At 35.7% G+C, this 144,179-nt stretch overlaps 4 protein-coding genes and 1 long non-coding RNA gene across 8 annotated transcripts; 3 read left to right on the top strand and 2 right to left on the bottom strand.

The window, feature by feature from the left end:
• Nucleotides 1-7,472: 7,472 nt before the first annotated feature.
• LOC127839487 (uncharacterized protein DDB_G0271670-like) lies at nucleotides 7,473-12,320 on the bottom strand (the record flags this gene model as incomplete). Its single annotated transcript, XM_052367881.1, has 4 exons — nucleotides 7,473-7,555; nucleotides 8,248-8,432; nucleotides 11,490-11,874; nucleotides 11,960-12,320. Coding segments are annotated over 4 exons (1,014 nt in total), but the record flags the coding sequence as incomplete, so codon positions are not given.
• Nucleotides 12,321-31,492: 19,172 nt separating this feature from the next.
• LOC127838573 (uncharacterized) lies at nucleotides 31,493-38,237 on the top strand. The gene is made up of 2 exons (XR_008029863.1): nucleotides 31,493-31,865; nucleotides 36,436-38,237. It is a non-coding gene; the product is annotated as an uncharacterized LOC127838573 (long non-coding RNA).
• Nucleotides 38,238-43,847: 5,610 nt separating this feature from the next.
• On the top strand, nucleotides 43,848-113,688 carry LOC127839486 (GTPase-activating protein and VPS9 domain-containing protein 1-like). Its single transcript, XM_052367880.1, has 26 exons — nucleotides 43,848-43,962; nucleotides 48,390-48,533; nucleotides 53,764-54,522; nucleotides 55,521-55,663; nucleotides 56,489-56,603; nucleotides 57,732-57,863; nucleotides 64,840-65,008; nucleotides 71,402-71,571; nucleotides 72,555-72,696; nucleotides 73,233-73,411; nucleotides 75,270-75,393; nucleotides 76,537-76,679; nucleotides 78,638-78,875; nucleotides 80,404-81,392; nucleotides 82,035-82,116; nucleotides 83,084-83,155; nucleotides 84,075-84,164; nucleotides 86,037-86,257; nucleotides 88,374-88,555; nucleotides 90,461-90,595; nucleotides 91,593-91,716; nucleotides 93,147-93,213; nucleotides 93,688-93,802; nucleotides 99,625-99,763; nucleotides 102,120-102,252; nucleotides 106,163-113,688. The coding sequence occupies exons 2-26, from the start codon at nucleotides 48,432-48,434 to the stop codon at nucleotides 106,312-106,314; spliced, it is 4,917 nt and encodes a 1,638-aa protein (XP_052223840.1). The 5' UTR covers nucleotides 43,848-43,962; nucleotides 48,390-48,431; the 3' UTR covers nucleotides 106,315-113,688.
• Nucleotides 113,689-114,436: 748 nt separating this feature from the next.
• Nucleotides 114,437-128,951, bottom strand: LOC127838567 (WD repeat-containing protein 38-like). 3 transcript variants are annotated; one of them, XM_052366388.1, is made up of 10 exons: nucleotides 128,823-128,944; nucleotides 124,551-124,623; nucleotides 123,129-123,234; nucleotides 122,195-122,315; nucleotides 121,697-121,813; nucleotides 121,081-121,178; nucleotides 120,434-120,514; nucleotides 118,871-119,002; nucleotides 116,979-117,176; nucleotides 114,437-116,783 (listed from the first exon to the last, which is right to left on the bottom strand). In XM_052366388.1, the coding sequence occupies exons 3-10, from the start codon at nucleotides 123,192-123,194 to the stop codon at nucleotides 116,691-116,693; spliced, it is 906 nt and encodes a 301-aa protein (XP_052222348.1). In that variant the 5' UTR covers nucleotides 123,195-123,234; nucleotides 124,551-124,623; nucleotides 128,823-128,944; the 3' UTR covers nucleotides 114,437-116,690. The 3 variants fall into 3 exon arrangements, with proteins under 3 accessions (XP_052222348.1, XP_052222347.1, XP_052222346.1); XM_052366387.1 differs by lacking the exon at nucleotides 124,551-124,623 and having other exon boundaries at nucleotides 123,129-123,254; nucleotides 128,823-128,951; XM_052366386.1 differs by lacking the exon at nucleotides 124,551-124,623 and having other exon boundaries at nucleotides 128,823-128,951.
• A 1,904-nt stretch (nucleotides 128,952-130,855) lies between these two features.
• LOC127838563 (uncharacterized) lies at nucleotides 130,856-138,901 on the top strand. Of its 2 annotated transcripts, none has more exons than XM_052366376.1 (2): nucleotides 130,856-131,004; nucleotides 135,144-138,901. In XM_052366376.1, exon 2 carries the CDS (start codon nucleotides 135,231-135,233, stop codon nucleotides 136,293-136,295), a length of 1,065 nt encoding a protein of 354 aa, XP_052222336.1. In that variant the 5' UTR covers nucleotides 130,856-131,004; nucleotides 135,144-135,230; the 3' UTR covers nucleotides 136,296-138,901. The 2 variants fall into 2 exon arrangements, with proteins under 2 accessions (XP_052222336.1, XP_052222337.1); XM_052366377.1 differs by lacking the exon at nucleotides 130,856-131,004 and adding an exon at nucleotides 131,189-131,344.
• The last annotated feature ends 5,278 nt before the right edge of the window (nucleotides 138,902-144,179 follow it).

Genomic DNA, 144,179 nt, shown 5'->3' with positions numbered 1-144,179 from the left:
ATACTTATATCAGTTAGTACTATATGGACATAAACAAATCAAATATTTAATTGATTGTAACACATTCCAGCCCATCGTGTTAAAAATATCAGACAGAAACGCCTTACATTAATTAGTAATTAAATTTTTAATAGTCAGATAGAAGGTAAATTACAGGATTTTGGTTTGATATCATACATTATAACACTAACATAAATAATTAATATCTGCTTGTATGGGAAAATGTGTATTCGTTCGTTTGTGTTTGTGTGTTAGAGGCTTTATGCGTGTGTGAATGTGTGTGTGTTTTTGTGGCAGAGGCTGTATGCGTGTGTGAATGTGTGTGTGTGCGACATTTTGACACGGCGTTTGTTTATATATAAACATCGCCATTAACTAATCCCATTACATAACTGTGTACAAGATAGATTGCCAAAAAGGGTAGGTATTTACATGTATTACTTTCACGAATCTTATTTACGTAATGCCTCTTGTTTGGTAGTCTTTTTGCACATACAAACATTCAGAAAGCCCTAATTGCTTACCGGTATATGCTGTCAAAATGTCTATGTATATTGCAAGATTGAAGTTTTTTGTGTTTCTGTTGGCGTGCGTGTGCGTGTACGTATAATAGGGAAAATATAGAGTGCGTGAGGGGGGGGGCTGTGTTAATATATATAATCAAATGATTTGGCATATAAAAATCATGTCTACATAACTCAATGATAAGATTAAAAAAAGTATTAAATGTTCATAATTATAGGTTATTAGACGTTTCACTGTGCAATACGGCGATATATTTGGACGAGCACACAGTTTGACGTCATATTGGACAAGCCGTTAGGCGAGTCCAATATGATTTCAAACTGTGTGCGAGTCCAAATATATCACGTATTGTACAGTTTAAACGTCTAATAAGCTTTTTTTTATTGTATATCCCTTTCTTCAGCTCTTTGTTTCATTTTAATTTTGATTTTAAAATACTTTAAAATTGCATTTATGCTATTTTCAAGACGAGCGCCCGTGTGAGTCGATTATAGTACATTCGGATACTTTTTTTTACGGTAACGGCTTTTATCCTTATACAACAATTGCTTAGTGCACTTGTGCTCAACTGTCCAATAAGGAAAAAATACAGACTTTTTGGAACTTATACCGGAATATATTGGACGGTCACGTGGTACATATGAAGAATGCCGATTGGATGAATTTATTGGATATAGAATAAAGACAATATTAAGCGGTATGTGAGAGAAAACATAATTACCTTTTTTTATTAAAGCCTGTTATTTAGTTAAAGCTTACTTCCTGATCATTCCTGTATTTTTACTATTTCAAAACTTAAAATTAGTTTGCATGCTTTGTTTTGTTGAGCAGTTAAGCAATATGAGTTTGGATCTTTCTGCTAAACAAAACAATAATTTTAAGTATGAAGTGATATTTTTTATTGATATTAATTTTTTTCGGAAACATTAAAATACACAGACCATTCAAACCTCTCAGATACATGTTAATTTTTAACTAGTAATGAAGTTGATGAATCAAAATTAACTCTCCACTCTGATATACACTGATCTCTGAGTCTTTTATTTAACAAAGGAATAAAGGTATTAATAAAACTGACTCGTGATATAACCATGCAGGATACATCTGTAAATCCTGCTTGATTTACAATGTGGCAAACTTTTGAGGAACAATGTTATTTTGTTTATCAATTCTTAATCCTTGTATATGAATGATAGTATTAAGGATACAATTTCCTTATTTATTTTGATGTGGTTTAATAAAAGATTCAATAATTGTAAGGTGTCTACCAAAGTGTAAAGAAAATCGACCAACCACATCATAGCGAATGGTTCGATACTTTGATCTGTTACAGTCTTTAACAGAAAATTAAATTCACGTATGAAATCCTCATATTTTATACATGCAGATTTGTGAGACATGTAATCAAACACCATTGTTCTGCAGGAAAATTAAGAGAGAATTAATTTCACCATGCTCTTTGTTTATATTGCAGCAAATAAATTTCCTGAATAGATGTTTGACATTTAAAAAGCTGTTAGAATAACTTTGATAGATTAGCAGTTTTAGTTGAGTTTTGGTTTTATAGAGAAAGGACATACATGGGAATTTTTTTTAGAAACAATAGAAAATAGGTGTTTAATGCTTTATATGAAAAGTAAAGTATATTGTGAAATATTTAAATAACTACAGTGTAATAAAAGTATAATATAGTTAAAAGTGAAATTGTGTGTTTGTCTTATTTTCCCGAGGTGGATTAAATAGACCCTATAGAACAACCATGAACATAACATTTATTGGGACTTTTATGTCTTTCGTGATGCAAAAACGGAGTTCATCGCTCTTGCAGCTTTTGCCATATAGTGTACTCTTGTCAATACTTAATGCCCCCCTATTGACATAACCATACCAAATGTGTTTAAATTGCTTACTATTTAATGTCTTTTTTTACTGTATGACCGTTTTAAAAGCAAAGAAGAAATATCAAGCCGTATTTATAATTAATTTTATTTTAATCGTGTTATATTGCCCCTTGTTTACTATATGATCACCTGTATATCATTTTCTAACGTGTAATAAGTTTCTCGTGTGTATTTTATAAATGGAATACATATTAAAAGGTAAATAAGGCGTCGTCAACGATAATATTGAGTGTGTAAACCTATTGATGTATACGTTAAATTGTTGACTTCCGCCGTTGAATGATAAATATAGCATTTGATTGGCTAGCGAGATCGTCGTGGGTTGGACTTCATTTTCCAGTCACACGTCCATCAGTTGGATGTGAAGTCTTTGATCAACGTGTTAGGAAATTAAAAATTGTGTAAGTAAGTTTGTTTTTGTATAAACATGAAGACATATCGAATGGTTATATCAGGCCTCCGCACAAAACATGTCTGAAGGACTAACAATACACATATTCATTCTATAAATGTAATCACTGGTTTATTTCTAGGAAATAGTTTAGGCTTAGTTAGAAATAGCTGGCCACCCGACACACAACGCATAATAATGGCTCACGTTTTAAGGGACTTGTTAAACGTTTAGTGAAATGACAATTGGGCCGTGTTCTGAGAAAACTGGGCTTAATGCATGTGCGTAAAGTGTCATCCCAGATTAGCCTGTGCAGTCCGTCCTTCCGTCATACAACTTAAATGCTGAGAGTATCGAGTGTTCTCGGATATACAATTTACGCCATCAAAGAAATGTTCTCCAGCAGTATGCTATTATACTGGTTTTATTTCACAAGAATTAAATAAATCGAGATTCAGGGACTAAAAGCCATACCAAGTGTGTTCAGAGAATTCACATAATTGTGGAAAATAAAAAATGTATTTAAATGAATCTTTACTTGGATAAAACAATATTTAAAGAAAACATCGGTATTTATGATTAAAATACTGTTTTCTGGTCTGGAATTTATGAAGTGATTTTTAGTTTGTCATTTGTAGAAAAAAAAATGATAGACTAATGTAAACAGTGAAAAAATACTTCAAACAATCCTAAAAATTACTTGACACACATAAGTCATTACCTCAAAACATAATACAACAATTTTAGTAGACATTCAAATGTCTATTTCTATTGTTTATGGTATATTTAACCATCCTTATGGATGCTTTAATCTGTCATAAACAAGTATTGACTGCCGTCAAAAATTAATTTCCATACACGGTGCAAAATTGAATAACGATGAAGCTCAAGCATTAGAAGGCATATTGACAATGGAAGAAATCTCAACTACCTTGAAAATATGAAACATTTTAAAAGTCCAGGTTCAGATGGCTTCACAACAGAATTTTTTAAAGTTTTCTGGAAAGATCTTAAGTATTTCATTTTAAGGAGTCTTAATTATGCTTTTATTTCTGGAACTATGTCAATCACTCAAAAACAAGGTATTATCACCTGTATACCAAAAGAAAATAAGCCAAGAACAACCTTTAACAATCTTAGACCATTAACTCTCTTAAATGTTGTTTACAAAATAGCTTCAGGCACAATTGCAAACAGACTTAAAACAGTTCTTGACAAATTAATTTCCAAAGATCAGACTGGATTTATAAAAGGAAGATATATAGGTGAAAATACTAGACTATTGTATAAAAAAAATATCCTAAAATATACAGAAGATAACAAAATCCCAGGACTCTTATTAACGTTAGACTTTGAAAAGGCGTTCGACTCATTGGCATTCAATTTCATTGAAAAAACTCTAATTTATTTTAACTTTGGTCCAATGTTCAGAAAATGGATCTCTCTTTTTTATACAACACTATGTCAGCCATTCAAATCAATGGATTCCTGTCTGAATCATTCAAAATTGAAAAAGGCTTCCGTCAAGGCGATCCGATCAGTTCTTACATTTTTATACTATGTGCAGAAACATTGGCAATCAAAATAAGAAACTCAAAACAAATTAAAGGAATAACTATTGAAAACATTGAATACAAAATTTCCCAATTTGCAGACGACACATCACTTTTATTAGACGGTTCTGAAAGTTCTCTTAACACAGCACTTGACCTATTGCATACCTTTGCCCTGGAATCTGGACTAAAAATTAACTATGACAAAACAAAACTCATATGGATAGGCTCCAAGAAATATAGTACACACTCAATAAAAACTAAATACAAACTTATATGGGGTTCAACCGATTTCAAAGTACTAGGTATCATATTTGATGTCAACCTAGAGAAAATGATTGATTATAATTATTCTAGCATATTGACGATGTTACAAAATATCATAAATTTTTGGAAAAGGAGAAATATCTCACCTTTAGGAAAGATTACTGTAGTTAAATCCATGTTACTCCCCCTTTTCACTCATTTATTTATTGCTCTTCCCAGTCCAGGAGTACATATATTAAATCAAATACATAATTGTTTTTACAACTTCATATGGGATGGTCCTTTAAAAATCAAACACAATATTCTTATCAAACCTTATGAAGAGGGAGGGCTGAATATGATAGATATATACTCATTTGAAAAAAGTATGAAGCTAACATGGATAAAGAAACTTGCACTATGTACAGGTAAATGCTTTGTATTAGTCTTTTCACTGTTTGATGTTAAAAAAATGTTAAATATGGGTAATGCATATGTGCAAAAAATTGTTAAAAGATTAACTAACACATTTTGGAAAGATGTTCTTAATTACTATAGCATATATGTTAACAAATTTAAGATTTGTACATTTGATGATGTATTAAATATGCCATTATTTTACAATGACAACTTTAAAATTGGTATGAATTGCATTTATGATAAGAACATGTATGAAAGAGGAATTAGACTTGTTAGAGACATATTGTGTACCTCTGGAGGGTTTAAGACCAAGAATGATATTGAGAATTACACTGGAAAAGTGCTAAATTTTTTATTCTATGAAGGAGTTAAAAGAACTGTATCAGATTATATTAAAAAATCAAGTTTTGCTACTGTTAACAAGTCAAACACCACTGGAGTATTTTTCTCTTCCTATCTGAATGTTATTGTTTTTAAAGCAAAACCAAATAAATCAATATATAGCACATATACATTTAATAAAGAAAAACCTACATATCAAAATAAGTGGAATGAAATATTTAATAACATTGACTGGAAGTTTGTACATAACTTTGTTTTTGAAAACTCCAGAGATACATATATACAATGGCTTCAAACTAGAATTGTACACAGAATCTTGGGTACAAAATCTCTGTTATATAAAATGAAAATTGTTAACGACAATTTATGTTCTTTTTGTAAAAAACATGAAGAAACCTTAACTCATCTTTTCTGGGAATGTGAACACATTCAACCCATTATCAACTATATAAAATATTCAATGAATCTAAACAACATCAATTTTCCCAACATCTCTTGCCAAGATGTTCTACTTGGGATTTGTTCTGAAAAAATGACCCCCATTAATATTTTATTTCTTGAAATGAAAAGATATGTTTTTATCTGTAAAAAACATAGTAAAATCCCAACAGCACCAGGGCTAAAAAATAGTTTTCAACTAGCATGGGAAATTCAAAAGCACACCATTTGCCAAGGATCGGAATTTCCAAATTGGTCAGTTGTAAGATTATTAATCAATGAACCCATAACTTAAAATGTACTTGCTTTACATTGATGTGCACTGAAATGAATGATTTCAACTATACACTGTGGTTTTTTTTCACATATTTTGTTTGTTCAAATCTACACTTTCTTTACCTTTTACAAAAGAAAACAATGATATGTGTAGTACAAATCTCCATATTAAGTATGAAGATCCCTGTGTTATATAGAAAGTATAGTTGCTACTTGTATTTTCTGTGCTTTCACAAAGTTTGTCATCTACTATGTATCTATGTATACATGCATACATTGTACATTGCTAAATATAAACTTCCATCCGCTGTTTATAAACTTGCAAATCATTTAGTTGTATACTAACACAGGCTGTATTTAATTGCTACTAACACATAATTTTTGTAAGGTATGGAGTAGGATGGTCTCGACCTACACATACCTATTGACGAGGTAAATAAAGTTTTCTTATTTATAAGAAAAAAAATAAATAAAAAAATTCCATGCTCGAGACAATTGAACCAACACATGAATAACAATTCAATCTGCGGATGCATATTTAATATTATTATAATAAAATATCATTTACAAAACAACAAATACAGTGTTGTTTTAAATGAGTTGCGTTGTCCAAAATCATACGCGTTCCAACTCTCTCCGTCCCTCTTTCCTTTGAGTTCATCTTCAAAATAGTTAAGATATATTAGGAAATGAAAACAAGTTATACTAATGCAAAAGTACACAATCATTGCTTGAAGGATGACGATTGAATTTGTATTAAACTACAATATTTATCAATTTAATTTAAGGTTTTAAAAATATAAAAAAAATCAGCATAGTCAACGGATTTTGTTATTTACATTATTCTGATTCCGCATTTTACGGATGGAAAATACTTGAGTATAGATGTATTGAAAAAACATCAAATGTATCTTTAAACATACCACTTTCACTTTATTTTTTATATGAGCTGTGTCCCCCATTGTGGTAGTAGTCACCACCGTAGTCACTGCCATGCCCTCTGCCACCACCGTAGCTGCTACCACCACCACCACCACCGTAGCTGCTGCCACCACCACCACCACCGTAGCTGCTGCCACCCTTGCTGCTGCCGCCGCCCCCTGAACCGCCCCCGCCGAGTCCGCCAAACCCACCCGTTCCACCGAACAAGACATTTATGATGATGATGAAAACGAACACTGAAACGGGAAAGGGTCGGAGACTCAATTTTAGAATATATTAATTAATTTCGAGACGGCTTAAATTTAATTTACAAGTATAACAAACTTGATTGAATATTCAAGCTTTCAATACGCACTATATTAATTATCCGTTTATCATAAAAAAACATGCAAATACAATTTAATTATTTTTATAATATATTATAAACATTGATGGTGTTCAGTAAACCATTTTTGCTCCAATCGCATCAATGGTGATTCTGTCGTCAAACACTAATATATGCATGTTCGCATCATTAGACACTGACGTGCGAACAAAACAAGACACATTGCACAAACTCAATGCTTGTCAGAATAATGAACATGGATCAAACTGGTACAACCAGAAATAAGTTAACGATTGGCTGAGTGAAACAAATAATAACAAAAATACATATTGAGCGTATTAACCAGATGGATGTCATCGTCCAACACAATGGAACATTAATGAAAAAAGATTGCATTTTCAAACACAGGGCCCACTATGCTTTAATACATTTTTTAGTCCATATTTACGAAATTAATGATCAAATAAATGATGTAGGAATTTAAGTAGAAATTGCATTTAACAAGTCTCATAACACATGCGTTCACGAAGGGTACTGAAATACGCTTAACCCATTTATGCCTAGCGTCTAGAAAAAAGGCCTTGGCAAACAGCGTAGACCCAGATGAGACGCCGCATGATGCGTCTCATCAGGGTCTGCGCTGTTTGCTTAAATGAATTTCTATAATAAATATTCTAAATATAGAAATAAATATATTAGACATCACTAATTTTGGAAATAAATTGATCCAATTTTGAAGGATGGTAGAGTCCACTAGGCATAAATGGGTTAAGGCATCCACATTATTTTCAGGTATCAACTGACATGGGTGTATTATAAATTCGGACAAACCATATAAAATATACCTATACATGTGTATAATAAACACATGTTCACTCCGGTACTTACGAAAGATGAGAATTCCAAATATTCCACCCATTCCTCCTCCGCCGCCTCCAGCACCGCCTATAGCACCGCCGCCGTACCCGTATCCCATGGCACCGGGGTAGCCCATAGAGCCCATCCCAGCGCCTCCCCCGTACATGCTAGCCATATCGTAGTAGGCGTCAATGGCGGTTGCCATGAGCACCGTACTGATCACACACAGACATCCGATCAAAAATACCCTCATGGTTGTATCTTCTCTGTATACCCAAGTGCCCTGAAAGAAAAGTTTGCAATTTGAATGTTTTGAGAAATATGACTTTGCCCTTGTGATAAAATATATAAACTTTAAAGTCAATAACAGAACATTTTAAACACCATTTGTTTTCAATTTTCACATCAATTATGTAATTTGTGATAACTTAATGTTTGTTTCTGGTGTTTAAATTACAATAACATAATGTTTCTATCATTAAAACATGGTAGTTAAAATTATGTAATACTCACGATTTGGATATCTTTCCTGCTGTGTCCCTTCCAAATTGCCAACGCAGAATGACCGTCAAATAGAGTCAGTCGTATGTTTCAATTCCAACGAGATATCTGACGCCTAGAGCGCTATTCGGTTTCAAATAACATTTTGTCTCCATCCTTTATCTGATTTATCTTACACGTGTGTGGCTGATACACAAGGAAGCGTACAACTACGTCATCAAATATATGTTTTTAACATATCCGTCCGTCCTCTTGTACATGCGTCATACGCGTAAATAATAATCAAAATATACCAAAACGGCGACTAGTACTTTGGTGTAGAGTCGAAATTGTTTTTATTTATATGCGAAATGTAACGTAAGACAAATGCATGACTGTAATTAGTAAAATTTCTGTATTTTTTTCGGCACAGCTGTTTAACGTCACTTTTGACCTTAGATGACCTTCATTCATGATAGATCCGAAATGAATAAACCCGAATTGTTCATTGGCTAATAATACAATAATCACCGTTAACATTGGTAGTCTGGTTCTCAGAGTAAAACATTGGATGCATATCATTTGAACTGAAAATGAAATATGAATATATTGTAAATTACATGTAAATTACAATAAATAAAAAAACTGCCATGCTACAAAACATCCTCTAAACATCACATCGAAACGTTTCTCCTTAGTTAACGAAGCAATATAGCATAAATCACATGTCCATACAATTAAAAGAATCTTATTGTTTACATACCGTAGCGGCCACACTAAACACTACAAAAACAGGCTAGATTGCACTTTACCGGTACGCAGTTGTTTACCACTATCGACACAGCGGGGGTTTGGGGCGGTAGCCCGCGATACTAAGGAAATATATAGGTGTTGGAAATATATCTGTTTTGTTTCATTATAATCCATATTTGCGTTTATTCATGTAAATATGTTTCTTTGTACTTTGTTTTGTTCATTTTTTATATAAAGTTTTTATTTGTTAATACATTAAAATATATTATTATCACTCACTACCTTCATTAAAATACACGGTCGCTTCATTCCATCTCCTTTCACTGGTCGCAAACATTACAACATCAACGCCGTAAATCTTTTTAAACATATTTCTTGTTTTAATTGCGACTGGCAAAATATGTTTATGCTTCAGAATCAAGTTTTTATAATATTGTGAATTTTATTCTTATAATGATGAAATATTTTATCTTTATTATGAAGTACAAAAAACAAGTACCAAACTTTAATTGTTTTGTCCATAGTCTTAAACTAAAAATCCAAATTGAGAAAGAAATAGCCCTCAGTAATGACAGATTACAAATCTTTGAACAAAAATGGAATCGGATTAAATTCTCATAATGTTTGTCCACTTATATACAATTCACTCTAATGTTAGTTTATCTTTCTAAAATATATATTATTTTTTCAATCTCATAAGATCATTGTGACTGTTCAACAAAACACACAAGTCCAGTATTCTTTCTTCCGACTTTATACAACTCATCATTTTTCATAACTATTCTTCAGTTGTTCTTTTCTTTTCTCTTTAAAAAAATATATATATTAGCATATCTTGTATAACATGTCTGAATTTATTGCTTTGTACAATCACTATGTTGTATGATCATATACATGTATACATTGTATGTATTATATTGAATAAAAAAAAAGTTTTTAAGAAATACATACATTATCTTTGTTATCGGACGACATAACCTTACATTAAAGTTGACAAATGTCTAGACAAGACATTTTACTTTCATCTCCCTTACATGAAGACACAAAGGGGTTGTTTTGGTGCAACATAACACGGGATGTCTGTCTCGAATTCGCGAGACACTAAATATAAAAGGCATTTACATCGTCCGGGGGTCATGTGACACTCGGCAGAAGTTTGGGAGCGAATGTTCAGGAAAAAAATCAAAAATGATTGTCCTTTATTATGTTCAATATATATATATATATATATATATATATATATATATATATATATATATATATATATATATATATATATATATATATATAAGATAGTTTTGTAATTATTCATTGTAACGAGTGTTATCTACATAAAGCTATTATTTCTATGAAAAACTGCCGCATATGTGCAAATCTTATGTAAAACACGTTTTGCAAAATTATGTGTAAGCCAAATGGTGACAGACAATATTAACCCATTTATGTCTAGTGGACTCTCCCATCCTTCTAAATTGGATCAATTTATTTCCAAAATAATTGATGTCTAGTATATTTATTTCTATATTTATAATATTTGTTACAGAAATTCCTTTAAGCAAACAGCGCAGACTTTGATGAGACGCTGCATCATGTGGCGTCTCATCTGGGTCTACGCTGTTTGCCAAGGCCTTTTTTCTAGACGCAAGGCATAAATGCTACTACTTCTACTACTGCTACTGCTACTACTATTACTACTACTACTACTACTACTACTACTACTACTACTACTACTACTACTACTACTACTACTACTACTGCTACTACTGCTACTGCTACTGCTGCTGCTGCTACTACTACTACTACTACTACTACTACTACTACTACTACTATTACTACTACTACTACTACTACTACTACTACTACTACTACTACTACTACTACTACTACTACTACTACTACTGCTGCTGCTGCTTCTACTACTGTTACTACTACTACAACTACTACTACTACTACTACTACTACTACTACTACTACTACTACTACTACTACTACTACTCTTACTACTACTACAACTACTACTACTACTACTACTACTACTATTACTACTACTACTACTACTACTACTACTACTACTACTACTACTACTACTACTACTTCTACTACTACTTCTACTACTACTACTACTACTACTACTACTACTACTACTACTACTACTACTACTACTACTACTACTACTACTACTACTACTACAACTACTACTACTACTACTACTACTACTACTACTACTACTACTACTACTACTACTACTACTACTACTACTCTTACTACTACTACAACTACTACTACTACTACTACTACTATTACTACTACTACTACTACTACTACTACTACTACTACTACTACTACTTCTACTTCTACTACTACTACTACTACTACTACTACTACTACTACTACTACTACTACTACTACTACTACTACTATTTGCTACTACTACTACTACTGCTGCTGTTACTACTACTACTTCTACTACTACTACTACTACTACTACTACTACTACTACTACTACTACTACTACTACTATTACTACTACTACTACTACTACTACTACTACTACTACTTCTACTACTACTACTACTACTACTACTACTACTACAACTACTACTACTACTACTACTACTAATACTACTACTACTACTACTACTACTACTACTGCTACTACTGCTACTGCTTCTGCTACTACTTCTACTACTACTACTACTACTACTACTACTATTACTACTACTACTACTACTTCTACTACTACTACTACTACTACTACTACTACTACTACTACTACTACTACTACTACTATTACTACTACTACTACTACTACTGCTGTTACTACTACTACTACTACTACTACTACTACTAGTACTACTACTACTACTACTGCTACTACTACTAATAATAATAACACTACTATTACTTACGCCATCTACTAGTACTGCTTGCTCCTAATACTAATAAGTAGTAATAGTATTCAAAGTAAGTAGTATTAGTAGTTTGCGTAAGTCTGGGTTTTGTTGTTATTATTATTGCAATTTTAATTATTATTATCATTATTTTTAATATTATTGAAAACAATAAAATTCTTTATAATTGCAATGTATGTTTTATTTCACATGCCTATGATTTATTTTAAAATATCATTTTGATGGATTTGAAAAGTACGATGCAATTAGATTTTTATACACTCAAATAAAATATCAAACTTTAATGAAGTCCTTCCATAACAAGTGATTTGTCGGAATGTGTTTTTAAACGGTTTTAAATTATTTAAAGCAAATATGTGTATCAAGAAATAAAGTTTTGGCATATTCAGTACGTATATGTATATATGTATATACATGTAATCAAATGAATTGATACGGGTAATTGCTGTGTTCGTATTAATTGCGGCGTTTCTTTCATTTCATTTACACTTGCACATCTTTGCGCCTGATACATTTATGTAGCGAAATAGCGAAGTCTCTCATTTCCCGTGTTTATAATGTATATACATATATGAATGATATGTAAGCTAGGTGTATAATAAATAAATTACTTCATTGTGCGTTTAATTATAAGAAGGCAGCATAGTTAATGTCATTACAACGATAACATCTCAATTGAATATAAATTCATCAAGTTACATGTATATAAGAACCACAATATATATACTACTGTTAAATATATATATATATGAACATAATTAACATATGAACATAATTAATTTGAAACAATTAGCCGTCAACGACCATTTTTAGCGTTAGAATTCCCTGGTTCGTTTAAGTATATTTTCCATACCCGGGGTACTTTGTGGTATATTTACAAGTACCTGGGGTACATTTATGTAGTCAGGCAGTCCGGCTTGCACAGTGGTTTGTACACTCGCTTCTCACCTAGGCGGTCTGGGTTCAATTCCCGTTCCCAGCAGCATGTGAGTTAGGTCGGTGGTAACCATACCGGACAGGAGGTATTTCCTCCAGGTACTTCGATTTCCCACCACAACACAAGACCACACCAAAATTGAATAAAATCTTTCAGCAACAACGAAATAGAAGAAAAATGGAGCTATAATTCAAAATTGGTCCCAACTTTCGTGAGTCAAAGTTAATTATGTAGGAGTGCTGGGTCACACTCCGGGTCCACACATAATGTCGCCTCTGACTCGGAAAGGACCTCATAAACTTCGAAAAAAATGTATACACTTTTAAGTGGTACATTGTACCCGAGCCGACAACGACCATTCGAACGTCAATAACATAAATAACTTGAGCTTTGCCACAGACGAAAAAGCAGTCACCCCGCGGAGAACTGTTGTTGGAGTAAGTACAGATTCTCCAAAAGTTTTACCAACCTAGCCTCAGTTTTTTTGAATTATGGCAGGATTAGCATTTTAGTTTTTCATTATTTCCTTCCATGACCTCCCATGACCTCCACATGTATTGTGTGACCCCCCCCCTCCCTGAAATAATATGCATATTCCACATATAACCCTCTATCAACACACACAGTTTCACCAACTTAGCTAATGTACCTTTTGAGCTTTGAGTTTTCACATGATAAGGAATTTAGTTCACAATTATTTCAGTAATCATTGCACTCACAATATTTGAATGATGAAATAACTGAAATAATCTGCATATTCTCCAAAATGTCCCCCTATACGAATACTGAGTTCAATCTAACTAGCTTACCTAATTGTCAGCTGTCATCGGATCCAGATTGTAGTTTTCACTTATTACGGTAACAAAGCAAAGCCAATTTTCGTGTGAAGGAAAAAATATCCATATCTCCAAAATGGCCCTTAAAGGGGCATTTTCACAGATTTAAGCATGTATTGATGTTTGTCATTAAATGTTTTATATTGATAAATTTAAACATTGGACCTAAAAATCTCCAGTAAAAAAACAAGAATACAATTAAACAAAGTTACCATCAACTTGGCTCGAACCACTGACCCATGAAGTCCTGGAGTAAAAAGTCTTCCGCTTAGACCACTCGGCCATCCGTGCTCATACTTTGAGGGAACATATTTTTTACTTTATATAAGAAATCCACGTAGTTTCACAAAATATAACGACAACAACAGAACTTTCAAAATAATTCAATCGTTTCGCGTTGCAACGTTTTATAATTTTCAGGTTTTCAAATCGTCAAAAGATGCATATAATGGATATTTTAGAGCATGTTAAATGTTCAGTATTACTTTTTCCTCACAAATATCATAACTAAAACGAAAATTTGCGAATCTGAAACAACTTTTTTTAATTTTGTCAATTGACCAAAACGTGAAAAGGCCCCTTTTTAGTCTACAACTAGAAGCCCTCAACTTGAAGACCACAACCTGAGGTCCAAGACTTGAAGACCACGACTTGAAGTCCAAGACTTGAAGACCACGACTTGAGAATAACGACTTGAGAATCACGACTTGAAGCCTCGACTTAGAGACCATGACTTGGGAATCACGACATGAAGTGCACGACTTGGGATTCACGACTTGAAGCAGTCCAATACAACCACATAGTGATGCAGCAATCTCTATTGTTGACACGCTATCCAAATGCTTTCAAAACTGATATAGTAGAGGCCGTGGAAGGGTATACCCGGACAAAATTGGAACAGATTTGAAACTTATATTTTCTGAAAGGTTATAGCTTGTAGATTCTGAAATCACAAAGTTCCCGAAAATTCCCATCCGGGAAACCTAAAAATTCAAAATGGCGTCCAAGTTGGCGTCTATTTTGATACTATGAGCACTTATAAGATCATTTCTTTAAAAGTATAACTATTTTTGTTTTTAAATCTTTTGAAATGGGGATATAATAGCAAACTGTTACAAATCGCTTGTTTTCATACTAAAATAACCAATATGGCGTCTAAAATGGCGTCAATTTACCTAAATAAAGGCTTTTTTCTAAATTATTTTAACAATTTACAGTATTTTTTGTGGAAATTGTTGCCTACATTCACGTAATGTCACAACAATAACATGTTTGCACTTATGGGTTGTTTTATCTACTTGAAAATCCAATATGGCGTTCAAAATGGCGTCCAATATGTATACAATGTGACTTCAAATGACCTTTTCTTATATTATATAATAATTTTCTTTCCATTTTGAAGTAGAAATTATCATTACAATATACATAATGTCAAAATAAATTGAAGTCTCAACTTTAATATTTTGTACTGAATTCAGGTATGTTCAACGTTTCAGGTATGTTATAATAGAAGTGGATGTGGTACCGTTATTTTTTACGACATACAATTAAACAATCTTTTATTGTTTGAAATGTATCGTTTAATATATATTTCAAGTACATTTTAATTGAAAATACATATACTAATACTTGCATCATAAAGAGTCAAGATATCAACAACATTAGTCTACCAGAGATCATTACCCTTTAAAACATATAATAGAATAAAGTATACTTTCTAAGCACATACTCCTTTAGAGTTTCAAAAGCAATAATGTTAAATTGTAGTCCATACATATTTGAAAACAGAAGAAAATTTGGTATTACATACTTATTAAAGTAATGCATTCTAAATGAAGATGATTACAAAATGTCCAAACCATAGAACCCTTATCGTATTTGAAATTGTGGCATAAAGTCGTGAATCTTAGTTTCAATTCCAACACATGAACCAGTTAACTTTTCTTTGCATTAACGACTCTGTCTGAATCCAACTAAAATGTACTTATATAGACACCGTTTAGTCCATTGATATCTCAGAATGATTTGCACATGATCCATCACAATGTTTTTAGACAATACTGCATCTGAGTCTAAGTTTTCTGCAGGTACATATTGGATTGGCAGTCCAGGTTCATCATTTGTTGGCTCAAGGCATTTGGTTGAAACTTTGAATAGTCTTTGGTTCTGTAGCTCTTATCAGGAGGTTCTGAAATTTGAATCAAATGCAGCTGTCGAGCAAGGAACAACTTTACGAGCACAAAATAATGAATTCATTCAATACATAGCTGACAATGTAGACCAGAATATATTTACGCTTGATGGGTCAAATACTATCCATGGAATTGGAATAATTGCAACCATAACACCAAAATTTGAATGACATTGAGGCACCTGATGCAGAGTTTGAATTTCTCTTAAAAATCTCTCGGCCACTGAAACTGCAGTTCCCAGGATGGTCTGGAATAATGCAAATGGTACAGAATTAAACACACCCAAGAGGCATCTATCATGTTCATGCCTATGATTGATATGAGTGCAAGTGACATGTCTTGTATCTACTCAACGTTGCACTTTGTAGCACTGCAATCAAAATCATTGGACACAACACCAGGCCTTACTTTTGACCAACGTTTGTACTGAAAGGCTCTAAACATAGTTACAAATGAGCCAGCTGAAAGTAAAATTAAATCTGTTGTGTTAAGGTTAGGCGGGTTTCACACTGATGCTTCCAAGGCTGCATCGGGAGGGAATAGAAAACTCAGGTCCAAAAGACCTTTGAGAGACTATATATGCAGATAATACAGTAGGTCATATGCTTAGTTGAAAAGCTGTAAATAGGGCAGTAAGAGGTCATTTCCTTGTAGACGATGGATGCACTGCAATCTGTATCGTTTGCAAACATGAAAGGACCACAAACTGATCCCCAAGACTTAAACAATAGCCCTTTGATCTAGACTTATCCCGGTAATGAGAACGAGGGGAAAATAACCGTTGAAGATGAAATATACAAGGTGAAAGACATTATGCAAACCGTCCTGAATGAAAAACAAATTCCTGACGCACTTAGTAATAACAATACAATACAAGACTTGATATGGAAAGATATGAAAATGTTAAGGCAAACCTAACAAAATTTAAAACTGCTTGACTTTGTTGCAGTATATGGAGATGGTAGATATACTGAAATTGTTTCTTAAGGCAGAACAAATGGTAAACTGGAGTCTACACTCAAAAGCTATCCAGAAAATGTTGCCGTTTTTTCGCGTCGGCTGGTGACAATCTATATTTAAAGTCAGCCTATGTATATCTTCAGCAGATGTTAGCTTTACCAGACAACAATCCCAAAGTCCACGAAGCATTTTGTGATGGATATCACGTAGTTCAAAGATGTAATCGCTATTGGAGAGGTCTTTTGACAGATCTAGTGATTGAACAGGTGTTAATGCGAAGCATTAAATCCGTGGTGGGTCTGACGCGAGGACGCGGTATGACGGAAGCTCAGAGAGCACATTGGTTACTATCTGTTCCTGCAACAGCTGAAATAAAACCTTCAATGCAATACTTTACAGATCAGAAAGTGGAGACAAGTGAAAGAAGCGAGCATTGAACGAGACGAAAAAGACAGAAACACGCTTGAAGAATTTCTAAATGAAAGGAATCCCTTTTCAGAAGAATATAATTTGAGAAACATTGAAACAGGTGTTATAGCAGACAATAATGTAAATGCAGATATTGCAAAAGAAGTGGGACAAAATATATTTAAAGCCATGAAGGATCAGAAATTATCAGACTTCAGTTTTAAGAGCACAAATCAAGTTATAACAATCGGTACAAAAGACAGTGTAAGCGTTAATGGTGAAGAGTTAAACGTTGATCCACAACTTTTATTCCAAAGGCTTATAACTGAAGCTGATAGCTCTCAAGATGATGTAGAAGGTATGTTTAAATACGAACTTTCTGGGAATCCATCATCTTTATTCGAACCATCCGGCATATTACGCGAAGCAGAGAAACCATTACTGGCAAATTACATAACCAAGGGGTATGTGGTGTAGATAAAATTTTAGATGACAATTTATAATACGTGTTGGATAGTGGCTCATTAATACAATAGATTCCGTGGACCTGTGGAGAGACATTTAACACAATTTGTTTGCACTATACAGACAATGTATGTATTGAGGCATTTTGGTAGGGCAGGTGTTGTATTTGATGGATATGGTGGCGGTGCATCAACAAACGATGTGACACACGAAAGGAGAACTAGAGGTATTATAGGAGCAGAAATAAAATTTGATGACAAACCTCCCTTCTAGACTAAGAAAATGTATGTTTTGTCAAATGTTGAAAACAACCAGAGATTCATTAATCTACTGTGTAAACACATGGAGGAGAAAGAAATACATGTTGTCAATGCCAAAAGTGATGCAGACGAACTGATAGTTGAGCCGCCGTAAAGTATGCCTTAAATGTGCCAACAGTTGTAGTAGGTGAGGACACAGATTTGTTGATTTTGTTATGTTATCATACTGACAAAAATGGAAATAACGTGTATTTCACATCAGACCCGAAGAATTGCTTGAACAAGAAAAAGATATGGGATATAAACAGGACCCAAAATGTATAAGCCATAGACAATTGCAAACTCTTGCCATTCGTTTATGCTTTCAGTGGATGCGATACAACATCATGCATATTCAGTATTGGTCAAGGGGTAGTTTTCGAAATAATGTTGACGGATTCTCAATTTAAATCGCAGGCAAATGTTATCAGTCAGAATTTTTCTCATGATGAAATAGAAAATGCAAGGGGGAACAATCATTTAAATGTGTGTATAATGGTAAAAAGAATGAAAAATAAGACACCTTTAGGTACCGAACATTCATTACTAAAACAGCAACAGGTACATGTGTTGTACAAGCCAAACTTTACCCCCAACGCAAGCAGCTGGACAAAAAACAGCTTTAGAGTGTATCATCAAATACAAACTTGGATTGGACATGAAACAAACCCTCTAGAGTGGGATTGGTGTAAAGTTAGTGACAAATTTGTTCCAATAAAGACTGATCTACCTGCTGCACCTGAAAGGTTGTTGAAAATAATTAAATGTAATTGTAAAACAAACTGTGATACAAAGAGAATCTCCTGTAGAGAGCATGGACTTGTATGTTCTTCTGCTTGTGGAGACTGTAAAGGCACGAGCTGCTCTAATATTGTACAGGTTGAAACTGAAGAACTTGAAGAAACATAATATTGTATGAACATACAGATTTGATGTTAATTGATTTGGTACTCACTGTTGTCATTAGAACAGAAATTCAGAACAACAGAAGTGTGATATTGAAAAGAAATTATCTATTTTCCTTAGAAACGCGTGTGTTTTGAAAATTTTGATATTTGTATAATGTAACGTATGTTAGGTGTAACTATGTAACATATATTATGTATGAAATTGATTTTATAGAGTTAAAACTTAACATTCATATACCCTGTATATAAGATATTAACTTAACTATAACTGCATGGTCTCCACTAAATGTTATATGGGTTAAAAGCTGAGAGCAGAACAGATTGTATTTTGACTTTATCAAGATATTTTGTCTTTTGAAATGCAACCAATGATTTTGACAAGATATAAAGATATTTTTTATATATAAGTTTTTTTCTGATATGGATGGGATCAAGATTTAAATGTTATTAACATGAAGTCTTTAACTGATCATTTATCACAAAGTTTTGAGAGAAATTATCAGAAAAAAAGAAGTCTTGATTTTTGCATAAGTGGGTGGTGTATTGTTATATTAAACGGCAGATTTTTTTAAAAACAAAAGTACCTTGTATTTAAGGGTAGTTTTTTATGCAGATATGTTATCTGAATATATCACACGTGTCTAAATAAAAGATTCATACTTTATTCCATGTGTAGTCATTTTATAATATTGTTTATATTGTAATAAAAGGATTCCGAAGATATTTTCTGTTGAAAACCGGTGCCCTTAAACATGACCCGTTTTCATAAAGTTCCAATCGGTTGCTGTCTTTGATAACCAGAGATTGACTCATCAGAAAAAAATTATTGTTCTCTTCTACAGTATTAATATGATATGTTCATCAAAATGTAAACCATACTCTTTAAAACGCAACTTCTTTGTATTAAAACAGGCAGTTGCCTTCCAAAATTGATATTGTGACCCTCAATTTGATTTTGACCTTGACCTTGACTTCAAGAATGACAATTAAAAATGATAAAATGTGTTGATCTAATGTCGAATAGTTACAGGAGTATTTATGTTTCCGTTCTCAGTCATAGTTTTCGAGGAGCCAAATGTACGATTTTCCTCTATTTCTACATAGTTGATGGCGGCCATTTGGAGGCAATTCTAGCTGTTACCTTGGTAACCAGATATTGCTTTACTTCCAGTTGAGAAACAAGCTTTACTTGTACTCTACTACCGTAAAGATTACTTTATCAGAATGCACCATTTACTCTTGCAAATGTAACTTCTTTGTGGTAAAATGGGTAATTTTCTTCAAAATTTGACCTTTAATATGACCTTGACCTTGGTCTCAATTATGTTAAAGACAGGTGATAAAATTTGCTAATCTAATGCCAATAAGTTACAAGAGTATTTATAATACTATTACTAATCATACCTTTCAAAAAGTGATATTTCTGATTTTACCCCTGATCTTAACTTATGGCGGCCATCTTGGACGCCATCTTGAATTCTGAGGTTTCCCGGATGGGAATTTTCGGGAACTTTGTGAATTCAGAATCTACAAGCTATAACCTTTCAGAAAATTTTAGTTTGAAATCTGTTCTAATTGTGTCCGGGTTAAGACTAATTTTTGGTTCTACAGCCTCTACTAATAGAGCTGGATAGTGAAATGATCTTAATGTTAAAATTTATTTAAAAAATAAATAAATTTTAACATTAATAGGAAATTTTAATTTTAATTGGCGAGTCAATGTAAGTATGTTGTAGAGGTTAATTGGCGAGTACGATGTGAGTATGTTGCAGAGGTTACTTGGCGAGTCAATGTGAGTATGTTGTAGAGGTTAATTGGCGAGTCCAATGTGAGTATGTTGTAGAGGTTAATTGTCGAGTCCAATGTGAGTATGTTGTAGAGGTTAATAGGCGAGTTCGATGTGAACATGTTGTAGAGGTTAATAGGCGAGTCCGATGTGAACATGTTGTAGAAGTTAATAGGCGAGTCCAATGTGAGTATGTTGTAGAGGTTAAGTGGCGAGTCAATGTGAGTATGTTGTAGAGGTTAATTGGCGAGTACGATGTGAGTATGTTGTAGAGGTTAATTGACGAGTCCAATGTGAGTATGTTATAGAGGTTAATTGGCGAGTCCAATGTGAGTATGTTGTAGAGGTTAATTGGCGAGTCCAATGGGAGTATGTTGTAGAAGTTATTTGGCGAGTCCAATGTGAGTATGTTGTAGAGGTTAATTGGCGAGTCCAATGTGAGTATGTTGTAGAGGTTAATTGGCGAGTCCAATGTGAGTATGTTGTAGAGGTTACTTGGCGAGTACGATGTGAGTATGCTGTAGAGGTTACTTGGCGAGTCTAAGGTGAGTATGACAGATGTGTAGGAGAATAAAATATTTCCAAGTATTGTACACAACTTTGTTTAATAATATTTGTGCATGATGTCTTTTCGAATGTTGGGTTTTGCCTGCAGTAACTAAGGAGTAGGAGAAAAACACACTTGTTAGAATACTTAATTTTGTATGACTTGCGTGTTTTTAATATGTTTGCAGTCAAACCTGTGCTTTGCTGTCGTGTCATTCCAGCCGTATCTCGACATTTCGCCTAACAACAAGAATGCGGCAGAACGAAAAGAATACTAGAACTATGTGTTATAAAAAGACAGTGTAATAGGCAAACATCAAATGTGTATGTGAATTATGCTTATATTCTATATGTTATAAAGCAGTTTATTATTTAGACCGTTAGGAATCATAGTTTTTAATTTATGTATCCAAAATGTTTCTTTGCATAAATGGTCATAGTTTTTAATGTATGTATCCAAAATGTTTCTTTGCAGTGCATAAACGGTCTATGTGCTCAAATTTTCATAACACAATTGAATGATTTTGTCTTTTGTTTACACATATTTATATTCGAACTGTTATTGTTGATGTTTGCTTACAGTGTCAGCTTAACGATCGTTAGTAGCATACCGTATACTTTAATTAGAATAATGCTAAAATCCTATAACCTGTTGCTTGTAGTTTTTGCAGCTTATTATGAAGTCATTCTTATCGTCCATAATCAGCCTTTGCAAACAACTTGAGTTTTCAAGTCAAGTTTTTATACTTAAGCGGAAAAAAATCATTCGCTAAATGTAGTTTTCACTTTGTTTGCATTGTGTTTATGACATGACAATTGGTCGATAAGCGAAGTAAGATTAACAAAAAAATACCCAGTGTTAGAACGAGACCGTCATGTTTTAACGTGCAAACAACGAACGTTTCTATTGTGGATAGCCATATGTATCTATCACGAAATTCATTCACCAAAATGATAGGACTATTTTCATATTTGTTTTATATTTGATAACTTATCATGCATTTTCAATGTACACAATTTAAAACAGTACATTAAAGTACATTACATACAAAATTGACCTACAACGAACGCCGTCTGCTTTTTTCTTCTTCTTCGTTCATATGTTGATTTAAACCAAAACAAGTATCAATTGTGGCTGAACGAGATCAGGGGTCGTTTTCCAGAAACATCTTAAGTCATTTCTTAAATATTTTCACTTAAGTTTAAAATTAGAATGTTTTTTTATTTCTTTACTAAAAAAAGACATGCATGTTTGTTTGTTTTTTGTATTTCTCTAATAACATTGACATAATGATGTTATTTTGATGTAATTTCGATGCCTAACTATTGCAGTATGAAATGAAACACTTACGAAAAATTCCCAATTTAAGGATAAAAATAAAATTTAACTTAAGATGCGTCTGGAATACCACCCCAGGACATCAACAGCTCGTCAAATGATCACTTCTTCGGCTAAGCTCATGTTATACAAGTGCTAAGGATAGCCACGTGAGTGAAATTAGTTTTAACCCTTTGCATGCTGTGAAATTTGTCGTCTGCAAAAATGTCGTCTGCTGAATTTCTAAAATTAGCATTTTCTTTGATTTTTTTCAAAGAATACTATCAGAATAGCAAACAGTTTGGATCCTGATGAGACGCCACGTTCTTTGGCGTCTCATATGGATCCAAACTGTTTGCAAAGGCCTTCAAAATTCGGTTCCAGCACTGGAAGAGTTAATGTTTTACTATTTCCTGGGTTTAGTGCCAGTAATTCAAACCTGAGATAACCGCAGCTGAAACACCACACTAACATAGTGTCACTAGGAAACGACTCGGATCCAACTGGGTCAAAATATCTTTTTAGAGCCAGGTATTTTAACAAAACATTAATATTAGGTATTTATTACGTATTTTTAACGTAAAACATTAAAATTAAAACAACGACACCAGTATAAGCACCAAAATAAAGGACACCAATCACCGTCTGCATGCTCCTTCTTTGTTCATGTCGTATGCATTTGTAAACGTAATCTACATCGTCTGCGTTTACCGTATGAATTTTAGTGAGACCTCATTTTTCTTCGGTTACGACTTTATAGAGGAATGGTGTTCGATCTACGAAGATGTCGATCCACTCCCTATATGTGTGGGGTTTTGCTAGAGTTATACTTGGTATTTATCCACCCAAAACAAAATACAGTTGAGAAATTTATTTTAAAAACTCGTTTATTAAAAATTATTCACAATTTTCATTCGACGGTGGATTTAAAGGTGGCCTTAATATTTTGAACTCAAAAAGCTATGTGAGGTCGCCGTGGTTTAATGAATAAGGTGTCTGCCTAGCGACCGGATGGTCGCGGGTTCGATCCCCATTTTGGGAGCGTTCTTTAGATGTCCCCCAAAGACACCAAGTACTGGTTCTAGTTCCAGGAAACGGACTCGAGAGCGTTTTAATAAGCCCAAGGCTTTCGATGCAATCGAGCTCAAATAGATAGGTTTTAACTAAAAAGATTTGTGCTTTTCGTAGATAATACACATTTCGGCAATTTTAATCGTCAATTATTAACCATTATTATTCCTCAAGTACCTTTCACTTATGCTATTTCTCTCTCTGTATATATATATATCCTTTATTTTTTATGCTCCCCTAAAAAAAAATTAAGGGGAGCATATAGTCGCCACTTCGTCTGTCCGTCCGTGTGTCCGTCCGTCCGTGGAAATTTTTGTCCGGGCTATTTCTCGGCAACTAATGACTGGAATTCGATGAAACTTTATGGGAAGCTTCACTACCAAGAGGAGATGTGCATATTATCAGCCGGTTCTGGTCGGATGATTTTTCACAGAGTTATGGCCCTTCGAAATTTTACATTAACTGTACATATAGTGCAAGTCTTGTCCGGGCTATTTCTCGGCAACTATTGGCCGGTATTCAATGAAACTTTATGGGAAGCTGCACTACCAAGAGGAGATCTGCATATTATCAGCCGGTTCTCGTCGGATGATTTTTCACAGAGTTATGGCCCTTTAAAATGTTCCATTAACTGTACAAAAGTGCAATTCTTGTCCGGGCTATTTCTCAGCAACTAATTACCTGAATTCAATGAAACTTTATGGGAAGCTGCACTACCAAGAGGAGGTGTGCATATTATCAGCCGGTTATGGTCGGATGATTTTTCACAGAGTTATGGCCCTTCGAAATTTTACATTAACTGTACATATAGTGCAAGTCTTGTCCGGGCTATTTCTCGGCAACTATTGGCCGGAATTCAATGAAACTTTATGGGAAGCTGCACTACCAAGAGGAGATCTGCATATTATCAGCCGGTTCTCGTCGGATGATTTTTCACAGAGTTATGGCCCATTGAAATTTTCCATTAACTGCACATATGTAGTGCAATTCTTGTCCGGGCTATTTCTCAGCAACTATTTACCGGAATTCAATGAAACTTTATGGGAAGCTTCACTACCAAGAGGATAGGTGCATATTATCAGCAGGTTCTCGTCGGATGATTTTTCACAGACTTATGGCCCTTTGAAATTTTCCATTGTACACATAGTGCAATTCTTGTCCGAGCTATTTCTCAGCAACTTATTACGGGAATTCAATGAAACTTTATGGGAAGCTTCACTACTAACAGGAGATGTGCATATTATCAGCCGCTTCTGGTCGGATTATTTTTCACAGAGTTATGGCCCTTTGAAATTTTCTATAAACTGTACATATAGTGCAATTCTTGTCCGGGCTATTTCTTCCCAACTTCTGACTGGAATTCAAGGAAGCTTATTGGGAAGCTTAACTATCTTGAGGAGATGCGCATGTTATTTGTGGGTTCTGGCTAGATGATTTATTTAGAGAGTTATGACCCTTTGAATTTTTTAGTTGCTTAACCATCCATCGTATTATTTTGTCCAAAGTTATGCCCCTCAAGACGTTTCCTTTTATCTGAATATATAGTGCAATATTGTGACAACACCTTTGGGGAGCATCACCCGTCTCCGACGGTTTCTTGTTTTTATAAACCATGACTATAGAACTTAATATCCTGAATACAATATTTATTAGCATACCTCACATACATCTGTCCATCTTTATCTATATTACCGGCTTAGGTTCGTAACATCAATAAAAGCTATCAAAAGTATATGGAACCGTCCCTCTCTTCCTTCATGGATCGCGCGTGCTTAATATAGACCGCGCGTGCAAAATATTTACGAATGACGTCACCGCCTGGCTTTACAAAAAGCTTAGTGACACCATGCCGTAGCGCTTTATTGTATTTCGAGGGAGCTTGGTTTCAGAGAGAAATTATTTTCATCAATTATTATTTTCAAATATGAATACAATACAATATTTTATATGAAATAAATTTCAAAATGTGCACACTTTGGCCTCGGTAACATCAGTCTCCAGTCCTTGCTCTGCAATATTCACTACACTGCATATGATTTTAAATATTATTTTTGTTGCGCAGTTATGTCGACAGTGGCGAAATGCGCAGTTCCGAGACATTCTGCTAACATTTAAGACATCAGCAGTTGGTTGGCAAAATATTTATAATACAGAATTCGTTAAAAAATATGTTCCACTTATTACCATGAGGTACACATAATAATATAGCAATGAACTAAATCCGTGTGATTGAGTAGTGTCGTTCAAACATACGTGACCTAACATCTTTTTCAATGTGCGAATATTAATGAGACACGAGGGCAAAACAGTAATTAGATGTTCAGGTACCCAGAGATGAGTTGAGTTGTAGAAGTTGAAAAACGTCTAATAATTGTCCGTCCCCTCATACAATCCCGTAGTCACGCATGTTCGTGCATAATTAAATACTGCCATTAACGAACAGTCATTCCGTAATTACTAAGTTTTCGGACACTTAACAATAATTAAAAAATTCTTGTCCGAAAATTTAGATTCGGAAAATATTCAAAAATTGCAGGTGTTCGAAAGTTTGGAGACACCAATTAATTGTCCAAAAAATGTAATTATATTTAAATAAAAGCAATAAATCAATGCACAATAGTGTTTCTACTTTGAAATAAATACAACTTCACAGCTTTGCTTACTCTCGCCTGAAATAATAGAGAACAAAAAAAAGTAAAAACATTAAACATACCGCTCCCTTAATAGGAAGATATCATTTAAAATACTGCTTTTTGGCCTGGGGCGAAGCCCCTAGGCCATAGAATTCAACACGGTTTTTTAGATGAGCTGACTTGGCTGGCTGCCAAAACAACCACGAATGAATGAATTTGGAAAAGTCCGATTTACCACTTGGCGGTCATTCGTGCGCTATCAAAGAAGAGGGACCTATACAAACAAATAGGTCCCTGCAAAGAAGTTCTCAATAACCCGCATTGTGAATACAGAACATCACTATATAACATGACAGTGTCATAAAACGCGTAAAAAATATTATTGAAGTAAAATTCCTAAGCATTGGGTACGGCATAGTTTTTATTATTGTGTGCATATTCATGCGAGAATAAGTTCCTCACTTGACGGTCTAGGCCGAAAATATACGAGTGTCTACGGAGACAGTAAGAAGAATTTGTTCTGATACATTTTTTAAAGGTATTAAATCTCTAATGAACTTCGTGCTCCTTCCTTCGTACATATCCGTCAATCCGAACGTTATCCGGGAATGTGCAGAAAACTACGAATATTCTAGAAATACTAAATGTAGGATCCGCTTAGTCAATATAAATTGCCGCCTAAGAGTCTTTTGATGATTTTTGCTTTGGCAGACTCTTGGCTCAGATTTATTCTGAACGCGAATTATTTCAGCTAGGATCCGCTAAATACAAAGACAACAAATATGGCCGACATTGTACCAGATTGGTCGTTTAAAGAAAAAGCAATTTGCTATATTGAAAGAGAACGATTAAAAAAAGTGTTATTATTGTTCATATTAATGTGACTGGAGTTAATGATAAACGTCAACTAATGCATGGCAGTGTTGATATTTATGAAAAAAAACGATTCCTGGAAATACGATGTGAAACGGTTGAAAATTTTGACCACTGTGAAGAATAACGTTTAGAACCCGTGTCACTTACAGCATTTTATATTGTTGGTGAGAAGTAAAAGGGGATAAAGTGGATTTATGCTTGTGTGATGACTGTAGCCATGTGAACGGGTTATCGTACGGCAAAACCCATCACGTAAAGAAGAGTCTTCAACTTTTCAAGAAAGCCTTGTTTTGCTGTCAACACAAAGCTCGGAACAGGTAGGTACATAGATTTTTTTTCAAGTATAACAGTTTTATTATTCATAATTGGAGTAAAGTAATTTTTGTAGGAAAAGTGCACCCTGTCAGTGATTTTTACCACATAATCGGGCTCATATTTGCTTTCATTTTGAAAAAGAAAACGTGCCATGTAAGGAAAAAGTGGGATGATTGAACTTTACCGGTACGCAACACTTAACATCAAACAGCGTACCCTAACCCTTAACACCTAACATATAACAACTAACGCAACACCTTATAATCCTATTTATCCTATATATTTCCTTAGTATCGGGGGCTACCGCCCCCAAACCCTCGCTTTGTTGATAGTGGTAAACAACTGCGTACCGGTAAAGTTCAATCTAGCCGAAAAAGTTGTGTTGTAAATGCATGGAAATCAAGGACAGCATATTTGAATTTTATGACCGAGTATTGATGTTTTCCTCAAACAAACAACAAAAAAGTATATTATGTCCAAAATACAAAAATTACTATTCTGAAAATGATATACTTTTTGTGTGATCATCTATATATTATACATTCTTCATCCAATTGTTAATACCAAATACATGTATTATCCCTACTGGATATGTGGTGTTTACACTTACTTTAAGTAAGTCTTATTAATCCAGTTAAAAGGGGTTTATCATATAAAATACTGAGTAATGACATGCTATGTCGTGAATGTCTGAATAAATAAAAACGATGACGCATATCATAATGGATCATTTCACACTTCTCATGAAACACTAATATCAGTTCTTACTCCTATACAAGTGCTTGTGTATTTGACATCTGTATATAATTATTTTGTTAAAGAACTTGAAGAAAATGTTGTCAATTTATAGAAACAACTTTGAGAAGGCTTATTGAAGCCAAATTAATAAGAAAAGACCAAATATTTCTATTTTAATAAATACAAATAGTTAAAATTATTCATACACAATTTGCAATTGTGCATAATTTTGTTGACTGAAACTACCGTAATTACTTTATGTTTTCGGACACTGTAAGCAGAGCTCCAGATAAGGTTTTGTGAAATTTTTAAATTACTACCAGATTTTCAAAAACAATTCTTAACTCTGAAATTTTATTCTTAACGTTACTACTAAGTTTTGGAAAATAATTCTTATTTTTTATAAAAGACCTAAAAATAAATAATAATGGTTATTTTCATGCAAAAAAAATCAAAATAAACATACTAGCAACTTTATTTATGCGAGTTCAACAGTGTCTTTTCAGTATTATACAATGTTATTTTTCAAATACCTTCAAATGCCCAAACTGTGCTTAGATTGTATGCCTTAGATGAATTTTTACATATTTCACAATTAGAACGGATCTCCCCTTCAATCTTTTCAACGATTAGCCACGGGACTTGTCCCTTCCACTCGTTCAATGTTTTTTTTTGTGTTTAAGTTTGGACCCGTCGTGTTGCGTTTTTTTTTAGCTTTTCTGACTGTGTTGGCCACTGAACAAACAACATCGTATAAGATCTTTTCTATAATGTCTTTCTTAACATTTAACTTCGGCTTACTTTGCGTACAATATGTTAAAAGCGTGTTTTTGGACGCTTTGCATTTTTTTAGGACGTTCTCTGGGCGCCGCCATTTTTTTTTGCCAGATAGACTGTATACGCCGCTTTTATTGGAAAAAAATGCGCTTTGTTATACAAACCTGATATCCATTCTATATAAGCACCGCAAAGATCTTTAATACGCAAAAAGAACTCAATAAAAATCGATACGATCCGATGTAAAAATAATATTCGTAACTGGATTTTGAAATTCTTAATGGTATGACAAGATTTTAAAATAAATACGTAACGGACTTGAAAATAATTCGTAATTACGAAAATACGACCCTTATCTGGAGCTCTGCTCTAAGTTTTCGGACACCCCTTTTTTTAGCAAAAATAATTATTTTTCGTGACTCTTAATTTTCGGACACTCGAGTTTTTGTCAATAATTAATATCTCTAAGTTTTCGGACAGTATATATTACAGCGCTGTTTTACCAAATGTTGGTCCTGTTTTTGATATATAATGACACTTCGATTATGGGGTTTTACAACCGGATTAACATCATAAAACGTGGCAGGTGCATGCCTGAGGGCAACGGACCATTACATTTGCATTATTGGGTAAATAACACTGTAAACCGGTATTAAACATTGGTTTCGCCCGATAGCATAAGCGTTATGACAATTATCAGGGGTAGTGCCAATTAACAAGTTCAATTATCTAGCGCAATGGTATTACCGATTCTCAGTAAAATAGCTGTAACAAATAATAAAAGCTTCAAAGTGTGATGCACCCTATTGCAAGTTTTACGATTAATGGAAGGTGTAAGACAACAACTTTCGGAAACGAACAAACAAAGAATTCATAGTTTGCTTTTTTATTGCGTTAATTACAGGTTCATAATAGCGAGTATCGGTACATCACATGCTCTTCTGTGAACTCGTTGGCCAAAGTACAACCTAGTAGTAACTTTCTGTCAAATAATTTAAGCATTTAAAATTATTTAAAAGATAATGCAAACATAACTGTAATTTATTCTAAATGATATTTTACAAGCGCGTGCTATCACCGGTAGTCGTTGATACAATGGACGCTATTTTCGGACACTTCAATTTTTGACTCTAAGTTTTCGGATACCTGTATTTTGAGAATAATTTTCGTATCTAAGTTTTCGGACACGAATACAAATAATTATTTTTAAGTGTCCGAAAACATAGAGTAATTACGGTAATTGATGATCTTATGAACCTGGCTGAATATAACTACATGTACTAGTCAAATATCAACTTCAACATTTCAGTGATACATTGTATGCTGATTACCTGTGCAGGAGGAAAATGAAACCAGACAGATTATGGACTTAAATTCAACCCGTAAAAAAGCTAGGAACTTGCAGTCACTGAGTGTTCTTGTTTACAGTCATGTGTTTAATGCTGCCACAACATAAATATTATAGCTGGCTCTGGACTCGACCATATGCATCTTAAAATGATCTTTGAACGCGATTGTCTCAAGAACATTTTTATAATAAATAACTTTGACGGTCAGCCCAGGGTCACCAATGCCAAGCGTCTTTTGGAGACACTTATTCCAACCTGTCAAAGTTCTTCAAAGAACTACCATGACAATCGTGTATTTGTTTTGTTTGTCATAATAAGTTTAATGTTTAATATCACTAGTATCACTAGTCATTGATACATTGATAAATCTATTTTCCTTTAAACGTGTTTGATTGAATGATTATATGTGCCTTGTTACTTAATTATTAATGTTCTTATTTCCCTGTAACATTTTCAAGTCTTATTCATAGAAGAACGCATTTCACATGCAATTTCAAACAAGGTTAGCAAATCTTACTGCACTGAGTAGGTTTCGTCTCACACATGATATATGAGATGTATGTATGTTTATATGTTTATGGGTTTATTATAGGCTTTTCCTCTTTTTTATGCCCCCCTTCGAAGAAGAAGGGGTATATTGCTTTGCTCATGTCGGTCTGTCGGTCAGTCTGTCGGTCGGTCCGTCCACCAGGTGGTTGTCAGACGATAATTCAAGAACGCTTGGGTCTAGGATCATGAAACTTCATAGGTACATTGATCATGACTCGCAGATGACCCCTATTGATTTTGAGGTCACTAGGTCAAAGGTCACGGTGACCAGAAATAGTTAAATGGTTTTTGAATGATAACTCAAGAACGCATACACCTAGGATCATGAAACTTCATGGGTAGATTGATCATGACTTGCAGATGACCCCTATTGATTTTGAGGTCACTAGGTCAAGGTCACGGTGACCCGAAATAGTAAAATGGTTTCCGGATGATAACTCAAGAACGCATACGCCTAGGATCATGAAACTTCATGGGTAGATTGATCATGACTCGCAGATGACCCCTATTGATTTTGAGGTCACTAGGTCAAAGGTCAAGGTCACGGTGACCCGAAATAGTAAAATGGTTTTCGGATGATAACTCAAGAACGCATACGCCTAGGATCATGAAACTTCATAGGTAGATTGATCATGACTTGCAGATAACCCCTTTTGAGGTCACAAGGTCAAAGGTCAAGGTCATGGTGACCCGAAATAGTAAAATGATTTTCGGATGATTACTCAAGAACGCTTTTGCCTAGGATCATGACACTTCATAGGTACATTGATCGTGACCCGCAGATGACCCCTATTGATTTTCAGATCACTAGGTCAAAGGTCAAGGTCACAGTGACAAAAATCGTATTCACACAATGGCTGCCACTACAACGGACAGCCCATATGGGGGGCATGCATGTTTTACAAACAGCCCTTGTTTTATCTTTTTATAATAATTTTTGAACATTTTGCTCATCTTAATGCTCACATATAAAAATCTCAAATTCAGTATGGCGTTTCTGGAAAAGGGGGGTAGCCTTGATTGTAAAGCCGGAACTTTTCGTTTTCACTGGTGACCCCCATTTTTAGCTTATTATTATAAAACAATGTCTTTGCCATCAACTACAAGTTTCTGTATAGTTTTGTTTTCGTTTGTAAGTTGTTCATTGTTTGCAAAGTATTTTGTATTGTTTTCATTGTGTTCAACATGCTGTGCCCGTGCACGAAGCATTATGCCATCAAATTGTAGTTTTCAACTATGTTATTCAAAATGTTCCTATTTTTGGAGTGAGTATAAGATTTCCATTATTTTTATCTCTAATTATGCGTTAAACACAAAATTGAAATCACCTCCAACTAAAATGTTTTTATCTTTGTTATTTATTTTATCGGAATGTAATGTTTCATAAAATTTGGATTCATCTATATTCAGGCCGTAAACGTTTATTAATGTTAATTGTGTTTTGTGTATAATTATCCCCCGCCAGAGGTGGGGGGATATTCTTTTGGCATTGTCCGTCCGTCCATCTGTCTGTCCGGCACTTTTGTGTCCGGAGCCATATCTTGGAAGTGCTTTGGCGGATTTCATTGAAACTTGGTATGAGTATATATATGCATAAGAGGATGATGCACACCAAATGGCATTGTACACCATCTGTTAAAAATAGAGTTATGGCCCTTTGTATCTTGAAAAAATGCTTTTTACTTAGGCACTTTTGTGTCCGGAGCCATATCTTGAAGTGCTTTGGCGGATTTCATTGAAACTTGGTATGTGTACAGTCATTGAAATGTAAATCTACAAGCAAGTGGGGCTAGTAATATGCGAATTCGAAGTAGCCTGAATCAGATTTTACTAGCCCAAACATTTTTGTTAAAAATGCAGATAAACATAACATACAACATCCAAAGAAGCATTTATTTATTCAATCTTTAGAACACAATACAACACTCTTATTAATTTCATCCTCATCCAAGTCAGCTTCCTCTTCATCTGAGCCAGCCTCTTTCGGATCCTGAAATAAGAAGAAATTAATTTCACACACGGATTTCAATTTAATCACAATTATAAATATATACATTAAGTTTAGGTAAAAAATTAGCAGAAATGTATCCCATATATCCATGTGAAAGAGAGAGCAAACCTGAACCACCAGAAAATATATAAGCAATTTAGTGCTAGGTTATTCTACAAAAAGCCAGTTGACAAATGCGTCAATCACACTTACCTCAGATTTGCATTCCTCAACGACGTACTTCAATGACAACTGTTCGGCCATTACTCTCTGTGTCCCGAACGAAACGCAAAAGATTTATTTTACATAATAATAATCCGGGAACCACAAAACCATGCGCTTTATGCGCAGTAATCCAATTATCGGCTGATTGGCCAGCACGTGCGCGCAGTGTGTTAAAACATAAGCAGCTGTTGATTTAAGCGGCTCAAAACTTCGTTTACAAATATTGAAAATGAAATTCGAACTTGTTTTGTTAAATGAATTGTACAAGCAACTAGTTTTTTGCTGTCGGACTAGTGCGAATTTCGACGACTGTGTGTATATACATATGCATAACAGGATGATGCACGCCAAATGGAATCGTACACCATCTGTTAAAAACAGAGTTATGGCCCTTTGTATCTTGAAAAAAATGCTTTTTACTATAGGCACTTTTGTGTCCGGAGCCATATCTTGGAAGTGCTTCGGCGGATTTCATTGAAACTTGGTATGAGTATATATATGCATAAGAGGATGATGCACGCCAAATGGCATTGTATACCATCTATCTGTTAAAAACAGAGTTATTGCCCTTTGTATCTTGAAAAAATGCTTTTTACTTCAGGTTCTTTTGTGTCCGGAGCCATATCTTGGAAGTGCTTTGGCGGTTTTCATTGAAACTTGGTATGAGTATATATATGAATAAGAGGATGATGCACACCAAATGGCATTGTACACCATCTGTTAATAATGGAGTTATGGCCCTTTGTATCTTGAAAAAATGCATTTGTTTGCGTGTCAGCAGCTATATCTTGGGAGTGCTTTGGCGGATTTCATTGAAACTTTGAATGAGTATATATATTGATAAGATAATAATTCACGCCAAATGGCATTGTACATTATCTGTTAATAATGGAGTTATGGCCCTTTTTATCTTGAAAAAATGCTTTTTTGAGTGTCAAATATAACACTTGTGTCCAGCAGCATATTGGCGGGGGATATCAATTCAACAAATTTGCTTGTTATATCTATACTTGCTTGTCTGACAATTATTATTTCTTTCAAGTTATCCACTGTTATTCCTGTATTACTTTTGATCAGTAAAGTGATGCCTTGTTTATTTGTATGTTGTCCGCTAAGATAAATATCTCCGTCCCATGCACTTTTCAATGTTTGTGCACAGGTACGTGTGATGTGATTTTCCTGTAAAAGACTTTTTTTCGTCTAACCATTTGAAAATTTAAGTGTGTTTGTCTTTGTTATTTAGCCCTTTTACATTTAGAGTACATATGTTAATATTCATACAAAAGGAGGAGAAATACATGCCACTTTTCTTGTTTCTAACATTTTAAAATCATTTTGTAGAGCTAGATTATTTATTGATACTAAATTATGCAAAATTATATTACGCTTTGACGTTAAAAACAATAACCTTCCATGTCGTTGATACATTCTGTTCATTAAATTGATCTACGTACTTGTTCATTTATTACAATGGTATTGGTAACTATGCCCTGCCTTCATTGAAATTGATCTCGATACCATTTTTTGAACATTTCATTATCATTAACCAGGTTTTCCAAAGGAAAAAACTGGTTATTAGATTGGCGAATGCGGGCGGGCTGGCTGGCTGGCTGGCGGGCGGGCGGAACATGCTTGTCCGGGCCATAACTATGTCGTTCATTGTCAGTTTTTAAAATCATTTGGCACATTTGTTCACCATCATTGGACGGTGTGTCGCACGAAATAATTACTTCGATATCTCCGAGGTCAAGGTCACACTTTGAGTTCAAAGGTCAAAAATGGCCATAAATGAGCTTGTCCTGGCCATAACTATGTCATTCATTGTGAGATTTTAAAATCATTTGGCACATTTGTTCACCATTATGGGACGGTGTGTCGCACGAAAGAATCACGTCAATATCTCCAATGTCAAGGTCGCCACGACTAAAAATAGATTTTTTTTAAAAACAAACTTACAAAGGGGGTTAATTTTGTTTGTTCATTTCAAAAGTTCAGTTTGAGTTTTCTCCCTTAATCAGAATTTTTTTTCACAATGAAAACATGGTTTTGTGACAATTTTGTCCCTTGTTAACACTTTGCTTTCCGCGTGTAAGACCACCATTGTTAAATGAATGAATAATTTAGTGAATTAGTTAAATGTGTTTGAATATCGTTCCAAAATATTTTATAACACTTGTTAGTGATGCTATCAGATCCCGAACTTTTGTTATTTTGCATTTCTTTAAGAGCTAGTCCACATTCATATTCAGTTAGTAATCCGTCACATACTTCTTTTTCCTCTTCATTTAAAGCATGATGTGTTTTTTTACAGAGGGTGTTATTTTCAACATTCTTTCGTTTATAGGGTTTCAAAAAATAGGCTTGTACTATTATTTGCACAATATTCATATTCAGTTTGTAATCCTTCACATACTTGTTATTCCTCTTCCTTTAAAGCATGATGTGTTATTATTTTACAGAGGTTGTTATTTTCGACATTCTTTCGTTTATAGTGTTTCAAAAAATAGGCTTCTTCTATTATTTGGCTTTTATTTGATATGTCTTTGCCATCAACTACTAGTCTGTGTATAGTTTTGTGTTTGCTTCTTCGTTTGAAAATGTTTGCACAGTATTTTGTATTGTTTTCATTGTGTTCAACATGATGTGCCTGGCTCGAAGTATTATGCCATTGAGGTGTGTGTGATAAATTCCTTCTATTATATTTTTTTTATGCCCCCCTTCGAAGAAGAGGGGGTATATTGCTTTGCTCATGTCGGTCGGTCGGTCGGTCCATCCACCAGGTGGTTTCCGGATGATAACTCAAGAATGCTTGGGGCTAGGATCATGAAACTTCATAGGTACATTGATCATGACTCGCAGATGACCCCTATTGATTTTGAGGTCACTAGGTCAAAGGTCACAGGTGAAGGTCACAGTTACTGGAAATAGGCATTTTAAGGATTTAGCATGGTTCAAACAAGGGAAACAACTACCGTTTATGCATGTTCTTTTTATTACAGCATTTGCCTCCCTTTAATTCATTTAAAATCTCATTTTACAGCAGAGATTCCAAATCTGACCTGTAAATGAGCCCCATATTTACTGCCAGTGCTAGGTTACCTTTTCCCATTTGATCATTCTTAAGTATTGGTATTGTAATGCTGCTGCTACTGCTGCTACTACTACATCTACTACTACTACTACTACTACTACTACTACTACTACTACTACTACTACTACTACTACTACTACTACTACTACTACTACTACTACTACTACTACTACTACTTATTCTACTACTACTACTACTACTACTACTACTACTACTACTACTACTACTACTACTACTACTTCTACTACACCACCACTACACCACCACCACCACTACACCACTACCACCGTTCACAGTGACAAAAAACGTATTCACACAATGGCTGCTACTACAACTTATAGCCCATATAGGGGGGCATGCATGTTTTACAAACAGCCCTTGTTTTGTAAGAATTTCCTTCTTCAATGGAGGTGGCATAATTTGTGTTTCTTTTATGCATCTGTTTTTCAAGTGCTTCAATGACTTTTATGGCCTCATTTTCAAGTTTGTGTGTTTCTTTTTTTTTAGCTTACCTGAGCACAACGTGCTCATGGTGAGCTTTTTAGATCGCCTTTTGTGCCTTGTCTGTCGTGCAGCGTCAACATTTACCTTGTTAACACTTTAGAGGTCACATTTATTGTCCAATCTTCATGAAACTTGGTCAGAACATGTGTCCCATTAATATCTTGGACGAGTTCGAAAATGCTTCTTGTTGTTGAAAAACCTGGGTGTCAGGGGGCGTGTCAGTTTTCCTAATATGGCTATTGTAAAACCTTGTTAAGACTCTAGAAGTTACATTTTTTGTTTAATCATCATGAAACTTGGTCGGAACATGTGTCCCAATAAAATCTTTGACAAGTTCAAAAATGGTTCCGTTTGGAAGAAAAACATGGCCGCCAGGGGGCGGGGCAGTTTTCCTATTATGGCTATAGTAAAACTTGTTCACTCTGTAGAAGTCAAATTCATTGTTCAATCTTCATGAAACTTAGTCAGAACATTTGTTCTAATGATGGGGGGGGGGGGGCAGTTGTCCTTATATGGCTTTAGTGAAAACTTGTTGACGCTATATTAGCCTTATTTATTGGCCAATCTACATGAAACTTGGTCAAAACATTATTTTGTCCCAATGAAATCTTAGCGAAGATTGAAACTGGGTCATATGAGCTTAAAAACTAGGTCGCTAGGTCAAATATAAGAATAAACATGTTGAAAGTCACTTTTTTGGTCTAATCTTCATGAATCAGTTTGCATTTGTCCAGAATAGTCTAGTTCCTTTTGCTCTCAGGTGCGCGCCTTAGGGCCTAACGGCCCTGTTGTTTTAAATGACGTGCATCTTATTGTTGTGTTAAGTATCTTGCCTTTAATTATTTCCCATAAGGTGTTTGGATTTGCATCTTTGTTATCTTAAACTGTATTGGTTATTACCTGTTATATTTGTGTTTGATATTGTGTATCTTTTCAGAAGCTATTATTAACTTTTAAAGTACCTTGGGCCTCTTTCAGGTTGTATTTCATGCAGTTAAAGTTCAACTATCGAGTGATCAGTCATAAATCCTGGTTTTTAAGTTGCATGTGTTGATAAGGTTGCAAATAGACTCGCATATTTAAAAAAATCTTATCTCCAAAATATTGCTGTTTTTGTGTTTGAGTGCCAGGTGAATTTTCTTTCATTATGATAAACTGTATGCCTTATGTCTATCAAATTGTAGTTTTCAATAATGTTATTCAAAATGTTCCTTTTTTGGAGTGAGTATAAAGATTTCCATTTCTTTTATCTCTAATAATGGGTTAAGAACATTATTAAAATCCTCTCCGACTAATGTTCTTATCTTGGTTATTTATTATAACATTTGGATTCATCTATGTTCGGACCGTAAACGTTCATTAATGTTAATTGTTTTTCGTGTATTTTTATATCTATACTTGCGTGTCTGCCAATAATTATTTCGTTCAAGTAATCCACTGTTATTCCTGTATGACTTTTACTCAGACAAGCGATGCCTTGTTTATTTGTATGTTGTCCGCTAAGATAAATATCTCCGTCCCAACCACTTTGTTTGTCAATGTTTTTGCTAAGGTATGTTTTAGGTGACTTTCCTGTATAAAAAAGACATATATTACTTTTTTTGTGTAACCATTTGAAACTTTGAGTGCATTTGTCTTTGTTATTTAGCCCTTGTACATTTACAGAACATATGTTTACATGTATACTCACACAAAAGGACGGAATTGCATGATACCATTCTTGTTCCAAACATTTTAAAATCATTGTGTAGAGCTAGATTATTAGTTAATAGTTCATTATGTCAAGTTATATTAAGCTTTGATGATAATAACAATTACCTTTAATGTTGATACATTGTGTTCATTAAATTGATCTCAGCACGAAGTACTTGTTCATTTATTGTGATGGTATTAGTAACTTTGCCCTGCCTTCAGATTGATCTCAAAACCATTTTCAAACATTTCATTATCATTAGCACTTTCCTTTCAAAATGCCATCATTTTCATTATATTGACTGAAAATAGTCTACCAGTCACACATAACTTAATTAATATCTCCCTTTTTAGCTCGACTTTTAGAACAAAACAAGAGCTATTGTCATAGCCAGGTAGTCGATGTTCGCGTTTGTTTAGTTGTCTGTAAATGTCAATTTCCGCAAAGACTATCAAAGATATCCTCTTCAAACTTACAATACTTGCTCAATTTCGCCTGTTACGTCCATACTGACAAGGCTGGTTACCATGTGACCTATATTTATGGAATTATCTGTCCTTGTTTTGACTTAGTACATAGAAATATTGTCAAATTCTCAACAAAAAACTTAATTTTCTCAAACATTGTCCAACCTTTCAACTTGACAGTCTACATACTTATATAATATGATGACATGCAACTTCTGTTAAAAGCACATTCCTTTATCCTTCATATTTTACTAGTTATTAGTTTACCGACTTACAATTTCTCAAACACTATCGAAGCTTTCAAATGAGAAGCTTGACATCCGTTCAACACTTAAAGAAACCTAGCCTTACTTATGAATCTTCCTCTTCATCTCTTGAAAATGTTTGTCTGTAAAATACAACCATAAATCTAATATTTAATTTAAACTTTTTCATACATACATTGTTTTAAAGCCCCGAAGGCAGGCATATGGTTTCTGAACTGTCTGTCCGAAAAATTACACTTTTGCCATAACTTCCATACTACAGAATAATTGTTTTCACTTGATATTTGTACACAACTCTTCTTTGATCAACACCTTCCCACGGACATATTTCTTGATGACCTTGGCCCTTGAACTCAAAAGTCAAAGCACCCAATAACTTAACATTCACCATAACTTTGTGGTTCATGATTGGATTTACTTTATTTTTGTCCATAACTCCCTTTTGGACAAGACCTTCCCACTGACCTACTTTATGATGACCTTGACCATTGAATGACCTTAGCTTAAAGGTCGAAGTGTTTAAAACCAGATAGACATATTAAGCACGAGTAACATATTAAATCTTCAACTTCATAACATCAGTATACATGTACACTGTATCTGGCAGCAAAATAGCGTGGATCCGTTTGCATTTACTTCAGTTTAGTCACTACACTTCTTTCCAAGCACCCTAAATTTAGCCCCAGGCATTCAGCGCCTTCGGCGCTTTGATTTAGTTATCGCATGATCCAGATTTTCCCGACAGACTGACGCACAGATAAACTGGTGCACAAAACTGAAACACCATTCGTATTTCCCATGCGGCCTTCTATCCGTGGACCTTCGAGTATCGTCAAACTTGAGATCGTACTTTTTGAGTTATCGCAGGATCAAGGCTGTATTGTTCAATTATTTCTGTAAACAAAGCAACCACATTTTGGGTCTGACGAAAAAAACACTTAATAATCCTGCTTTTTTCGTACATTGCCTTTTCCCCATATACCAATTTTATCAACTAAGCTTAATCACTTTGTGAGTGGCTTTTTTCTGCATGCTACTTGTATGTGCAAACCATGCACGAGAAATTCAAATATGAAGAATATGACACGAAAATTCATACAAAAAAGAAAAGATACAAACTTCAAATCTTTCCCGATCTGGAGGGTCTTAACTTGTAAATGCACTATCAACAGTTTAACCTCAACTGGAGATAACATTGCGAGGAGTTATGATCGAAGCAGATCCACAAAACACGATTATCGGGAAAATTTTGGTTGTTTCAACACTTAATCCGTTCATGGCTCATGAATATTGCTGAATGGGATGGCAAAAATAACTGCATATGGTTTGACTGAGGACAGATAGCAAGACACTAGGTTCGACCCATTGAAACTTCGACGCCTACCCATTTTTGATGACACTTCGACCCATTGACAATTCGACCCCTATTTCAATATTTTTGTTGAAAACACATAGACCCCTGTTTATTTTAATAAAAACACTTAGACCCTTAAATCAAAACTCTGAATTAGAGGTTAATTTTCTACTTTTGCGCAGTGATTATTCTATTTGAAATTCAGCAATACATGTACTAAAAAAACTACATTAGAAATTTGATATTTATCACCACTAAAATTTGCAATACGTACATAGTTATATTAATTACTTTGTGCTACTTTGTGTAACCCTTATGAGATAAGCAGCAAGAGACGCCTATTTAGACATCGTTATTTCTTTGATACTAACATGACAAGAATCCATGTGTACTGTCTATAGATTCTTTAAAGAAACTGTTTATGTTTTCTCATTTTCTCAATGATGGGGTAATAAGTTTATATCGGATATATTTCATCTATGTGTTTGCAAATATAGTACTAGAATGACATGTTTCAGTTTTTATGAGAAGAATTGAGATAGAAATGTTCAATATCTTCAATAATTATGGAGGGTGATTTGCTATTACGCATATGAAAATTAAAGATGTTTTGCTATTGACAATTTTCACTTAATTTTCTGCAATAAAGTTTTTGTTATTATCACTTTAGTTTAATTATATTGTTCCTGTACTGAAACATGGTTTATTGCATGGGGAATGGTGGCATGTAAAATTGTGTATTGCAAAATTGTCATCCAAGTAATGTGTTGGTTAGTTAATTTAATAATTGACAATTTGGCATGCTGTTTATTGATACCTTACTGTATATTCCATAAATGCCAAAAATGTACTGTATGTTCCATACTTAATGAAACCTGGTGTATTGGAACATGATGGTACATGAAATTGGTGTATAGCAAAATTGCCATCCAAGTAATGGGTTAGTTAAAGGGATCTTTTCACGGTTTGGTAAATTGACAAAATTGAAAAAAGTTGTTTCAGATTCGCAAGTTTTTGTTATGATATTTGTGAGGAAACAGTATTACTGAACATTTACCATAGTCCAATATAGCCATTATATGTATCTTTTGACGATTTGAAAACCTAAAAATTATAAAGCGTTGCAACGCGAAACGATTGAATAATTTGGAGAAATCTGTTGTTGTCGTTTAAATTTACGAAACTACGAAGATTGCTTATATAAGGTATAAAATACTCTATTTGTGCATATTCGGCGGAATAGCCGAGAGGGCAAATGCGTTTTACTTCAGACTAATTCCAGGACTCCGGGGTCACTGGTTCGAGCCCTGATACCGGCCACTTTTTTTGTTTCTTTTTTTAATTTTATTATTGATTTTTTACTGGAGCTTTTAAGATCCAATGTTTACATTTATCAATATAAAGCATTTAATGACAAACTTCAAAATATGCCAAAATCTGTGAAAAGGCCACTTTAATTTAATACTTGACAATTTGGCATGCTGTTGGTTGGTTTATTGGGACACGATGGCACATGAACTTGTGTATGGCAAAATTGTGTGGCATATGTCATCCAAATAATCTGTTCATAAATTTTATAACTGACTTTTTTTATTATAATTATAATAACTGACATGCTATTAGATCTAATTGAATGTATGCATTATATATTCTATTTCTGGTACAGATGTATATTCCAAAGTGACACATGTCTGTTAATTAAAACTCGTGTAAGAATGTAATTGATTGTTTATTTTAATAAAATGAATTTTTTGGTGTTACTTATGCAACGTTTCATCTTGACTTCTGTTATTAGAAAAATCATTAATTTCTAGAACTCATTATTGTGATTAATATAAGAAAAATCATTGATTATTAGAACTTATTACTGTGATTTACAATTATTTGGATTAAATTTGTTATAATGACTGACTCAAGACTTGTGCAATTTTTCTATTCTTTTTTCATAGTCATTCATCATGAAGATAATAAATGATTTTGAACAATAGCTGTAATAATATATGTACATATTTTCTTCAAAAATGAACTCAGCAATATTTTAAAGTGTATTTTAACCATATTCCACACACAATATTATTATGTTTTCTTTTTCCTAAATAAATTGATATCACAATACAATTGGTTTTTTATTCATTGAGCATTGAACATATTAGATTCTAAGAAGTATGTTTGTAGTAAATAATTATTTTTATAAATAATGTCCAAAGTATAACATGAACCCCTATTGAAAGACCTATTATACCTACTTCCTCTCCTTTGAAAAAGTATTTTCATATGATCAAGTATAACACGCATGACTTTTTCACATAATGCATATCCTTTATTTATCAATAAAATCAATTCCAATAAGAATAATTATGTTAAATATATATAAAAAAAATAAACAGGGGTCGAAGTGTCTCAAAAATAAAAAACAGGGGTCCAAGTGTCTCAAAAAATAGGGGTCCAAGTGTCTAAAAGGGGTCGAAGTATCATCTTTAAAAAAAATAACCAAAGGGGTCGAAGTGTCAAGGGGTCGAAGTGTCTGACACTCCTGAGGATATCATTACGGATTCGTTTACAGTACTTATTGTTCTAAGACCACAAATCTCTACATAATGCCCCATTGTCATTCATGAGAAACTAGCTCACCGAAATAATGTATGCTTGAATATGTAAAAATTTGAAGTGAGAAATTGTTCCTTTTACGTATGGAAACAATTGTGTACAGGAATTCCGAAGGCTATTCGTAAGAAAGCTTATAAAAATATGTAACCTGTCAAGCTTAACCCAGAGTGCAGACACTAAGTATATTTTGAAAAGTAAAGAAGTTACATTATGTTTTTTGCGTTTTGTATTGCGTATGTCCTAATATTTTTTCCTAATTGTTCGAAAAGTATAGTACATCATAACCTATTGGATTTTCTTACAACGCATTTCTTTTCACAAGACGCGCGCATGCGTAGTTAAATGTAAATACGGAGGTGTTGGTTTCAGCAACTTTTTAAGAATTTTCAACGTTCTTTTATATCCACGCGACAGATATTTCTTCTGACTGCTATCCACAGGTTTTAAATATACCATTTATTTTGTTTCTTGTGTTGATGTCACTATTTTAATTGACTGTTTTGTGATTTTCGAGACTGCATGAACTCGGTCGATGCAATTACATCTGTCAACTTCAAGTCACTTAAGTCAAGATTCAAAGGTCGGCAAGAAGTTTATCGAATGCAATAAATAAATTTGTATGAAAACAGCGAAAGGAAAAGTGATACCAATGAGTGGGTCTGGAATAATTGACGTCTGAAAACTACACAGTGGTTACCAACACAGTGAACCAGGGGGGCTGGTTCTTTCCGAAGCTCACTACACACAGGTTTTATGGTAGACGAACCAGTTATCGAACACCTAAGAAATTACGTTAAATTATGTTAAAATTGAAACACTTAAAATGAAAAAACATTTTGTTTTAACAAATGACTTACATTTCAATCATTGAATGATTTATCTGTAAAGTTTTCCAGCAAACTACCTACAAGAATTCATAACAATGATTCCCTGGTTGTTGTCACCTCTAGCAGACAAAACAAAATGGCGGTCAATGTAAACATGACTTATTACCCGACACTTCATGAATACTACTCCAGTATATACAAAGTCACATGACTATCACGTGACCCGGACTCGGCGAAAAAATCTGTGTCTGCTGCAATCAAAATTGCAAGCAGAAATATGCTATTGGTGTGTAAATGCACGTTTTGATAAATGCATTCAAAAAGTAATAGCAAAAACACATAAAATGGTGTAAATAACAATAAATGCATTCCTTTAACCTGTTTTCTGCGCATTTGTTTCAAGCTAAGTAGGCAAGTAGGTCATGGACTTCATGTGCGACCATTTGTTTATCAATGTGACGTCATGCACGCACTTTTGCGCATGTGCATACAGAACCAAAACAAAACGTCCGATAATAGGTGCTGTTCGATAACAGGTACTTACACGATACATTCATGTCAAATTTTAGGGGTCCCTATGACTCTAGTTAATTATTTTTGGGGGTCCTGCAGGGGTTCTGAAATATTTTAAGAGTCTACTTGTCCACGGACAAGTTGGACCCACAAATTCACTTGTCCGTACCAAAGAAGTACTTGTCCGTACTTTTAAGATAGATAAAGGAAAAGGTCATTACAAATTAAGCAAATAATACAAGCATACACTTTTGTTAACTTCTATTTTAAATTATAAACATAGTTAACTAGAAAATTCACATGAACGAAAAATACAAGCAAGATGTGCCTATAATAAGATCACGTTTAAGTCACACATGATACCATCTCGGATATTTAATAATCTCAACATGACTAGACAATTCACTTGAAATAAAATAATCTCCGTTAATTGTAAGTATATAATTATCCGCTAATAAAGGAAACTCCTTACAAAGTTTACATTTACACCAGGGTTGGCACCAATCGACCGCCCCCGGTTTTAACCGGCGGTTTTTACCGGTTAAAACCGCCCCGGTCAATACTCCCAAAGTGGTCATTACTGGTCAATACTGGTCGATTGAACTTTACCCCCAATTTTGATTAATATTCCACGCTTAATTAAGCAAAATTGATAATATAAATTAAACAGACATGTTGCCAATAATGTCTTACGCTATTAAAACCCACTATTTTATACCTGTTCATGCAATTTTTAGGCCAATCTCTCAAAATTTTGCGAATGAGTCAAGATGGTCAATTGGATTTTGCTGGTCGATTTAATTTTTTCCCCCAATTCTAACGAATTATGAATGCTCAGAAAATTCTGTGCTTGATTCAACAAGAGCCTGTCAATTACTGTGTATTACTTGTTCCTCATGCCCCACTGTCTCCACAGTCTTTCACAGTCTTCAAACCTATACAGGTTAGGGCACCCAAAACTGATAATAGGGCCTTACATGGCACCTTTGACACAACCCTTACTTGTCATGTATTCTTGCCTGGATTTCTTTAACAAAATAGTGAAAAAATATTTTATTTTACCATTGATATAAAAAAAAACTGAATAAGAAATAATTATTAAAAGAAAGAAATAATTGAAAAGAAGAGTCTAGAGTAGACCCACAATTGGTAAACATTATTTGTTGCCAAAATCAAGAACTTTGATTGCTTATTCATTTGAAGACCAATTGAACTTTAAAATAAGAAAACCCTCTTAATATAGAAAGGAGACAAGTTAGAAGTAACTATTAAATTAATAACATTAATAGCAAGTTATCTCATTTTGTTTGAGTGAAATGAAATAGCCTAAGGGCAGATTTGCTTCATTGTCACTATCAGAGACATACCAGTGCATGCATTTTATTACCAATTATAAGGCTTAGGGGCCAGATCATTTATGACCCTAGAAACCACAAGAGTTCTGTTTGTCCATCAGCTTATCAAATAGATATATCAATAGATCAGTAAAATACTATGGTAACTACAATAGTAATAATACTTCAGTATCAGATGTGATACACTGAGATAAAGATATTGCCTTAGCTCTTTTGTATTTGAGACCGTTTCAATAAATAATAAAGAAGTATTTTTTACAGCTTTAAAGCTTTTTTTTACAATAGATAACTCAAAAAAAAGTTTATCAATTACAGAATAATGATTGCTTTAATATAGAATAGCTTAAATTCTTCCTTTGTCATGTTTAAATGCTACAATTTTCCATCGACCGGTATTGACCAATAATGACCAGTAATGACCAGTATTGACCGGTTTTAACCGGGTATTGACCGCCGGCCCGGTCAATACTCAATTGACCGGTCAATATGCCAACCCTGATTTACACACATCGGCAACGTTTTCAAGCCAAGGAAAATCAATTAGCCAAGACTCAACAAATTCTCGTTTCCGCTTGGCGTCGTATGTTTATCACATTCATACTTGGCTTTTCTCTTCTTTTCCGACGCCGAACTGATTTTATCATTGGTCTGATTAGCGTTATGGCTTGACGTTGAAGTGGTTTTATTATATAAAAATTGAATGCAGGTCCTTAGAACATGTATGCGGCCATTTGCAATGTACGAAAAGTGTTATCTAATGCGTAATTGGCTGTTGCTATACACATGTGTGCTGGTTTCTCTATTAAAATTGTTTTCTTATGCGTGATTGGCTGTTGCTATATATACTCGTGGACTTGTTTACTACATTAAATAATTATTATCGGAAAATAACCTACCTCCAGTTGAAAAAGTGTGCCAGTCCGCAGATCAATCATAAGCTATTTATATAAACTTTTGTTTTTGATTTTCGGAAAAGAGAGTAGTTTTGTTCTCGAAAAAAAATTACCACGGAAATTTAACTTGTCCCCGGACAAGTCAGCTTTCAAAAACTGCTTGTCCGGAAGGGGAAATTGACGACTCGTACAGCATATTTCAGAACCCCTGGGTCCTGTCAATAAAAATGGGGTCCCAATTTAACTAAGTGATATATTCTACTGGTTGGTGACCTTGTTTTGACATTTTTGCAGACAAAAAAGGGAATATTTAAATGCATGTCATTTGAGTTACAAGCAGCAAATGTATGCTAAATATGCTGGCTGTGTCAAAGTCAATTAGTTAAAAGTATAGTAATCGATTATAACATAAACAATAGCAGAGATTTAACACACACCTATAAAATTAAAGATTGTATTAATAACTATTTTAATATAGTTTAATCTTGCTTGCCAGATAATAAGCTATCGTAATCTCAGTAAGCTTTTCTTTCGAATCATAGGGACACAAATAGCTCACATTAACGTAATGTAATCTCAATTGGGGACTTTGCACCTAGCAACAGCATATGCGGTATAAAATGATTGGTCAATAGATCAACAAGCGAGACAACTTGAACATCCTTCTAGAAAATTACGTACTGCAGTTGTCTTTCAAAGTTTCTTGTTGAAATAATTTACAATAACCAATATGTCAAAATAATTGTGCATCCCATGGGACACAAATTAACAAATATGACTGGCATTTTATGCGAATTTGACGCAGAATATCGCGTCCCGTAAAACCCTTTACACACATCCCATGAACCTTTTAGGCTTGTCTCTAGACTGTTCTTCCTTTTTTTTTTATTCCATTACAGGAAACTTGGTATAGGTGGACTCAAAGCCACAGCAAACCTAACAATACCAGTACCCAGCATTGTTCTTGTTTTCATCATTTTTGGGAATAGCCTTTCCCTTTGGATTGGGAAATTTCAAGTTGTTTTGACTATTATTAGGAAGTTGTTGTTACTTTGCTTACTTATTCTTAAAAATTGAGATTAAAAGTGTTTTCAATATTTGTTTTATTTAAAAGATTTGTTTTTTTTTTGTATAATTCTTTTTATGGAAATCTTCAATAAGGAATTATAGGAAGTCATTTGGGAAATATATATTGGAAATGGGGCCAAATTTATGCCCCAAATAAAAAAAACAACACTTTATTAATGTATGTTTACCCAGGGTCCTTCCTTGATTTTAGTCAGAATATCAGCTGCAAAGGTCACTCTGAAGAGAGCTGACAATGTCACTTGGCCTTGATTTGGCTGAGTTGTCAAAACACCTTCGACAGGAGCGTCTCTTTGTCACATCGGAAAGGGATCAACTGCTGCAACTCTATGAGCAGGTTAGTAGTGTATATTTGCCAAGTTCTGGAAATCTGGGTTTAATGCATGTGCGTTGTGTGGTCCCAGTTTAGCCCAGGGTTGGCATAAAACCCAAGTTTTATAGTATTGACCGGCCCGGGGGGGGTAATACTGGGAAAACCCGGGTTTTACTGGGCAATAGTGGGCAATACTGGGTAATACAGATATTGCAATATTGTATAACTTGTAAGATAAAAATGAGTTTGTACATATTAAAAGAACATATCTATTAACAATTTTTTTAACTATTAGTTACATTATCAACTTCTAATTCATGTGAAAACATATTCATAATTCCTTCTCATGTTCATGAAAATGGAAATCTTTTTCTTTGTCTGTTTGGATGGGTATTACTTGGGTATCGAAGATATTACACAATTATACAACAGCACAACTTGCATAATGATAATAATGATTTTAAATTAGTACATAACAGAAAATAACGATTAATTTTAGCAATTCTATTCTATTATTTACACTGTTAACTTCTACTTCATGTGGATGCATAATAATAATTACTTTTTCTGCAAAAAGAGTACAATTCATTAGCCAGATTTTTTTCGAAAAAATCTCGGCTTATAGATTGATGTTGTCGGGCGGGCGGGGGGGGCGGGCGGGCGGGGTGGCGGCGTGCTCGAAAATGTTAAAGTTCTTATTTCATGGTATAACTTTGGTATGCTTGGACCTAGAGTCTTCAAACTTGACATGAAGGTTGGCCAGGATTAACAGATGACCACTGGTCATTTCAAGGTCATTCATTTGAAGGTCAAGGTCACTGTGACCTTCAATATAAAAAATGTTAAAGTTCTTATAACTTTGGTATGCTTGGACCTAGAGTCTTGAAACTTGACATGAAGGTTGGCCATAACTAGTTAGTAACCACTGGTCATTTCAAGGTCATTCATTTGAAGGTCAAGGTCACTGTGACCTTGAATGTAAAAATGTTAAAGTTCTTATTTCATGGTATAACTTTGGTATGCTTGGACCTAGAGTCTTCAAACTTGACATGAAGGTTGGCCAGGATTAACAGATGACCACTGGTCATTTCAAGGTCATTCATTTGAAGGTGAAGGTCACTGTGACCTTCAATATAAAAATGTTAAAGTTGTTATAACTTTGGTATGCTTGGACCTAGAGTCTTGAAACTTGACATGAAGGTTGGCCAGAACTAGTAAGTAACCACTGTACATTTCAAGGTCATTCATTTGAAGGTCAAGGTCACTGTGACCTTGAATGTAAAAATGTTAAAGTTGTTATAACTTTGGTATGCTTGTACCTAGAGTCTTCAAACTTGAAATAAAGATTGGCCAGTACTAGAAGATGACCACTGGTCATTTCAATGTCATTCATTTGAAGGTCAAGGTCACTGTGACCTTAAATGTTAAAATGTTAAAATTGTTATAACTTTGGTATGCTTGGACATAGAGTCTTCAAACTTGACATGAAGGTTTGCAAGCACACTTAGATGACCACTGGTCATTTCAAGGTCATTCATTCTAAGGTCAAGGTCACTGTGACCTTGAATGTAAAAATGTTAAAGTTCTTATAACTTTGGTAGGTAAAAATGTTAAAGTTCTTATTCCATGTTATAACTTTGGTATGCTTGTACCTAGAGTCTTCAAACTTGACATAAAGGTTGGCCAGTACTAGAAGATCACCACTGCTCATTTCAATGTCATTCATTTGAAGGTCAAGGTCACTGTGACCTTCAATGTTAAAATGTTAAAATTGTTATAACTTTGGTATGCTTGGACCTAGAATCTCAAACTTGACGTAAAGGTTTGCAAGCACACTTAGATGACCACTGGTCATTTCAAGGTCTTTCAAACTTTCCTAATTGTCAATTCAAGTTCATATTTGTGACCTTAAATGTTATTGTTGTTCATGTATATGCATGCATTCAAAACATAACACAAGGTTTGCTCATGCCTTGAAAAGTACTTACATTTCATTTTGACCTTTGAACAATATTTCAGTAATTTAAGTATTGCATTGACAAAAACACGAAAGGTACTTTCCTGTCATTTAAATAAAAAATCCGGCTTCAATGCGGTCATCTCCGACCGCGGAACTCTTGTTTTGTGTTTGTTTTGGATGGTTTGGATGGGCTTTACTGGGTAATAAAGATATTACACAATTATATAACTTATATAATTATTAGTCTCTTTAAAACATATCCATTCATTATTAATAATTAGATAGTATTTGTTACATTTTAACCAACTACATCATGTGGAAAGTTTGGAATCCTAGTAATACTTTCTTATTTTTACATAAATGAAATTCAATTGAATGGTCTTTATGGACAATACTGGGTATAACTTGGTATCTGTGTTTTATCTGATGTACATTTAATTAACTCACTTACATTATTTTTCTAAAAATATGATATGATATGTAACAGAATGGTATTTATGAAGGAAAAGGGAAATGGGTAGAGACATGGGGGATTATACATGTAATATATATTTGTGTTATCATTCAAATAATTAAGTTGATCTTATGTTGCATAAAGACTCAATAAAGTGTTTTAAATTATTGACACAGTTTTGTGTCTTCATTCAGGAACACGGTTTGTACAACTAACAGTAACACTGGGCCACTTAGATAAACATAAGACCTATTTGGGCCACATAAGGGCCCTATTAGGGCCAGACAAAGGCCCTCTAACTGTTTATTAGGGGCCATAAAAGGTACACAGACTTGTGCCAATAGGTGCCCTCCCATAAACTGTGAAAACATGCTTTGATTGCTACAGTAAGCGACAGATTCCTGTTAATTGTGTTTCAAAATTAAAAAGTATTTCTTCAATGATCCCTCATTATAAATTCTGACTTTAAAGTTTAATGATATTGTAATTAATAAAACAACAGTCACTTTGAAGTCTGCAGTAAAATTTTATATATCATACAGTGACAATATGTTACTTCTATTTCAATATTATTGCCAACAGCATTTGCTTACTCTTTTTTCTTTACAATAGAGGCTAGCAGAGAAGTAAGGATGATAAAAAAACAATTACAACTGCATGTTTAAAGAAGAAAAAATAGTATTGCCCACAGTGGGACTTTCAGAGTATTGCCCGGGGCGGGAAAACCCGGGTTTTCCCAGCGAGTTTTCCCGGGGGCGGGTTTTTCGTGCCAACCCTGGTTTAGCCTGAGCAGTCCTCACTAAGGGTGTCACGTTTACAGATTTTTCGAAACGTTTAAACAAAATTAAATAAACGAAAAGTTACCGTTTAAACGGTATCCCTATGTCCGTTTTAAAAAGCATCAGTACCATCGCATTTCCAACTTGAAAATTGTATTTTATTTCTGGAAGTAATATTCATTGCATATCCCATTCACGCAATGACGTCATATTAAAACTATAAAATATTGTAAAACAGACCATCCGTATCCCCACATGTGTATTCTTCGTTCTATACAGACAATAAAAAGAACGTCGAAAATAATGTAAAATCAATGAAAAATACTGTTTCCGAAATGACACTCCGAAACAAATGCACTTATTTTGCACATGAAATACAATGCGCATATCGTTTGACCACAGAAAATGAAAAACCAGTTAACTAGCAAAAATGTAGTCAATATATAATTTGGTTAAAATATTGCTTTTCAACAAGCCACCACAGTGATTTACTTGGCTAATCAATCACTTAAAATATTGCACTGTTTTGTTGCCAAGTTGTAAGATTTTCAGAAAGTAGTAAAGATTTTCCGTAAGTTTCCGTTCATGTCTGTGCCATCCGCTAACCAATCAGTAATAAATTATTGCCGAATTTGGTAGCATGGATTTACAGCAAGTACCCGGATTTCGCAGTTCGTCATCGATATACTTGGTACGGCTAGTCGGCTATGTTATTTGCAACCCAGTATTTATTATATTGAAATTGACTGTTGTTTACTGTTTTGGTAAACGTTTTTCAGCAAAACATGAAACGCGACCATTTAAACGTGACACCCTTAGTCCACACTGGCTTATCTGGGACAATACATTTGGCTTTTATGGAATATTTTGTTTTAAGGAAGTCCCTAAGTTCTAAACAAAAATCCAGTGTAGTCTGAAAGTGTATCCCTGATAAGCCTGTGCCAACTGCACAGGCTAATATGGGATGACATTTGATGCACGGACATTGCAAAAAGTTTTCATATGCTGCTTCTTTTTTAAGGTACATATTCACAGTTTGACAAAATGACAATTAAAAAAGCCTCATACCTTTTAAAAAAGTATATATGCATAATATTCAAGCAATCAAATTAACAAATCTGACTAGGAAAAAGTTAACACTATGAGTTTGACCATGTTTATATATTATCAAAGCAGTTAAACAATAAAGATTTTGTAACGCTTTTCATTGATGATTTAGATTTTTTCTGTAATTGGCAGAGCGTAAAGCTTTCTTTAATTTTTTACCACTTTAATGATTTTGTATTAGCGGGTTAGCTTTTTTAATTCACCTTTTCCATTGATTTATAATTATTTAAGACATAATATTAATAAAATATTTAGTTTTTGTTAGTAAATCCATTTAACAACATATATAAAAAATACACAGATCTGTTAACAAGCCTCAAAATCCCTCGTCAAACAAAAATTATATGGATTTTTAAAAGGTATCAATGCTAATTGAAGAAAATGACATTCGTTTTACTAAAAACTATTTCATTTCACTTAAAAATATTATACTGTTACAGTCTACCTGTATAACTATGCCATTTAAAATGCTAATACACATTGATGTTTTTCTGTGCAATTGAATCACAATCTTTTATATTTCCTGCTTAGAAGCAATGTGAAAATGGCTGTATGCAATCAGCATAAAACCAGAACAGCCTGCAAGTTCAGGTTTTGTGCTGTTTGCTGCTCATTAGTATGTTACGGTTGGACATGAAGCCTTTCAAATTTTAATCTATGTCTGATGAAAGGTCTTACATTTTACTTGATTTTCTAAGGGAATATCTGAGTGGTAAAGGGTTAACCCTTTGCATGCTGGGTAATTTGTCTTCTGCTAAAATGTCGTCTGCTGAATTTCTAAAAATAGCATTTTCTTCGATTTTTTTCAAAGAATACTATCAGAATAGCAAACAGTTTGGATCCTGATGAGACGCCACGTTCTGGGGCGTCTCATCTGGATCCAAACTGTTTGCAAAGGCCTTCAAAAAATCGGTTCCCGCACTGAAAGGGTTAATAAAACAAAATTATTTACAGGTAAAGAACTCTGGGGAGCAATTATTCCACCAGTCATGGATCGGTCAGCAGCAGAAAGTGGTTCTAGACCAGTTGATCAGCGCCAGTACCCAGGTGATGCCAGCAGAGTGCTGCACACTGACCAACCAGCTGGAGGCAACAGTATTCGAGGATGGCTACAAACAGCTGAGTTACCACGCCAGCAAGTACGGCGAATTTCTCAAGTTTTTACTGGACAACCCGAGTTTTGTCGGTCAGATTTTGGCCGCCGCTGATCAGAACAATGTGGCAAGCGTTGGCGATGTGATAAAGACCCTGATTCATTCGGTCTATGCAAATTGTATACTGCAGGAGGATGAGATTTCGATGTTGTACGTTTTGAAGAGCCTGCTGGAACTTCAACTGTCCCCGTGTGAAAACCCCAGACGAATGCTCAGTCGCGGCTCGTGCGCATTTAGCATGGCTTTCAAACAGTTGTTTGATATGGTGTTTTCTTCCAAACTCTTTCTCACTGCTGCGCTGCATGATCCAGTTATGAGACTCTTAATGGAGGACGAGTGGTTCTATGACATCGATCCCGGAAAGGCCCTGGTGCGGTTCCCACCAAGCGAAAGGCTGCGGAGGTTTGGTGAGCCGGGTACCGAGCAGTATAAAGACAAACTCGCAAAGTACAGGATCACCATCGTTGATAAGCTGGTCCTGATGGCCAACCGCTTCATCACATCGATCAAGAACAACATGCACTGCTTTCCTCCTGGCCTTGGCTGGCTGGTCTCTCAGGTATTGTTTCATTTTCTGTATTAAGTTATTAAACATTCGTTTGTCTGAATGTAACCATTCCTCATCCAATTTTGCCACTTTCCAAGTTATGCCATGGTGAAGTGGATATGGTGTCCACTTAGTGACCAGGAAGTAACTCATTCAATTTCCTTTGTGGGAGCTATCTTTGAATCTCCCTCAAAGACTGATTCTACCCAGAAAACAGATTCAAGGGCATTTCAATAAGCTTTCCATGCTTTAAATCTAAAATATATAGGTTTGAACAAAACTAATTTCACACATATGTACCAATGTGAAGATAAAATAAAATGTAAAAATACAACAAAGACATAAGAAAATCCAAAATAATACGACACTTTTAGATTTCATTTTCATTTTGTAACTTTCAAAATTCAATGTGGAGTAATTTATACAATTGAAATTAAAGAATAAGTTGGTTTCATATCATGTTTTACATCCCTATGTTATTCTGATGTTAGTGATAGTGATATGATTTTTCTGATAGCAAATTTACTGTAAACACTCGTGTTAAAAGACAAAAGTATGTGTTTTATAAACAAAATAATGAAATGTAAAAGACATCCTTGTATTAGATCTTATGTTTATTCCCTAATCAGTAGTGTTTTGTTTTGTCATCAGGTGTTAAAATAATAAAGATAGTGCAAAATGTTATGGAACCATTTCTTGTATTCAGTTATACCGAATGCTTGTGGAGACAATGTATGTGAAAATGGGAGAGGTAAGGGCAGTCTGTACCGACCTAGTGTCTGCAATGTTTTTATAATGGCTAACAAATATTAGATGTGCTCTGATAAAATGGGGCTGAATACGTGTGGGTAAAGTGTTGTCCAAGATAAGCCTGTGCAGTCCTCACAGGCTTACCAGCATTGACACTTTCTGCTTTTCTGGAATTTTTCGTTTATTAAGGAGGTTCATTCAATTAGCCCTGTCTTAGATTGCAGCTTGTATCCTTTCACTTGTGTTCCCTATTTTTTCAGGTATATCAGATGCTCGTGAAGACAGGGCGGGTAGAGATGGACGAAGTGAGGGCTGTGTGTGCTGACCTGGTGTTTGCACAGTTCATCTGCCCCGCCGTATGTGACCCGGAACCCCATGGCATCACCACAGATGTCCCTATTAGGTAGGTAACACAGTGTTTTCTTTCACAATTTTGGTCAGGGCCCTATGGATTGAGAAAAATTGTGTCGCTTTGACATTTATTGAAAAATAAATTTTTTTTGCTTATAATACTTCAAAAATTTAGAATAAAAGTGTTTTCAATATTTTATTAGTACCCTACCCGTGAAACCAGAGTGGACTTAAGAATTGCGCTCGGTGTGTCTGTGAGTCTGTCACACTTTTCTGGATCCTGCGATAACTTTAAAAGTTCTTCATATTTTTTCATGAAACTTGAAACATGGACATGTGGCAATATGGAGATTATGCATGTCATTTCATTGTGTTCCTACGTCAAGAATTCTGGTTGCTATGGCAACAAATATATATATAAAAAATCTGAAAATGCTGGCGTTTCACCGGTAAGGGACTTTAATTGCTTGGCAATAGTCTTTTTTCACTAAGGTTCAACATTCAGAGCTGGATAGGGAAAAGAAGATTATATTGCAATTTTATTGAAAAAAATATATACTTTGTGTAATTTGGAATGTCGCTGAATTCTGACACAAGATAACAAAAGCAATTTTGTGCACATCTGTAATAGTTGTTTGATGCTGCTAACACAATAAATCAAGGCATACAAAGTTACTGTTCATGTTAAAAAAAAGAATCAAGTATCACAGATACCATTTGGTAATTGGTCTAAAAGGCTGTTTTCAGGTACGGAAAAAAAATCGCTAGTCTAAAAAGAATCTTAATTTTCAATATGTATAGCATACTTTATTCCATATGCACACGCATTAAGCCCATTTCCTCAGAGCATGTCTCTCAGAACTAGTCTGTGTTCCAGTCACATAGCGCGGCACAACCTGATACAGATGGCCCAGATACTGCAGGTGCTGGCAATATCTCAGTGGGAGAAAATAGACAGCAGGGTGATGGACCTCTATGGAAAGTTTGAAAAGGTAACTGGACAGATTATCATTGTTACAGATTGTAGTCATATAGATCAGAAGGGGCCAAGCAGCCATAGGTGCCTAAAATTTGTGCTGGGTCCCTTAATTTTCTAAGAAACTAAGAAAACTCTATTTTTGATGTATCATAAATTCATTAAAGTAACCAGAATAAAAGTCTACACAAATAAATGCATGCAATAAAAACATAATTTTCATGATTTTAAATTTTAATTTGAAATTTCATTACACACATAGTTAAAAGAAAACTAAGCATGAAAAGTGTTTGGTATAAAAAGCTTCCTTACTTGTTCATAATGATTTGCAGTTGCGTGGATTACACTGTATTGCATATAATAAAATTGCATTGATGCAACAGCTCTCTATAAGGTTAAAACATATCGTCTTAACCAAAAATAAATAATTATAATCAAATGAGCCTTGTTCTGGCAAAACTTAGTTGAATGCATGGGCATAAAGTAACATCTCAGGGCATAAAGTAACATCCCATATTAGCCCAGTTGAAGGCATGGGCATAAAGTAACATCCCATATTAGCCCAGTTGAATGCATGGGCATAAAGTAACATCCCATATTAGCCCAGTTGAAGGCATGGGCATAAAGTAACATCCCATATTAGCCCAGTTGAATGCATGGGCATAAAGTAACATCCCATATTAGCCCAGTTGAATGCATGGGCATAAAGTAACATCCCATATTAGCCCAGTTGATTGCATGAGCATAAAGTAACATCCCATATTAGCCCAGTTGATTGCATGAGCATAAAGTAACATCCCATATTAGCCCAGTTGATTGCATGGGCATAAAGTAACATCCCATATTAGCCCAGTTGAAGGCATGGGCATAAAGTAACATCCCATATTAGCCCAGTTTAATGCATGGGCATAAAGTAACATCCCATTTTAGCCTGTGCAGTCTTTAAGACTAATCTTGGACAACACTTTCTTTCTAGACTTGATGTTTGGTTAGAAGAGACTTCCTTTAAGCGAAAAAAGTCTTAAAATGCGGAAATTGTTGTCCCAGATATGACTTATGAACTGCACAGGCTTATCTGTGATAAAACTAACGCACATGCGTTTAGACCTGTTGTCCAAAAACCAGGCTAATATGCTCATTATAGGGCTGCATGTCCACCCTGCTGGACTCCCTGCTGGATGGCATTGGAGTGGAGCTTCCAACAGCGCCCTCTACCCAGCAGACATGTCTCACAAGAACTGCAACTCTCATCCCTAACTCCAGGCTAAACCAGCTGGTGAGTTACCTCCCTTGACTTTTAGAAAGTTATACAGCTTGAATTCAGCAAAGTGTTTTTTAACACAGCATTTAACACTCTAGTCTCATTTGCATAATTATACCCTTGCATATACAGCGATTGTGTATGCCCCCGGTAGGGTGGCATATAGCAGTTGAATTGTCCGTCAGTCTGTGCGTCCGTCCGAAAACTTAAACATTGGACATCACTTTTGCAATATTGAAGATAGCAACTTGATATTTGGCATGAATGGGTATCTGATGAAGCTGCACATTTTGAGTGGTGAAAGGTCAAGGTCATCCTTCAAGGTCAAAAGTCAAAAAATACAATCCAAGGGAAGTAATAAGCTTAAAAAGGGAGATGATTTCTAAGCCTGCCAAATGATATATTGAAATTTTATTTCAAAGCGGCGCTATAGAGGGCATTGTGTTTCTGACAAACACATCTCTTGTTTTTTACCCAAATGGGAAAAGTACCTGTACATGCCCAATTAGGAAAAATTTGTGCGAAAAAGGACTGATATTTGGAAAAAAATGTGCTCCAAAATACTTTGAAATTGATAATTAAGTTCTGTAAAGTTGTTAATATTATTTTTATTAGGTTCAAGTCATAGAGCTGCATAGGGACAAACCAAATGTTGCATTTTATTAAAAAATATTCTTTTTTATTTTAAACCTTCAATTTGGAACTTTTTTAACAGCAATCGGAAATTGGTGAGCTTTTGTGACAGGTCTTTGTCCGTCGTATGTCAGTCTGTCTGTCCGTTAACATTTGCTTGTAAGCACTCTAGAGTCCACATCTTCATGAAACTTGGTCAGAAGCTTTGTCCCAATGAAATCTCGGCCAAGTTCGAAACTGGGTTGTGCCGGGTCAAAAACTAGGTCACTAGGTCATAAAAAAAGAAAAAACTTGTAAACACTGAAGAAGTCACATTTCATGCCCAATCTTCATGTAACTTTGTCAAAATGTTTTTCTTAATGATATCTTGGTTGAGTTCAAAAGTGGTTCCGATCTTTTAAAAAACATGGTCACCAGTGGGCGGGGCAGTTTTCCTTATTTGGCTATAGAGAAACCTTGTTAACAATCTATAAGTCACAATTTTTGCCCAATCATCATGAAAGTTGGTCAAAACATTGGTTCAATTGATGTCTCGGACAAGTTCGAAAATGGTAGAGATCAGTGAAAAAACATGGCCGCCAGTGGGCGGGCATTTTTCTCTATATGTATATAGTGGCATTTTTACCTATTTGGCTATAGAGAAACCTAGTAAACACTCTAGAAGTAACAATTTTTGCCCAATCATCACGAAAGTTGGTTAAAACATCGGTTTTATTGATATCTCGGACGAGTTTGAAAATGGTCGGGATCAGTGAAAAAAAACATTGCTGCCAGTGGGCGGGGCATTTTTAGCTCATCTATTTTTTGAAAAAAAATTATGAGCTATTGTCATCACCTTGGCGTCGGCGTTGGCGTCCGGTTAAGTTTTGCGTTTAGGTCCACTTTTCTCAGAAAGTATCAATGCTATTGCATTCAAACTTGGTACACTTACTTACTATCATGAGAGGACTGGGCAGGCAAAGTTAGATAACTCTGGCGTGCAATTTGACAGAATTATGTGCCCTTTTTATACTTAGAAAATTGAAAATTTTGGTTAAGTTTTGCGTTTAGGTCCACTTTTCTCAGAAAGCATCAATGCTATTGCATTCAAACTTGGTACACTTACTTAGAAAATTGAAAATTTTGGTTAAGTTTTGTGTTTAGGTCCATTTTATTCCGTAAGTATCAAAGCTATTGCTTTCATACTTGCAACACTTATTAACTATCATGAGGGGACTGTGCAGGCAAAGTAATGTAACTCTGACTGGCATTTTGACAGAATTATGGGCCCTTTTTATACTTAGAAAATTGAAAATTTGGTTCAGTTTTGTGTTTAGGTCCACTTTATTCCTACAGTATCAAAGCTATTGCTTTCATACTTGCAACACTTATTAACTATCATAAGGGGACTGTGCAGGCAAAGTTATGTAACTCTCATTGGCATTTGGACGGAATTATGGGCCCTTTATACTTAGAAAATTGAAAATTTGGTTAAGTTTTGTGTTTTGGTCCACTTTACCCCTAAAGTATCATAGATATTGCTTTCATACTTGGAACACTCGCAAACTATCATAAGGGTACAGTAAAAGGACAAGTTGCATAACTCTGGTTGTCATTTTTACGTAATTATGGCCCTTTTTTGACTAAGTAACTTTGAATATATGGTTAAATTTTGCGTTTCGATCCACTTTACTTCTTACTATCAAGGCTATTGCTTTCAAACTTCAAATACTTTCATGCTATCATGAGGTTACTGTACCTGGCAAGTTGAATTTTACCTTCACCTTTGAATGACCTTGACTCAAGGTCAAATTATTAAATTTTGCTAAAATTGCCATAACTTCTTTATTTATGATTAGATTTGATTAGACAAAACTACTCTTACCTGACATACCACAATAGACTTCACCCAAACCATCCCCCGTGCCCTCCCCCCGAATCCCTCCCCCCTATTTTTTTTTTTTTAAGATCATCTCACAAATGACCACCACACCCTCACACTATACCCCACCCCCCACCCCCCCAAATTTCTTTTTGTTTTTAAACGGTTAAAAAACACAAATATTTATTTTTATTATTTTATGTTTGAAATACCGTCCAACCATCGCACCCAAGAATCCCCCCCATCCCTCCCCTCCCCCCACCCGAATTCCCCCCCCCCCCTAAATGTTTTTTTTTTTTTTAAGATCATCTCACAAATGACCACCACACCCTCACACTATACCCCCCCCCCCCACCCCACCCCCCCAAATTTCTTGTTTTTTTGAAACGGTTAAAAAACACAAATATGTATTTTTATTATTTTATGTTTGAAATACCGTCCAACCATCGCACCCAAGAATCCACCCACCCACCCCCAATTTTATTTTTTTTCCTTGTTTTTCGCATTTTTGGAAAATAATGTAAAAATGTCCACACCCCCACACTATACACCCCTCTTCACTCCACCCCTCCCTCCTATGTGATTGAAAATAAGAGTCCCTTCACCTTTAAAAAGAAAATAGATGAGCGGTCTGCACCTGCAAGGCGGTGCTCTTGTTCTCTATATGTATATATTGAAAACATGTGAATGCAGTAGAAGTCACATTTTTGGCACAATTTTCATGAAATTTGCTCAGAACATTTGTTTCCTTGATACGAGAGTTGAGTAAAAAAAATGGTTCTGGTCAGTTGAATAACAAGGCTGCTGGGAGGGGGCAGTTTTCTCATTATGCCCCCCCCCCCTTTCGAAGAAGAGGGGGTATATTGTTTTGCTCATGTCAGTCCGTCCGTCCACCAGATGGTTTCCGGATGATAATTCAAAGAGGGCTTATGCCAAGGATCATGACACTTCATAGGTACACTGATCATGACTCGCAGATGACCCCTATTGATTTTCAGGTCACTAGGTCAAAAGTCAAGGTCACGATGACCGGAAAAAGTAAAATGGTTTCCGGATGATTACTCAAGAACACTAATGCCTAGGATCATGAAACATCATAGATACATTGATCATGACTCGCAGATGACCCCTATTGATTATCAGGTCACTAGGTCAAAGGTCAAGGTCACAGTGCCAAAAAACGTAGTCACACAATGGCTGTCAAGGTCACGGTGACTCGCAGATGAACCCTATTGATTTCAGGTAACTAGGTCAAAGGTCAAGGTCACGGTGACCCAAAGCAGTAAACTTTGGAAGAAGAGGGGGTATATTGTTTTGCTCATGTCGGTCTGTCCGTCCACCAGATGGTTTCTGGATGATAACTCAAGAATCCTTATGCCTAGGATCATGAAACATCATAGATACATTGATCATGACTTGCAGATAACCCCTATTGACTTTCAGGTCACTAGGTCAAAGGTCAAGTTCACGATGACCCGAAATAGTAAAATGGTTTCCAGATGATAGCTCAAGAACGCTTAGGCCTAGGATCATGAAAATTCATAGGTACATTGATCATAACTGGTAGATGACCCCTTTTGATTTTCAGGTCACTAGGTCAAAGGTCACGATGACCCGAAACAGTAAAATGGTTCCAGATGATAACTCAAGAACCCTTAGGCTTAGGATCATGAAACTTCATAGGTACATTGATCATGACTTGTAGATGACCCCTATTGATTTTCAGGTCACTAGGTCAAAGGTCAAGGTCACGGTGACCGGAAATAGTAAAATGGTTTCCAGATGATAACTCAATAACGCCTATGCCTAGGATCATGAAACTTCATAGGTACATTGATCATGACTCAAAGATGACCCTATTGATTTTCAAGTCACTAGGTCAAAGGTCAAGGTCACGGTGACCTGAAATAGTAAAATGGTTTCCAAATGATAACTCAAGAACGCTTAGGCTTAGGATCATGAAACTTCATAGGTACATTGATCATGACTTGTAGATGACCCCTATTGAATATCAGGTCACTAGGTCAAAGGTCAAGATCACAGTGCCAAAAAACGTTGTCACACAATGGCTGTCAAGGTCACGGTTACTCACAGATGACCCCTATCGATTTTCAGGTAACTAGGTCATAGGTCAAGGTCACGGTGACCCAAAGCAGTAAACTTTCGAAGAAGATGGGGTATATTGTTTTGCTCATGTCGGTCCGTCCGTCAACCAGATGGTTTCCATGTGATAACTCAAGAACGCTTATGCCTAGGATCATGAAACATCATAGATACATTGATCATGACTCGCAGATAACCCCTATTGATTTTCAGGTCACTAGGTCAAAGGTCAAGGTCACGATGTCCCGAAATAGTAAAATGGTTTTCAGATGATAGCTCAAGAACGCTTAGGCCTAGGATCATGAAACTTCATAGGTACATGGATCATAACTCGTAGATGACCCCTTTTGATTTTCAGGTCACTAGGTCAAAGGTCACGATGACCCGAAATAGTAAAATGGTTTCCGGATGATAACTCAAGAACGCTTAGGCTTAGGATCATGATCATAGGTACATTGATCATGACTTGTAGATGACGACTATTGATTTTCAGGTCACTAGGTCAAAGGTCAAGGTCACGGTGACCGGAAATAGTAAAATGGTTTCCAGATGATAACTCAAGAACGCTTATGCCTAGGATCATGAAACTTCATAGGTACATTGATCATGACTCGAAGATGACCCCTATTGATTTTCAGGTCACTAGGTCAAAGGTCAAGGTCACGGTGACCTGAAATAGTAAAATGGTTTCTGGATGATAACTCAATAACGCTTATACCTAGGATCAAGAAACTTCATAGGTACAATGATCATGACTGGCAGATGACCCCTATTGATTTTCAGGTCACTAGGTCAAAGGTCAAGGTCACGGTGACCTGAAATAGTAAAATGGTTTCTGGATGATAACTCAAGAATGCTTATGCCTAGGTTCATGACACTTCATAGGTATATTGATCATGACTTGCAGATGACCCCTATTGATTATAAGGTCACTAGGTCAAAGGTCAAGGTCACAGTGCCAAAAAACGAAGTCACACAATGGCTGTCAAGGTCACGGTGACTCTACTTAGAAAAATGGTTTCCGGATGATAACTCAAGAATGCATACGCCTAGGATCATGAAACTTCATAGGTACATTGATCATGACTCGCAGATGAAATAATGATGAAACTTGACCAGGATGTTTGTCTGGACAATATCTAGGTCAAGTTTGACATTTGGTAAAGATTGATTGAACCGAATCCTCTCAGGTGAGCGAACTAGAGCCTCTTGGCCCTTTTGTTTCCCAATTGGGAAAGTGTCATTTTTCCGTACTTTATCAAAAAGGAACATAATCCCCTGATACAAAGCTTGACTGCGAAAAGATTGGAGTCAATTTGTTGATGGGATAGTCTGTCTGACGGTCCGTCTATGTAAATTGTTATCAAATGCTTACCGGTAGTTATGTGCCCTTGAATGAAGTCATGTTCATCATGACAGCCAAGGCTGTGACAAATAAGTTAAGGGTGTTATAGTCACATTTGTGACAAATCTCTAGTTTTCTTGGGCTTACTTGTGATATTTCTTCAATTCACTGTTACCAATGTTGATATATTGGAGCCCAGCCTATGGATAACATCTCTCTCAATCCACTACAGGTGACTTTCCTAAGCTCTCTAGATTACATCTCTCTCATTCCACTACAGGTGACGTTCCTAAGCCCTATAGATTACATCTCTCTCATTCCACTACAGGTGTTGTTCCTAAGCCCTATAGATTACATCTCTCTTATTCCACTACAGGTGACGTTCCTACGCAGTGCCCAGCCCTATAGATTACATCTCTCTCATTCCACTACAGGTGACGTTCTTAAGCTCTCTAGATTACATCTCTCATTCCACTACAGGTGACGTTCCTACGCAGTGCCCAGCCCTATAGATAACATCTCTCTTATTCCACTAAAGGTGACGCTCCTACGCAGTGCCCAGCTCTATAGATAACATCTCTCTTATTCCACCACAGGTGACGTTCCTACGCAATGCCCAGCCCTATAGATTACATCTCTCTCATTCCACTACAGGTGATGTTCCTATGCAGTGCCCAGCCCTATAGATTACATTTCTCTTATTCCACTACAGGTGATGTTCCTAAGCAGTGCCCAGCCCTATAGATTACATCTCTCTCATTCATCTACAGGTGAAGTTCCTACGCAGTGCCCAGCCCTATAGATTACATCTCTCTCATTCCACTACAGGTGACGTTCCTAAGCCCTAGGATAACATCTCTCTCATTCCACTACAGGTGAGTTTCCTACGCAGTGCCCAGCCCTATAGATAACATCTCTCTCATTCCACTACAGGTGACGTTCCTACGCAGTGCCCAGCCCTATAGATTACATCTCTCTCATTCCACTACAGGTGACGTTCCTACGCAGTGCCAAGCCCTATAGATTACATCTCTCTCATTCCACTACAGGTGACGTTCCTACGCAGTGCCCTGCCCAGCGTTGAAGACAGCCCCGAGAGGAAGGTGCTGGAGGAACTGCTGTCAGGGATGGGCCCCGTGACCCCCAGTCCCTCCCTGGGGCATTTAAATGTTCAGGCCACACCCCCTGACACACCCACCACAGCAAAAAAATTAAAAGGTGATATAATATTTTGATTGTGGGGGAGAGGGAGGGGGGTTGGAGCTCATATTCTTTGAAGCATCATGATATCATTTTCCATAATTTATATACCTCCACATTGGGTACCTTTTCATGACTCCTGGGGGAAAATTTATTGTTCAAGTCATGCCCCTTTAAAAAATTAGAAAGTGGATTGAATTGTTTTTGTCACATAACCTGTGAAGCTAAACTGCTTATATGATTATCATAAAAAAAATATGTATACCATGCATTGGCTGCCAAGGCCTTCCTGGTGCAGATTTATGTTCCCAGCATGCACCCTTACAGGCTGACACACCAAATACACTGAACAATTAAAAAAATGAAATTAATTTAAAGTCACATATAGTTAAAAGAATTTAACATAATCATAATTTGTATACCACCACTTTGTGTCCCCATGACACTTATTGGATACCTCCATGGGGCAGTTTTATGTTCAGAAATTGCCCATCTTACAACCCCACTAGATTGAAAAAAATCAGAAATTGCAAATAAGAATGGCTGCATATCCTGAAGCACCAACTATAGTGACCCGAAGATGATAATCATCATTTTATTGGTTATCTTATTTTTACACCCCCACTTAGTGACATAAATCTTTTCTTTCTTTTCTTGCCAGAGTATATACATGGTGCATACAGTCACCACACATGCGTTCCAAAGATCAAAGGGGCACTTGAATGAAGGATGTTATTAATGCTTGGATGAAGTTTTGTTTTGTTTTGGAAATATAATTGCCTTTGGTCAACCTTTGCATTAATCCCTTCTATTTTACTAACAAAGAAAACTAGTTATTTTATTTTTGCCATAGCAAATCTGGCAGTGAAATACTTACACATTTAAAACATGCAAAAAGATATGAATTTTGTATATTCTTTTTCTTGGTACCTTCATTTTTAGCTCATCTATTTTTTGAAAAAAAAATATGAGCTATTGTCATAACCTTGGCGTCTGCGTCGGCGTTGGTGTCCGGTTAAGTTTTGCGTTTAGGTCCACTTTTCTCAGAAAGCATCAATGCTATTGCATTCAAACTTGGTACACTTACTTACTATCATGAGGGGACTGGGCAGGCAAAGTTAGATAACTCTGGCGTGCATTTTGACAGAATTGACCAGTCGCCAACTCCGCCCACATTTTGTCGATCAGCCAATCAGATATCGATTTTCACACACCCCTCAGCAACTAAAGTAAAAACAACAAAAAGGTGATTTCAACGCGGCTTAGCCAGCTTAAAGCGACTTCAAGTGTAAAATGTACGGCTTATAATACAACAACAACATTTCTAAAACAACATATATTGATACGGGGAGAAATGTGAAAATTGCAATTAAAAAATAAGGGCCGTCTTGTTATACATAAGCAAATGCATAATATGCTAAATGTATTCAATTTGAATGTTCGTGAACAGCACCGTAATACCAACATTTCATTTTTGATAGTGAAATGTAACAGGTTCGCATTAAACATAAATGAAATAAAATGCATATTAGACTATCTGTTAATGAAACCACGAAATTAGGCCTGTATTAAATTATGGTTACAATCAAAATTTAATTTATATCCAAATAAAAAAAATCGGTGTCTTTTAAAAAATAATTCAATAAAACAAAGATCTAAACATTTTTAATAAACAAAAAAAACATCATGATATGGATATGTCATTTGCATTTAATAAAAATATTTCCAAAATTATATATGAATAGCCACCGGGTTCACTGTCAGACGGTTGAATACAAGTTCAAAATCAATATGAAATAAATGCTCATTTTTACAACGGATTTTTCATCACCTCCCTATATAATATGTATAAGAAACGTTTCTGATAGTCAGTCTGCCGTTAACTCATTTATTTTGATTACGCCATTTCTCTCTAAAGTTTTTATGATTGTATTAACGTTTTACAAAGCAGTTTAGGTTAGTGTGCGGCTTTAATAATTTATTTTATAGAAAATAGCATAATACATCATTACAAATATAGAATTTCCCTCACGTAATCCGCTATAATTGCGATCTGCTTGTCGGAGTTTTCTTATCACTAGACCACGTGACTATGTGGGCGGAGCGATCGATAATTTGGCGACTGGTCAATTATGTGCCCTTTTTATACTTAGAAAATTGAAAATTTTGGCTAAGTTTTGTGTTTAGGTCCATTTTATTCCTTAAGTATCAAAGCTATTGCTTTCATACTTGCAACACTTACTAACTATCATAAGGGGACTGTGCAGGCAAAGTAATGTAACTCTGACTGGCATTTTGACAGAATTATGTGCCCTTTTTATACTTAGACAATTGAAAATTTGGTTAAGTTTTGTGTTTAGGTCCACTTTATTCCTACAGTATCAAAGCTATTGCTTTCATACTTTCTGTTAAGTTTTGTGTTTTGGTCCACTTTACCCCTAAACTATCATAGATATTGCTTTCATACTTGGAACACTCGCAAACTATCATAAGGGTACAGTAAAAGGACAAGTTGCATAACTCTGGTTGTCATTTTTACGTAATTATGGCCCTTTTTTGACTTAGTAACTTTGAATATACAGTCAAACCTGAATTCAGCGGTCAGTCAAGGGAAATGATCAAAGTGACCGTTGTCCACAGGTGACCGTTGAATTCGGATCACAATTTTAAGAAGGTTGGTCAGTTTGTAGTATTACTACGTCGTTACCCCACCCAGTCGTTTGCATACAGTGTAAAACAAATGCTCATTGCATTAACAAAGCATAATAACAGCATTAACTTACGCGTGTACATTGAATAATAGAGAATAATATCTTTTAGACTGATTTAATTTCATAATGTTAAATTAAACAATGACTTTATCAACGCTGGTATAATTGTTTTCTCATGCATCTCATGGATTCAGTAAATAAAGCTTGTCACGTTCCGTTGATGTCACGTCCGTAAAAGTCTAAAAGGCGGATTCGGTGTCATAAACCGATAGTACGGTGCAATTGTACCGTTCTAATTCAAAGAAATAGCGGTCATTTAATTTAGCGATAATTACTTTCAACAAGTCATAAACTCTGATAAATTTTCTTTAGAAGATACACCCACAACTATCCCCGGAAAAGAAACCTTCTCAACACCTTATAATTTGTTTACTCGCAGCGGGCCGCTTTTATAATATCATAGACAATTACCGCTTTCAGACGCTTTAAATGTTGCAAATCAGTCCATATTTTGCCATTAAAGCTGATCACGAATCTTCTTATCGCTTTCTTATCCAAACACTCGCCAGCTTAATGTTGTTTTAACACTTAATCAGCGATACAGATCAATTGACTTTGTCACGCGCTAATGCGTTATGCATGCAGACGATAATTGCTATTAATACACATTGTTATTGTTAATGTCACCTGTTTAAAGTGATATTATGGGCATCTAACAGTTTATAGCTGGCTATCGCAACCGTTGATTATTTTTGGTATTTTCACTACATATACAATGTACACTTATATTTGTTAATTCAGTATCAACATACTAAAACACTATCCCGGAGAGAGAAAAAAATGCATTTGAATATCAACCGTCTTTTCGTTAAACAACTGATCATGCATGTACGATGTGAACCTAAATTTAGTTTTAGTGCAGATTCGTTCATACGACACAAAGACACAATTTTGTTTTACTGATCATTTCGGCTTAGAGGAGTGGGTTAGTCATGTAAAATAACGAATATAAAATATATTTTTAATAAACAACTGGTAGCAAAATGAGTTGCAGACGATTGGTCTTTTAAAGCAATCAAAATGAAAATTCAATAATAATGGTGAAACAATTTTACATACCGGTCATGGATGCACAAATGGTTTGTTTACTCGCAGCGGGCCGCTTTTATAATATCAAAGACAATTACCGCTATCAGACGCTTTTACCGCAAAATAGACGGACACATGATGTGCTGGGTTTTTAATTTTCGCGACTCGAGACGACTGACGCGTGACCGTTGATTTCAGGTCAAACATGAATTTCGGAGTGGAATGTAGTGGCCGTTGGCCGTTATGGACAGGTGGCCGTTGAATTCAAGTGTAATATAGAGTGTTTTTCGTTAGGGGGATTCCTGACTGACCGTTGTCTGCAGGTGACCGGTAAATTCAGGTGGCCGTTAGGTCAGTTTCGACTGTATGGTTAAATTTTGTGTTTCAATCCACTTTACTTCTAAAGTATCGAGGCTATTGCTTTCAAACTTCAAATACTTTCATGCTATCATGAGGTTACTGTACCTGGCAAGTTGAATTTTACCCCCCCAAATTCCCCCCTCCCCCCAATTTTTTTTTTTTTTAAGATCATCTCACAAATGACCACCACACCCTCACACTATACTATACCCCCCCCCAATTACCCCCCCCCCTTTTTTTTTTTTTTTTTTTTTAAGATCATCTCACAAATGACCACCACACCCTCACACTATACTATACCCCCCTCCCCCCCCCCCCGAACCCCCCCCCTACCTAATTTTTTTATTATTTTTTTTTTGATCATCTCACAAATGACCACCACACCCTGACACTATACTATACCCACCCCACCCCCCCCCCCCAATTTTTTTTTTTTTAAACGGTTAAAAAACACAAATATTTATTTTTATTATTTTATGTTTTAAATACCGTGCTACCATCGCTGCCAAGAATCCCCCCCCCCCACCCCCTGGAATTCCCCCCCCCCCCTAATTTTTTTTATATTTTTATATTTTATTTTTAAGATCATCTCACAAATGACCACCACACCCTCACACTATACTATACCCCCCCCCCACCCCACCCCCCCAATTTTTAACCAGGTTTTCCGAAGGAAAAAACTGGTTATTAGATTGGCGAATGCGGGCGGGCTGGCTGGCTGGCTGGCTGGCTGGCGGGCTGGCGGAATAAGCTTGTCCGGGCCATAACTATGTCGTTCATTGTCAGATTTTAAAATCATTTGGCACATTTGTTCACCATCATTGGACGGTGTGTCGCGCGAAATAATTACGTCGATATCTCCAAGGTCAAGGTCACACTTTGAGTTCAAAGGTCAAAAATGGCCATAAATGAGCTTGTCCGAGCCATAACTATGTCGTTCATCGTCAGATTTTAAAATCATTTGGCACATTTGTTCACCATCATTGGACGGTGTGTCGCGCGAAATAATTACGTCGATATCTCCAAGGTCAAAGTCACACTTTGAGTTCAAAGGTCAAATATGGCCATAAATGAGCTTGTCCTGGCCATAACTATGTCATTCATTGTGAGATTTTAAAATCATTTGGCACATTTGTTCACCATCATGGGACGGTGTGTCCCACGAAAGAATCACGTCAATATCTCCAATGTCAAGGTCGCCACGACTAAAAATAGATTTAAAAAAAAAAAAAACTTACAAAGGGGGTTAATTTTTTTTGGTCATTTCAAAAGTTCAGTTTGAGTTTTCTCCCTTTATCAGATTTTTTTTTCACAATGAAAACCTGGTTTTGTGACAATTTTGTCCCTTGTTTTTTTTTTTAAATGGTTAAAAAACACAAATATTATGTTTGAAATACCGTCCAACCATCCAAGAATACCCCCCCCCCCCCCCCCCCCCCGAATTCCTCCCCCCCCCCCCCTAAATTTTTTTTTTAAAGACCATCTCACAAATGACCACCACACCCTTACACTATACCCCCTTCCCCCCCCCCCCCCCGATTTTGTTTTGTTTTTTCATTTGTTTTTTCACATTTTTACACTATACACCCCTTTTCAATCCACCCCTCCCTCCTTTGTGATCGAAAATGAGAGTCCCTTCACCTTTAAAAAGAAAATAGATGAGCAGCGGTCTGCACCCGCAAGGCGGTGCTCTTGTTAAACATCAAATGAGTTATCTACAGATTTAAACAATTTTAATATTTTCAATGCACCAACATATATGAAATGCTAAATTTTAGTACCCCGGTAATTTTATAAAATTCACAGGAGGCATCTCTCGCATTTGTATGATTCCACTGGCCATACTCATTATAAACATCTATTTTGAAATGGAACATTTTGTTATAACTTTAACTGTGCATAAGATCTTTGACATTAATCTTGCTTAAATCTTTCTCAACCAGAAAAAAAACAAAGTAAAAATGTCCGTATGAAAGCCGCATAAAACCCTAAAAGCCTGTGAGTAACTTGTAGGCTGTTAAGAATGTATGCTTTTTGCTGCTCATCAGTATCTTCGGACTGGAAATGAAGCCTTTAAACTTGAAACTTATAAGAAACGTCTTTAATTGAATAAAATTTTCTAAGGGACTACAAACGCGTCAATATGCATTTCTGTGTGGTAAAGGGTTTTACCAGGTAGGGTTTTTATTTTTTAGAGAAGAAAGCGTTAAATTATTCTTGCTTTAAACAGGGAGGATTTTATGTTTTAAAGGGAAGAAAAAGATGTCAACAGTGTCAATGATGACCACGATGTCGGACGAGACGGCCAGTGTGAACTCCCTGACCCTGGACCCCGAGGCACAGCCCAGTGGGCCTGAAGAGGTGCTAGTCATACCCCTGGGCAACGATCCAGAATGTCCCGGAATGATGTCTGAACAAAAGGTGAGATGTGTGGTGAAATACATGCCTATTTGTAAATTCATAGAGGATATTTGTTGAATTTGGTGGAATATCGATTTGAATTTGAGTGATCATAGATATTGATATTTTCACTCGTAGCAAGGGAAGCTTATCCGTTTGTTTTTATAAATATAACGCAAATTAATCATCCTTGATGACATTGGGGGGTCACAATGGGGAAACCAAAGATATCTAAAAATAGTCTCAAACAATGAAAATTATTGATAATTTTCACTGTTATTTTTCACTGTTTGAAACAGTGAAATATTAGTTTTAATTCACTTATATTTCTCTATAAAACATCGGAAATATATTGTTTATTTTTGTCACACAGTTAACAGGTCCTAGTGGCAAACAGAGCACGATTTATTTGTAACCTTGGGAATTATATCCACACAAAGAAAGTGAGTAAAGTTGTCCCTAGCATTGAGGTGCTAGTTTTACCCATGTGCAACAATCTGGACTGTCCAAGGATGATGTCAAAACAAAAGGTCACTATTGTTGTCCATAGCATTTAGTTGAATAGTTACCAGGCAAAGAGGGTCAGCATTGTGAGCAACCAGAGGAGGATAAGTTATATTATGGAAAAGAATATAGGAGGCATTAAAAGACCTAGGGTTGTCTCTGGAACGGGACATCTCCCATACCTTGCACTTCCCCCATAACCCAACTATAAAGTCTGCTGGGTGTTATGGATACATATTGGAAATAACCAATGTACTAAATAAAACTAAACACAGTGCTTACTTGTTTCTTGGTAGTTCTTTGTATGTTTTAGGTGTTGTTGTGTGTGTACTCTTCACTATAAATGTTTTATGTTACCGTTGAATGTGTTGGTGTGTGAAATCTTCATTACTGTTCTTTGTATGTTTTAGGTGTTGGTGTGTGAACTCCTTATTATTGTTCTTTGTATGTTTTAGGTGTTGGTATGTGAACTCCTGATTATTGTTCTTCGTATGTTTTAGGTGTTGGTGTGTGAACAAGAGACCAAGCGTCGGCGTGTGAAGTACCAGACAGTACAGTGGGAGTATCAAGACCAGGGGGAGCCCCCAGAGAGTCAGGAGAAGAGGACAAGATTCTCGCTTTCTCAGGACCAGGAATCCATAGGTAGGGCATGGACAAAATGACATTGCACTGCCGCTACGAAAGTTTTCAAATTTGGGTCCATCTTATTAAATGTTTTATTAAATATTGGTCTGACATATTTGAATTACGATTTAAAAAGAAAAACATCAATTGTGTGTTCATTTGTATTTTGTCTGTCTTAGGTGCATCAGGTTTTCACACCTGAAGTTATGAAAGAGATTTATCTTTGGAGCTTTTAAGCTGACGTCCTAGAATCTAAAATATGACTTAACAGCCTGTCAGTTAAGGTGGTAAAGCACTGGGCTTTAAAGTCGAGGACGCAGATTAAATATCTGGTCAGAGGTTACATTTTGTTTGTAGATTGGTCAAGAAAAATCATGTCTACAGTCATTCTGCCCCTAGTTCTGTTTTTTTTAAGTTGGACAACACTTTACCCAAATGTATTAGACCCAGAATGTTTTTTATATGGATTCTTCACCATTTTTAATCACGTTTCAGTCATACTCTAGCTACTTAACACAGTTTTATCCAGGAAAACGTCTCAACTATTATTTCAGGAAACACCAGCGACATTCCCGAAGGTCTGTCAGAGGACGCCTCCAGTCACTCTGTGGGCTCTCAGGACCTGGAGAACGATGACGACAATGACAATTTCTCTGACATGATCTCCGCCAATGTCAGCGGCCGGGGTACCCCCAATATTAGTGGCAGTGGACGGGAGACGCCCCTCTCACAGGTCTGTAGTCGCTGTTTTCTTGTACGTACTGTAAAATAATTTATTATTTTAAATCAAGGGACTAATTATTGTTGATTTTTACAGGTTGACTGGTTCATACGCTAACATAGTGGAAAAAGACTTTGGCAAAGTCCTATAAAACAAATCCAATATTAGAAATTATATAAATATTACATGGCTGACAGGGTGACAGTAAATTTGTCAACTTGAGGAAATACTGTCAACCGAGGCGAAGCCAAATTTGACAGTATTTTTCCGAACGTTGACAAATTTACTGTCACCCTGTCAGACATGTAATATTTATTTTATTATACCGAATAAACTATTCAAACATGAACAATTTAAATGAACCATGAACAATTTTAACATTCAATAATTGAATCTAATTTCAGCAATGAACAACCGTTAATATGTTGAGTGGTTCAAAATGAACTTCGCTTTATACCGCACCGACCTAGTAATCAATTTATCCCATCAATTTTCTTAGTCGTCAATTATTTCTTTAAAAATATATTACAGAACCAGCTTTCCGTATTTTATTTTCATCACTTGATTACGCAATTTATGACGTACTTGTGTGACGTCATTTCGGTGACGAAACATTTTTGGACAACAATATGGACGTGGTGGTTTTTTTAACAGTAAAATATTTGTTTAAAGCATCGAACGAATCCAAAACCTATTTCGGATTGTGTGTTTGTCATGCATAACACCTTAAGAACAGACACTGGAAGTGTATATCGTTGTTACTTTATTGTTATTAGCATTGGATTAAAGTTGCCTTTGAGGTAAGTGTGTCGTTTATACTACATTGGTTTTCTTTTTGACTCCTGTCAAAGCTTAAATAATGGCATTAATGTATTCTACAGCAGAGTTTCAGCTGCAATCGATATTTTAATTATCCAAATACAACGGACACACAAAACTGCGTACTGCGCATGCGCGAATGGGACAGTATAATTTTCGAACATTCCGCACGTGATTGCTAAGGCAGCGGGATACAGTATTTTTTTGTCAGTAAATTTTTTCCCGCTGGTGGCGCGTGATTGCTATGGCAGCGGGATACAGTAAATTTTGGACAGTAAATTTATTCCCGCTGGGTCTGACAGTATTTCTATGTCATGATGGCCTATGGGAGTTGAGCATTGTAAATAAAAGTGAGGTATAATAAATACAAATGTACGAGTCCACAAACAATTCATTTTTGGACAAACTATGAGATTTCATGCCAACAAATATGAAAGATTTTACAAAGGTAAAAGAGGTATTCATACATTTTGAAATCACTTATTTTTTCTAATCTAGCTAAATAGGCTGAATGGATAATATTGTTTACGATTTCAGTAATCATTTGTTATTTCATTTGCTAGTGTTATACTTATAACACATGTTTTTTTATTGATGTTGATTCATTTTATTTTGTTGACATGATATTTTAAGGATGCATAAAATCAGTTGTTACTGTTGGATCCTAAATGTGTGCATTTTGTTATAAAATGTCATAAAAGACGAAGGACATAAATGTTCATTAAGAAGGTTAACAAGGGGGGCGAGTTCACCTACATTATGAGAAAACAACAACATATGGGTGTGAGTTCTCCTACATTCAGCTGATTACCATCATTAAATGGCTAAATAGTTTTTTAAAAATTACTCCAAACTTTCCTTATTGAATGGGAAGAGATTTGGTATTTTTTAATTTTAAAAGAAGTCTTTTCTTAGTAAAAATCCATTATTAGGCAGAAAGTGTCGTCCCTGATTAACCTGAGAGATAACTGCACAGGCTCATATGTAACAACACTTTTTGCACATGCATTAAGCCCTGTTTTCCCAGATCATGACTCATTTATCGGTGCAGGAGGAGGAAGAGGAGGAGAGAGTGCCCTATGTACAGCCTGCCCTGCCTGAGACCGTACAGAAGAAGAATCGGGAAGATGTCACGGACAAATTTGGAAAATTTGATATCAAGCCAGAACTGGACTGTAAGCACTGAAAATATCATATATTATCTTTTAGAAGGGTTATACTGTAAATTTGGACTGTGTTTTAGCGGTCTTGACTAATACGATCTTGTATGGGCATATCAGTGATTAGTCTTAAACATAAAACAATGTTGGTATCACAATTTGACATGAAGAAACAAACTTTGCCATTGGAAATTAGGGAATAATTTTCCAGAGGAAATAAAGGAATACAAAGTGGATAAATATAAATTTTCCAAAGACTTGATCAAATGTATTTTTCTGATCAGTGAATGGATTAAAAAATATATAGACTAAAGTTAATAATGAAAACTTTCAAGGGCTTGTTTTCAAATGGATTTTTGACTTGTGAATTGCATAAAAATATAACACGTAATAGTTTTTTAATAATTTGTTAAAGTTTTCTGATGCTGTTGTTTTCATTTGTTGGCACTTGAACTGTATACTATAGTTTCTTATTTGCCAATGCGTCATGCATTTTAGTACCGGTATAACTTTTAAAGAAGAATATATTCATTTTTTAACTTTTTTTTACATTTTGAGATGACCTCTAAACAAGTGTTTTGATTCCTTCACCTCAGAGTTCTTAATTGTAGTTGATTAATTGCCAATGAAAAATCAATGTAAAAAATCGGTATGTAAAATATTTAATTATTTATTATTTAAATGTGTTTATAATAAAGAGATATGAAATCACATCAATGTTGCATTTCCTGTACATCAGAACTCCAAAAGTAAGTAATATTTGCCAATGAACAACAATTCATTAAAAAAGGCTCTTTAATTATTATTTAAGCCATGCTCTTGGAAAATGGGGTTTAATGCATGTGCAAAAAGTGTCTTCCTAGATTGTCTTGGCAGTCTTCATAGGGTAATCAGGGACAACATGTTCTGCTTTTATGGAATTTGTTTTTGAAAGTGAGTCTCTCATAAATAAAAATCCAGTCTAAGTGGAAAGTGTCATCCCAGTCCGCACAGGCTAATCTGGAAGGACACTTTACTCACATGCATTTGAACCATGTTCAACAAGAGGGCTTGTCAAAAGAATTTACAAAGACAAAAATACGCACAAGCATTAATCCCCATTTTCCAAGAGCCTGGCTCTCCCCATTTTTTAAAATATATAATCTCCTATGTGTTCAGATGACCTGAAGTCAACAGTGAGTGACACATGGAGTACGGACGTACTCGCGAGTGACTCCGAGCCCCCGGAGATGCCTCAACAGGTGCGACTCGAGGAAATTGCTGAGGAGATGGTGCGCCAACAGTTCCTCACGTCAGGGGAGGTAAGCCAGCTGCAATGAGAGTGCAGCGAATCATTGTGTCCCTTATTATATTGTTGACATTACTTACCCATATACATCAATAGAGAAGATGGTGCCGCAAGAGTTCCTCACATCAGGGGAGGTAAGCCAGCTGCAATCAGATTTCGGTGAATTATTGTGCCCCTTGTTATTACATTTATCTTTATATATGTCATTTGATAGAAAGGTGTTGTAACAGATCCTGAAGTCAGGTGAGGTAAACGAGCTGTGATGAGATTGGGGCCAATTATTGTGCCCCTTGTTATTATATTTATCTTTATATATGTCATTTGATAGAAAGGTGTTGCAACAGATTCTGAAGTCAGGTGAGGTAAACGAGCTGTGATGAGATTGGGGCCAATTATTGTGTCCCTTGTTATTTAAGTCTCATTCTGGGAAAACTGAGCAAAATGCATAAGCGCAAAGTGTCAGTCCAGATTAGCTGTGCTGAGGCTGCACTTTTGACCTACGCTGGATTTTGTGTTTAGAAGAGATTTTTTTTTTATTTGGATAAAAGCGGAAAGTTTTGTTCCTGATTACTGGTCATGTACGTAATTCCGGCCTGTACGTAAAAAATCGGCCACCTGTGTAAAATCATTTTCATGATCTTAACGCACATATTTTGTTTTTATTTAGAAAAATCAACATGAAAACCATCCGCACTCTCAATATTTTGCAAATGTAAGAACCATATCACTGTAAACTTTTGTGTTAGAATGTCACAAATATAGCAGGAAATATTTGGCTCGTGGGGAAAGTGATGTCATCATCAGTTGCAACAATTATATTCATATAAGAAACAAATATATTTGATAAAATTATTTTTATTTTATCTAATAAACTTTAATTAAAGTTTTACTTATTATTTGTACAAAAAATTATATTCAAAACATAAAAATCAGAACCTAAATATAAATTTTTAATATCTGAATTACCTCCCTTGATAAGAATATTACTAGATTACATGTTTTAATATTATATATAAGCGTTTACTAATAATCAACACTGAAGTCAACTTTTTAAACAAGATGTGTTTACTTTTTTAGCTATGTTTGAAAAAAATTATTAAATACATTAAAAACAAATATTTTTTTGTGAATTAGCAGTTTCCCATTGTTTATATTTATTAAAATAGGTAGGGGGAGTAACTGGTATAATTATTTCGCATTTATTTTAAATTTCAAGTAAAAAATTTTAATAGTATAAACATTGATTAATACTCTGAAATTGAGGACATTTGTCTCAAGATATTGCTTTGTAATTTTATCTGCAGGTCAAACTGAAAAGTGGCCGATTTTTTAGGTACATTTAACCTACGAAAATGGATAGTTTACATGTCATCATTTTCTGTTCATTAAGTAACATTCACCGATCTAATTCTATTTAAATTTTCATGCTAGGTGAGTTTTGAACCCAGGATTATATATGTGAAGTTTAGTTTCAACCAGTTGCCTAACACTAAAGATTTTTCTTAAATAGTCCCAAAAGTGGCCGGAATTACGTACATGACCAGTAGACTGTGTAGACTGTACATGCTTATCTGGGATGGAACTTTACACAGATGCATTGAGCCCAGTCTTCTCAGAACAAGGCTTATTTTATTTACATACAGACTGTGTTTGTCATTAGAGGTAAATGTGGATTAATGTTTCTCATTTTGATTTAGAAGTAAAGTGAAAATGGCTATAAGCTTCCAGCACTAAACCAGAACAGCCTTTAAGTTTGTCGGTTTTATGCTGTTTGCTGCTCATCAGTATCTTAGGGATTAAAATTAAGCCTTTAAAATTTGAATCTACTAAGAAAGGTCTTGAATTTAATTTGATTTTCTTAGGAAGTACAAATTCGTCAAAGTGCATTTCTGAGCGGTAAAGGGTGACTCTGGTGAGTCATTTTGTGCCATCTTGGCCCTCTTTGTTCATCTCTTACATTTCCCACTTCAGAGAGTGCTAGGCCTGTCAAAAGCACCAAGTGACGCATGGAGTACTGACGTCATGCCATCTGACACTGAAGACAAACAGGCGGAGACTTTCTCCGAGTTTGACGACATGTCAAGCATGGCCGAACCAGGGGGGAGCAACCTGGATGATGTTCGTAGCGAGCCAGGGGGAAGTAATCTGGACGACCTGCGCAGTGAACCAGACGTAGGGATGATCAACGAGAATCCACCCATAGCTTCAGGTGTGATGCAAATTATTATGACTGTCAAATCACAACTGTTTTTAGCTCCTAGGCTTTTATTAAGGGAGGTTTTTTATGTCCCCCACTATAGTAGTGGGGGACATATTGTTTTTGCCCTGTCTGTTGGTTGGTTGGTCTGTTGGTTTGCGCCAACTTTAACATTTGCAATAACTTTTGCAATATTGAAGATAGCAACTTGATATTTGGCATGCATATGTTTCTCATGGAGCTGCACATTTTGAGTGGTGAAAGGTCAAGGTCAATGTCATCCTTCAAGGTCAAAGGTCAAATATATAGGTCAAAATCGCTCATTTAATGTACACTTTTGCAGTATTTCAATATTCAAGATAGCAACTTGATATTTGGCATGCATGTGTATCTCATGGAGCTGCACATTTTGAGTGGTGAAAGGTCAAGGTCATCCTTCAAGGTCAGAGGTCATATATATGTGGCCAAAATCGCTCATTTTATGAGTACTTTTGCAATATTGAAGATAGCAACTTGATATTTGGCATGCATGTGTATCTCATGGAGCTGCACATTTTGAGTGGTGAAAGGTCAAGGTCATCCTTCAAGGTCAGAGGTCAAATATATGTGGCCCAAATCGCTTATTTTATTAATACTTTTGCAATATTAAAGATAGCAACTTGATATTTGGCATGCATGCGTATCTCATGGAGCTGCACATTTTGAGTGGTGAAAGGTCAAGGTCAAGGTCATCCTTCAAGGTCAAATATATGGGTCAAAATTGCTCATGTAATGTCACTTCTGCAATATTGAAGCTAGCAATTTTATATTTGAAATGCATGTGTATCTCATGGAGCTGCACATTTTGAGTGGTGAAGGGTCAAGGTCATCCTTCAAGGTCAAACGTCATATAGGGGGACATTGTGTTTCACAAACACATCTTGTTTTATCCTTTTTTTCTATTAATTCAGCAGTTCCTTTAAATTTGGCCACCCCTTATTTTATAAATTGTTATACATATTTTTATATTTAATTGGATTATTTCAATCTAACCTGAAATGTCGAGGACTTGTGTTGCCATACTGTAAAAACTTTCTGAATGATGTTTGCAAACCCTCAAAAATCAGTGTCCAAGAAGTTTATCATTCTAGTTTTTAGAAGTTAGTACAAACCATTTAATATTAATAGAGTCCAACAGTATTCTTAGTTGTGATCCAAATTCAAATGAGCCTCACATTTGAAAATGGGGCTTAATGCATGTGCATAAAGTGTCATTCCAGATAAGCCTGTGCAGTCTGCAGAGGCTAATCTGGGACAACACTTTCCGCTCTATGGACTTTTTTGTTTACATGAAGTCTCTTCAAAAAGAAAATCAAGTCTAGGTTGAAAGTATCATCCCTGCTTAGCCTTTACAGATTGAACAGGCTTATATGGGACGACACTTTATGCATGTATTAAGCCCTGTATTCCCAGAGTGAGGCTAATTTGAAGGTTAAGTGAGTGTGAACAATGCCTTCTAAATATTGAAGGATAACATATTGCTCTAATGTTCCACTTACAGGATACGTAAGTGTTAACCAGCTGCAAGGCGGAGCCATGGGAGGTACATCAGTGACCTCAGACAATGTAAGCATGTCACCCACATTCTCTGACAGCGTTTTCTCAGACATTGACGACAACAGACTGCTAAGGGATAGCCGACCGAACCGAGGCTTGAGGGAGAACCTTCCTGGCACCTCATTGGACAGTAACAAGCTGTTTGTACCAATCAAAAAGAAGCGCGGCCAGTCTCCATCAGGATCATCACCGGACCGGAACAGCGATACAAGCTCTAACAGATACCGCCTTGTCGATTTTGCCCCGGAGCCAAAGGATAGCAGCTTTTCCTCCCATCCAGTAAGTGATACCAGCATTATGAACGGTACAAGACCTAAAGTGGTGCCTAGTGAAAGAAAGAATCACAAGATTACTCCTTATGAAAAATTCAAAGAAAATACTAGTGCTGCGGAGGTGAATTTTGTGATAGGAGATGAAAAGCGTCCGATTTCCAACGATTCTGGCGTGTGCTCGGCCAATTTTACTGAGAATGCCATGGACTTGCAGCTGTCAGAACAACAGAACTCGAACGTAGACGAAGCTCGGTTTTCCGCAGCGTTGAGCCTGTTTGACCCACTAGCTGACTCTTCCAACGCCACTGGGGAAGATTTATTGGAAGGACCCGGCAGCCCTAGAACAAATTCCACGATTTTTTTCTCCAATCCAAATTTTATCACTAACGCTAACACAAGAACTAGCAATGCTGTGGTTGAGCAAAATGCAGAAGAGAAGCCAAAAACGAATGACTTTCAGCTGGTGACGCCCCTGTATGACGTCAGCCAATCAGCAACAAGTAGTAGCACTCAAGTATTTCTTAATAGTTCTGTCTCAGCGGGGAAACCGCGCCGCGCAAGTACGGACAGTAATCGGTCCTCAGGGTCGAGTTTGTCCAAGGATGGCTCAAACTCCGACGAACGTCTTGTCAACTTGAATTCGGAGACTCCCTCTCGGAAAGTAAGTCATTTTGTTTAAAATTTTGTTTTATTTTTTGCTAGTGATACTTGGGGCATTTTAATTTTTAGATAGGGGATTGGTTCAGTTTTTGTAAAGTCTGAAAATAATTCATGGTTGTTAATTTATTTTGAAGATGCAAACATTTTAAATGTTGTGTGTGAGTGAAGTTATACCTTATTCTTAATTATATGTGTTTGCATGTTGTCTTTTTTTAATTTATTTTAAATTTTGAACAAAGTGTTAAACCTTTACATTTGTCTCTAAAATCAAAGTGCTTCCACATAAAACTTTGAAACTTCATATGTAGATGCACCTTGAAGAGTTCTACACGCCACACTCATTTTTGGGTCACTAGGTCAAAGGTCAAGGTCACTGTGACCTCTAAAGAAAATAAAAAATTCTTACAATCTTTCATTTATTTAAAACTGCACCCGCAGCTGAGCGTTGGCACCCGTTATGCGGTGCTTTTGTTTTATACAACATCCATTATAACATTTTTGGATTTATACTTAAATATGTTGAGTTTTTGTTTGGCTAACTAGTTACAATAATAGGCTTATCATTTTACATTTAAGTACCTTATTGCATCCCGTGTAAAATCTTCAAAAAAATGTGTACTATTACCTTGACTGTTGCTTTTAGGAGAATTCCATGGAAACAGAGGTCACAGCATCAGGAAAGAAGAAGGGTCTCTTCAGAACATTCAAGGAGAAAATAAACAAAGGTACAATGTATATACATTGGTAGCTTGCGTTAAGGCTAGTTATGAAATGAAAGTTAGTTTCACAAATGAAATTATTCATGGGTTATATTGAGGACACTGGTTGTTGATTGATCAGTACACCTACTTTGCAGAGATTGTACCTACACATTTTTCGGTTGTTCAATAGATTAAATGAAACTTCAAATTTGTCATGAAATGAAGATGTGTCAGATGCATCCGGCCAGTGATCCACACGTTCATGATTTATTTTTTCCTTGAACATATCTGACATTACGGTTGTTGAGGTATTTATCATAGTTTGTGACAAAGATTTAGTTTCAAATGGGTTGTCATTGATCTGAGACCTTCATTTATTAGTTTAAACCTATTTATTTTAGCTTGATTGCATCGAAAGCCTAAGGCTTATATAAGGCTTATATAAACGCTCTCTTCATTTATTACAATCGAACCCTTTCCCACTTAGAAGCAAAGTGAACGTGGCTATGTGCAAACAGCATAAAACCAGAACAGTCTGCTAGTAACTCGCAGTCTGTTAAGGTTATATGCTGTTTGCTGTTTAACAATATCTAAGGGTTGGAAATGAAACCTTAAAAACTTGAATCTAGTAAAAAAGGTCTTATATTTAATATAACTTTCAAAGGGACTAAACATGGGTCAAAATTCGTATTTAAGTGGTAAAGGGTTAAGTGAATTATAATTGATCATTTATTCTTTCTCTAGTTCTGAATGATGGGCTGTGTTACATCACTGAATGATAGCCTGTGTTACAGCACTGAAAGATAGCCTGTGTTACAGCATTGAAAGATAGCCTGTGTTACAGCAATGAAAGATAGCTTGTGTTACATCACTGAATGTTTTACATCATATAATGATTGCCTGTGTTACATTAAAGAAAGATAGGCTGTGTTACATCACTGAATGATAGCCTTTGTTACATCAGAGACTTATTTTTCTGTATATCTTACAGGGCGAAAGAAGAAAGAAACCACAAACCATGGAAAAGAAACCACAAACCATGGAAAAGAGGACACTATGCACGGCAAGTAGTAGCCAGTGTTGATGTATGATAAGAATTTCTAACAAAAAGGTAGGAGAATATTTTTTCAAGTGATAAAACATCTGTACATTAAGAATTTCTTCTAAAAATTTAGAATAATATTTTACAAGTGACATACATAATGTGCAAAAGGAATTTCAAAACATATGATTTTCTGATTTGCTCTTACTGAAAGGGGAAAAAAAATTCAGTTGACATTTAACATAGAAATCAACATTATTTTTATCAATTGTAAGTATTAATATGCTATTCGCTTTATTAGATGGTCATCACAAATGTTGATTATGTCGAACTATTAAAGAAAATAATACAATTTGCTACTTTTTTAGTCACTGATATAGATTAAAAGAAAATAAAGATAACTAGCTACAAACTTTTCAAAACAAATTAATAAAAAAAAATCTAGAATCTTAACTGGGTCTTTTTCAGAGTAGGAGTACATTTTTCCGGGATGAAATTTAGGCAGCAATATTTACCAAATGCTTATTTTTGCTTTTTAAATGAGTTTAAATAACTTTTGTTCAAGCTGTATTGATTAATTCTTGAGCCATATTATTATTTTTTTATTTGTAACCACTAATTTTGTGAATGGAAGAGTAAATATTCCCTATATGTTGATTTTGGGGTTCTGTGAAATCTGGGCTCAATGCATGTACATAAAGTTTTGTCCCAGATTAGCCTGTGCAGTCAGCACAGTCTAATTAGAAATGACTCTTTCTTCTTAGACTGGATTTTCATTTAAATGATACTTCCTTTAAACAATAAATAACAATAAAAGCAGAAATAGTCTTCCCTGATTAAATTATGTGGACTTTACAAGGCTTATATGGGATATTACTGGCATATGCATTAAGCCCCGTTTTCCCGGAATGATACTCTATTAATTACTCTATATTTGCAGCAGAAAGTACAAACACTTTGGTAGAGGTTGATGGAGCCATAGCATTACCAACACCAGCACAGGCAGCAGAACCAAACATCATCATCACAGGTATACAGCTATTTTTTTTTGGTGTGCACAATTGGGAAAAATGAGCATGAAAAACCCTGAATTGGGAAAAATAGCATCGTGAAGTCTTCGTATTGGGAAATTGGTGTGATTGATTTTGTGTGATTGATTTTGTGCTCCCAAATACTTTACAGTTGATAACTAAGTATTGTCGAGTTGGCAATATTATATTTACTTAAGTTCAAGCCATAGAACTGCATAGGGAAACTAACTACATGCTGCATTTTATAAATAAGAATTTTTATGCCCCCCTTCGAAGAAGAGGGGGTATATTGCTTTGCTCATGTCGGTCTGTCGGTCGGTCCGTCCACCAGGTGGTTGTCAGACGATAACTCAAGAACGCTTAGGCCTAGGATCATGAAACTTCATAGGTACATTGATCATGACTCACAGATGACCCCTATTGATTTTGAGGTCACTAGGTCAAAGGTCAAGGTCACTGTGACCCGAAATAGTTAAATGGTTTCCGGATGATAATTCAAGAACACTTATGCCTAGGATCATGAAACTTCATAGGTAGATTGATCATGACTAGCAGATGACCCCTATTGATTTTCAGGTCACTAGGTCAAAGGTCAAGGTCACGGTGACCCGAAATAGTAAAATGGTTTCCGGATGATAACTCAAGAACGCTTATGCCTAGGATCATGAAACTTGATAGGTACATTGATCATGACTGGCAGATGACCCCTATTGATTTTCAGGTCACAAGGTCAAAGGTCAAGGTCACAGTGACCCGAAATAGTAAAATGGTTTCCTGATGATAACTCAGGAAAGCTTATGGCTAGAATCATGAAACTTCATAGGTAGATTGATCATGACTCGCTATTGATTTTCAGGTCACTAGGTCAAAGGTCAAGGTCACAGTGACAAAAAACATATTTACAAAATGGCTGTCACTACAACTTAGAGCCCATATGGGGGGCATGCATGTTTTACAAACAGCCCTTGTTTTATTTTTTTTTAAACCTTTAATTGGGAATTTTTTTTGACAGCTATTGGGAAATTTGTATTTTTTTCCTAATTGGGAAAATGCCGTTTTCCAGTACTTTATAAAGAAGGAAAAAAATCGCTGGTATATGATGGACTACGGTTAGATATATAAATTCTGAAGTATTGGTGATAGACTTTCATAAGACAGTAAATTACGATAATAACATATCAGTAAGAAGGTTGTTTCAACGTCAAAAGTTTCTATTTTAAGACCAATCATCTCTAAACATAAAAAGTCAAACAAATAAATTTAAGTCTGGACTTGAGGAAAAAACGATACTTTTTTTTGCCCTTTGGAATATGAATAATAATGGCTATAAAATTAGCCAAAAAAAGCCCTGTAACATAACTGGTGATGATATGAGTCGCGTTCTGAGAAAACTGGGCATAATGCATGTGCGTAAAGTGTAGCCCCAGATTAGCCTGTGCAGTCCACACAGGCTTATCAGGGACGACACTTTGCGCTTTTATGACATGTTTTGTTTAAATGAAGTCTCTTCTTAGCAAAAATCCAATTTAGGCAGAAAGTGTCGTCCCTGATTAGCCTGTGCGAACTGCACAGGCTAATCTGGGACTACACTTTACGCACATGCATTAAGCCCAGTTTTCTCAAACACAACACATATTATTTCTACAGCCTTTTTCTTCATCTGGTTCAAGAAGCTTAGTTTTAGGTTGCTGTAACAAGTATGGCCTCTTTTAACTTATAAACCAGCTTATCCAGGAAAAGTATGGGTAGGTCAAGTGACCCAGATACTTTAATAAACTGCGAAAAAAATAAATAAACTCATTTCGTCCTTGATTAGCCTGTGCTGACTGCATTAAGCTCCGTTTTCCAAGAATGTTGCTAATATATTACAGAAACCTCAGACGATATTCTAGCCAAGTATCGCAAGAAGTCCATCCTGACCAGCACGCCGACCTGTGAGCCTGCACAGCAGACGGACAAGGAGCGCCGCCGCACGCTCAAGGAGAACAGCGACTCTATGCCGCTGTATGATTCAGCCAACCCGGAGAAGTGCCTCGCGTTCTTGGATGCAAAACGGAAGCTGAGGATAGTACTGGGCTCTGCCGACTTCCAGGTAGGTTATCTGGGAGTTTTTAAATATGTAAAAAAAAAATAAGGATCAAAAAATGTTCACTTTTCTCAAGTCATTAAATTAAACAAAAATGTGCCAACTTTTTTTTAATTATCCCTCAGTGATACACACATTTTTGACTTATAAGCCCTTGAATAACAAAGCTGTGCTGGAGTTTTAGTCAATTTTGTGACAATTCAGTTGTAATTTGAGCCTTGTTCTGGGAATATTGGGAATTTGCTTCAAGTTTAGTCCAAGGTTAGCCTGTGTAGTCTGCATAGGTCAATCAGGGACTACTCTTTCCGCCTTGACTCTTTACTAGAGTTTTGTCAAGAAGTGACCTCATTTAAAGGAAAAATTCCATAAAAGCGGAGATCGGCGTCTCTGATTGGCCTGTGCAGACTGCACTGGCTAATCTGGGACAACACTTTTCACACATTCATTAAGCCAAGTTTCCCCAGAACAAGGCTCGTTTATACATTTCAAGATTGGTTAACGCGTATCTGTAGTAATATATACTTCTAAGTTCCAGATTGGTTACCACGTATCTGTAGTATTTAAACTGTTTACCGCGTGTCATTTTAACTTCACACTGCCAGATTGGATAGCACATGTCAATAATACTTTACATTGCCAGATTGGATACCACATGTCAATAATATTTCACATTGCCAGATTGGATACCACATGTCATTTATACTTTACACTGACAGATTGGATACCACATGTCAATAATATTTCACATTGCCATATTGGTTACCACATGTCAATTATACTTAACATTGCTTGATTGGTAGCCACACATCATTTATACTTCACACTTCCAGATTGGTTACCACATGTCAATTATACTTTACATTGCCTGATTGGATACCACATGTCATTTATACTTTACATTGCCAGATTGGTTACCACATGTCAATTATACTTTACATTGCCTGATTGGATGCCACATGTCAATTATACTTTACATTGCCTGATTGGATACCACATGTCAATTATACTTTACATTGCCAGATTGGTTAACACATGTCAATTATACTTTACATTGCCTGATTGGATACCACATGTCAATTATTCTTTACATTGACAGATTGGTTACCACATGCCAATTATACTTTGCATTGCCTGATTGGATACCACATGTCAATTATACTTTACATTGCCTGATTGGATACCACATGTCATTTATACTTTACATTGCCAGATTGGTTACCACATGTCAATTATACTTTACATTGCCTGATTGGTTACCACATGTCAATTATACTTTACATTGCCTGATTGGATACCACATGTCATTTATACTTCACTTTGCCAGATTGGTAACCACATGTCATTTATACTTCACATTGCCAGATTGGATACCACATGTCAATAATATTTCACATTGCCAGATTGGTTACCACATGTCAATTATACTTAACATTGCTTGATTGGTAGCCACTCGTCATTTATACTTCACACTGACAGATTGGTTACCACATGTCAATTATACTTTATATTGCCTGATTGGATACCACATGTCATTTATACTTTACATTGCCAGATTGGATACCACATGTCAATTATTCTTCACATTGCCAGATTGGTTACCACATTTCATTTATACTTCACACTGCAGGAATGGTTACCACATGTTATTTATACTTTACACTGCCAAATTGGATACCACATGTCATTTATACTTCACATTGCCAGATTGGTAGCCACATGTCAATAATACTTCACACTGCCATATCGGATACCACATGTCAATAATACTTCACATTGCCAGATTGGTTACCACATTTAATTTATACTTCACACTGCAGGATTGGTTACCACATGTCATTTATACTTTACACTGCCAGATTGGATACCACATGTCAATTATACTTCATATTGCCAGATTGGTAACCACATATGATGTATACGTCACATTGCCAGATTGGTAATCACATGTCAGTTATTCTTCAAATTGCCAGATTGGTAACCATGTGTCATTTATACTTCACATTGCCAGATTGTTTACCACATGTTAATTATGCTTCAAATTGCCAGATTGGTAACCACATGTCATTTATACGACACATTGTCAGATTGGTAAACACATGTCAATTATGCTTCACATTGCCAGATTGGATACCACATGTCGAGTGTGATGTACAGCCCTCGGGAGGGGGACAGTCGTCCGGACAACAACGACCTTGTGAGCCTGCTGCGCACTCAGCTCTCCGAGGCCATCAACTTGCAGAACAAGGACGCCATTGCTCAGCTGCACGAGGCTCTTAGATGTGTGCGCCAGTTTGATAACGAAGTGTAAGTATCAGTGACTGTGAGCATTTATGCAGGAAGTATATAGAATCTAATGGAGATGTGTGCTCCATTTTTAGCGAGGCTGTTTTCGGAGAAAACCCGAGCTATTGTCATAGCCAGCTCGTCGTCCGACGTCCGCCCTAGGCGAAGTGCTTAAACCTTAACATTGGCCATAACTTTTTAAATATTGAAGATAGCACCTTGATATTTGGCATGCATGTGTATCTCATGGAGCTGCACATTTTGAGTGGTAAAATTTCAAGGTGAACATCATCCTTCAAGGTCTAGGGTCAAAAAACAAAGTCAAGGGAAGTAATAAGCTTTAAATGGACAGTTATCTGACCTGCCCACGTATACCGGGTATATTTTTGTTAAATAAATCAAAGCGGCGCAGTAGGCGGCATTGTGTTTCTGACAAACACATTATGGTAAAAGGTCAAGGTCATCCTTTACGGTCTATGGTAAAAAATACAAATTTAAGGGAAGAAATAAGCTTTAAAAACGGAGAAAATTATTCAATATTAAACATAGCCACTTTATATATTTGGCATGCATGTGTATCTCATGGAGCTGCACATTTCGAATGGTCAATTACTGTCACAGTAGTGGCTTTTAATTATTTGCTACTAAAAATAGAGATTTGTTACAGACAATTATTTTCAAGGGAAGTAATTTATATAATTATAAATCTCATATTATGTATTTCCTAACCAAGAATTGAAGTTCTTTTCACAGTTACTGTATAGAATTATTATATTGATTATTTATAACTCAAATGATTGATTTGTCAAAAAAAAAATTTCAATGATATAAATTAATTTCTTTGATGTTCATTACATACCTGTGGACTTATGCCTATAGATATATGATGAACTCTGGCTATGATCTCTTTTAAACCACAGGCCTTGGTTGTCAGTGATGTCTGACATGGTCATAATTGACTGTGAGACCCTCCCACCCCCCCATCCCCCCGCGGTAGGATTGGACAAAATCCAAGGGAAGTAATCAAGCTTAAAAGGGAGATGATGTCTATACCTGCCAAATGATAAAATTAAATTTTATTTCAAAGTGGCGCAGTAGGGGGAATTTTGTTTCTGACAAACACATCTCTTGTTGGGTCACTAGGTCAAAGGTCAAGGTTACTGTGACCTCTAAAAAAAATAATCTGACAAGCTTTCGCAGCGGAGTGTGGCACCCGTTATGGGGTGCTCTTGTTATTACAAAGTGTAAGTACCAGTGACTTTGAGCATTTATTCAGGAAGTATGTAGAATCTAATGGCATTGACTTATTCAGGAAGTATGAAGAATCTAATGACATAGACTTATTCAGGAAGTATCAAGAATCTTATGACATAGACTTACACATCACTTTAACTTCATTTTGTCGTTGACCTTGACTTACTTTTTGACCTATCACTATTTCAAAAAGTCCTAATTCTTGGTTAACCCAACTCGCTCTTCACTTCACATCAATGCTGCTTACTAATAAGCTTTCATACTTCCATTTCTCAACACACTCTCACCACCTGACCTTATTTTTCCCGTGACCTTATTTGGACTTAGACATATTCAGAATAGCAAGTTAATAAAAACTGTAAAGGCGGCCATTACAGTGCCCCTTCTATAGCAAGGTTGTTTTTCCTTCTTTGTTACCTGCCAAATATTGGCTCTTTCCTGTAGACGCTTTCATGGAAATTTTCCCCATACAATTCATTTTCCTGCCTAATTTTCTTTTAATTAAACAATAAACAAAGCAAATGTGGTTTGTAAATGTGGTACACGTTTAACCATCATAATGATATTATTTACCAAAAACAAACGGATGCCAACTTTTAAAGATGGGAAGCGTCTGAAGTTGTTGCCAGACTAAATGATTGGTTTGCAAAATCTGTGAGCATCTTTTTTCAGCTGCAAGAAGCTTGTGAGGTCCCTGCAGGATGAGTACAAGGGACGGAGCAGCTATATCTCCTACCTGGTACGGTGCAAGCAGGGTCTACTCAGCACCCTGGCGCACATACGTACGCTCCAGAACCGGGTCAATAGGTAAGTGTCATATGTCACCATTGGTACCAAATCTTGGATCGCACATTACATTGCACCCATGCACATGTACACACACTACAGGACCGCGTCAATAAGTGTCATATCTATTTATAGATACCTTGCATGGACCTCTACCTTTTGATGACGTTTGAGGTCACTGGGGTCAAGGTCAAGGTCATCAAGGCTAATAATAGACTTTTGTTACAGTTTCCCATAGCACCTTCAATACTTTACCGATCTCTTTCATATTTGGCATGTAGGTACCTTGCATGAATCTCTACCTTTTGATGAGATTTGTAGTCACCAAGGCTAATAATAGATTTTCTCAAGGTCACACTTTGGTTACAGTTTCTCATAGCGCCTTCAATATTTGGCCGATCTCTTAAATATTTGGCATGTAGGTACCTTGCATGGACCTCTACCTTTTGATGAGGTTTGAGGTCACTGGAGTCAAGGTAACTGAGGCTAATATTAGATTTTCTCAAGGTCTCACTTTTTTCCACACAATTAACCCATATATCGACAAACTATCATTGGAGAGCATCCATCAGTTTTACTGATATACTTGTATTTTAAAATAACATATCATACACAATCCAGACTAATACAAGAGTATTTATTTGTACATTTGACTTTGTAAATGAAATTATATCTTTTATTTATAGCATGATAAATAGTATAGGCATCTTTCGGGTATAGTAAATATTGCTACCACTCCCTTCTAGAGCTGCCATATTTACTATACCCCTCAAATGGCTATGATATTAACATAATACTGTGACAGGAACTAGTTAGCAATAAGATCATACTATGTAAGAGGTTGCACTGGCTTAGCAAAAACCATATCTGCCTAGCACCCAAAAGATCAAGAAATCCATCCATATGCAAATACATCAAGTTCTGGTTCTACCCAGGAAAGGGATTCAAGCTATAAAGCTCAAATACACTATTTAACTGTTTTAATTATATGATGACACCATAGTTGTGCATTTTTTAGAGAGAAGGCCATCTACAGCGGTCACATGACCAGTGTGTGCGTGCGACTGTTTGTTGAACACTGGGAGAAAGCCCTGCAAGGGTTCATTCTACAGTTCCAGAGGCAGACAGTCTCTGACGAGAAGGTATGCATCCATCCTACTATATGACTTTATGACAACCGTACCAGGGCCGGTATTCACAAACAAATCCTTAGACTTAAGAATAAAGAATGCAGTGTTGTTGTTTTTTTTTCATTCAAAATCGGGTCCAGTAATCGGCCCATTCCCAATAAAAAAAGTATATGTTTTTCTCAAATGGGAGCAAATAATAATGTTATGTGGGTGGGGGCTTGATAGTCATAGGGGTGGACTTGCTAAAGTGAAATAATTCAAACGCTATTAAAGTCTTTTGATATTATTGGGAGTTAATTCCTGCATTTGGGTGAACTTGTAAGGGAAATAAATTAACTTCGCTCTTTGAAAACAAGAATTAATGCACGTGCCTAAAGTGTCATCATTGATTAGCCTGTGCAGTCCTCACAGGCTATTCAGGGAAGACACTTTCTGCACTTATGGTATTATTAGTTTAAAGGAAGAGTTTTCATAACAAAAATCCAGTCTAGATGGAAAGTGTCATCCTTTATCTTCCTGTGGGGACTTCACTGGCTAATTTGGGAGACTCTTTATGCACAGGAATTAAGCCCTGTTTTCCCACAGTGCAGCTCAATGGAATTTCTTGAAACATGAGAAACCAAGGGAAATGATGTCATGAAATTCTTAATTCTTAAATCTTTAAAGTCATTAGTCCATAAGCTTTTAGTAAGTCTTCTAAGGGTGATATGTTGTTTGCAGTTATCTTTGAGTTTGTGTGCAATGTTATAGACAGGTTATAAACAGAAATTAAATATCTTGGAAAAATTGAATTGTGTTCAATGAATTTTAATAACATAAAAAATGAAGGGATTTAGCTGTATTGGGTGTTGAGTGTTGTCAGCTTTCTTGTTATCCCCCGCCATAGGCGGAGGGATATTGTTTTGGCGTCGTGTGTCCGTCTTTCCGTCCGTCCGTCCGGCACTTTTGTGTCCGGAGCCATATCTTGTAAGTGCTTTGGTGGATTTCATTGAAACTTGGTATGAGTATATATATGGATAAGAGGATGATGCACGCCAAATTGCATTGTAAACCATCTTTTAATAACAGAGGTATGGCCCTTTGTATCTTGTAAAATGCTTTTTTTTGTCCGGAGCCATATCTTGGAAGAGCTTTGGCAGATTTCATTGAAACTTGGTATGAGTATATATATGGATAAGAGGATGATGCACGCCAAATAGCATTGTACACCATCGGAGAATAGCGGAGTTATGGCCCTTTGTATCTTGAAAAAATGCTTTTTTTGTGTGTGTCCAGAAAACTTGTGTGTCCAGAAGTATATTGGCAGGGGATATCAATTTAACGAATTTGCTTGTTGATGTATTGTTCACTGGGTACAACTAAATTGTTTGTGCTGAAAGTTTTTAGACTTTATCCATGTTGTTTTTATTTTGAATTGAAAATGTGTAGTCAATCTTTTACAGACGGATCTGTTGGAAAGGTTCTTGCAGGATCTCTACAGTAAAATGGATAGTGATGCCATATGGAAAGGTATGAGTTACTCATGTGTGTTAATAACTTGGGCCTGTTTACAAAATTTCTTAGATGTACAAGCTTAAATTAAATTGTTAAAAGAATTTGTGATATAAACTAAGATAATGAACTTACACAGGATTTTTCTTTATCGGAACATATAAGTTGTGTTCTGAGAAAACTGGACAAAATGCATGTGCATTAAGTGTCGTCCCAGATTCAAAATTATTTTAATGAGCCTTGTTCTGGGATAATAGGGCTTAATGCATGTTGGCAAAGCATTGTTCCAGATAAGCCTGTGCAGTCCACATAAACTTGATCATCACTAAGAAGAGACTTCATTTAAACAAAAATACCATAAAAGCCAAAAGTGTCGTCTCTGATTGACCTGTGCAGACTGCACAGGCTTATCTGGGATAACACTGTACGCACATGAATTAAGCCCAATTTTCGCAGAGCAAGACAAAAGTATTTAACAATTGTCCCTTTCAGCGGCCACTGAGATGCAGATCGACGATGCTCGTCTGGCCATCGAACGTTTCATAATGTCTCGCATCTACACTCATGCCATGTTTCCAAACGGTGATGGTGATATTCACAGGGACCAGTATGTTTTCATATAATTAAGTTTTTAACTCATCTATTTTTTGAAGAAAAAAATTAGCTATTGTCATCACCTTGGCGTCGGCATCGGTGTTGGTGTCGGCATCGGCATCCGGTAAAGTTTTGCGTTTAGGTCCACTTTTCTCATAAAGTATCAATGCTATTGCATTTAAACTTGGTACACTTACTTACTATCATGAGGGGACTGGGCAGGCAAAGTTAGATATCTCTGGCTTGCATTTAACAGAATTATGTGCCCTTTTTATACTTAGAATATTGAAAATTTGGTTAAGTTTTGTGTTTAGATCATTTTTTTTTCTAAAGTATCAAAGCAATTGCTTTCATACTTGCAACACTTGCTATCTATCATAAGGGGACTGTGCAGGCAAAGTTATGTAACTCTTACTGGCATTTTGACGGAATTATGGGCCCTTTATACTTTAAAATTTGGTTAAGTTTTGTGTTTTGGTCCACTTTGCCCCTAAAGTATCATAGATATTGCTTTCATACTTGGAACACTCGCAAACTATCATACGGGGACAGTAAAGGACAAGTTGCATAACTCTGGTTGTCATTTATTACGGAATAATGGCCCTTTTTTTTACTTAGTAACTTTGAATATATGGTTACATTTTGTGTTTAGATCCACTTTACTTCTAAAGTATCAAGGCTATTGCTTTTAAACTTCAAATACTTTCATGCTATCATGAGGGTACTGTACCTGGCAATTTGAATTTTACCTTGACCTTTGAATGACCTTGACTCTCAAGGTCAAATTATTAAATTTTGCTAAAATTGCCATAACTTCTTGATTTATGATTGGATTCGATTGATACTTTGACAAAACAACTCTTACCTGACATACCACAATAGACTCCACCCAAACCATCCCCCACGCCCCCCTCCCCCCCCCCCCGAATCCCCCCTCAATCCCCCCCCCATTATTTTTTTTTTTTAAATTAAAGATCATCTAATAAATGACCACCACACCCTCACACTATACCCCCACCCCAAAAAAAATATTTTTATGCCCCCGGTAGGGTGGCATATAGCAGTTGAACTGTCCGTCAGTATGTCAGTCAGTCTGTCCGTCCGTGCAAAAAAAACTTTAACATTGGCCATAACTTTTTCACTTTTGAAGATAGCAACTTGATATTTGGCATGCATGTGTATCTCATGGAGCTGCAGATTTTGAGTGGTGAAAGGTCAAGGTCATCCTTCAAGGTCAAATGTCAAATTTATGGTGTCTGTTCGTCCGAAAACTTTAACATTGGCCATAACTTTTTCAATATTGAAGATAACAACTTGATATTTGTCATGCATGTGTATCTCATGGAGCTGAACATTTTGAGTGGTGAAAGGTGAAGGTCAAGGTCATCCTTCAAGGTCAAATGTCAAATATATGGCGTCTGTCGGTCCGAAAACTTTAGCATTGGCCATAACTTTTTTAATATTAAAGATAGCAACTTGATATTTGGCATGCATGTGTATCTAATGAAGCTGCACATTTTGAGTGGTGGAAGCTCAAGGTAAAGGTCATCCGTCAAGGTAAAAAAAAATAAAAAAATCAAAGCGACGTTCTCATGAAGCTGCACATTTTTGAGTGGTGGAAGGTCAAGGTTATCCTTCAAGGTCAAGGTCATCCTTCAAGGTCAAAGGTAAAAAAAAAAGCAAAACGGCATTCTCATGAAGCTGCACATTTTGAGTGGTTGAAGGTCAAGGTCATTCTTCAAGGTCAAAGTTATCGTTCAATGTCAAAGGTAAAAAAAAAATAATTTCAAAGCTGCATTATCATGAATCTGCACATTTTGAGTATTGGAAGTTCAAGGTCAAGATCATCCTTCAATGTCAAAGGTAAAAAAAAATTATACAAAAATTCAAAGCGGCGTTATCATGAAGCTGCACATTTTGAGTGGTGGAAGTTCAAGGTCAAGGTCATCCTTCAAGGTCAAAGGTAAAAAAAATAAATTTCAAAGCGGCGTTCTCATGAAGCTACACATTTTGAGTGGTTGAAGATCAAGGTCAAGGTCATTCTTCAAGGTCAATGTCATCCTTCCAGGTCAAAGGAAAAAAAAAATAAAAATTCAAAGTGGCGTTATCATGAAGCTGCACATTTTGAGTGGTGGAAGTTCAAGGTCAAGGTCATCCTTCAAGGTCAAGGTCATTCTTCAAGGTCAAAGGTAAAAAAAAAAATTTCAAAGCAGCGTTCTCCTAAAGCTGCACATTTTGAGTGGTGGAAGTTCAAGGTCAAGGTCATCCTTCAAGGTCAAAGGTAAAAAGAAAAAAAATTATAGCGGCGCAATAGGGGGCATTGTGTTTCTGACAAACACATCTCTTGTTTTTTTCAAACATGGTTAAAAAACACAAATATTTACCATCCCTGCCACCCCCCCCCCCCAAAAAAATTTTTTTTTTTTTTTGCATTTTTGGAAGATAATGTAATAAATGACCACACCCCCACACTATACACCCCTCTCCACTCCACCCCTCCCTCCTTTGTGATTGAAATTGAGATAGGTCCCTACACCTTTAAAAAGAAAAATAGATGAGTGGTCTGCACCCGCAAGGCGGTGCTCTTGTTTATAGTAATGATGATCATTATTTGTTTTGTTTTTACCCAGCAAAATGAAATTTTATTTTAAAAAACAACAACTGAGTCTTCAAAATCATGGTCCAGTTAATTGATTTTCCCTTCGAAGAAATTGGTGTGTATTGCTTTGCATTTTTCTGTCAGATAGTCTGTAGGTAAGTCTTTCATTTGAAGACCTTTCGTGTCAGTGCCATAACTAGAGAGCGCTGTGACCTACAACCATGAGAATTGGTATTATGGTTACTAAGGAGGAAAGAAAGACGGCATTTCTTGCATGTGAGAGGAGGCCTCCCCAAATCTTGTTTGCGGACATTTTCCAAAGTTCTTAAGGCAATAGGTACTGGTTCTTCCCAGGAACAAACTTATGAGTGTACATGTATTTATTAACCTATAGGTATTTGATGCTGTGAAACTAAAATGAACAGGTTTTACCTAACTAGGTCTTTAAATTGTTCTCAATTTTCTATGAGACCTTGTAAATGTGTTGCTTTGATTTGTGTCTTTACACAAAAAATGAAAGTCATTAAAATGATTGCTGGCTTAGGTGTTGTAACTCAATAACTTAAAGGCCTAGTGAAGACCTGTACTGGTAATTGATCTCCCCCACCTATAGCCTGTGTGTTAACATCCTGAGTACAGGGGCATCATTTTTAGCTTGGCATTTGTGGAGAAAACCCGTGGTATTGTCATAGCCAGCTCGTCGTGCCGTCCGCCGGCGTCGTGCTAAAACTTGCACATTTTGCTCTTAAATCAAAGTGCTTCCACATACAACTTTGAAGCTTCATATGTAGATGCACCTTGATGAGTTATACATGCCACACCCATTTTTGGGTCACTAGGTCAAGGGTCAAGGTCACTGTGACCTCTATAAAAAAAAATCTGAAGAGCTTTCATTTATTAGCTCATCTATTTTTTGAAAAAAAATTATGAGCTATTGTCATCACCTTGGCGTCGGCGTCGGCGTCGGCGTCGGCGTTGGCGTTGGCGTTGGCGTTGGCGTCGGCGTCCGGTTAAGTTTTGCGTTTAGGTCCACTTTTCTCAGAAAGTATCAATGCTATTGCATTCAAACTTGGTACACTTACTTACTATCATGAGGGGACTGGGCAGGCAAAGTTAGATAACTCTGGCGTGCATTTTGACAGAATTATGTGCCCTTTTTATACTTAAAAAATTGAAAATTTTGGTTAAGTTTTGCGTTTAGTTCCACTTTTCTCAGTAAGTATCAATGCTATTGCATTCAAACTTGGTACACTTACTTACTATCATGAGGGGACTGGGCAGGCAAAGTTAGATAACTCTGGCGTGCATTTTGACAGAATTATGTGCCCTTTTTATACTTAAAAAATTGAAAATTTTGGTTAAGTTTTGCGTTTAGTTCCACTTTTCTCAGTAAGTATCAATGCTATTGCATTCAAACTTGGTACACTTACTTACTATCATGAGGGGACTGGGCAGGCAAAGTTAGATAACTCTGGCATGCATTTTGACAGAATTATGAGCCCTTTTTATACTTAGAAAATTGACAATTTTGGTTAAGTTTTGTGTTTAGGTCCATTTTATTCCTTAAGCATCAAAGCTATTGCTTTCATACTTGCAACACTTACTAACTATCATAAGGGGACTGTGCAGGCAAAGTAATGTAATCTGACTGGCATTTTGACAGAATTATGTGCCCTTTTTATACTTAGAAAATTGAAAATTTGATTAAGTTTTGTGTTTAGGTCCACTTTATTCCTACAGTATCAAAGCTATTGCTTTCATACTTGCAAGATTTATGAACTATCATAATGGGACGGTGCAGGCAAAGTTATGTAACTCTGACTGGCATTTGGACGGAATTATGGGCCCTTTATACTTAGAAAATTGAAAATTTGGTTAAGATTTATGTTTTGGTCCACTTTACCCCTAAAGTATCATAGATATTGCTTTCATACTTGGAACACTCACAAACTATCATAAGGGTACAGTAAAAGGACAAGTTGCATAACTCTGGTTGTCATTGTTACGGAATTATGGCCCTTTTTTGACTTAGTAACTTTTAATATATGGTTAAATTTTGTGTTTCGATCCACTCTAAGTATCAAGGCTATTGCTTTCAAACTTCAAATACTTACATGCTATCATGAGGTTACTGTACCTGGCAACTTGAATTTTACTTTGACCTTTGAATGACCTTGACTCTCAAGGTCAAATTATTAAATTTTGCTAAAATTGCCATAACTTCTTTATTTATGATTAGATTTGATTGATACTTTGATGAAACTACTCTTACCTGACATACCACAATAGACTTCACCCAAACCATCCCCCGTGCCCTCCTCCCCCCCTCCCCCCTCCCCCCCCCTATTTTTTTTTTTTTTTTTTTTTTTTTTTTTAAGATCATCTCACAAATGACCACCACACCCTCACACTATACCCCCACCCCACCCCCCCACCCCACCCCCCCCCCCCCCCCCCCAATTTTTTTTTTTGATTTTTTTTTTTTTTTTTTTTTTTTTAAGATCATCTCACAAATTATCACCACACCCTCACACTATACCCCCCCCCCCATTTTTTTTTTTTTTTTTTTTTTTTCGCTTTTTTGGAAGATAATGTAATTAATGTCCACAACCCCACACTATACACCCCTCTTCACTCCACTCCTCCCTCCTTTGTGATTGAAAATGAGAGTCCCTTCACCTTTAAAAAGAAAATAGATGAGCGGTCTGCACCCGCAAGGCGGTGCTCTTGTTAAAAACTGCACCAGCAGCCGAGCGTTGGCACCCGTTATGCGGTGCTCTTGTCTGTCAACTGTGATTGATACAAAATTCAGTGAAGTGAACCGTTTATAAAACAGCTGACAAAAATATTTAAGCTTTTAAAGAGAGCTCATTAAACTGTATAAAACCCTTTTTTAAGTTCACTTTACATTGAAGCCATGTTCTTGGAAAAAAGTCATTATGCATGTGCGTAAAGCGTCTTCTCAGGATGCCACTGCCCCCCTATTCTGAATTGTTGTTGACCAGTAACTGTGTTAAAAGAAAAATTCCACAAAAGCGGAAAGTGTCTTCCCTGATTGGCCTGTGCAAACTGCATGGACTGATCTAAGTGTCTTCCCTGATTGGCCTGTGCAAACTGCATGGACTGATCTAAGTGTCTTCCCTGATTGGCCTGTGCTAACTGCATGGAGTGATCTGGGAAAACACTTTGCCCACATGCATTAAGACCAGTTTCCCCAGACCGCGTCTCTTTCGCAGGCTGATACAGCAGCATATCCGAGAGCTGAGCAAGTCTATCAGTCCAGACCATCAGGACCTGAAGATCCCTAAGATGTACCATCTAGAGTGTCCCTGGCCAGCGGCCCAGAGGGAGCTGTACATGATCAACGCTTACAAGGTGAGACCCCTCGGTGTGAAGAGACATCGTGAAAAGGGTTTCAAGGCAGCTAGTAACAAGAGAATATGGCTTATTCTTTCAACCTGGCAGAACACCTGTGCCTGAAGTGTCATCCCTGATAAGCCTGTGCAGTCTTTTGCTGGATTTTGTTTTCAAGGGACTTGCTTTAAGCGAGAGTTTCTGTAAAAGCGCAAGGTTTCGTCCCTGATTAGCCAGTGCTGACTGCACAGGCTTATCTGGGAGGACAATTTAAGCACATGCATGAAGCCCCAATTTCCCAGATTAAAGTTTCTTTAAAATTATACCTGTACATACAAAGTTTGAGATTGGGTATATTGCAGTCATCCATGTTGAGATTGGGTATATTGCAGTCATCCATGTTGAGATTGGGTATATTGCAGTCATCCATGTTGAGATTGGGTATATTGCAGTCATCCATGTTGAGATTGGGTATATTGCAGTCATCCATGTTGAGATTGGGTATATTGCAGTCATCCATGTTGAGATTGGGTATATTGCAGTCATCCATGTTGGCGTGTTCATTGGGCGGTCCTTCAGTGGGCATTGAATGATATAAGTTTTGAAGAACAAACTGCTTACTAATAGCTTGAGCGATTAAATTGAATCTGCAAATATGTAATAAGTACTAATTGTAGATTTATAAGCCTTTTTTCCTTCCCTTGATCCTTACATTCACTAGAACAAGAGATATTTGGCTTTAAACAATAGAAGGCTATGCAGGGCAAGAGTCATAAACCCTCCAACACAAGTCAGACTTATTTAAATGAACCTGTACTCTTTTCTAATCATTGCATGTAGGAATAAATTGATTACTGGTTTAATTATTTTATATGAAAGTGCGCATGCATTTTTGTTGTGAGTTTTCTACGATAAAGTGGTCTAGTGGTAATGCGACACAACTCAGGGGCACAGGTGTTTGACGCATGGCCAATTCACTGAAACACTATCAATATGTAATAAAACAACATTTTTCATCACTTTGACAACAACAAAAATTCTGTTCATATATATATCAAGAATTTTGTTTTGTCAAAGTGATGAAACATGTCGTTTTGGAACATATTGATAGTGTTTCAGGGAATTGACCATGCGCCCAACACCTGTGCTCAGGGGTTGCAGGTTTGATCCGTGCTCAATACTTTCCTGATAACACCTCATTAGCATGAGACATTATACTTGTGTGAAGTGTACTAGAGGCGTCACAAGGGGCATTGATAGACCAAGGTCGGTCCCAGGAACTGGGCATTGTCTGTGTCTCGCAATATCTCCCGTTACCCAACTAACAAGTCTTCTTGGGGGCTATTCGCCATATTAGAGAATCCTGGTGCACTCAATAAAAAATTGTTAAACAATTTGATCATGTTTTTACTAAGATGATTTATTAGTCATTCCTTTATAGATGATATGTTATAAGGTGTTAAACAAACTGTGGCATTTCTTGGACCAATCTACTTTAATCTTCTTAGCATCACATGTCGAGTACATTTTGTTTTAAAACTATTACTGCTTTATGGGATGTTAACAAAGTGAACACTATAGAAGTCACAATGTTTGCCCAATCAATACAAAACTTTTTTAAACCTCAGGGTAGCCAACCTAGGGCAATAGCACCTTTTTCTTTGCAATTAACAAAACATGAACCTCGGAAACAGCTTGTTCTGGGCTTAATGCATGTGCTTAAAGTGTGGTGCCTTAATTGCATTTTCTTTTCTCAGAGACTTCCTATAAAACAAAAATTTCATGAAAGCAGAAAGTGTTGTCTCTTATTAGCCTTTGCTTAGCACAGGCTTAACAAGGTATGACACATAAAACACCTAAATTAACCCTTTCCCCCATAAGAAGCAAAGTGAAAATGGCTATGTGCAAACAGCATAAAAAACCAGAACAGCCTGTGAGTAACTCGCAGTCTGTTCAGGTTTTATGCTGTTTGCTGCTAATCAGTATCTAATGGTTGGAAATGAAGCATTCAAAAGTTGAATCTAGTAAAAAAAATGTCTTCAATTATATATAACTTTCTAAGGGACTCCAAACACGTCAAAGTATGTATCATAGTGGTAAAGGTTTAAGCTAAGTTTTCCCAGAATGTGGCTAAGTTTTCCCAGAATGTGGCTAAGTTTTCCCAGAACGTGACATAGTTTTCCCAGAACGTGACATAGTTTTCCCAGAATGTGGCTAAGTTTTCCCAGAACGTGACATAGTTTTCCCAGAATGTGACATAGTTTTCCCAGAATGTGGCTAAGTTTTCCCGGAACGTGGCTAAGTTTTCCCAGAAAGTGGCTAAGTTTTCCCAGAATGTGACATAGTTTTCCAAGAACGTGGCTGATTTCAATTTCAGACACCTCGTGACAAGGTGAAGTGCATTCATCGATGCGCATCAACGATTATGAACCTACTCAGCATGGCGAATGAGAAATCAGTACCGGCAGCAGACGATTTTACTCCTGTATTTATCTTTATAATAATCAAGGGTAAGTAGTTGAAACACGCCTTCATATATTCATCTTCATAGCGGTGTTACCTGTAATACAATGCTCAGTGTCTTTATTATCTTGTGACCAAAGTTTGTAAGGCTTTTTTAGCTCACCTGAGCACAACGTGCTCATGGTGAGCTTTTGTGATCGCCTTTTGTCCGTCGTCCGTTGTGCGACGTCAACATTTGCCTTGTTCACTCTCTAGAGGCCACATTTATTGTCCAATCTTTATGAAATTTGGTCAGAAGATTGGTTTCAATGATATCTTGGATGAGTTCGAAAATGGTTACGTTTGCTTGAAAAACATGGCTGCCAAGGGGCGGGGCATTTTTCCTTATATGGCTATATATGGCTATAGCAAAATCTTGTTAACAGTCTAGAGGCCACATTTATTGTCTGATCCTCATAAAACTTGGTCAGAAGATTCATCCCAATAATATCTTGGACGAGTTCGAAAATGATGTCGGTTGGTTTTAAAACATGGCCGCCAGGGGGCGGGGCATTTTTCCTTATATGGCTATAGTAAAACATTGTTAACACTCTAGAGGCCACATTTATTTTCCGATCTTCATGAAACTTGCTCAGAAGATTTGTCCCAATGATATCTTGGATGAGTTCAGAAATGGTAACCTTTGCTTGAAAAACATGGCTGCCAAGGGGCGGGTAGTTTTCTCTATATGTATATAGTGAAAACAGTCTAGTTGTGATAAGCCATAATGTTAAAGAAAGATAACCTGTACATACTTTCTAATAGTTAAGTAATAGTAAACTCCCTTGTATAAACCTGGGACTTCTTTCATAAAATGTGGTGTACATAAAGACAGTAGTTTGCATGCAATTTAATAAACCTATCTCATAAAATAAATGTTCATGTACTAATGCACTGTAGAGCCTTATCTTTGATCTTTACTGATAAGCCAAGTTAACCTACTGTGTTTTGGTGTATTTAGCAGACTACTGTGCTATGAAACTGTTTCCATGGCAACCTTGTTATTTGGCATTTTCTAAATTATAAAGACTCTTTTGATTGAAATAACTTTTGTAAATTCTTCTTATTTTTTTACATTTGAGTAACTGGAGTTTTTCACTCTCCATAAATTGTGTTCTTTAGATTAAGTTGGACTTATTTTATAAACTAAATGTTTGAAGCAACTTCTGGACTAACAGAAACTAATATTATTTATATCAGTTTTTTTGACAGATTGTGAACTTCTTGGATATGACGGTTGAGTTCGAAAATGGTTTGGACCGGTAAAAAAACCTGGCCGCCAGGGGGGGGGGGGGGGTCATTTTCCTTATATTTATTTAGTAAAAAAAGCTTGTGAACACTCTAGAAATCACATTTTTTGCCTAATCATCTTTATATGTATTGTAACACCTGCCTTGTAATTGTGTACTTTGTTTTTATTCTTACAATAATAATTCTTTAAATTACAATTTTTAATAACTTTTAAATTCATTGATGATAGTTAATAACTTATAAATTCATTAATGATAGATCAGGTATATTTTCATTGTATGATAATTCTTAAGAAATGAAATAAATGCTTAAACTCTGTAAGTGCAGATACTTTACATCAGTGGTCGGTGATGATCTTTGATCAGTGCTTATCTTTACCTGGATGCTAAGAATAGCAGTGCTCTCAATTGATTGGATGTTTACCTATATTACTATGCCTGCTACACTTCAGAATCAGGGGACTTGCACATTGTTGACCTCTCCCATAAGAACTAATCAACCAAAAAATCTGGGTATACATGTAAAAGACTAATGCTAGACCCCCTGGCTCTAAGTTGAAAGAGTTAGTCCACTAATTGAAAGATTGGGGTTAGTGAATTACTAATCTGCCAGACCTGTTTAATGTAGCAACTGTTAGTTTTATCATGGAGGTGAGTTTAATGTTCTAAGTTGAACTTTCACCAAGTAAAAGTGACTTAGTCTTATTTTTCTCTAAATGAAAATTTTGAATTAATGATTTACTGTGTTTCACTAACTGAGAATGTTAAGTTAGTGGAGTTAGTTTAGTTCTTTTAACTAAGTGCAATTATTAGTTAAGTGATATTAAGGCAAAGTGAATTAGTATTTTTTTTCTCTAAGTGAAAATATTGAGTTAGTGATTTAATAAAGAACAGTGAATTTATGCAACAACAAGTTAGTGTTTTTAATAAGTGATGAGTGAACATAGTGAATTTATTAAATGACAAATCTCAGCTAATCTTTTAATTAAAGTGACTTAGTGTGTTGTGATTAACGCAAGTTATAAGTGATTAATCAAAGCCGAAAAAATGAATTTAAACTGTTTGTTTTCTGAAAGTGTCTTACATTAGACTTAAGTGAATAATACAATGAAAGTGAGTTCTTAATTATTTGTTCAGTGAAGTGAATTGAGTGAATTCAATTATAGTGATCACAGGTGTTTGTTTATCCTAGTGCTTTATACAGGCATTTGCCTCATACTGAACACAAACTGTTGACCAAGTTTAGACATGAAAGTGTATAATTGTTTTCGAAACCTTGTTTTAACTATGATTAACTTTTGAAAGTTTATGAACTGTATTTCTATATGAATTGTTTGTATTGTTTGCATTATTGCTTAAGTATAAATGATGAATGTTTGGAAAGAATAAAAATAGTTTAGTCACATTGTTGTTGAAGAACAGGTCATTTCTTTTTATCTCAGGTGAGCGACTTTGGGCCTTTCAGGCCCTCTTGTCTTGTCCACAGCATCTACAGATGTTGGGAAGCATTTAACGATTGGCCTTTCTGTTTGTTTGTTCTTTCTTTGTTTGTATGAGGTTAACTCGAAATAACATGTTTTTGGCTCACTTAAGAACAATGTGCTCATGGTTAGCTTTTGTGATAGCCTTTTGTCCGTTGTGTGTCCTCAACATTTGCCTTGGGAACACTCTAGAGGCGGATTGTTTAATCTTAATGAAATGAGTAAAAAAATAATTTCCCGAGGATATCTTTGACGAATTGGAAACTTGGCAACGAGAGGTAAAATACTAGATCCCTTAGTCAATTTAAATTAAAAGCTCATTTACAATCTAGAAGTCACATGTATTGTCCAATCTTCATGAAACTTGGTCAGAATATTTGTTCTTATGGTATCTCATCTGAGTTTGAACATGATTCTGGTTTGTTGAAAAAAATTTCCACCAGAAAGCAGGGAAGTTTTCCTTAAATTGCTACATTATTATGAAACCTTGTGAACACTCTAAAAGTCACATTTTTTGTCCAATCTTTAATTATGAAATTTGGTCAGAGGATTTGTTGTATTGATGCCTTGGATGAGTTTAAAATTGGTCCTGGTCTGTTAAAAAACATGGACGCCACGGGCAGGCAGTTTAACTTATATGGGTATACTTAAACCTTGTTTACACTCTAGAAGTCGCATTTATTTCCAATCTTCATCAAACATGGTCAGAATATTTTTATGCCCCCGGATCAAATGATCAGGGGTATATTGTTTTTGGCCTGTCTGTCTGTCTGTCATTTTATGTGTCTGTCTGTCTGTCCCTAAACTTTAACCTTGGTCATAACTTTTTCAACATTTATGATAGCAACTTGATATTTGGCATGCATGTGTATCTCATGGAGCTGCACATTTTGAGTGGTGGAAGGTCAAGGCCATCCTTCAAGGTCAAAGGTCAAATATGTGGCTTCAAAGCGGCGCAATAGGGGGCATTGTGTTTATGACAAACACATATCTTGTTCCTTATGATATCTCAGCTGAGATTGAAAATTGTGCCGGTTATTTAAAAACAGGTTACCAGGTGAGGGGACAGTTTTCCTTATATAGCTTTAGTAAAACCTTTTAAAAACTTGTTCAGAACAATTGTCCCATTTATTTATTCAAACCAAACTGAACCACATACATGAAATATTTGTTTTAATAAATTCCAGCTAACCCACCGTGCCTGCTATCCACTATCCAGTATGTGAACAGCCTGTACCACGAGAGACTTCATGGGGAGGAACAGTACTGGTGGATGCAGTTTGTGGCCGCGGTGGAGTTCATCAAAACCATGGACTATCCACGTGACAGCCAGGCTTGAAATAGCACTGTAGTAGCTTATGGGAAACACGGTAGCTGGGATCTGGGACAGCTGGGCCCCTTTATCACTAAGATACGTATTTTGACGCATATGGTTGATGAGCAAATAGCCTATGGTTGATTCTATGTTTTATATACAAAAATGAATTAAAGGAGTAATTATTCCTTACAAGATATTTTTTTCACAGTTATGCTCACAGAAACAATTGATTGTCACACTAAAGGTTTGATTAAAGAAAAAAGTATATTACTTAAAATTTTAATTTGTATGTCTATTTGGATCCTTGTGAATACCTGCCTAGATGGCAGTGTTATCAGAATTATTTGGGTCAAGTGTCTAGAAATATTTTTCTTCTTTTTTTTTTCCAATACTTTACAAACGAGTTTCTTTTCATTTTATAATAGGCATTTTTACCTGTATTTTACTTCATCAAACATTATTGGACTGTTATCTAATAAGCCTAATTGGTCTTTCATGATAGTTGCAATGTAATCCTGATAGTGATTGTACCAGAATTAAAAACTAAGGTTGTACACAAATTTGTATATTGTTTTGTATTAAAGAAATAACCTCAGTCAGGTTGATTTGTGAACTAATTCTTAAGGTCTTAAAGTTTCCACTACTGATATCTAGGTATTGGAACCAATAAGAAGGGATAGTAACATATAAACAAGTGTTTAGTTTTAATATAAAAATTTAAGAAGTGATGAACAAATATGGTGTTATGCTTTTTTATACACAGATTTGGGCATTGCATGTATTGATCTTTAGGAAACATTTAGTTATAGGTTATTTCCAGTAAAATGTATTTTGTACTCACAATTACATAATTTACACATGCATGGTTCATTCTATGAATGGCTTATTAAATAAGCACCTGTAAGAAGTAAATTTTATTTATTTAATTTTTTCGTTTTGCAAAGACATGTATGCAAGGCTCAGTCTTCTAATATACAGAAACCTAGATTTCAAGTTTTTTTATTAAGTCAGTAGCTCATATAAAACTCATTGCTGATACTGTGTCAACATTTGACTGTATCTGAGCACGAGTAATCCGAGAACATCTAGTATGCTTTCCCTATTGTTAATGATGATTTTTTGTTGAAATAGTTTTCAGTAATTTCTAACTTGTTGGATATCTGCTAGAATGAGATTAATCATTTTGTTCATGTTTAATGAAAACTTTGAAAACAACAACAACATTACATCAGTACATATTTTCTGATAGCAGGAAAATTTCTTGCCACTGTAGTTGACCATTCGAGTAGATTTTGATTGATTTACTTGTATTTTTTAGGCATATGGTTAGCATCGTGACACCTTGAACAAATTTTGTTCTCGATCAGGTCCATAAAATACTTATTTATTTGTTATGCTTCATATATGTTTTAACACTTTGTCTACGCCAAAACTTTGCTGAAGGGCACCATAGAGATGTTGCAGCTTGCAAGTATCCAAATAGCTCCCATGTAAAAACATGAGTTACAGAATAATTGCCATGAAGTGTTACATTACAAAGTTGAACGTTTCATTATAAAAAGCCCCCGTTCTCATATTGTCAATTTTTTCAAACTTCTCTTATTTTACAATAATACATTATTGCTTCTTTTGTAAAAACAAAATGTTTTACTTAGGGCTATCTTTACCTCAAGTTTTACCCTAGGGCCTCTATGTCTGGTGCCCCTGGCATGGGGGCATGCAAAGTTCAGCATAACATCAGGAATCCTTTAGAAGCTTCTGTGATACATTATGCATATAGACCATTATAGTTTAGCCTCCCTCTATGAAAACGGTGCTTAATGCATGTGCGTAGAGTCATCCAATATTAGCCTGTGCAGGGCACACAGGCTTGTCAGGGACAACACTTTCCGCTTGAAGGTTTGTTTTGTTTAAAGGATATATCTTCTTAGGGAAAATCCTGTTTAGGCGGAAAGTGTCGTCACTGATTAGCCTGTGTGGATTGCACTTGCTAAAACGGGACAACACTTCACTCACACATGCACATTAAGCCCTGTTCTCTCAGAATGAGGATCATAGATTTATTATATTTGATAACCTTAATAGAAATAATGTATACTTTAATTCATGGTTTGAGCGTAAAATTGATGTATCTGAGAATGAAATGAACAGGAGATGCATCCGTTTTGCACACAGTCCTTGATTTGTGTTGTACATGTATATATTCTTCATTTCCTGGTATTTAGTGTTAACGTATCTTAGAAGGAATGTTTTCAGAGATACATCCGTTTACACACGGTCCAGGCTTTGTGGTGTTCATATGTAAAAGTATTACTGCTGTACAGTTCTTGTATGCCAATAATGTAAAACTGTATTACCTGAATTATGGGGCATTTAATTTAAGTATTTATATAAAAAATTCCATGCACTATGATTTTTAGCTCCACTGGCCAAAGGCCAGCGGGGCTTATGTCATGGTCCTGTGTCCATCGTGTGTGCGTGCGTCCGTGCGTGCGTTAACTTTTTCTTTAAACAGCTTCTTATCCTAAACTACTCGTCCAAATCTGATGAAATTTCTCAGGAATGTTCCTGTGGTGAACCTCTTTCAAATTTGTTCAAATTATGCCCCTGGGGTCAAATTTGACCCTGCCCCGGGGGGTCAAAAAATTGAAAATTTGCTTATATAAGGCCTATTTTGTGCAAACTTTATAAATCTTTTTGTCCATAACCATTAGGCCTAGGGCTACCAAATTTGGTATGTATTGACATCTTATAGTCCTCTACCAAGTTTGTTCAAATTATGCCCCTGGGGTCAAATTTGACCCTGCCCCGGGGGGTAAAAAAATTGAAAATTTGCTTATATGAGGCCTATTTTGTGCAAACTTTAAAAATCTTCTTGTCCATAACCATTGGGCCTAGGGCTACCAAATTTGGTATGTAGTGACATCTAATAGTCCTCTACCAAGTTTGTTCAAATTATACCCCGGGGGTTAAATTTTACCCTGCCCCAGGGGGTCAAAACATTGAAAATTTGCTTATATAAGGCCTATTTGTGCAAACTTTTAAAATCTTCTTGTCCATAACCGTATGGCATAGGGCTACAAAATTTGGTATGTAGTGACATCTTATTGTCTTCTACCAAGTTTGTTCAAATTATGCCCCTGGGGTCAAATTTGACCCTGCCCCGGGGGGTTAAAAAATTGAAAATTTGCTTATATAAGGCCTATTTTGTACAAACTTTAAAAATCTTCTTTTCCATAACCATTGGGCCTAGGGCTACCAAATTTGCTATGTAGTGACATCTTATAGTCCTCTACCAAGTTTGTTCAAATTATGCCCCTGGGGTCAAATTTGACCCTGCCCCGGGAGGTCAAAGAATTGAACATTTGCTTATATAAGGCCTATTTTGTGTAAACTTTAAAAATCTTCTTGTCCATAACCATTGGGCCAAGGGCTACCAAATTTGGTATGTAGTGACATCTTATAGTCCTCTACCAAGTTTGTTCAAATTATGCCCCTGGGGTCAAATTTGACCCTGCCCCAGGGGGTCAAAAAATTGAAAATTTGCTTATATAAGGCCTATTTTGTGAAAACTTTAAAAATCTTCTCGTCCATAACCATTGGGCCTAGGGCTACCAAATTTGGTATGTAGTGACATCTAATAGTCCTCTACCAAGTTTGTTCAAATTATGCCCCTGGGGTCAAATTTGACCCTGCCCTAGGGGGTCAAAAAAATCGAAAATTTGCTTATATAAGGCCTATTTTGTGCAAACTTTAAAAATCTTCTTGTCCATAACTGTATGGCATAGGGCTACCAAACTTGGTATGTAATGACATCTTATAGTCCTCTACCAAGTTTGTTCAAATTAAGCCCCTGGGATCAAATTTGACCGTTCCCCAGGGGTCACAAAATTGAACATATGCTTATATTGGGCCCATTTTGTGCAAACTATAAAAATCTTGTCCATAACCATTGGGCCTATTTCTACCAAATTCGGTAGGTAGTGACATCTAATAGTTCTCTACTTAGTTTGTTCAAATTATGCCCCTAGGAACAAATTTGACCTTGCCCCAGGGGTCACAAAAATGAACATATGCTTAAATAAGGCCTATTTTGTGCAAACTTTAAAAATCTTCTTGTTCTTAATAAAAGAGCCTAGGGCTACTAAATTTGGTATGTAGTGATATCTAATAGTCCTCTAACAAATTTGTTCAAATTATTCCCCTGGGCTCAAATTTGACCCGGCCCCGGGGGTCACAAAACTGAACATATGACGTTTATCAGTTGAAATTACTGCGGCCGTTTGGCTGTGACCAACAACAACATCAACATCTTGTAAACATGAGATAAAACCCTGTCATTAAGTGCCATTTTAGGTCAGATTGTGACTGCTTACAAAGGCATTGAAGTAAGAACATGTGTTATGAATGTTTTTCTTATAAACTGAAAAAAGTCGGGTTTTATTTAAATATGTCGAAAGTGACCATATATCCGGATGAAAATATTTTGGATGACATGTTAATTTCATGTCTTTTTTGTAGTGTTAAAACCAGTTTAATAATATATTATTGATTTTAAAAACACAACTTCCATGAACATAATTATTTCAAGGAAAGTCAATATAATGATACTGCACGGTAAACTCAAACTTTGTATCCAAGAGAAGGTGTTGAAATTAATGAAGTGCAATGTTCTTAACTATCGTATATGCTGCTTTTTAATAACTAATGATTCATTGTTCCATTTGTGAATAGTGACTGATCATGAATTGTTGAAATGATTGTCAATTGCTCAACAATCCATATATATTTCTGACCATTTTATAATTTTCTAAATACAAGTTATGAATTGATCTTAGAAGTCAAATGTATTACTTAATTAAATACATTTATAAATATAAAGAAATAATCTTTAGATTATCATAATATTCTCAGGCCTGTTGGTCTTAGGGATGTGTGGGTTGATGAGCAATTTCTCCTTTTATCACAATTATTTCTACCCTACCTGATCTTTTCCTTCATATTCCATTTTAATTCAATTGACGTCTGCAACCTCTTTCAAATTGGGAAAGTCCAAAATGTGTTGTTTGGTAAAGGGTTAAGGCATTTTGATTCCTATGGGTCTTGTGAATCTGTTTCAAATCAAATGCGTAGATTTGATCTTCAGCAACTAAAAATATGTGAAATAGAAAGAACGACAATATCTTTTGGAGAGATAAATGTACCTACGTTATAAGCAAAGGACCTGTGCAACAATTCCCGGGCTTTTTTGTCTGTTTAGTTAACACGGTAGTAACTTTTTCCATATATAAAACTCACCCTTCCAACTTAATGCGCCCAGTGGGACGAGGGCTAGAAAGAGAAAGTCACATGCTTGAGTACATTTCAACCCATGCGCATTACACGTTTTTTTCGCAAAGAAAAAACAGTGGAGCGATACAGGGCCATCATGGCCCTCTTGTTTAGTTATTATTTAGAATTAAAAGATCAATACTGAATGGCAAACTGGAGACCCTTTTTTGTCTCATTATGACGCAAAGTTGCATAAGTGCTGTACGTGATAAACAGCATTGTATTAATTCTAGTCGGAAATATGATGATAAGTTGTCACATATTGGTGTCCTGTTGATATCTATATAGACAGTTTTATACTGACCTGATTTTATATGGCATAATAAACCAGCTTAATATTCATACATTCCAAAAATGTTTGTTTCAACTTAAAGTCATCATTTCTTGTAATTAAGAAATAATATTTTTCTATCATGGTTTGTTGTCGAATAACCCACAGTAAGGAGTATAGATGTGTAGGAATTAAATCAAGAGTGCGAAGCACGAGTGATTTGATAACACGCATCTATACAACTTACTGTGGGTTATTCGACAACAAACCATCATAGAAAAGTATTATTTCGATTCTAACACGATTCTGATTGATTTGGTTCAAGCGTTAGGACGTGAACTACATGTTTCAATACTCCGCCCTCCTAAGTACAAAGTTCACTATTTAGTGACGTCATTGAATTGTAAAAACATATGACGTCAATTTTATTCATAAATATTTTGCAAATGACGTCACATTAATTGAAATCAGCAATCGTAGAAACTTTATGACGTCACGTTTATTGATGTAACAGAAAAGCTGACATGCTATAAATGTTCTCTGAATTACGTTTCCTAACAAATAACATTTTTTGTAGGCGTGGTTATGCCACTTATCACCAAATATACAATTTGTTGTTTCATTACATTTACATACATGTTACATTTATTACATTTCTCTTAGAGCGGGCTTTAGCATGTGCATTTTACTGCAATATTTTCTTTATTTATTCGGAACTATTTTCGAAACATAAAGCTCCGCCCATAAGTTATTGCAGAATAACCCACACTTGATTTCCTTCTTTGTCTATAGAAAACAAGTCGTGTGCCGTGTTAGAATCACTAATTACCAACTTGTCAGATCATCATGTATTTGAATTGAACTTATATCCAATGTGATACCCGGTAATGTATAAACCCTTATCACTTAGATTTGTATTTTCATGCATTTGTAGTCCCTTAGAATGTTATATTTAATTAAGACCTTTCTTACTAGATTAAAGTTTTTAAGGCTTCATCTATAAACCTGAGATACTTGAGCAGCAAACAGCGTAAAACCTGAACAAACTGCGAGTTACTCGCAGACTGTTCTGGTTTTATGTTGTTTGCACATAGCCATTTTTACTTTGCTTCTAAGTGGGAAAGGGTTAATGTAAGGTGTGTCTTACCACAAAATTCAAAAACAGTGAGTATTTGCTAAGGTTTATGCAAAGGTTTTGCTGCTTATTTTCCTTGTATTTCATCTTCAATAAATCCACGTGTTTGTTTTATTTTGAAGTAATATGTATAAATATTAATGTTCTTTTTGTTTAATTTAACAAATTAGTTTTAGATTTATTTAAACACTGAGTATAGATTGGCACAGAAGGGTTTAAGTGTGTTGGTTTTCAGATGTAAAATAATAGCAAGTGCTTTTTATTTGAAGTGCTTTTTTTCTTTAAATATTTAGTGTATTTGATTTATTTGAAGTTGTAAGAGTGCAATGTAAGTTTTGTTATCCGTTAATCAAACATGTGCATTTTCACTCCTTTTTAAGTTCAACAAATGAAAGAGTTACAACTTCTGTATTGAATTTTGTTTCTCGTTTATGCCAAATCTATTTCACCTTTGATTTGTGTTAAAATACTCAGAGAAAAACATGCCGTGTACATCATTTTGTTTACCAGTTGAACTATTCTATAAACACAGAATCATGTCACTGCAAACTTTCTGTCATCATTTATGCAGACACTATTGCTTGTTTTTGCTTGTTATTTAATCTGTTAATGTATTATTATGTGTAAATAAAGACCTTAGTGAGAGAAATAATCACCACCCTGATATTGTTTATTTTATATTACTTTATGCTTTTTGGTGGTTTATAGAGAAATATCAGTGAATTAAAACTGATAATTCACCGTTTCAAACAGTGAAAATAAACAGTGAAAATTATCGATAATTTTCACTGCTTTACTGTGAAATGAAGTTTTTTTATGTCACGACATCATGATTTTAGCGTAATTCTCCAGTTTAAATACAACAGTATTCATTTGTAAGCTTAAAATAAAAAGAAAATTAGTTGGATTTATTGGAACAACGATTTAATAATCCAAATCCAACAAATATCCTTTATTTCTTACTCCATCATGGTTTAATTTGTATGTATAATAACATCAGTAGTTGTTGGTTGATAAACAATTAATACAAATTGTCTCTTAAAATCGAAAAAAAAAATTGCAATTTAAATCAAACCAATCAGAACTCAAAACACACACTTTTACCTAATAATATATTGGAACTTAAATGGCCTTTTCAAATTTTGTTTTTTAGATTGGCAACATTTTTTGTATCTAACAAAGCAAAACCATAATAAAACAATAATAATTAAGAATGTGTGATGATATAGAAAATGTTGTCCATTTCAATAAGCAAACAGTTAGAAAGCCTTTTAATTAAGTAAATAATAAAGAAATAACAGGAAAATTAGTGTATGCTTTTTTCAGTAATAGGCAACAGTCATTGGATGGGTGTTACCAAAAACATTTTGTGTTAAACAGGGTTTCATAAAGTGACAAAAAACATCTGTGTTATGCATATATGATGCATAAGGTTTATTGGATTACAAAAATGCAACATAAAATATAGTACAATGCAAACTATTATGAACAATCATTATTAAAATAAATGCAATTTAATACATGTAGTTACTGAAGCACTATAAATATGATTACATTTACACAGTTATTCTGTCATGCCTTTTCATAAATAACAAATAAAAATATATACAAACACAAATAACAATACAACCTTGTTTAAACAAGACTATTGCCAAGCAATATATGTCCCCTACCGGCTCCACCATTGTCAGATTTTTTTTATATATTTGTTGCCATAGCAACCAGAATTTTTGACGTAGGAACAAAATGAAATGACATGCATAATGTCCATATTGCCATCTATCCATGTTTTAAGTTTGATGAAAAAATATGAAGAACTTTTTAAGTTATCGCAGGATCCAGAAAAGTGTGACAAACAGACTCGCAGACAGACAGACATAGAAAGCGCAAACCATAAGTCCCCTCCGGTGAAACCGGTAGGAAACAAAGAGTTTCTTGGGACATTCTGAAAGCTTATAAGGAAATCGTTAATTAAGATGTATGTTTTTAATAACTAATATCATAAGTTCTTCTTAAAATTTGGACTTTGCATATAAAAAGATACATAAAGTCCAGGACAATTTAAATGTCTATAGATGAACTTTCATATCATAAGTTCTACATAAAATTCAGTTGTTTGTTCCCAAAAGTCAAAGCATTTACACAATTTCCTAATAGTTAATACAACATAGTTCAAAAATACAGTAAAAGGGTACCCAATATAAAATGTATAAACAAAATACTTGAACACTATTTGATTAATTTAAACCTATTTTGGTTTAGCTTAAATGAATATTGAGCCCTCGTAGGAAATTTGTAGTCTGCTAAAATGTTGTCTGCTTAATTTCTAAAAGTAGCATTTTCTTAGAATACTATCAGAATAGCAAACAGTTTGGATCCTGATGAGACGCCACGTTCTGTGGCGTCTCATCTGGATCCAAACTGTTTGCAAAGGCCTTTAAAATTTGGTTCCAGCGCTGAAAGGGTTAAACATAAACTCTTTAGTCCATTTTACTAGTTAGAACCAGTTGAGTCTGTTTTACAATAACATTATTTTGACATGTCAATTTGAAAACACTAAATCCTTTTGTAAGAATAAAACATTGGATAATGAAAGGAAAATGTTATCTTTCGTTTTCTCTCAGGTACATATGTGGTAAAGATTTCACTAAACAGCTTTCTGAGAACTGACCAAGAAATCTTATATTACGATTTTTTTGAACAAGTGCGACAACCTTTGAAGAACACATATTTTATCAAGCAAAACAGTCTAATAAATAATTATTAATCTCCTACCTTAGTACATACTGTGACTATTTGCATTTACCAAAACTGAGAAACCATTTTAAGCAACCTAGAAATACAAGGTAAAATGAGTTTCATACATAACTAACCGTTATGGACTAGTGACAGTTTTGGAGAAACAAAACAAAAATATCAATGACCTTTACACAAAAATATAATATCAATAAATTGAGTGATGTACATTATTTGCATCATAGGGAGAATTAGTCATATTTTAATTATAATTGAAATAAATTCTGTTATTATTAATTATAATTGTATGCCCTATTTAAATAACATGTACTGCTGTAATCGATGCCATGAACAAACATACAAAAATTAAGTCAGGCTCTGGTAAAACTGGATTTAACGTAAATTATTGTCCCAGATAAGCCTGTGCAGTCAATAACATTTCAGGGCTGAATTGTAAACAAAACATTTGAATCCCAGGTGAGTATTGTTGAAACAAAAAATCGAAACCAAATTCAATCCAAAATCACACGAAAAAAAGTAAAGGTCCACTTCAAAACAAGGCACTTCACTTCTGGTCTGGTCAGCAGTATATTTTCGTAAATCCAGTGCAAGGCATACCTGACCCCCCCCCCCCCCCTTCCCCTAATGTGTCATGCCATGTGACCTGCAATAAGGACATAAGGTAAACTATAAGTCATTGTCATGTGAGTGTCAGTTAAAGCTCAGGTTAAATTCAATGTGAGGTAAGAGTCAAAGTAAAGATCAAAGCCAGGTAATGGTCAAGGGTCATGTAAAGGTCAATAAATGGTCAATGTTAGGTGAGGGCTATTTTGGGTAAAGGTCAAGTAAAACATGAAGTCAAATTCATGTGAGGGTCGATTGGTAAGTCATGTAAAGGTCAATGTCAAGTTATGGTAAAAGGGATCAAGTAAGGGTCAAGGTCAGACCAGCAGCTCCTGAGGCTACTAATGCCCCACCGGGTGTGAAAGCACATTGCTGGGCAACATCCGTCTGCCCCTGAAAATATATCGAAAAAAAATAAATCATCCACATGAATGCTAGATACCATTAATTTGATATTGTAAACAAATATATCATAACCCATAACAATGTTATTAATAAAACATCAACACTTGAAAATACATATTAAATCATCAAACCTTAAAAAGGAATCCTAGAAATAAATTGACTCAATCCTAGGACCTAGAGTACCTCAAGAGTGTTTATGCAGTTGCCCGTGACAACGTCCCATATCCGCACAGTGTCATCATCGCTGGCACTGGCCAGGTATATGCCATCCGTGGAGAATGCCACGGCCTGTACCCACCCTGTGTGGCCGACCAGCGTGTGAATGAGCCTGCCAGTACGGGGGTTCCAAAGCTTCACGGTCCTGTCCCAGCTACCTGACGCCTGAAAAAAGTTTGCGAGTCACCCAGATGTTAAATAAGAGGGTCATAATGCCCCTTTTGTGCTCACCTGAGTTCACAGGCACCAAATATGAAGACATTACCAGGTGAGTCAGTTATTAACCACACTTGACCAGATTTAAACGTGTTTTTTTATTGTTAAGATAAACATCCTGACCATGTTTCAAGCATGATAAGTAAAACATTTGGTCCTTGTTAAGATAAACATCCTGACCATGTTTCATCCATAATTTATTTTTAAGGATAGGACCTAGTCTTTTGTACATCTGCCCCAGATTCAAATTTTCATTCAGATATTAAACACCTTAAAAAGTAAAAATGTCATCATTTGTATTAAAGATTAGAATTTTGCCGTTTAAAAAAAGGGTTTAATTAGTGACTCTGATATCATAAACAGTAGTTAATAACATGTTGATACAGTTGTACAATTAAAATAATATTACATCATGCCATGTAACACAAGTAGCCCTCATAATGATAAGATCTAAATATTTCAAGTGAAAAGATTGACAAACATACATGTTTAATACGTCGGTCTATAATTTAATGTGTATTCTTGGACATAACAACAAAAACTGCATTAAAAATGGTAATGTTTTGCCAAAATACTGGCGAGACTAAGACCCATGTGGCAATCAGTATCATTTCTCATAATATCGGCCCTTCTGATTGGTTTCAAAGGTTTGTTTCTATGTGCATGTTCTTCTATATATAGTTTTTATTGGAGAAACGAAACCCTTGTTCATGTTTTTCTTAAATTACTTTTTCACAAATAAACAGTTTATACAACATTTGATAAACCTACCAAAAAACTTAAAACTAAATAACACCGCTATGTGTGTGTAATCATAATATTGGCCTGAAATAAACATGACCTACATGAACTTTCAAATGAAAACCGGAAATCATGAGAAAGATCGTCGTAATAGTCATTAATAAACAGCAAATAAATTTAAACTTCTTACAAGAGCGCCGCATAGCGGGTGCCAACGCTCGACTGTGGGTGCAGTTTTGAATAAATAAAAGCTTGTCAGAAGAAAAGCACTTTGATTTTAGAGCCTATGTTAAAGTTTTATATAAGAGGTCACAGTGACAATGACCTTTGACCTAGTGACCCAAAAATGGGTGTGGCGTGTAGAACTGATAAAGGTGCATCTACATATGAGGTTTCAAAATTGTAGGTGGAAGCACTTTGATTTTAGAGCCTATGTTTAAGTTTTATATTAGAGGTCACAGTGACCTTGAACATTGACCTTGTGACCCCAAAATGGGTGTGGCGTGTGGACCTCATCAAGGTGCATCAACATATGAAGTTTCAAAGTTTTAGGTGGAAGCACTTTGATTTTAGAGCTAATGTTAAGGTTTTAGCACGACGGCGGACGAGCTGGCTATGACAATACCTCGGGTTTTCTCCGAAAACAGCCAAGCTAAAAATTGAAAAACATTTACAGTCCAGCACTTTTTAAGGTTTTTCGTCAAAGGCACTATACATTAAGGAGGGTCGATACTATGCGAATACGGGATACTTCTTTTTACTAAAAATGTAAAAAATATATGCATGGAGTTTACAACTACAACAGTACATAAAATAGGTTTTTGACGATATTGTTAACATCAACATGCCCTCCAACAAGAATGTGACAGAATTTAAATCTACAATATAAAGCATCATCATACCAACATGCCTTCCTTTGAGAATGTAACAGCATGAACGTTACCACGGTGACCCTTGAGTACCACGACCTTGTCCCGTCCGTCTGGGCTCCACAGTGTCCATAGTTGCACAGTAAAGTCCCAGGAACCAGTCGCCTGCAATAGTGTGGGATAAAAACTTGCCTTGCAATAAACCAGTATTGAACCTTAACCACTCTGATACGCACTATGACCCATTTGTAGTCCCTTAGAAAATCAATTTAAATTATAGACCCTTCGTACCAGATTCAAGTTTAAAGGCTTAATTTCCAACCCTAAGATATTGATAATGAGCAAACAGCATAAGACCTGAACATACTGCAAGTTACTCAAAGTTTGTTCTGTTTTTTTTTATGGTTGCATATACAGGTAGCCATTAACATTTTGCTTACGAGTGAGAAAGGGTTAATAAATAGTGAGTAAATAAGAAATACAAGTGTTTTTATCCAAACCTCACACCCACTAAATGTCTTGGTCTTGAACTATAATCCATTAAGTTGGCATGAAACATTTTAATGGAAACCTTTATTTCCATTGGTTAAATACACAAATATAAATTAACAGTGACAACTGCACTGATTTAAATACATTGTCCAATGGCAAAGTTTTCATTGTATTGTGAGGGAAAAGACAACTTTTTAATGCTCAGACTCTTTAAATAAATATTCATATTTCACAGTTATATCTCTCAGGGGTTTTACTGCCTATTTTGGGAAAAGGAGTCTGACCAAATTAGGAATTTTTTATCAACAAAATTGTCCATTTTGGGAATTTTTGCTTCAATGAAACGGCTCATTTTGGGAAAACATTGTGAATTATCATGCTTAAATAAGTCAGTGGTTTTATAAATAAGTTCTGTATATTTTTTTATTGTGTCTTCTTTCTATAAACACATGCAATATTGGGCATGTTGAACGTTTATTCAAGTACTGCAATTTTGTTTTTCAGTTAGTTACACTCTGAGATAAGAACTGTACAGTCAAAAACTTATAGCAGATATTTTTGACCTAAACAAACACTGGTTAGTCACACAAGTTACAGCATAATTTTTCTCTGTTTTCTGTTTTTGAAAGCTTCACACAGCTCCTCCAACGTTTTGTCATTCAGGTCTAGACCTTCAATGGCCGTAAGCATCAGATGAGTAAGTTTGGTTTGTGTGAATGTGCTGCGTAATGGGGAGCACAGCAGGTTCATGGTGCTGAATCCTTGCTCAACCACAGCAGTGCTTGTTGGTATGATAGACATCAGCTGGACAAGTTGGAACATTAATAATCTAATAATCCTAAGTCATAAGACACTTCTTTCTAAAAAAAAAAAAAATGTTTTTTTTTTTATAATTTTGGTTTGGGATCAGGTTCGTTTGCTTTGGGAATGCCTCCGTTTTCCGGAGGTGCAGACAGTGCTGAAAACCCCTTGTCTCTACTTGAGTTTTCATCCAGTTTTAACCATTTCTGCAATTTTATATATATATATGAGTCACCCATTTATTAATATAGAAAAATTCATTTGAACGAAACGCTATTTTAACAGTTTTGTTTCCATAGTTACCAATGAGTTTCCGCTTGCAGAGAAGGCGATTGACTGCACAAGGTTTTCATGACCTTCAAACACCTTCAGTAAGTAGCCATTCTGGAAACAAATTTTTTATGAACATCATAACATGAGCCATGTTGTGGGAAAATGGGCTTAATGCATGTGCATCAAGTGTCGTCCCAGATTAGCCCGAGTTGTCTGCACTGGTTAATCAGGGACAAAACTCTCTGCCTAGACTGTATACCTGTTTAGAAAGGAGTTCCTTTAACCCTTTGCATGCTGGGAAATTTGTCGTCTGCTAAAATGTCATCTGCTGAATTTCTAAAATTTGCATTTTCTTCGATTTTTTTCAAAGAATACTATCAGAATAGCAAACAGTTTGGATCCTGATGAGACGCCACGTTCTGTGGCGTCTCATCTGGATCCAAACTGTTTGCAAAGGCCTTCAAAATTCGGTTCCCGCATTTAAAGGGTTAAACTAAAACTTTCATAAAAGCGGAAAGTGTTACCCTAATTAGCCTTTGAGGACTGCACAGCCTGATCTGGGACAGCACTTTACACACAACGCAAACCAACTTGTTAAATTGACATTTGGGGTTTTAAAACTGCGCATAATACATCGTAAAGTAAGGCAGTAAGGTGTAACTGTAGTGACTGTGTACCTGAACGTCCCACAGTATGGCAGTCCTATCCCAGGATCCCGAGCAGACTCGAGTGGAGTCTGGAGAGTACACGACAGTTTCAACACTCTTAGTATGTCCTGTGAATATCATAGAAACAAAATATTAAACCCTTTGCCGCTTAAAAGCGAGGTAAATGGCTATGTGCAAACAGCATAAAGCCAGAACGGCCTGCAAGCAAATGGCAGTCTGTTCAGGTTTATTGATGTTTGCCGCTCATCAGTACCTTAGGGTTGGAAGTGAAGCCTTAAAAGTTTGACTCTATTAAGAAAGGTCTTAAATTAAATTTGATTATTTTAGGCATTATATTGAGTGGTAAAGTGTTAATACTAAAAAAAAGACCCTCATAAATCTCAGCCAAACAACAGAAATTACTTTAATATTTAATATGAATATCAAAAGCCAATAATCGGTGATCCTCAAAGAATTTTCAACCCAATGTGAAAGTCAAGACAAGCAAAAATGATGTGAGCATTATTGTGACCCTTCAAGAAATTGAAAGCCAAAGAGAAATTCAAAACAAATAGTAATGACCATATTAAAATAATTACTTCTGTCTTGAATCTTATCAATAAAGTTCTAATTTCCATCCAATTACCTTGAAGAACATGAAGGCATGTCCCGTCTCGGACTTGCCATATTCGTACAGTTTTGTCATAGGAGCCACTCGCAAAGGTCTTGCTGTCAGGCGCTATGCCAACACTCTTAACTGCCCCTGCAACCAAGAATGATAAATCACAACAAGTCCCTCACAGGAAAACAGGGCTTACTTCAAGTTCGTGATGTGTCTTCCCAGATTAGCCTGTGCAGTGCGCTGTCAACCCTTTCCCACTTAGAAGCTAAGTGAAAATGGCTATGTGCAAACAGCATAAAACCAGAACAGCCTGCAAGTTACTCGCTGTCTGCTCAGGTTTTATGCTGTTTGCTGATCATCAGAATCTAAGGGTTTGAATCAAAGCCTTTAAAAGTTGAATCTAGTAAAAAAAAGTCTAAAATTAAATTGAACTTTTTAAGTGACAACAAATGCTTATATATACTTATCTCAGTTGTAAAGGGTTTAATGTTTTAAAATTGATGTTGTCACTCTCAGCCTTACCGGTGTGTCCCTTGAGCTTGCAGATCAGCTGACCAGTGGAGGCGTTGAACACACGCACACGCTGGTCATCACAGCCTGTCACCATGATCTGGAAGTCTGCGGAGAACGCCACACTGTTGACCTACCAAGAAAATCATGAGGGGTTTGAATGACAATAATGTGCACAACAATTGAGCTTCACCGTTGACCTGCCAAGAAAGAAAACCCTTGTCCTTTTAAAATATGAGTCGTATTCAGAGAAATCTGGTTTAAATGCATGTGTAGAGTGTTGTCCAAGATTAGTCTGTGCAGTCTGCACAGGCTAATAAGGAAATACTTGTTTGCCTTAACAGAATTTTAGCTAAGAAGGGATTCACTTTAAACAAAACATTCCATAAAAGCTAAAGGTGTTGTCCGTGACGAGTCTGTGCTGTATTTTGTAATTTGTTGACTCAGTGTTGTAGTAGCTTTACATATAATGCAATATTTTCTTACCTTAAAAAATTCCTCAATAAAGGGTGGAAATGACACATTAGGATTACTGTATACTCTACAAATTTGTATCTATACACAAGACTCACTGGTAATTGTATAGGCGATCTAATCATGCCATATTGGATATTATAAATGACAAACTAATAAACCATATACATGTATTCCCTAATAATGCCCAGAGGGCCATAAATTTTCCTAAGTGGACTGTGGCCTTTTATTTGAGGCAAAATAATGGTATAACTTTCAAAATACCACTAAACTACTAAATAATTATTTGAATGTGTAGCTCGTTATTAAAACATTTCAGTCAGAGATTTAACTTACCCACTGGCTACTTTTTTTAAGGGTGAGTGGGCTTTTATTTGAGAATATACTGTTTATTTATAGAATTATAACTTGCAGTTCCAGAAATATTTTAAGATGATGTATATGATTCCATATTTTATGTTTTCATACATACCTCATCTTTATGCCCACCAAACTGTTTCAAATCCAGTCTAGTGAAATCTCTAGGTCCGCGAAACATTGCGTCTACCAACTGAGATATTCAAGTTTTATCATTTTATCTGGAAAGAAATACAACCATCTGAAAATGAAAACAAATTAGATCTAACAAGATAATCAGATTGTTGTGGGATGGCACAGGTTATTCAACTTATTGAATTTTGAGACTGTAGTATACATTATTGACGGTCAGGTACTCATAATAGAAAAAAACTTGATGGACAGGTTTTATTTCAGATTTTTTTTTAAGAAAAATGAAAATCAATATGAATACATTTGTAGTGAATCCATAATTATTATACCAATTATCGATAAATTATAATATGCATAGCCTCTTTTCCTGTATATTCAGCCACTTAAGAGTGAAATTGACTTTTTCTGCTGAATGAAAAGATTTTCAGCACAAGTGAGACATTTAATTAAACAATTTATATTATTCCCCACAAAAGTATGGCAAAATAATTTACAATGCAGATATTTCCTTAGTAACAGGCCAATTCTAGGTGGGCACCCTAGCAACCCTGATTTGTTGGTATCTTTCCTATCAATCTGTTCAGTCATCATTTTTATAGGAAAACATAAAAAATTTAAAGTAATTTTGATATAAATCACTTAATAAATATTCTTATAGACTAATAAACACTAAAATACTGTTAAAACGTGAATATTTTCATAATTATTGGTATTCACACAGCATGGGTAGCCGATTTTACTTAATTTATACCTAAATTTATTTTTTTCCCCAAAAAAATCAAAATTCACATGTTTTAACCAAAATACAACATCTATGTTAAAGATTTTTTTAAATAAGCATAACTAACATAAGTTTTATCAGAAATATGTCATAATTACCAAAATAAGGGGGAGGATGAATCTATAGGAATGGATGAAACAATAGGAAAGAAGGCTAATTGATTTTAAAGGGATCTTTTCACGGTTTGGTAAATTGACAAAATTGAAAAAAGTTGTTTCACATTAGCAAATTTTCGGTTAAGTTATGATATTTGTGAGGAAACAGTATTACTGAACATTTGCCATGGTCTAATAATCCTACCATAACCCAAATTTGACGACACCTAAATTTGACGATGTTCTATTTTTATCGGTTTAAATTTAAATGGATGATTATTGTCTTGGAATCATTTCAAAGAATTACAGCCGAGTTAAAAATTATTATTTTTTGCTATATAAGTTTTTTCATTATTTGCTAAATATTGCTTTATGTAACTGTTATATCGTCGAATTTGGGTCACACCGGGATAGCCATTATATGCATCTTTTGACGATTTAAAAACCTAAAAATTATATGGACATAAAGCGTTGCATAAACGATTGAATAATTTGGAGAGTTTTGTTGTACATATTTTCTTATTCTTACTTCTTCTACTTCTTCTACTTGTTACTCCCGAACAATCAATCCTGACTATGATTGGGAGGCGCTGTCAAGAAAACTGTGTTAAGAATAAAATATTAGTGCAGATTAACAGATAAAAGTTCATGGATAAAAGTGTGCAAGATTAAAAACATAGTAGGGTGGCTAAACTGTAACTGTCACCAGCCTATCTTTGAAGATATATAGACTGGGACTGGACTTGACCTGGTATGGGAGACTATTCCAAAGTCTTATGGTTCTCGGGAAAAAGGAGTTTAGGTTGTACTGTGTACGGGAATGGGGGATCAGGAAGTTCAAGTTTCGGGTAGGGGTGAGGTGGTCATGGTCAACGTAAACAAGGTGGTACTGAATTTTATAGAGGAGGATGAGGGAGGTTTGGAGTCTGCGGCTTTCTAGGGTGGGCCAACCAAGCTCATTTAGCATATGAGTAACGCTACTCTGGAAGCTATAGTTGCTACAAACATATCTAGCCGCAGCTCTTTGGACACTGTCGATGTTGTAAGTTAGAGTTTTCTGCCAAGGGTGCAAAATTACAGAGCAGTATTCTAGTTGAGGTCTAACATATGTGAAGTAGGCTGTGGTTTTGATTTTCTTATTTTGAGTTTTGATGTTTCTCTGAATAAATCTTAGGGAATTTTTTGCCTTGGAGGTTGTGTTGTTTATGTGATGTGTCCAGTTTAGGTCTTTTGAGATGGTTACTCCAAGGTACTTCGCAGTATCGGCGGATTTTAGGATTTTGTCATGTAGAGTGTAATTGAAGATAGTGGGGTTCTTTTTGCGTGTGATCCTAAGTACCTCACACTTATTTGGGTTGAACTCCATTGCCCAGTCCCGCTCCCAGCCTTCAAGTCTCAGTAAGTCCTCTTGTAGTCGGTTTGCGTCTGTCTGTCCCTTAATTGTTAGGTAAACTATTGTGTCATCCGCAAATAACCTTGTTTTACTTTTGACGGTTTCTGGCAGGTCATTAATGTATACCAGAAACAGGCAGGGTCCGACAACAGAACCCTGGGGGACTCCGGATAACACAGGCAAATTGTCAGAGATTTGACCTTCAACCGCAACCCTTTGGCTACGGTTGCTCAGGAATGACCTAATCCATGAGGAGACATTGCAGTCAACTCCCATGTTATTTAACTTGTGTATTAACTTGTGATGGTAGACTTTGTCGAAGGCCTTTGAGAAATCCATCACAATTATGTCAGTCTGTTGTCCACTGTCTAGGATGTCAAGGACTTCTTGGGAAAAACCCAACAGCTGAGTTTCGCAACTACGTTTAGACCAAACCATGTTGGAAGGGACTGAGGATATCATGATTATCAAAGAAAGTCATCATATTTGAGACAATGATATGCTCCATAAGTTTGGGAGAGATGCAAGTGAGGGATATTGGTCTGTAGTTGCTGGCGTCAGATTTATGACCCTTTTTGTATACTGGAGCTATGGTTGCGTTCTTCCAATCATCGGGCACAATACCTGTTTCTAGCGATAACCTGAATATGTGAGTGAGGATGGGGGCTATTTCACTCAGGGTTTTTTTTTAGAAAAAGGGGAAGACGCTGGACGCTGGGTAAAAGGGGAAAATCAAGCGCGAAAAAGACATATTTGGGGAAAAAATAAAAACTGTTCATTTCAATGTCTATAACTCGCCTACAGACTTCAGGGTTTTTTTAGAAAAAGAGACATGTCTCTGACCTTTTTGTTCTTAAACACATGAACAAGTATGATATTAAAGTCAAAGTCCTAAATAAAGTTGCAGGGGTAGATCTAATAATGGGAAATGTTTTCAACTGGGGCCGGGGAACGATTTCAATATTGTGCTTTCAATTTCATGATGAATGGGTTGACGATCTAGATCTGCTACAGTATTGGAAGGGAAAGGTGCGGCAGCTGCCGATTGTCTCTTTTCACTTTCACAATAATCCGACAGTATTAATCGATGTTGTACCTCCGGATCCTGCTGTGTTTCAACGGTTTTTGATGATTCATTCTTAAAAAATGCGTCAACGCAATTAATATTTTCCGAGTCCGAACGTTTTATTTTGTTCATGTATGAACGCCAATTGTGATACTTTTTTTCTGTTTTAACGTTTATACCCATCTTAGCTTTCACATAACCCGGATGAAAACTCGACTGGTTTCCAGTAATTAATTGACGAATCACCCTTCTCGCGCAAGACCGGAATCCAGTAAAATAGTCACATGATTATTACGATTAGTTGCCCGGTTTCCATGACGTAATTTAAGAGCTATATAAAGAATCACTGGGATTCCCAGATTTGAGTGTTCGTCGGGAGAGAGAGAGAGCGAGATCGTTGTACATGGTACAAATAGGATAAGTGTCGACTTCCCAAAAGAAAGAAAAAAACATTTCTTTGAGGGTAAAATATTATATTTTGGTGAAAAATTATATTTTTGGAGGGGGAATGGTAGTTTTAGGTGAACAATTCTGGTTGGGGAAGACGCCGATTATCGGCGTCACTTTCTTAGTAAAAAAACCCCCTGTCACTGTGGAGTTCTTTGAGGGCCCTTGGTGAAATTTGATCTGGTCCTTGAGCTTTATTGGAGTTTAGGCCTGCCAGGAGTTTGTCAACGCCGTCAACCGTTATTGTAATAGGGGGCATACTGTGAGAGGGTGGGTTTAGTACACATTTGCACATTTGCTTTAGGCTCAATGGTTGTGGTCTGGAGAAGACAGACTCAAACTGTTTGATGAGAATGTTTGCCTTGTCCTTTGCATTTGTAAAAGTTTGACCTTCAGACTTACGGGGTGCTACTCCACAGTTTTCAGATTTGTTATGCTTTACAAAGCTGTAGAATTTTTTGCTTTGACCTGGTTGGGAATCTCCTGAGAAGATAACAGACTCTAAGTACGACCAGTATGAGTTACGTATTTTTCGTTGGATGATCACCTTTAGGGTCTTAAAGTGGGGATTTGACTGGGGGGGGCTCATTTTTCTTTTTAAGTCTAGCATACATTTTGTCCCGTTTACGTATTTGTCTAAGTATCGTAGGATTACCGTAAGTCGACCATGACCTAATTTCGACCACTTTGTTTACATTAAGAACGCGGCCATTTGGATGACGTCACACGCAAGCGCTCCGAGTATTTCGATGAAGTGACATAACTACGCTTATAAACAAAAACAAATAAAAACAAAATGAGGAAAAAACAGGTAAAATTGCATTTCAAAATAAAAATTTAGCTAAAATTACACAAATTTAATTATATCCCATACATTTTATTGGTCCTTTTTATTAAATTCCCACAAAAATTGAAATGTAAAGCAGACGATCTTAACATAACACTTTCATTGACAGCGCTTCATATCGGAAAATAGTAGTAGTAAATCGTAGTAAATTTAAGGCAAAGCTTTTTTTTTAAATTGGTTTTCAGACCTCTTCTTAATGGTGATTTTTTTAAATTGTTTTCTCTTCAGGCTTATCTCAAACGACTTTTGTAAAATGGGCACAGTGTGACAATAGAGCCTGCAATCACTGGGTACACCTGTCATTTTGTACAGAAATTAAAGTCATCAGAAGAGGTGCAACATTTATGTGCCCATGCTGTGCTAAAGAAGAGTGAAAATTGTTCTTAAGAAAAGTGAAAGAAACATGTTCAATTGTATTTATAAAATATTGAAAACATATTTAATATATATTTACTGTTTTAGTTCTTGTTAAAATTGTTCAAAGAAGCGAAGTTTTAAGTTAAGTTGGCCTAATCCATTACCACTAGAGTGCTGTCCCTTTCCGGGATGTGACGTATCGACTTAAGGTAAACAACGCGCGGAGTAAATGTTCTTGTATTGTGTATGAAACTATTGGCTTTGCGTAGTAAAACATGCTGTAAATAATCATTTTTTACATTGATTTAACGGGAATTAAATAAATCTCTGAAGGTAAGTAGTATATTGCTGCATTTTGTTGCCTATATTCAGAAATTCTTTTACTTGTTTCCTTAACCGGTCGACTTACGATAATTGGAGGATATGTCCATGGTAACCCAGGGGAGATTTTGTCTATGCTTGGTCATTTTACGTTGGTATGTACAAGTCACAGAGTCTATGAAATTCAGTCTTAAAGTCAGTCCAGGCTGAGTTTGGGTCTGTGTGTTTACATTTTCTGAAATTAGTATGAAAATCGTTTAACTCCTATTTGATTTTTGACCAGTTGGCTTTTTTGTAGCATGGGATTTTTCTTTGGGGTTGGACGGGGCGACCAAAAAATAGCAATTATTTTGATTATCAGACCACTCACATGAATTTCATTCGACATCATTCAATGCGTAATAGCAGAAGATTTTAAGATATTTTTCGAATTCCTCACATCTTTCGTTATTTACATTGGAAACAGATATGAAACATCCGGTTCGTCGCTTTTGCAATATAATTGCTTTGTAAGAATTGCAAAGATACAAATTCCCGTACCAAATGAATTTTAGAATTGTCGTAAGTAGTAACACGATTGTCATAGAATTTTGAATATATTCTCGGAAAGAAATACATAATTTACATATGAAAGTATTATATGACATTTTAAATTAACCCAGTTATTAAGAATTACTTGCATGTCTTATACTACTGCTTAAATGAACCTGGGAAACCTTATTATAATATAAATTTACCAATATAAATTGTATAAACATGCACGAAAAGCACAGAAAATTGCTTTTGGATTAGAATAGAGAGCGGGATATCTAACCATAACCATCCGGTAGAAAACTTAACTACAATTACGTGCTATACGCCAAAAACTCACGCGAACACACAGCTAGCAACTTCCTATATTCAAATGCTGTATAATTTAAGTATAATGAAGTAGCACTTATACTCCCTTGCTACGTATATACGAGCTAGCTTTTACAGCGACCGTGATAAGTCTGATTTTTCGGACACTCAATTTTCTGCCCCCACCCGCCCCCTCCCCCCCCCCCCCCTCCCGTAAAAATGTATTTTTCGTGACTCTAAATATTCGTACATACGTCTTTTAGCTAATAATTAACGACGATAATTTTCGGACAGTTTATTTTAAAAAGCTACATTACTCGAATTCTGCCATGTTGCGCTTATCCGGTAACACTTCGATCATGCGTTTATACAACTAGCTTAAAGTAATTAAACCTGGCAGAAGAATGCCTTGAGGCAATTGACCATTCCATTTTGTTATGCGGTAAATAACTATGTATACCGGTAAGAGACAATGGTTTCAAGCAACAGTTAAAGTAAAACATACATAATTTGTACTATACGGCGTGGTATTTTACAAGCACGTACTTTTATTCGTTGAATGTACAATGTCTGCATTGAAATCGGGAGGATTATATGCCCATGGTGACGGGGATTATTGTAAGGGATTAAACAAACTTCACTAAAATGTAAAAAAAAAGTTCAGATGATGCTGAATTTGTTAACCACATGTTGCATGGAATGGCTTGGATAGTTAGATATACACTTTTTTTATTACGCCAGACATGTAAAGGCGACTGACTGACGGGACACAGTACACATTTTAACTAACGATATGTATTTTAACACCGGCCGCATATCGGGTATGACATAAACCCGAGATCAGTTGCTCATTCCACCATTATCCGTCCGATGTTAAAAACCAGCTCCTAATGCTTCATGTAAACCTTTTGTCACTATTGATGAGCATGATGGCATGCTTATTATAACTACAATGTCCGTTTTTTGTATCAACATAGCAATATACATGTTCTAATATAACATGTTCTAATATTACATGTTTCATTGTTTCCGCAGATTTTTTTATATCAATGAAAAACAAAATGCACATTTATATGCATTAAGTCTATATACATACACAAACTTTTTTTAATTAATGGATTTTACCAGGTTTAGCAAAACGAAATATGTCAGACGCGGATGAGAAGTTGTCGGTGATATGTATATTAGCCGCGCTCTGGGAAAACGGGACTTAATGCATTTGCGTAAAGTATCACCCCAGATCAGCCCGTGCAGTCCGCATAGGCTAATCGGGGACGACACTATCCGCCTCGACTGTATTTCGTATAGAAAATACTTCATTAAAACGAACAAAATACATACAAACGAAAAGCGTTGTCCTTGATTAGCATGTGTGGACTGCACAGGCTAGTCTGAGATGACACTTTAAGAAAATGCCCTTCAGTCCTGTTTTCTCGGAGCGCTCTAAAAAATATGATAAGCACTGGTCCCCTAGGAACAACATTCAGTCCATGAGCTATGCTAGTGTTACGCTAGACAGTGTGGTAAATATTAGTCTTTCGTGATTCGCATGTGACTGAAATCACGCAGTGGAACACTTGACGGATCGGGTTTCACTAACAAGACCGTATGCACAATGAACGAAGCTACCGCTGTGCCTAAATATGAACGTGGTTTAACCTAAGAGGGACAATATTTGGACACACCTTACCGGTCTTTTATCAAAATGCACCGTAAGTACCAAGTTTACGATATATTACGCTTAAGTAAACAATAATTTTTGTTTTTATCGATGCTTCTTTTTAACGATCTGTAGTCAAGCAACTTGCATTTATTTGCTTTGTCAACTGGAAGCAAAGTATTGAATACGTACGGTGGTTTAAGCTTGGGCAAGCTAATCAATGGGCGCCTTCCAGTTCATTGATTCGCACAAGCGAGTTATTTTTCAGCTTTATTCAGGTGTCGATTAACAGTTGTAAACACTGAAATGTGATTTTAAACTGCGAGTGAAATGGTTTGAATGATTGTATCACTTTTGTAAAGGTTTCTAGAACAACCTTAATCAGTTCAAAGGTAAGATTGCGGTATTTGTATTATAATTTGACACATTCCATGTTTGTATTTTATTGCTTACTAGTTATTACTAAGATATTACTGTTGCTGTGCTACCATAAACGCACGATGTTACTTTATACTCGCATTGCACGTGTACAGTACTTATTACAGAACGTTTATAAGTTCTAGCATGGTTATGTCCGTATTTGCACGCTGTTACTTTATACTCGCAGTACACGTGTACTAATAACAGAGCGTTTGTAATTTTATAATACGATTATGTCTGAATTTGCATTTTCATTCTTCGCTTTCGGCGTATAAAAGAATATGATAGACTAACACTTTGCAAATAATCACACGTGTATAAGGGCGTATAGAATGTCCTCTTTCAAATAAAATTTTAATGAAATTCGTTCCCTGCGTTACCTGTACATAAATGTACTTACTGACGGTAGAAGCTACTATCGCAAAGAAAAGACGCGTAGTCTGTTTGTGAACCATAGAAAATAAACAATGCACCTATTCTTTATCATACTAAGGATACTCTGATCAGCGATATAACGCATACCGGTATTATGTGTTAATTTATGTTTGTATAATCTTATTACAATCGTATGCTTTAGGTTTACGTGTAGTATCTTAAGTCATATTACATTTAATTTAAGACAACATTTCATGTTTAGTTGTAAGAAAGAAAGATAGATACATTCAATCAGATGTTGTTTAAAATGTTAATTACCTGGTAAACGAACAGACAAAATACGCTACACTATCATCATCATCACAAGTTACTAGACACTATTGTTGACAATGCTCTACACTATCATCACCATGAGTTACTAGAGGCTATTGAGGACACTGCTCTACACTATCATCACCACGAGTTACTAGTCATTAGTTTGGAGAATTTAAGTATCTACAGTATCATCATCATGAGTTACTAGACACTATTGTTGACAATGCTGTACAGTATCCTCACCACGAGTTACTAGACACTAGTGTGGACAATGCTGTGCAGTATCATCACCACGATTTACTAGACACTAGTGTGGACAATGCTGTACAGTATCATCACCACGAATTACTTGACACTAGTTTGGACAATACTGTAAAGTATTATCACCACGAGTTACAAGACACTATTGTATACAATGATTACAGTATCATCATCACGAGTTACTAGACACTAGTGTGGACAATGCTGTACAGTATCATCATCACGAGTTACTAGACACGTTTGTGGCCAATGCTGTACAGTATCATCAACACGAGTTACTCGACACTTTTGTGGACAATTCTTTACAGTATCATCATCACGAGTTACTAGACACTATTATGGACAATGTTTAACAGTATCATCACCACGAGTTACTAGACACTAGTGTGCACAATGTTAAGCAGTATCATCATCACGAGTTACTAGACAATATTGTGGACAATTTTGAACAGTGTCACCACCACGAGTTACTACACACTATTGTAGACAATGCTATACAGTATCATCACCACGAGTTACTAGACATTATTTTGGACTATTTTTAACAGTATCATCACCACGAGTTACTAGACACTATTGTGGACAATGTATAACAGTATCATCACAACGAGTTACTAGACATTATTGTGGACTATTTTTAACAGTATCATCACCACGAGTTACTAGACACTATTGTGGACAATGCTCTACAGTATCATCACGAGTTACTAGACAATTGTGTGGACAATGCTGTACAGTTTCATCAACACGAGTTACTAGACACTATTGTGGACAATTTTTAACAGTATCATCACCACGAGTTACTAGACACTATTGTGGACAATGTTCAACAGTATCATCACCACGAGATACTAGACACTATTGTGGACAATGTTAAACAGTATCATCATCACGAGTTACTAGACAATATTGTGGACAATTTTGAACAGTGTCATCACCAAGAGTTACTAGACACTATTGTAGACAATGCTATACTGTATCATCAACACGAGTTACTAGACACTATTGTGGACAATGTTAAACAGTATCTGGGCAATGTTTAACAGTATTATCAACACGAGTTACTAGAAACTAGTTTGGACAAATATGTACAGTATCATCACCACGAGTTACAAGATACTATTGTGGACAATGCTCTACAGTATCATCATCACGAGTTACAAGACACTATTGTGGAAAATGCTGTACAGCATCATCAACACAAGTTACTAGACACTATTGTTGACAATGCTGTACAGTATCATCAACACGAGTTACTAGACACTATTGTGGACAATGCTGTACGGTATCATCACCACGAGTTACTAGACACTATTGTGGACAATGCTGTACAGTATCATCACCACGAGTTACTAGACACTATTGCTGACAATGCTGTACGCTATCATCACCACGAGTTACTAGACACTATTGTGGGCAATGCTGTACAGTATCATCACCACGAGTTACTAGACACTATTGTGGACAATGCTGTACGGTATCATCAACACGAGTTACAAGACACTATTGTGGACAATGCTGTACAGTATCATCACCACGAGTTACTATACACTATTGTGGACAATGCTGTACAGTATCATCACCACGAGTTACTAGACTTTATTGTGGACAATGCTCTACAGTATCATCACCACGAGTTACTAGACACTATTGTGGACAATGTTGAACAGTATCATCACCACGTTCTATCATCAATACATATCATGTTTAAGTGAACACTATTTAGGACAATGACACACGGTCCCGGTATGTCATGTGGTGTCAGGTGCGAGTTTTATTTTGAATAATAGTAAGGTGTTTTTATCAAACAGCGCGGAAAGATGTATATCGTAATCGGGGCAGAACGTAACGGATATTGTATGATACTAGCATCAGGTTTCAGTTTTGTATGGTAGGTATAAAATATAAACGTGATCTGCATTGAAAAAAAAAGGATATGCAAATATGTTGTTTATGCGTTACTGGACGTATGGTATAAGGTGTTGGCAAAAACGAAGAAAAAATAGGAGATGTATGAGCTAAATAAGGTGCGTGTATCACTGTGCATGTGATACGGTAATTGTGCTATTTTATTCGCCTTGCAATAATTTTGGATATAGCATGTGATACGATAATTGTGGTATTGTTTTCACGTTGTATGAACTTTGGATAAATCATGTGATGCGAAAATTGTAGTATTGTTTTTGAATTGTATTAAGTTTGGATATGGGATTTGGTACTATAATTTTGCTGGTGTTTCACTTTGTATTAACTTAGGATACAATGCGTCCACTCCTATATTCATTTGTCCAAGTTGGTTAACCCATTTATGCCTAATGGACTCTCCCTTCCCTCTAAATCGGATCAATTTATTTCCAAAAATAGGGATGTCTTGTATATTTATTTCCATATTTATAATATTTCTTACAGAAATTTCTTTAAGCAAACAGCGCAGACTCAGACGAGACGCCGCATGATGCGGAGTCTCATCTGGGTCTACGCTGTTTGCCAAGGCCTTTTTCTAGACGCTAGGCATAAATGGGTTAACATAGAAAGGAGCACTGCACAACCACGTGCATAATGCATAAACTAGTATGTATAAGAAATCGTAAACGACATTATCCGATAGCAATCATAAGCGCTGCCCGTATCAAAATACTTTATAACAAATGTTGTGATAAGAAAAAGAAAACGTGTGTTCCTTTTCGTTTTCTTGTGTTCTTTTTATTTTATTTGAATCTACATATGGTTATGCATAGTGTTATTTCTGTGGTCGTCAAATATACCAGATTTGCAATTTAACATTTTTACTGACGTGTATTTGATTGCTTTACATTTCAGTAGGCATGCCGTCGCTTCAGCCAAAATGTGGACATCCTTCCATCCTGAGTGACAACTTACACGAGAGTTCATAGGAACACCTGAACCATGAGAATCCAATTGCGACCCACTCACAGACCGGAAGTGTTGCTCGGCGCTGCTAAAGCCAAGCTCTACGTCCACAAAAGACTGATCGCGGTTTTATGTTTCTGTTTTAGCCTCTTCCTTCTACTTTACGGCAAAACGATTTTTCACGTGACCCGGGAGTTCGTAATTCATTCAAATTTCAACTTCAACCTGTGCAAGCGGTTCCATCACATTAGTTACGCGGAAAACGTGCGTTCCTCCGTTCCAAAAGTTATTCATCAAATATTTCTCAACGCGTCTGAAGATCACATAGAATTTTTCCGTCAAAACATACAAAATATGGATTCCTGGCAGAGGATGAATCCGGACTTCATGTACATTCTCTGGAACGAATCCATGGTCGTCGGCCTCATAAATAAGAGCTATCCGAGCGTGTTGCATCTCTATGAACGCTATAAGGACGTCTGGATAGCGCGTATGGATATCGCGCGTTACGTAGTGGTCCATCACATGGGCGGTGCGTACGCCGATATCGACCTCGAATGTAAGCGACCCATAGGAGAACTTTATCAAGAAATAGGGGACAGAAAGGTGGCGTTGAACTACTCGTACGAACCTTTTGGGATCGCCAATAACTTCTTCGTAGCCAGTAGAAACCACGAGTTTCTGGCTCACGTGATCGACGGTCTGGCTGAGGCGGATGTTTTGTATTTCACGCCATATATAAACCTGATGTTCCGTACCGGACCCATGTATCTGCTCGGTCGATACCTGAACTATATCCATAAAGAGGATATTTTCATAATGCAAACGTCGCAAGTTTATGTCGTCGTTGACCAATCCGACCATTCGTGGCACGGCTTGGACGGTCTGTTTATACGCTTCGTGTGGACGTCGGTTAACGCCATTCATTTACTGAGTATACTTGTGATTTTAGTGTTTATGGTTAGAATACACAGTCTACTGACCGTTCGCCGTGAGATTGTGTCAAATATCCGCCAATATCCCAATACCAATAAATGTGTTCGCCAATATCATCCATCGCAACTTTCCATGTCTACCATCATTGAGGACGAACCGTTGTGACCAATCAACAAGGATATGTGTTCGAAAGCTACCTAGTGACCATAACACTCATGCCCGAGGATTAAAAGTGTCAAAGGAAGTTTTAATCTGCCTCGTTCTTCTTCTTGTCGATAACTTAGATGGACACGCCAGCTCTCTGCGCTGAGGTTGCCGTGCGCCCTTCATGTCCTTCAGAGTACCGTAGAGCTTCCATTGCATTGTGGTCTTCTCCGCTCAGAACTGGCACCAGAGACCGTCGTCTAGGGGACAGGACCGCTGCAAATGTTCTGTAGAGTTTTGATCTAAAATAATAAAGTTAAATCCTTCGACATTTAGCCCCGCCGCCAAAGCTTTGCAATTACTGTATTGAAATGGCAACATTTGGTACCCATGAGTGAGGTGAGGACACAGTGTTGTGTGACCGATTATCACTAAGTTAACAGATAGGATATATGATAATGAAAATATTTTTATGGTTAACGGATACACACGTGAAGTTCCGAATTTGACACCTGGTATGTTGTAAAGTAGACTTTGCTATATTATGCTAATTAATTCGGTTAAAAATTATAACTAATATAATGACTGATGAAATTCAGTGAGATTTAGTCATTTTCGTTTTATATAATCCTCTAAGTGCAAGCTTTAGATTACATCTGGAAAACTGTTACCATAATAGTAGCATTCCAATAGATTGATTTAGAAATGTTGCCATATAGACATAAACTGTTATACTTATTTTAGTAGTATAGATGCAATAAATGGAATTAGAAACATTCCTATATTCCGGTAAACAAAGTGAAACTTCAGCTGAATCAGAACGAAACAAATCTCACTGACGCGCAAAGTCTTTTTAGTTGTGAGCTAGAGAGGCAGTTTTGCAAGTCAGTCTGCTCTTAGCTACGCTAGGGACGATAACTGCAAATCAGTCTGCTAGGTAAAATTGTTGCTCAATAATTTTAAGAAAATAGATAAAGTATTAGATACACATGACACAACATGTACATGATTAAAGGCTTGTTATCCCCCGCCATCGGCGGAGGGATATTGTTTTGGCGTTGTCCGTCCGTCCGTTCTTCCGTCTTTCCGTCCTTCTTTCCGTCCGTCCGGAGCCATATCTTGGAAGTGCTTTGACGGACTTCATTGAAACGTGGTATGAGTATATATATGGATACTAGGATGATGCACGCCAAATGGCATTGTACACCATCTATTAATAACGGAGTTATGGCCATTTGTATCTTGAAAAAAATGCTTTTTTTGAGTGTCAAATATAACACTTTTGTGTCCTGAAGCATATTGGCGGGGGAAATCAATTCAACGAAATTGCTTGTTATTCTTTAGCGAGGCAACCAAACTTCTAAAGATAGTTGCCAGTGAAGCAACCAGTTGTGAAAAAAATGAGACATATTGTTGTTATTTTGTCTAAGTTATCTCAATAACATAAATATGGGGATAAACAGTGCACACACATCTCGACCTGTGCTTTAAGACACACTCTTTATAAATTTGAATGGGTTGTGTTCATCTCAAACTTGCGATATAAAAATCTATAACATAATTTTGAAAACTGAGTTGCGTCTAAGATAATGCAATAGCGAACAACTTCAGTGCCTTCAGCGCTTTGATTGTTGAAAGTTACCGCCTTTCAGACAGTCTATCTGAATTAATCAAACAATAGATAATTAATTATATAATTTATAATCCTGTAGTGTGATACAAAATGTTATAGTTGTATTTTAATCATGAATTCCGTCATAGGAAGGTTTACAGGTAACAACTGAGATTATGAAACCCTGTTTGTGTTTATAAACTGTATGTTGTTTATTTGCGAAAGTCTATAGATCCTGTCATTTACATTTACCGTATTTCATTATGAGATGTAAACTCCTTATTTCAGGTACAGTGTATATAATATTTGCCATTTAACACATGCATTATGTAATTTGTCATATTAACATCTATTGCTCAAAGACTGTATTCAAGGTCAGTAACGCATCATATCGTTTCATTTTTCACAAACTCCATACATACTCTATAATTTGTATGTCATTCAAATGAATCTAATTTATATTTTGAAATAAAAAAAATGAAGCAAGTTTTAAACGGTTTCCTTTGCAGTATACCTTACATTGATAAATGATAAATGCATGTTGAATACATTTGCGCCTTGGGCATTAATTTACACTTAATTATGCATGATCGTGAATCTTGTCAACAAACATGAATTCATCTGACGATTTGCATCTTGATTTAGGGCGTTGCAATTTTGTGACGGTGCATTATTGAATGGTAATTCACTCTAGTTCTCTTTTATTGCTGTATAATCGTAATATTGCAAAGCTAGTACGCTTATGTTCACAAGTGCGTGTCGTCTGATTATTGTGGTGTGGGAATCGGTATGCTTTTACGCCGGTTTTAACACTAATTGCTTTTAATAAAACTTTTGAAGGCGGTGACCTAAGTTTTCACGTAGTGTTGTGATGAATTAATGGTCCAGTATTGTATAGACATTTCAAATTTAATTCAACTACTCCAGTACGTGTTCATGTATATATGAGATTAAAGGAACCTTTTCACGTTTTGGTATCTTGACAAAATAAAAGAAGATGTTTAAGATTCGCAAATTTTCGTTGCAGTTGAGGAAACCGTAATACTGAACTTTTACCATGCTCTAAAATATCCATTATATGCATTGACGATTTAAAAACCTGAAAATTATAAAGCGTCGCAACGCGAAACGATTGAATAATTTGGAGATGACTGTTGTTGTTGTTGTTATGTTTTGTGACAGTCACACTATGAGGATTGCTTATATAAAGTATAAAATAAATCACTCATTGTATAAGCACGAATTGCCGAGTGTTCTAAGCGTTAGACTTTTATTCCAGGGGTCAGTGGTTCGAGCCCAGTTGAGGGTTACTTTTTTCTTTCTTTGATTTTATAATTGTTTTTTTACTGGAGCTTTTTAGACCAAATGTTTATTTTTATCAATATAAAGCAACAAATGACAAACTTCAATATCTGCCAAAAAAATTAAAAGGTCCATTTAATCGTTTTTCATTGGTTAATTGAAATGTTTGATTTTTCTTCAATCATTACGCAATCTTGAAATAACTAAAACAACAGAAAAAAACAATAGGATGTGTAACATCGCCAGGTAAAATAGCGCAGTAATCACGCCTGAAGCGGATTACACATTTTGGTAACTAATGTAAAGATAATTGTAAAAGTACTTTAAAGGAGGTTTCACTTTTCATTTATACGCGGTTTACGTCATTGGCAGTCGTCCCGATGACTCGCACCAATAACAAACAAATCGGAAAAATAACAATGCATAAAAGACACCTCTTACACATTTCCATTATAAAGCAAGCTATAATCGATTTGTGTATATCACCGTTACCTGCCCCTCATGAATACTTCGAATAGTCCTTTGAAATCTATCTACAATCATAGCAATCGTATTACATCGGCTATCCCCGGACTCCCCCGTAAGATTGATTTATGGAGTAAATCGTCGCGGTTTTTTAATTTAAATAATAAATACCGTCCTCGATTGATCCAGATATTTTATGAGACCTGTATAACATAATTGCAGCAATGCAAAGCCATATTTTGTCTGGTTCGAGACTCGAAATTCACTATTTAAAAGACAAAATGTTGTTCTTATTCGATAAGTATTTGTATATGAATTCAACAATTTGTTGGGGTCAAAATATGGTTAAAATCCGCATTGACACAAACTGTGCATCATGTGATACCAGTTGTGTGCCATAACAACGAAATTGCTTCGCGGGATCACGAATTGCATCTCACGCTAAGAAAATTCTTAGTGTCTAAAGTCGAAATATACTGCGAATATAAATACGAAGAAAACTCAAGTCACTTTCTTAATGATATGGCTGGAAAGTGAGCGGCATTACATTTTTTGTCAAAAGTAATAAAGGATATAAAACGACGAAAAATACCTCTTTCGGCACGAACGTCGCTATCTCGTGATTACCCCCTCGTGTTTGTGTGACAGCAACCGTTTATTCAGTTGACAAGATCCGCCCTCCACTAAACGTGAGTCATAGCACGCCAGCTGTGGTATAATCTTCGCATAAATTGATTTATGATCACCGCCTTTCATTGAAATGAAACGGTTGCACAAATGAATTTTCTAAATTTTATTAAACTTCATCTTTAAAAAAAATAAGCTATATATATGGGTTAATGCGTTTTACATCAACGTTTAAAAATTATTAGATACAATCACGGAAGAGCTTCTTGAACAAATTCATACCTCGTAAAACCCATTTATGCCTAATGGACTCTCCCATCTTTCAAATTGGATCAATTTATTTTCGAAAGTAGGGATGTCTAGTAAATTGATTTCTATATTTAGAATATTTCTTACAGAAATTCCTTTAAGCAAATAGCGCAGACCCTGATGAGACGCCGCATCATGCGGCGTCTCATCTGGGTCTACGCTGTTTGCCAAGGCATTTTTTCTAGACGCTAGGCATAAATGGGATAAAGTGGCTAGGCTCAAATCAATGAAATTTCCTCACAGAAGTTGCCGCTTTCAGGTGAATGGAAGAGCTTTGCACTGAATCAGTAAAATCTCTGTGAGAAAGTTTAAAGCAATCTCGTTTTGGGAAAACTGGGCTTAATGCATGCGCTTAATGCAGTCCGCGCAGGCTTATCGAGGACGACACTTTCTGCTTACTACTTTATAGCATTTTTCGCTTTAAGTATGTCGTCCCTTATAAGTCTGTTTGGACTGTTCAGGCTAATCTGGGACGGCACATGATAAAGGAGGTCTTTTGTAAACCGAAGTCTAGTCTATGCGTGAATGTCGTCCCTGATTAGCTTGTATGGACTAAATGGAACGACACTTTACGCACATGCATTAAGCCCCGTTTTCCCAGAGCGCGGCTCTTTTTAAATGCCGCACATTTAAGATAATTGTCGGGACCGAAAACAAACACAAACAGAATAAAATATGTTTATACGTCATAATATGATCCAAAATTTATACACCTGAGTTATATAAATGAAATTTTTTTGGTCTTATATTTGAAACCTGTTTTGCACAATGAAAGCTACACACGCAACAAACGTTTTTTCAATAACGAGTTTTACAAATAAGAAATCGAAATCGGAATGTTTTCCTCACCACAACGACACACAAAGTATGCATGTATTGAAATAGTATGACCAAGTGACTTGCATTTTACTTCTTCCTGGGCCAACCACAGAAGCTGGTCTGCATATGTGCGTGTATTTCGAAGCTAGGTCCTTCAGCGCCATAAGCTGCTGTATGTGCGGATCTGGAGTGTTTCCTGCACTTCGGATACACTAAAGAATAATTAGCAATTAATAACTCAAATGTCCTGCTATTTAGTTTTACTGAAACAGTTAAACATTAAAATTAGTTGGTGCGCAATATATTTGGCTAAAATAAGTAATAAAGACGAAGGCAAACAGTAGATCGCTACGCCCACTTTTATTTTATAAAACAAAGTATATTTCTTATTTAGTTACTAAAACACGCTTTGCGTTAAGCCTATGCCTCGCGATAATTATAAGTAAGCGCATGTCTATGAAGAAATTACTGTATCAAAAGTGTTCTCATTGTCAGAGGTATGGACCGAAATTTCAATGTGTTCAATTTCAATGCTATCGTATTTATTTTAGAGATCAACTTAACATAAAACGAACAACAATTATTTAGTGTATTGTACCGATTTTGTTACTGGATCAAATTTAAGTCCCCGCAAGTTAAATCTCCATTAAAATAAATGTCGATTTGCTCCAACTACTACCTTGATCAAATATCAATTTCATAATATCTGCAATTGAAGCACGACCTTCAAGCTACAGATCTTCTATTATATGCATATATAGCAATTAAGTTATTACAGGGCCAGGTACATATTCGAAAATATGTTTGCTTTTGAAGTAGATTTGTTAAGAAAAATAATCGTGTAGACGACAGGCGCGTGAATTTATGGATTAACAAAAAGCAGGTATGAAATATTTAAGTACAAAATAAACTTCTACTATGTTTAATATCGTTTGAAAATGCATCTTATGCGATGGTTCACTTAATGTTTTACCATAAACTATCTTTACAATTGTGATTGTGTGCAGCTCTGTCGTTGAGCTTGCAAATTAATGATCTCGATCCATATTGATATACGTTTACATTTCGTTTGTAATTACGTAAGATGGTATTCTTGTTTTGTTTTGTGATATTGGATCATTAATTACCGTTGTTGCAAAACAAACGTTCCTTGCAAACGTGGCTATACAAGTAACACATTCATAGTTTTCCATAAACAAAACTCCTCAGCTTAAAAAATGTAATTGTTAAGACAGAAAAAGTGTAATTTGCTTGTCACTTTTCGCTTTAATTCTATTAATAGCATTAAATGTATTCATATCATTACATCTATAGGAGTAGTTATGCCTTTATTCTGTCTTTCACAGTGAAACCTCTTTCTTCTACAAATTCGCAGAATGCACTTGCGATCCAACGACATAGTTTCGCACCCAAAGGCCGCCATATTTAGCTTCAGGGACAATGAATACTCTTCACATGCTGAGGTAAAATATATCGTTGAGACGCAACTGTCGGTGAGAGTAAAGAGTATTCAGTTCGACCCGCTCGATGTTCGTACCCAAACAAAAGGTGCTCGCAGTAGATGGATTGTGGAATTTAACACGGAGTCGGACCTCGAAGTGGCGATTAAAAAGGGACTGATTTTAGGGAAAGACAAGCTTATGTTCTATCGATATGACACGGCTAACAAGAAAGATGTTTCTACGCTAAAATTCTTTGTTGCGGCAGTAAATGCGAAGAGAAAATTAAGGCGGGCAGCACAGACTCTAAAAAAACGCAGACAAGTTTCATCCATGTCACAAGATTAACGAACTTATCAACCGAAAACGCTAGAAATAATTTGAATATATTATATACTAGTAGTCCTTTAAGGATAGAATTCGCTCTTCATACATATTTTCAATTTTGCATGCATTTTAGATAGCACGTCATGAATCTCTGTGACAATGTTAGTGTTACGTCATATTGTCTATTTCCTGAGACTGTAGTTGGTAGAGTCTCTTAAAGTGTGTTGTGAAAGCCATAAAAAACAGACTTCATGGTTTGATAAAGTGTTTCGTCTGCTGGTGAAGTTTTTTTATGCATAAATAGGATTGTATGAATATGTTAATAACAATAGTTATAATAATTTAAGACATTATACATGTTGACATTGAAAAAACGTCATACTACAAAATATATTATCCGTTTAAATTCACATTTAAATTCGGTTTCGACACTTGCCTTAAATATATCTTAAAATCGGATGTATTTATTATTTACGTTACTGAAGGCACTAAACAGTTATCTTAAACTGATAAAATGCATACAAATATTAAGCCTAATTTTTATATTTTACTATGACCTATTCATTATAAAATCACTCCTCCTTTCTTATATTTTCGTATAGTTTTGTATATATGTTAACTACCTTTAATATTTTATTATAAATCACGGAAAATATGTTACTATCACTAAATATATCATGATATAGAAAAGTATCATAAGTCATGATACGGTTAGTGAGAGTAAAATATTTTCTGTGACCTTTCTACTTATAATGATTAAATATGTCCACCTTATATTTGTTATCGTTAGGTTTTCTATTATGTGAGGTACACTGCTTTGTTAACTAAAATAGGAACAACAAGTAAACGATATCACTTTACAAAATCCTGAATAAAGTACCGTAATCACTGTCTGAATAATGTATGTGCAATCAGGAAGTGATTTAGTATATGCAATCGATATATGAACAGTTAAAAAATCATTACCAACGTCACATTATGTACACATAACTTTTTTTATACATC

This window comes from Dreissena polymorpha, chromosome 7 (genome assembly GCF_020536995.1).
Source record: "Dreissena polymorpha isolate Duluth1 chromosome 7, UMN_Dpol_1.0, whole genome shotgun sequence".
NCBI classification, from domain to species: Eukaryota; Metazoa; Mollusca; class Bivalvia; order Myida; family Dreissenidae; genus Dreissena; species Dreissena polymorpha.
This window is presented reverse-complemented; position numbering and strand designations above follow the sequence as displayed.

Excerpts from the sequence above, each read along its gene's own strand:
- LOC127838567 (XM_052366387.1), bottom strand. The coding sequence starts at position 123,194 with ATGTTTCGCGGACCTAGAGATTTCACTAGACTGGATTTGAAACAGTTT. Across the intron at positions 122,316-123,128 it reads TTGGTGGGCATAAAGATGAG|GTCAACAGTGTGGCGTTCTC; the intron begins GTATGTATGAAA and ends TTTTCTTGGTAG. Across the intron at positions 121,814-122,194 it reads CAAGCTCAAGGGACACACCG|GGGCAGTTAAGAGTGTTGGC; the intron begins GTAAGGCTGAGA and ends TCTTGGTTGCAG.
- LOC127839486 (XM_052367880.1), top strand. The coding sequence starts at position 48,432 with ATGTCACTTGGCCTTGATTTGGCTGAGTTGTCAAAACACCTTCGACAG. Across the intron at positions 93,214-93,687 it reads TAGTGATGCCATATGGAAAG|CGGCCACTGAGATGCAGATC; the intron begins GTATGAGTTACT and ends TGTCCCTTTCAG. Across the intron at positions 102,253-106,162 it reads TATCTTTATAATAATCAAGG|CTAACCCACCGTGCCTGCTA; the intron begins GTAAGTAGTTGA and ends AATAAATTCCAG.
- LOC127838563 (XM_052366376.1), top strand. The coding sequence starts at position 135,231 with ATGAGAATCCAATTGCGACCCACTCACAGACCGGAAGTGTTGCTCGGC.